This window comes from Eulemur rufifrons, chromosome 29 (assembly GCF_041146395.1).
Source record: "Eulemur rufifrons isolate Redbay chromosome 29, OSU_ERuf_1, whole genome shotgun sequence".
In the NCBI taxonomy this organism is placed as follows: domain Eukaryota; kingdom Metazoa; phylum Chordata; class Mammalia; order Primates; family Lemuridae; genus Eulemur; species Eulemur rufifrons.
This window is the reverse complement of record NC_091011.1, coordinates 48,505,765-48,649,943: the sequence shown is the minus strand read 5'-3', so window position 1 is coordinate 48,649,943 and position 144,179 is coordinate 48,505,765. Positions and strand designations below refer to the sequence as shown.

At 36.2% G+C, this 144,179-nt stretch overlaps 4 protein-coding genes across 4 annotated transcripts in view; 3 read left to right on the top strand and 1 right to left on the bottom strand.

Moving 5' to 3' along the window:
- STEAP1 (STEAP family member 1) overlaps positions 1-6,887 on the top strand; it is a 10,863-nt gene extending 3,976 nt beyond the window's left edge. Inside the window, exons 2-5 of the mRNA XM_069462200.1 lie at positions 935-1,046; positions 2,040-2,552; positions 4,416-4,580; positions 6,648-6,887. Coding sequence (XP_069318301.1) covers positions 966-1,046; positions 2,040-2,552; positions 4,416-4,580; positions 6,648-6,887 — 999 coding nt within the window. The 5' untranslated portion in view covers positions 935-965. The remainder of the gene's footprint in view (positions 1-934; positions 1,047-2,039; positions 2,553-4,415; positions 4,581-6,647) is intronic.
- Positions 6,888-56,185: 49,298 nt separating this feature from the next.
- Positions 56,186-66,604, top strand: STEAP2 (STEAP2 metalloreductase). The gene is made up of 4 exons (XM_069462174.1): positions 56,186-56,677; positions 59,530-60,057; positions 62,919-63,083; positions 66,317-66,604. Exons 1-4 carry the CDS (start codon positions 56,186-56,188, stop codon positions 66,602-66,604), a joined length of 1,473 nt encoding a protein of 490 aa, XP_069318275.1.
- A 10,355-nt stretch (positions 66,605-76,959) lies between these two features.
- Positions 76,960-135,630, top strand: CFAP69 (cilia and flagella associated protein 69). Its single transcript, XM_069461647.1, has 24 exons — positions 76,960-77,061; positions 87,573-87,632; positions 90,325-90,390; positions 92,706-92,815; positions 95,326-95,402; positions 98,028-98,126; positions 101,912-102,061; positions 102,168-102,345; positions 104,510-104,633; positions 107,188-107,236; positions 107,328-107,449; positions 109,714-109,930; positions 112,592-112,756; positions 115,689-115,807; positions 117,701-117,819; positions 121,916-121,997; positions 124,021-124,213; positions 125,617-125,754; positions 127,619-127,695; positions 128,900-129,097; positions 132,889-132,975; positions 134,267-134,371; positions 134,912-135,031; positions 135,504-135,630. Exons 1-24 carry the CDS (start codon positions 76,960-76,962, stop codon positions 135,570-135,572), a joined length of 2,826 nt encoding a protein of 941 aa, XP_069317748.1. The 3' UTR covers positions 135,573-135,630.
- A 3,355-nt stretch (positions 135,631-138,985) lies between these two features.
- On the bottom strand, positions 138,986-139,411 carry FAM237B (family with sequence similarity 237 member B). The gene has a single exon (XM_069461646.1). The coding sequence runs from the start codon at positions 139,409-139,411 to the stop codon at positions 138,986-138,988; it is 426 nt and encodes a 141-aa protein (XP_069317747.1).
- Between the last annotated feature and the right edge of the window lie 4,768 nt (positions 139,412-144,179).

The following is a 144,179-nucleotide window of genomic DNA, read 5'->3' as shown; positions in this document are numbered from 1 at the left end:
GAAAAGATTTCTTTGTCAAGTAAGAAATCTGACAAAATTATTTTCCACAGGGTTGATCGGAAGAATGGACTTGTCAATAATTGAGCACAATTCAATACCACCACTGAAAATATACTAACAATTCACATCTTACCAACAAAGACCAGCCCATTACTCCAATGAGAAAATGGCACTCTGAAAACATGACCTTTTGGTCCATCATGCCACTATCAGGGTTTGCCTTACCAATAGTATCTATTTGGTTCGTTGTTTGAAACTCAGAATACATTTCCCCATAAAATCAATTAATTATTGTTTCAGATTCCAGTGTTAACCCCAAAAGTCATATAACTTCCAGAAGTATAGTCTTACATCAGCTACCTCCAACCTCCGTTGATGACATCGTTAATTTCAAAATAATGCGTTCCTAATTCTTTTTCACCTTTGCAAGGAGTTGGCTTTCTTTTAGATCTGCAGTCCCCAAGCCCCGGGGCCATAGCCCAGTACCAGTCCACCTGAGCTCCGCTCCATGACCCACCCACCCACAACACCCCACCTCCCTTCCCCAAGTCCGTGGAAAAACTGTCTTCCATGAAAATGGTCCCCAGTGCCAAAAAGATTGGGGACTACTGCTTTAGATGAGAACCTGGAGTTAAATCTTCCTTAAATAAAAGGCAACATCTGATCCTTTGTATTCCATGTAGACATCTAAGTCATTCATTTAACAAATAGGTGAAAAAAGAAGAGTGGTTGCTATTGACAAAAGGGCATTGGTTTGAGACTCTTACAGATTATAATGTGACCCTAAATGTGTAAATCGTTCACTCTCCGAATTTTATTGTACTTTATCTGCCACTCTAGTCTTTAAGGAAGTAAATTTTTTATGTTTACCCATCAAACATTAACAGCATAAACAGAATAGACTTAAAGAAGATAATTATTTTTATTTTTATAGGTGGCTGAAGCCATACTATTTTATCGAATTAATGGAGAGCAGAAAAGATACCACAAACCAAGAAGAACTGTGGAAAATGAAGCCTAGAAGTCTAGAAGATGATGACTCTTTGGTAAAATAATAATGATAATAATTAATAATTAAAATCTATAGACATAATTCAGTACCATTCTCTATCTCCTAGTGTTGTAAAACTGATTTTTACCCTAGTCCTCTGACACCTGCACTCAGATTCCTATCACTATACTGTGATGGGTGCAAGGGGAGTGTGCTATGTATGCAAGAAATAGCACCTTGACTTATTATCAGGGACTTAACTGAGTAACCTTGAATAAGTCACTGAAAATCCTAGGTCTTAGTTTATCTATAGAGTGACAGAGTCGGACCAGGTAATCTCCAAGGCCCTTGCGATTCTTTCTAACTGTTCTAAGTGAAAAAAAAAAAAGTTATCAGTGACCATGTAACAGTAGTTTTGTAAGCAAGCATTTTTCTCATAAAACACTATCGCACCTTACTTACCAAGTGATCATCAAGTGAATTGATGATTCACTGTTTAACCAAATATATTTACTTTTGGATAAGAATCACTTGCCCTACTTTTGGTCAACCACAAGATTGATTAAATGTTTTATACTACATTATTTGCCTGGAAAAGTGGCAGAAAATTTTGGTTCCAAACTCTTTTCTAAATCATCTCAACTGAAGTTTTAAGCAGAAAATATTTATTTTATCTTAATTATTTGAATGAGAAAAGGTAATTACTTTTAGTTAAATTATAAACACATATGCTATAAAAACAACAAATGTGCATAACGTGAAATCATTACATTTGTCAAGTTAACTATCTTACTCATCTGAAGCATGTATTTCTTTTGTCTTAAAGACAAATGAATAACAGCAAGTAATAGAGAACCACAATGTAGCTAAGTGCACCTTTGGTCAGAGCGACATATTCCACACGATCTTCAACTAACCAGTATTCAGAAGCAAGGTTCTAAATGCCTTATTCACTGAGAAGCATGATGATTGAGCAATAAGTAATTAATTTAAGAGAAATTCCCTTGTTTCGATCACTTTTAAGATGTTTATTTTCTTTCCTTTGTAGAATAAGGACGCAGGAGAGACCAGCATGCTGAAAAGACCTGTGCTTTCGCATTTGCACCAAACAGCCCATGTGGATGAATTTGATTGCCCTTCAGAACTTCAGCACAAACAGCAATTCTTTCCAAAATGGCGCTTGCCAATTAAAATAGCTGCCATTATATCATCCCTGACATTTCTTTACACTCTTCTGCGGAAAATAATTTACCCTTTGGTAACTTCCCGTCAACAATATTTTTATAAAATTCCAATTCTGGTTATCAACAAAGTCTTGCCAGTGGTTTCTATCACCCTCTTGGCATTGGTTTATCTTCCAGGTGTGATAGCAGCAGTTGTACAACTTCACAATGGAACCAAGTATAAGAAATTTCCACATTGGCTGGATAGGTGGATGTTAATAAGAAAGCAATTTGGGCTTCTCAGTTTCTTTTTTGCTGTACTGCACGCACTATATAGTCTATCTTATCCAATGAGGCGGTCCTACAGATACAGGTTGCTAAACTGGGCATACCAACAGGTAGGATGACAATGTTGACACTATTACTAAACTAAAAGGTCTAAGTCACCTAACAGATTTATCTTTTCTTGTTGTAATGTCAATACCCCAAATTCCTGTTGAAATCCCGTGTTGAAAAAGTAATCTGTCTGGAGATAAATATCTATATATGGATCTAAGATCAGCAGAAATTCTCATAAGAAAAGTGTGTTACCTGATTTAATAAATGAAAATAATAATTGTGACTAGTACTGCTTATTATGTTCCAGAAACTATGCTAAGAATTTTTTGAGTATTATTTTATTTAATCCACATAATAAGCCCTTGCAATTATTAGCTTTAATTCACAGTTATTGAAAATGAGACACAGAAAATTAAGGATTTTGTCCAAGGTCAGGCAGCTAGCAAGGGTTAGCAAGGGTGTAATTAAGAAAACATAAGTCTTTCTTATCTTTTTTTTTTTTTTTTTTTTTTTTGAGACAGAGTCTCGCTTTGTTGCCCGGGCTAGAGTGAGTGCCGTGGCGTCAGCCTAGCTCACAGCAACCTCAAACTCCTGGACTTAAGCGATCCTACTGCCTCAGCCTCCCGAGTAGCTGGGACTACAGGCATGCGCCACCATGCCCGGCTAATTTTTTGTATATATATATATTTTAGTTGTCCATATAATTTCTTTCTATTTTTAGTAGAGACGGGGTCTCACTCTTGCTCAGGCTGGTCTCGAACTCCTGACCTCGAGCGATCCACCCGCCTCGGCCTCCCAGAGTGCTAGGATTACAGGCGTGAGCCACCGCGCCCGGCCAAGTCTTTCTTATCTTAAGGGAAAATTGGAAAAGCAAATATCTAGGTTCCCATTTTCATTGAGGAAAATATAAAATCCAAAATATGAGTCTCTCTTAAAGCAGGGAATCAACTTCAATTAAATTGAAACAATACATAATCCTTTGTTATTCAGGCTCTATATTATAAATCATTATCTCTGCTGATAGCAGAAGCTAAGGATAGAAAATGTTTATGACCCACATCAGTAAATTATGAATCTACCTACTAAGTAATCTGGATAGACAGAGAAGTTAAACTAAAATGTAATTCTTCTTGATCGAATATATGTAAGGAATATAGGAAAATTCTTATTTCACCACTGAAACCACAGAACCTGCAGCAATGGCTCACAAATAATAAATGTCAAATTTATTAATGTATAAATATTATATTGATGTAAAGTATAGGTTCATGCATACAAATATAATCCTACTGACTTACTCATGTAGGAAGGTTTGAATTGGTTTTACTATTTATTGCATATTATTATTTTCTTCCTTTTATTTCTTTCCTTTGTGACCAATACAGTGTGTTATGAAACTGTCAATAATTAAAGTTTTGTTCATTGTCCAAAAAAAAGTAATCTGAATATTTTAAATTTTTATTATAGCTTCACTGGGGCTTGGTTGTACAGTTTTACATTGAGAAAATTTTTAAAACTAAAAATAGACTACAACTTCAACAATATAAAAAAAATTTGTTCATGGATAGGGTCACATTTCAATCTTCTACCACCCTCCCAAGATCACTTTTTAATGCTGATTGTTCTTCTGTTTATTTATCACACATGCACGCGCACTACAATTCTATTCAAGTAAAATGTCAAATAATTAATACAACAGATTATGTAAATGTTGCATTCAAGGGAAAAAAGTAATAGCTCCTATCTCATTTCTCTTAGAGGAATGCAAAGGAAAAAACAAAAAGAAACAGTCACAAATTTATGGAGGCCCCTCCCTTGTTATCAGGGCTTCCCTAGTAGACAGAGGGAGGAATGTAGAAGGAAATTCACATTTGGGAAATAACTGGTTTGCATTCCTCCTTTCTTCTTTTACCTTCTTGTAGGTTCAGCAAAACAAAGAAGATGCTTGGATTGAGCACGATGTTTGGAGAATGGAGATTTATGTGTCTCTGGGTATTGTGGCACTTGCAATACTGGCTCTGTTGGCCCTGACATCTATTCCATCTGTGAGCGACTCTTTGACATGGAGAGAATTTCACTATATTCAGGTAAATGATATATAAAATAACTCAGAGAAGTAAATCTTCTTCCTATGCATGTAATACCTTACCCCATAAAAAGTACAAATGTTTCCCAGTAGCAAAGATCCCACACTTGTTCCAATCAATAATGTGCTCTCCTATTTTTTTTCCTATTGCCTCTAAACAGGACAAGTGTTTTCTAGACATAAATAAAAGCCATTACTAAAAGAAAAATATTCTTCTGACATTTGAAACTTGTTAGACAATTGGCTGTCCACCTAGTAACTACAAATGTGATATTTTGGGATCCAATATCCACAGTTTACTAGTTCCACAAAAATAAAAATATTTTACCTATCGCCTGACTCCAGTCATGCTTTTTAAGTTACACAGCTTTGTACTATCCAGAAAAAAAAAAATGGAGTTTTATCTACCAAAAATGTTCTAATATCTAATTTTAAAGGCTATTTTTTCCAAGTTACATTTTTGTGGCTTACTCGAAGTTTCTAAATATTCTTGGAATTTAAAAACTATCTCAGATTTACTGAAATTTATCTCCTAGTGGTAGATTACACTTAAAAAGCATGATGTGCCAAAATTCAGAAGAGGATCCTTATCTGACAAGAGTCAAAGAACTAAGTTTAGTTGAGTCATAAGCACTGCCAAAATGTTTTAAATTATATAGCTTTAGCTTTTATGGGTGGACATCTTTGGAAATTTCCACAAAGTTAGACATTCCCCACTATCTTTTCTGCATGTTCACATATACCCCAACAGATGTTTTATCAGGGCATCTGATTAGGCTGGAAAGTATGTCTCATATCTGAATCATTCCAGTGCAGCTTAGGGATGTTCCCTCATTCTCCAAGCACAGTATTTCTTAATTTTGTAGATTCAACCTGATAACCATTGGAGTTCTCTGGGCCTTGTTAAATAGCTTTCTTCTTACATTGCTCTGCCTGTCACACATATGCTGAGCAGCACTTTTCAGATTCCATTAGGCATTGAAGCACTATATCTTGACAACTGAGTCTGTTCCACTATATGCACAACACCTAGCCCATGATAAGTATACAATACACATTTGATAAAGATACTCTTCAACCAATGATATGTATTTTTCAATTACTAACCTAGAAACTTTTCATTTAGGATCTGAGAATATGATTTACCTTGGAGATTCCTCTGAAAATATAAACTTAGCTATTTGATTGTATTCACTGGGGCTTAAGAATGCAGCTGAATAATTGTCAGTTAGATTTGTTCTGGCAGGCTAATGACCATTTCCAGTAAAGTGAATAGAAGTCAAAAAATCATCTAGAAGAGCTATTGTCAGAATGCCATAAGATTACATAGGTGAACAACTATTTTTAAGCAACTTTCTGTGGTGCCAAAGCATTTCAATGCAAGCTAAAATTTTTCTTCACATCTCCAGGTCTATTTTGTTTAAACAAAGAAATAATTGTTAATATTTTTCCATTTTATCAGACTCTTTTTTAAACATAGGCCTAGCTCATTCACTTCAGTATTCATGTGCCAAAATCAGAGTGAATCACATTCATTGCCTTTGCAATTGATAAAGATCACTGAGGTCAAATTGATTTTTGCAGTAATCTTCAGTCAACCCACCAATATGTAACTGAACACCTGAAATGTGCAAGTCATTGGTTCATTCTGCAGGGATCCTATGAGAAGTAAGACTCAGTCCCTCATTTTAGATGTCTCTTGATAGGTGGCATTAAAACAAATGCACAAGAGACAAAGAACCATGAAATAAATGTCTTAAGAGAGATGAACAAAGTGGTGGAGAACAGAAAGACAGAGTTGTTGATCACCTAAAAGTGAAAAGGATGGTTGTGAATTTTCTCAACTTAGATAGCCTGGGGATGAGAATATTACCCGAAAGTAAGGTAATGAAGGGAGATATGTAAAAAGAGTGGAAAGATATGAATGAACATTGTTTAGAAATGTGATAGGAAAACAACCGTAGATGACTGAAAGGATTTCCAAGCCACAGAACAGATCCAGATGAGGTAGGATGGGATACACTGTTATTGAATCAATCTTCACTAAGGTAATTTTCTTCTTTTGCAGAGCAAACTAGGAATTGTTTCCCTTCTACTGGGCACAATGCACGCATTGATTTTTGCCTGGAACAAATGGGTAGATAAAGAGCAATTTGTATGGTATACACCTCCAACTTTTATGATAGCTGTTTTCCTTCCGATTGTTGTCCTGATATGTAAAGGCATACTATTTCTGCCGTGCTTGAGGAAGAAGATACTGAAGATTAGACGTGGTTGGGAAGACGTCACCAAAATTAACAGAATTTAGATGTCTTCCCAGTTCTAGAATTCCTGTTTATACACATTTTTGTTCAATACTGATAAATTTTATCATAAACATTTCAAATATTTGGCAATAAAAAGACCACAAGAACAGAGACATACCAATGGAACAGAACTGAGAATCCAGATATAAAATCAACCTCATATAGCCATCTAATCTTTGACAAAGCAGACAAAAACATACACTGGGGAAAAGAATCTTTATTCAGTAAATGGTGCTGGAAAAATTAGATAGCCACATGTAGAAGACTAAAACAGGATCCACACCTTTCATTCTGTGCAAAAATCAATCACGGTGGATAACAGACTTAAACTTAAGGCATAAAACTATAAGAATTCTAGAAGAAAATGTTGAAAAAACTCTTATAGACATTGGCCTAGGCAAATAATTTATGAGGAAGACCCCAAAGGCAATCACAGCAACAACAAAAATAAATAAATGGGACCTGATCAGATTAAAAAGCTTCTGCACAGCCAAGGAAACTATCACGAGAGCAAACAGACAACCTACAGAATGGGAGAAAATATTAGCATGTTAGGCATCTGATAAAGAACAGATAACTACAGTCTATATAGAACTCAGGAAAATCAGCAAGAAAAAATCAAACAATCCTATCAAAAAGTGGGCAAAGGACATGAACAGAAACTTTTCAAAAGAAGATAGACTAAGGACCAACAAACATGAAAAAATGCTCAACATCTCTAATCATCAGGGAAATGCAAATCAAAACCACAACGAGGTATCAATAACTCCAGTGAGAATGGCCTTTATCAAAAAGTCCCAAAACAATAAATGCTGGCGTGGATGTGGAGAGATAGGAACACTCATACACTGCTGGTGGGACTGCAAACTAGTACAACCTCTGTGGAAAGTAATATGGAAATATCTCAAAGAGCTAAAGGTAGAACTACCATTTGATCCAGCAATCCCATTACGGGCATCTAACCAAAAGAACAAAAGACATTCTATAAAAAAGACATCTGTACTCGAATGTTTATAGCAGCTCAATTCACAATTGCAAAGATGTGGAAACAACCCAAGTGCCCCTCAGTACATGGGTGGATTAATAAAATGTGGCATATGTGTACCATGGAGTTTTACTTAGCCACAAAAATCAATGGTGATCTAGCACCTCATATATTATCCTGGATAAAGCTGGAGCCCATTCTACTAAGTGAAGTGTCACAATGATGGAAAAACAAGCACCACATGTACTCACCATCAAATTGGTATTAACTGATCAACACTTAAGTGCACATATAGTAATAACATTCATCGGGTGTGGGGCAGATGGGAGCGGGGAGAAGGGGATGGGTATATACACACCTAATAGGTGCAGTGCGCACCATCTGGGGGATGGACACGCTTGAAGCTCTGACTCAGGTGGGACAAAGGCAATATATGTAAGCTAAACATTTGTACCCCTGTAATATGCTTAAATAAAAAAAATTTTTAAAAAGACCACTTGAGGATCTTAATATATCTCTTTGTTTATGAGTAGTGAGTTTGAAATATCTGTATTTCCTTGCAGATTTGATTCAAAGCAAAAAGAAATTTTTTAAATACTATAACACATTCTGTATGTTTAGTAAAGCAAAATGTAACAAAACAATCACATCTGATTTGTCAGACTGTATAGCATAATTAATAATAAAAGTCCTTGAAATACCAGTCCTTGCTGCCCATTACTTAGGAATCGTGAGCCATGAAAAAAAAAAACTATTATCTTGGCCAGGTACAGTGGCTCATGCCTGTAATCCTAGCACTCTGGGAGGCCCAGGTGGGAAGAGTGCTTGAGCTCAGGAGTTTGAAACTATACTGAGCAAGAGTGAGACCCTGTCTCTACTAAAAATAGAGGCCTCATGGCACACACTTGTAGTTCTAGCTACTCAGGAGGCTGAGGCAGGAAGATAGATTGAGTCTAGGAGTTTGAGGTTGCTGTGAGCTATGATGATGACACTGCACTCTAGTGGGGTGACAGAACGAGACTCTGTCTTTAAAAAAAATACTATCTAAATCTATGACACGAATATATTCAGTGTTTAGGATTGTTGTTAAATAACCTCCATTTTTATGTAACCAAGTTTTATTCATGGAACACCTATTTCAAAAAACACTCAGACTGTGTCTACACAAAGCAACAGAGTAATATCAGATATACATCGAGACAAAATAAAACTCAGGCTATCCAGGAGAAAAAGTAAATTCAATAATTTCCACCTGAGCTGTGTACCACTCAATTGAAATTACTTTAATACATTGGCAAAAGCATACCATAAACCAGTTCCTGAAAGAGCAAACTATATGTGCATCAGCTGTCAGGACTTTCTAACTCAACTAACTACACTTAAAGGTTTTTCATAATTAGCAAAAGTAATCACAAGCCCTATCTTTTATACAGGTAAGCCGTTTATTTTGATTAAATACAGTAGAGCTAATGCTAATGGTACAACTCAGGAAAAACAATTAGTACATTCATTGAGAGGAGTCTAGTTTTTCTATTTTTTTGTTCTATGACAAAGGATAATTATTCACTGTTACATGGAGGATAGGGAGCCTCCTTGAGTATAAATTTGAACTCTATGCACTATTGGAATTAAGACATACAGTGACATGTTTGCACATAGTGAAGAAAGGAGTTGAGAGCAGCAACTCTCAACTAGAGACAAAGCAAACAACAGTGCACTTGAGAAATAACTTAATGTAAGAGAAAATGGATGTCCTACCATCATTAACCAGCTCTGAGATGCCCCAGTCTAGTACCCGTACTCTCACCTGCATGGCTAAGTGCCAGCATCTTCAGTACTGAGAAGGAGAAATTGAGTTCCAGCCTTCCTGGTACCAAGACATCATAGAGGCTGCAGCTTAGAAACAGAGTTCCAATCTGAAGTGGCAGCTCAGTGAAGCTTTCAGAAACAACAGCTGAGTTCTGGCTTGATTGTTGCAGCCGTGTCTGTTAACCAGGGTAACAAGCAACAACAGGCCCATTTTGAAACTCATACCCCCATGAGAATTCCCAGTGATAGGAATACAAGGGCCTTAGAAGCAAAGCACAAAATATCTAGATTCAATTTGTACTTATAGATTGGTAAAAACTACACCATTCACTCTGTAGATTTTCTGAATTTTTTACAATGGTTGGGTAGTGTCACTATAAGCAGAAGAAAACAACAAAAGTCGACTTAAAAAGAACAAATTATGTTCTAGTATAAGCCTGGATTTCCTTACATTATACTTACTCAGCCAATGTCTATGGACCACATCCCATATTCCCGACTGATGGTAGACAGGATATAGCAAGAGAGAGATGACCTTAGTCCCTACTTACCATCTTGAGGGAAGACAAATTTTAGTAAGCCAATGGATTCTGAGTTTACTGGTATCAGTAAGGAAGAAATGATCTGTTCTATTTAGAAGGGCAGAGTCAGGAAAGTGTGAGGTTGATCAAGAAAAGAAGAACCATTTGAGCTGGTTATTAAAATATAAGTAGGAGTTATTCGGATAGAATTGGAGGGTAAGGTGTAATATGATGTGTTGAAAAGGTCTAGTTCAGAGAGGCTGGAACAGAGTATGTGAAGGAAATAGCAGATTAGGTACAAAGGCCTGATAGGTTATCAAGGTCATTGTATGATATGAAACTAAATTTGGACTTTACTCTTTAGGGAGTGGAGAAGCCACTGAAAAACTTTAACAGGGGCTAAATATCAACAGATTTGTATTCTAGAAAGACCTATTTGTAGACTCTCCAGGAGGTGGATTTGATAGTGAGGAGCAAAGGGTGAACGCAAGTTGGAAAACTGCAAAAATATTTAAGGAAATAACTGCAATATCCCAGAACAGAGATAATAAAGTCCCAAATGAAGGTCATTACAGAGGAGATGGATAAAAGAGGAGAGCTAATGACATATGATAGGAAGATAGAAGTTCCAGGAATTCATGAACAATAGAACATGAGAGAGGGAGAGGAAGGCATTTAGAATAAGACTTCTAGAATCCTTTTAGCTTGGATGACTTAAAGAATGATGCCATCAAACAGCATAGATAATTCGACAGAAAGAGCAGATATTTTAACAAAAACAAAAGCTGTGTGTTCTGTACATTGTATGCTGCATACAAAAATTTCAGTTGCTAAGGAATGCAGCGTGGTTTTTTTTTTTTTTTTTTTTTAGTTTCAGTGTACACAAATATAACTATGAAAGACATAACAGTTTGGGCAATGGGAAGGAAAAGGAAGATATTTCCCTGCTCCTTTGAAAAGATGATTTGTTAGTAAAACTTTTGATATAGTTAATACAATTGTAGATGACAGTCACACAGTGTCTTCCTGGAACAGAAGGAACAGCACATGGAAAATTATTGACCATGAGCCCATTGCCTTCCTTCTCCAAGCAGAACTCTCTTTCCTGATCAAAATGCGTCTACCTGGGGTTTATTTTCATTAAACATTTGCTCAACTGGGCTCTTGTAATCTTCTGTTTTTTTAAAAAAAAAAAGTTAAAATGATTCTGTACTATTTAAATAATTAGTTACATTTAATTTTATTTTATGACAATAAAAAAGAAATTATGATTCTGATGTGATTTTCAGACCAAAGGACATGTCTAAGGAAGCCTAGAAGAAATTATGGCCTATTCAGTGTGAAATCTATAAAATTAGGCATGAAAATTGTAACAAAAGTATGAGATTTTCATTTGTAATACTAACTGTAGAATTTTCTTCCAAGAAAATGAACAAGATGTAGTAGCTCCTTTTTTCTAAAACCTGTCTTCAAAATAAAACTGTTAGAAATTTTCCAGTTTGGATTTAATGTTAAGTTTTATTCAATTAATTAGAAGTCCTCTCTCTTCATGCCAATTTTTCCAGGTGTTAAAAGGCCCTTTGAAAAAGTATAAATTATTTGATCTTTTATTTGTTGAAAATAATCCTGTGCTTTAATAGATTAATAAATCACTGACTTGTGACCATTATACACGACCTGAGGCTAAAGTCTGGTACCTTCTTTTTCTCAGCCTGCACTTCCTCAGCTGACCAGGGGTCCTCACATTTATTGCCAGTGAGTACGTTACATTCCCAGAATTATTAATGGGTGCCCATTTTAACGGTGCCAAGAACAAGCTGCCAGTTCCTGCAGCTACAAAATTACTGAACCAAAAGAGACTGAAGAGGTCACCTGAGCTCTTTAATCCCTTCCCCAGAGGCATGACCCCACCGAAATGAGGCCTCCCTCAGAAGAATGTATTTCTCAACAACACTGAAGACAGAGGAGAGAGGAAAGGAACATTGGTGCCAAAACTGTAACGGTAAGGAACTCGTTGATCTTCTTGGAACCAATACCTGCCTCCTGCACCTCAGCTGGACCAGGGAGTAACTGACTGAACAAGATCCTCTCAGAGTCAGAGAATGAGGATGCTAATCTTGGGGGTCTTCATAAGTATGCCATAATGACTGACACATACCTAAGCACATGACCCTGGGAAATAACTTTAAATCTACCCTCAGCTTGTAACTGGAAGCTGTACTGTCACAAAAGATACATATTCATGGATTTATGTAGTGTAGTTAAATAGTGTAAGAACTGGAAAAAATGGGCTTTACTTTCTTCTTTTTTTTAGAGACAGGGCCTCACTCTGTCGCCCAGGCTGGAGTGCAGTGGTACAATCACTGCAGCCTTGAACTCCTGGGCTCAGGTCATCCTCCTGCCTCAGCCTCCTGAGTAGCTGAGACTACAGGTATGTACCACCACATCCAGCTAATTTATTTATATGTTTATTTATTGTTATAGAGACAGGGTCTTGCTATGTTGCCCAGTCTAGTCTCGAACTCCTGGCCCTAAGTGATCCTCCCATCTTGGCCTCCCAAATTGCTGAGAGTACAGGCATAAGCCACCCCACTCAGCCTCATTTTTTTTTTAATAAAAAGAAACTTTTTGAGCAAAATCTTTAACAAAAGCCCAGCACATCACAGAGGTCAGAGCTGAAGTGGACCAGAAAGACCAGGAGCTCTGCCTTTTTGTTACTTCTTCCATCCTGCTCATACACCCTTGTGACAACTTGGGCTCCACAGTACACAGTTTAAAAACCCCTCCTCAGGCCAGGCGAGATGGCTCATGCCTGTAATCCTAGCACTCTGGGAGGCCGTAGGTGGGCGGATCATTTGAGCTCAGGAGTTCGAGACCAGCCTGAGCAAGAGCGAGACCCCATCTCTACTAAAAGAATAGAAAGAAATTATATGGACAGCTAAAAACATATATAGAAAAATTAGCCGGGTATGGTGGCGCATGCCTGTAGTCCCAGCTACTTGGGAGGCCAAGGCAGGAGGATCACCTGAGCCCAGGAGTTTGAGTTGCAGTGAGCTATGATGTTGCCACTGCACTCTAGCCTGTGTGACACAGTGATACTCTGTCTAAAAAAAAAAAAAAAGACCTCATCTCTAACAGAAATTTTTTAAAAGTTAGCCAGGCATGGTGGCACACACCTATAATACTAGCTGAGGTGGGAGGATCACTTGAGCCTAGTAATTTGAGGTTACAGTGAGCTATGATCATACCACTGCACTCCAGCCTAAACTACAGAGTAAGACCCTGTCTCTAGAAACAAACAAACAAACAAAACCCAAACTCTTTACCATGGCCTACAAATCCCCAAAACATCTGGATCCTGCCCACTTTCTACAGTCATCTCCTGCCACTCTTTACCTCACTTAAGCCACTCCCAATCTATTGGTCCTCTCACTTTTCCTCAGATAAGCTCATTCCTACTTTAAGGCCTTCATACTCACTATTTCCTCTGTCTGGAATATTCTACCTATGCCTCAATTTTCAGATGATTAGCTCATTTTCATCATTCACCTCTATGTTGACATGTCACCTCTTCAGAGTGACCTCTTCTGACTGCCATATTAAAATAGCTCTCTTCCTATACCACTCTTTATCCTTTTCCTCGGCTTTATTTTTATAGTTTTTATTACTCTCCAGTGTTACACCTTTTATAGGTGTGTTTGTGTTTGTCTGGTTGTCTGGTTCCCCATACATAAGAACAGAGACTTTGTCTTGTTCGTGGCAGTATTCTCATGAATAATACTGCCTAGCACATAGTAGAAGTTCAATAAATACTTCTTGGATAAATGAATAAATGAATTGACGGATGGATGAGGTACATGGCTTTTTTTTTTTAATAGATGGGTTTTGCTCTGTTGCCCAGGCTGGATCCAAACTCCTGGGCTCAAGCAATCCTCCTGCCTTAGCCTCCTGAGTAGCTGGGACTACAGGCATGCACCACAGTGCTGAGCACATGGTTTTATTATCAACAAATGGTTGATAGAGTGATATTGAGGGAATAAAAATGACTAAGATAAGTGGTTCTCAATGTATGGTCCACAGACCAGCAATATCAGAAGCTTATTAGAAATACAAATTCTGGAACCTCCACACCAGACCTACTAAGTCAGAAACTGGAAGTGAACAGAAAAATCTGTGTTTTATCATGCCCTTCCAAAGACTCTGATGCAAGGTAAGGTTGAGAACCCCTGTTTCAGGGACAGGCCAAACCTAGTCCCCTGCCTGTTCTGTCAGTAAGGTTTTACTGGAACACAGCCACTTCTAGTCATTTACGTATTACTTATGACACTAAAACAGCAGTGTCGAGTAGTTGCAACACAGACATTATCTCCCACAAAGCCTATAATGTTTACCATCTGGCCCTCTGCAGAACAAGTTTGATGATCCCTAGTTTAGGTCAACACCTTATACTGTGTAATTATGGCAGAGTAAACACACACGTCTATCTCATTTTCTAGCCAAATCTCACTGAAATTAAAGAAAAGTTATGGTTAAAGAAGGCTATAGAACAGACTGAAAAATAGAAAAGGATAGCATCAGTGTACCAGATAATTTGTGGAATTTCTGAGACATAAAGAGCATTTGGGGGAGGGGAGACACAGATGGGATCAGATTAACAGAGAAACAAGAAAGGAGAAACTGCACCACAAGATCCAAATAGAGGCTATTGCAAAAGGAAGCAATAGTTCCCAAGGAAAGCCCAGATGAGTTTTATTTTCCAAGCTAACCAAACTAAATCAGCCCTGGAGAAATCATCGGGTGAATCATTAAAGGACCGCAGTCAGAAGAACTGGCCAGTGACCCTTCTACCCAAAGACCTGAACAGCTGGCTACAAACTTCATTTATAAACAAAGCTAAAAGGCTCCTGGGGAACAAAGGGAAAGGCTCCTGGCTTCAGTGCTAGGGCCTGAGAAGTAGAGTCCAACAAGACTTCCACAGGGACAGCAGAGGCATAGAAAGAAAAGGGCGGTCTGACCAGAGCATTTGCCAGCAGGATAAAACGTCACGCACAGGTTTCTGAAGTGGGAGTTCTGAAATAGGAGACTCCCAGAGTAGCTTCTGGGATTGAAAGAGTAGGACAACACACAAGGTAAGGATGGGAGGCCCACCTTTACTCAGTGGAAAACCCACTTTCCCAGTGTTATGGGTTAAATTGTGTCCCCCAAAAAGACATGTTAAAGTCCCAAACCCTGGTACCTCAGAATGTGACCTTATTTGGAAATAGATTATTGCATATGTAATTAGTTAAGATAAGGTTATAATGGAGTATGATAGTCTCTTAATCCATTATGACTGGTGCCCTTATAAGAAGTGGAGAGGAAAACACCATGTGAAGACACAGAGACACACAGACACAGGGAAGATGACCATGTGAAGACAGAGGCAGAGATTACAGTTAGGCTGCCACAAGCCAAAGAATACCTGGAGCTACCAGAGGCTGGAAGAAGCAAAAAAGGATCCTCCCCGAGAGGTTTCGAAGGTTTCATGGTCTTGCCACCACTCTGATTCTGGACTTTCAGCCTCCAGTACTGCGGAAGAATAAATTTCTATTAGCCATCCAGTTTGTGGTTTGTTAGAGAACCCCAAGAAACTAATATACCAGCCCTCTTGACCACACATTCTACTGCTCCCCTTTTGTCACCAAAGGTGGAACCTGAATTTACAGACAAGTAAACAGGAACTCTCACTTGGCCAGAGAAATAGATATTTATCATCAACAATCACCAATCAAATCATCACCAAATACGTGAGGCAAATTAACACCATTAGAAAGGATCATTTGATTCAAATAAGAAAACAACTAAAACCAGCAGAAAACTAATGGAGACAACAGAATAAGACTTTAAAATAAGTATTACTAATTTCTTTGGAGAGATTTGATAAGATATACTAATTAATAAAAATATGACTGCTATGAAAAAGAGAAACACTTGGAATTCTTGGGAATTAAAACTATTATGACCAAATTTTTAAAAAAACTATGCTTTATAGCACAATACAGTTTATTAAGGTAAGAATAAAAGCACTCAAAAAAACAACAAATTATCTTTTGGCATTCAAACATACATGCATATTTAAGAACATATATCAGATATCTTAAATAGAAACAATGGTGGCAAGAATGGGAATGCAAATCAGGGATGAAGGTTAAAACAATAAGTGAAGGAAACAAGACTTTTACATGGGCAAATTACATTGGCTATGAGTTAAGATGCTATAATTAACTATTTACATATAGAATTCAGAAAGGTAAAAAAATTTTAAATATTAATTGAGGAACTAAACTTCAGAATAGATATAGCTGGAGATCCACTTACAGAACTAAAGAACTACACTGAAGGATTCTCCCAGAACGTAATGCAAAAGAAAAAATTCGTAAAATGGAGAATGTTAAAGAAAAGTTAAGGGACATGGAAAAGAGATCCAGATGATTTCAAATACATATGATGAATTTCAGAAGGATGGAGCAGGAGCAATAAAATGAGGAAATAAATAAATAATGAAAGAAAATTTCCTGGAGCTAGAGAAAAACACTAGACTTTGGATCAAAAGCTCTGTAAGATGAAGAAGGTGAAAAGGGAAGGCAGAAATTCACACCTGTACAAACTTGGTGAAATTTTGGGCCACCAAAGATAAGGAGAAAAATCCCAAAAACTTTCATAGAGGAAAAAACAGACAATTTGCTTTGGAAAGAAGAATCTAGATTCATAACAACTGAGGAGAAAGAGTGGGTGGCTATGCACTAAAATTTGGCTCTACAAAAAGTCGGGCAGTAGATGGTATTGCTAGAAGGGATGTAATTAATAATAGTTAGATACTAGAATTATCACTTTTCTCATAAAGCCTCATGTTCTGAAAGGAAAAAGGCAATCATAATTCTGGTCCTAGCTTTAAATGGACTGGTGCCAATGCATCATCACCCAGCTGTTCATCTAAAATTCATCTAACATCCATCTCTCGTAAGTGGACATTCTAATGTCTACACATCTATAATCCAATATAATTTCTGTAAATTCTGAGTAGCATCATTTCAAATTATAAATCCCCATGAAGTCTCATTTTATGGATGACACTGAGACCAAGGCAAGGAGACTTTTCCAGAGTCACTCTCTTGTAGGTGGCAGAACAAGGCCTGGGACTCAGAGCTCCTGACTTGGTAGCCAGGGTTGGTGCCACCATGCCATGCTGAGAGTTCAACACTGATTGTTTTATAGTCTTGCGTTTTCTCGCCTTTGTAATGAAGAATGTGCATTTGTGACATTAGAAGGGTTTGAGGAGAGTTCAAAGGCTCAAAACAGAGCAAATCTCCCCATTCTCTGTAGAAATCCCCAGTCCTAGCCTCATGAGCTCACCAGTCAGAGCCAGTAATCTCCAAGATTGCTTCAGGTCACCAGAGGGATGGGATGTGCAATAGTGATGGGTAAAGAGTCACTTGAAAACCCCACATCTGGGCATTGTTCAATGACCACTAATACTTTGTGGCAAAATTATTCTTTCTAATGGCACAGAAGGCCATAAACAGTCTGACATTTCCATCAGTCACCACTATGACTTCCTGACCCATCTCTTTTAAGCAATAATTCTAGCAATAGTTGTTCTTCAAAAGCAACTCCAGAATAATTATTAAAATTCTGTGGACTAATCATCACAGTGAGATATGCTTTCAAATTAAGAGCCACCATTTCTTCCTTTTAAAAATTTGTTTTTTAATTTACCAAAAAGCAAATGGAATGTGAAATTTATTGAATATTGCTCTAAAAACTTGAAATTCAAATACAAAATAATTTATTAATGCCTAAGTTTCCTATACTTACTAGGGTTTTTAAAATCTATATTACATAAACTAGAGAATTAACATATTGTCTTTATATATACAATCCTAATCCAGTCTCTGAATTTTCTTTAAGAACAACTGTTTTAATATAGGCCAGGACTTTACACTCTCTATTACTCAATCTCAAACCACGTTTCCTTCCTCACAATAGTCCTTTGACAAAATCAATCTTTTTGTTCTTTTCAGAGAATAAGACAAAGTATAACTAATTCATAAGAAGTCCATAAAAACCAAAATTATTTCAGAATTTCATCAGATTTTCACAATATTACTAATAGAGAAGGAATGGCTTTCCAGACAACTTTCTGGAAGGAAAATATGAGTAGTAAATATACCAAGCCTATATAATTAAACAATTCCAAGATAGAATTCTTTTTTTTTCCAAATGCTTAATTTTCATAATTCAACATATAATTTTAAACCAGGGTAACCAGATTTGCAACATGAAAACTGGAATTTTATTATTAAATTACACTGGTCTATTGCATAAGTCATACCAAATGAAAGAGCAAATGCTTTTTTTTAAATCTTGCACAAAGGATGTTCAGGAATCTTCTTCAGATGACTAAAGGAGAACTTTTTGTCCGCTGAGGGCTAAGCTAAATTTGTTCCATAAAAGCTGGTGAGATTCATTTCTCACTTTTAAGGGAATAAAGGAAGAATAATGTAAATTGTCTTTTTAAAAAATCCAGAATAGTGCCAAAAGTTAGCCTCCCACTTTGGCATCTCGCCTTTATCCTGAAAGATAATATCTTCTCCATTATAATAGCCTATGTAAGATGAACTGTCAACAAGAAGAGAGAGGCTGAAATGAGGGATGGAGGAAAATAACAGCATCAGGAAAGAAAAATTATAAAGCCAATCAACCCAGGATTCTCTCTTGGTTTGCATTTATTTATGTAAACAGAATGAAAAAGTCAAATAGCCCCTTTGGCCAGATCCAGTGCAGATAGAAATGGCTGGCTAGGACTTTCTCTGCTATTGTCAAACAGCTGAGGAGTGAATATTGCATCAGCTTGGTTTTTTTGATGTTTCCAGATGGCATAAGAAAACTTTATATTTCCAACAGTATATTCCAAAGATGAAAACTCGGCCGTGTGATTTTAGAAAGTCACTAAAATTATCTATGCTTTTAGAACTTTCACAGTTGCCAAAACAAACATTCTCAAAGGCTCTATATTTTTCATGAAAATATTCAACTGGATTCAGGGAAAGTAAATGATAAATTCTAAGGCAGGCACCAACCCAATCATGCAAACAGAAGAGGTTTTTCCAGACTAGAAAAAAATAAAAGTGCTCAGTGACTCCAAGGTGTGGGGCGAGGGAATCAGGGGAATGAAGGACCTGTTTTCTTTGTGTTGTCCCACTTCCTTGTTTGCTGTGTTGCACAAACCCTATTGAATATCAAGATTTGGCCTCTTATGAATGAAATACTTAACAGAGGAGGATGTTAGCTTTTTCAAGCCCATACATATCTTTTAACTGTTTGCAGAATTTTACAACAATTTGGTTAAAAAGCATCAAAAACCATAGCTTGTATAATTGTATCATTAAAAATATTTTCAACTATTACTCAAGCTCATTAATGCTCAATACAAAATACTTAAGAGTTGCTATTTAAGCTTATGAGCTAAAAGGAATCTTAGCAACTGTGAAGTCTAACTTCCTTGTTTTACATTTCTGTTTTATTTTCTCCGAGCAATGTATTTTATTTGCTTCATGATTATGTTAAAGGAAAAGATTTTTTTCAGAAACAAGAAATAATAATTTTTTTAAACAAAAGGAAATCAAGAAAAAATGAATTAAATGGTATTGGGCAATATAGGAAAAGATATTTATAGTGTATACGTCGTTTCTAATAGAAGGAAGACACATGGGTTTGTCGATTTGTCAGGGTACCTTTTGCTTTTCTGAGCATTTTATGACCAGTTTTATCCGGCATAGAATCAAGTAGAAGTAGAATGGTAGTAATTTGCAAAGGTGAGAGATGGATGTGACCACAAATCCCCTGATCCTGGTTGCAGACTATCTACCGAGCTGGGTATTCTCCAACAGAGATTAGAATTCACTAGAAGCAACAAGTGAGAAACAGGGAGAAAACTGTTAAGAGGCCTATGGTAGGGGAAATTGTGGCTATTTCCTTCATTTACTGTCATTATCCCTTCTTTGAGTGTGTACATCTTTGTGTGTGTGTGTGTGTATCACAACTAGTCAAGATGGAATAATCAAATCTCTTAGCTGGAAGGGACTTTAGATATTATATTCCTACAAGAAGTCTAGTCTCCTCTGTCCTCAAAAAGGAATCATACAGTGGCAGATAACTGACCATTTTGTAAGGTAGTCTATTCATTTATGTAAATACCAGCCATTGTTCCTAATATTGCTATCCAGAGTCTCAACCTGAAAATAAATTTCTTATCTCTCTCTATCTTTCACAACAAAAACAAAAAATTCCCCTTTCCAGACATTGTTACATCTGTTAATGACATAACCATATTGTCAAACTCAAAAACTCTGTTTCCTTACATAAAAATCCAATCAATTATCCAGTCTTGTTGTTCCATTTTGGAATCTGTAGTATTCTTTTCTACCCAGTTTCATGTGCAACATACCATTACTCCTTCACCAGACAGACCAACACTAATACAACACGGGGGAGGATTATGCAAGGGCATGAATATCAGGAGGAAACATTGGGGTACATCTTAGAGGTGGCTACCACACAATGTAACAGAAAAGATGACTACTGACAATGGTAGAATCTCTGAGGAAGAGGATATCTTTCTCCGTAAGTCTAGCAGAACAAGTTCTAGAGATAACCCCAATGGGCTCAGTTTCTGTAGTTTGAGCAGTGTTGTATTTTGTGACATGTGGTTTTGCAAGAGGATTGACGAATTGCAAGCATCCTCATCATTTTGTCCAACTGATTGCAGTAGACATCGACTGTAATTGATTGACCAGGTTTCATGAAGCCATAGAGGATAATACCAACGCTGGACCACCAAACAGACATCATTAGCTTTTTTTGATGAATATTCAGTTTTGGACTGTGTTTTGGCACTTCATCTTTATCCAACCATTGTGCCAAACCCTTGCAATTGTCAAAAAGAATCCATTTTTCATCACACATAACAATACAGTATAGAAATGGTTCACCTTTATGTCGTGACAGCAAAGAAAAACTTCGAGACGATTTCTCTTCTGATGCTTGTTTAATTCATGAGAAACCCCTCTGTCCAGCTTCTTTACCTTGCCTATTTGTTTCAAGTGGTCTAATATTGTCAGAATAATAACTTCAAACCTTACTGCTAATTCACGAGTAGGTTGAGGTGGATTTGCTTACACTACAGCTTTCAGCTCATCATTCTCCACCTTGGTCTCAGGTCGCCCACATGGCTCATTTTCAAGATTAAAATCACCAAAACAGAACTTCTCAAACCATCAGCATACTGTGCGTTCATTAGCCACATCCTTCCCAAGCACTTCATTGATATTTCGAGTGTCTGCACTGCCTTGGTTCCACAATGGAACTCGTATAAAATAACACGAATTTTTGACTTATCCAAGGTTTCACAAAAATTTCTCTAAAAAAAAATTTGAAAGGCAATCACAAGCCACAACATGCGTTTGAAAGACTGAGGCTGTACCTTCACAATAAAAATAAAACAAACAGTGTCAAAGCAAAATGTCAGAGATATCAACTGTCAAACTTAGTTTAAGGAAATTGGACATTTCATACTTAATAACTTCTACTCCAAGCAAGCTATCTACAGTGACTAGACTTACCACATACTGTTATTTTGTTTTAAAGGAGGCTGTTTGAACTGAAGCACAGTCAATGCAAATTGCTTCTAGGAAACCATTTCTGAGAGAATTTGGCTATTTACATCTTTGGCCAGAATTCCTTGAGTTTTGGCTGCCAGTCATATTTTGCTTTCCTGGTAGAAAACATGTACTCATAGTATCTTGCCTGCAAGCATGCCTCTCCAAAAGGAAATTCACACTACGTCATCATGAAAGGACAAGAAGCGCTCTCAGGCAGACTACTGGCATGTACTCTAAATGAAATGAACCCACCCATCATTACGTCCTTATAAAATATGTAAGACACTGTTTCAGCTATTGTGGATAAACACTGTGCTAGGTACTGTGGATATACAAAATAATCCAGAGGTTATTCTAGAAAGGGTGGCAACACAAAATAGTATGCATGTCCTAAGTGGATAATAAGGATAATAGGTGTCATAAATAATTAGAGAAGGTAGAGTTTTGTGTGAGCTCGGAGAACTCAAGAAAGGTTTCAAAAGGAAAGGGATCTAATCAGTGGATCATTTGGTAGAGAGGGACCATTTAGTAGAGTCCCACTAGATATAGGACTAAAAATGACATATTCTAATCTAATAGAATTTAAAAAGAGGGCTTATATAGGGGCATGAGGAGTAAAAGAAGCTAGGTAATTAGGAAATACATTGGAAAGGTTTTAATATTCTGTATGTTATACTACAGACAGTGGAGATTTTTCAGTTTTCAAGCACCAGCAAAATAGTGTTTTAATATCAAACTGAGAAATAATTGTCAGTTTAAAAAAGCAATTTTTTCTTAAAAAAGTAATAATTAAATCACTAAAATAATTTTTAAAAAAGAGAATGACAATTAAAAGCAATCTTTTTTGATAAAAATCACACATATCTTGGAAAGGAATTAATAAAGTTCAAAGTCAAGATTATGAGTAAGAAATATATAATTTAAACCCTAAAGAGGCTAAAATAAAAAGTAATGTTATATAATCAAAATAAATCATCACCTTTATCCACAGTTAGTGCTTTATCCTGATTATAAAATAATCCAGATCCAGCAATCCCACTTCTGAGTATTTACCCAAAAGATTTGAAATTAATATGTCAAAAAGATGTCTGCACTCCCATGTTCATTGCAGCACTATGCACAATAGCTAACATGGAATCAACCTAAATGTTTATTGATGGATGAATTGATTTAAAAAATGTGGTGTTGGCCAGGCGTGGTGGCTCACGCCTGTAATCCTAGCACTCTGGGAGGCCGAGGTGGGCGGATCGTTTGAGCTCAGGAGTTCGAGACCAGCCTGAGCAAGAGCGAGACCCCATCTCTACTAAAAATAGAAAGAAATTATATGGACAGCTAAAAATATATATAGAAAAAATTAGCCGGGCATGGTGGTGCATGCCTGTAGTCCCAGCTACTCGGGAGGCTGAGACAGGAGGATCGCTTGAGCTCAGGAGTTTGAGGTTGCTGTGAGCTAGGCTGACGCCACGGCACTCACTCTAGCCTGGGCAACAGAGTGAGACTCTGTCTCAAAAAAAAAAAAAAAATGTGGTGTATAGATACACAATGGAATACTATTCAGCCATAAAAAATAAAAAATCCTGCCATTGTGACAACATGGATGAACCTGGGGGATATTATGCTAAATTAAATAAGCCAGGCACAGAAAAACACATAAGGCATGTTCTCACTCATATGTGGAATCTTAAAAAGTTCAACTCAAAGCAGAGAATAGAATGGTTACCAGAGATTGGGGGCATGGGGAAATAATGATCAAAAGATAGAAAACCTCAATTAGACGAGAGCAATAAATTATTTTTTCTTTGAGATACATTGCACACTATGGTGAATATAGTAAATAATAATGTACATTTCAAAATCACTAAGAGAGTACATTTCAAATGTTCTCACCATAAAAAATGATAAGTATTTGAAGTAATGATATGTTAATTACTTTGGTTTAATTATTCCACATTGTATTCACAAATCATAACATCACTTTGTACCCCATAAATATGTACAACTATAATTTCTCAGTTTATAATTAAAAACAAAAATTACATAAAAACATAAAATAAAGTAATCCATATTCCTTGTTTAGAAAGCTTCCCTGGAAAATTTATGTAAAATATAACTGGAAACTCAGTAAGAAGAAAAAATATAATTAAGAATTTAAAAACTGTTGTGATACAAAAGGGATATCAACGGCTGGGCTTGATGGCTCATGCTGTAATCCTAGCACTCTGGGAGGTCGAGGTGGGAGGATCACTTGAGGTCAGGAGTTCCAGACCAGCCTCAGCAAGAATGAGACCCCCATCTCTATTAAAAATAGAAAAAATTAGCCGGGCATGGTGGTGCACCCCTGTAATCCCAGCTACTGGGGAGGCTGAGGCAGGAGGATTGCTTGTCCCCAGGAATTTGAGGTTGCTGTGAGTGAGGCTGATGCCACAGCACTCTAGCCTGGGCAACAGAGTAAGACTGTGTCTCAAAAAAAAAAAAAAAAAGGGGGGGGGATATAAAAAATCTTTGTACTAAAATTTAAATACTTTATTTTTAATTAGAATTTCACTAAGAACCTATTTACAGATAATTTTAACATGGTTATATCAAATGTTTAACTACTTTATGAGTTTATAGCTGTTTAGATACAACAACTTAGAAGAGTATTACTAGGTGCTGGTATATTGATAGCATTAGAAAGTTAAAGTTGACATTGAAAGTAGAGGCAAAAAAAACATGAAAAAATATACACTCAACGGTTAGAGTAGTCCCTTTAAGTATATAAGCAAACAGCTGCTTGCATCTGAAGTTATTGTAATTATAACAAAGTAATTTACATTTCTAATGACCCTGTATCATGAAGAAAGCATAAAATTACATAGCATTTAATCTATTTAAGAAGGCTTTGAAGAGATTACTATCAAGAATAATTTTTTTAAAAACCTTTGGACTTAAAAGGGAAATTTTCAATTATCTAAATTATTCCATAATTATTCTAAATAAATGATAAACTATGATCATCATAATTAGCTTGGGAAAGTTCTGTATTATAAGGACATGTTGAAATTGGAAAAATAGAAAAAATTAAAGTAAATAATTAAGTTACGTAAAATAAATGAAAAGTTGCAACTATTTTAAAAGGCCCTAATTATGACCTGTAGAAACATCTAGAATACAAGGACACAGGCACAGAGGTCACTATTTTAACAAGTTTTTAACACTACTCATTCAGAATGTTATCGCACTTAAATGGAGGGCCTATTATTGAATTGAAGTATCTTTCTAGCAAAAAGTTAAAGCATAAGTTGAAATGTGATGGGTACAAAATAATTGGGGTGCTATAATGAAATAATTATGCCTCTTAATAAGTTTCATTCCAGCTAGAAATCCAGGTTAGCAAAATTCAAACAGGAAAAACAAGGATTTTAGAGGTTGAGTATAAGCTGAGCCATACTAACTGAAATATTTTGGGCACCTGTTTTATGATTTGTGATTCTCGGCATTTACTAACTTTTTCTGCTTAGACTCTTTCAGTGATTCTTTTTTTTTTAATTTTTAATTATTATGGATGCATAATTGTGTATAGTTATAGGGTACATGTAATGTTTTGATACAGGCATATAATGTATAATGTTCAAATCAGAGTAAATAAGGTATTCGTCACCTCAAGCATTTGTTATTTCTTTGTGTTAGAAACATTCCAATCTCTCTCTTTTAGTTATTTTAAAGTATACCATAACTTATCGTTGACTATAGTAACTTTGTTTTGCTATCAAATATTGTTCATCCCAGCTAACTACCTAATTATAGTTTTGCACCCATTAACCATCTCCACTTTATCTCTCCTCTCCACTACCTTTCTCAGCCTCTAGTAACCATCATTCTATTCTCTGTCTTCATGAGATCGATTGTTCTAATATTTAGCTCTTACATATGAATGAGAATATGTGAGACTTGTTTTTCTGTGCTTGGAGTATTTCACTTAACATAATGTTCTCCAGTTCCATCCATGTTGTTGCAAATGGCATGATTTCATTCTTTTTGATGGCTATATAATACTCCATTGTATATATGCACCATAACTTTTTTTATCCATTCATCCCTTGATGGATATGTAAGTTGATTCCAAATCTTGGTTATTGTGAATAGTGCTGCAATAAACATGGGTGTGCAGATATCTTTTCCATATTTTAATTTTCTTTCTTTTGGATATATTCCTTGCAGTGGGATTGTTGGGTCAGATGGTAGTTCTGTGTTTAGTTTTTTGAGGAACCTCCATACTGTTACCCATGGTGGTTGCACTAATTTACATTCCCACCAACAGTGTATGAGGATTCCCCTTTCTCCACATCCTTGCCAGCATTCGTTATGGCCTGTCTTTTTGATAAAAGCCATTTTAAGTGGGGTGAGATGATATCTCGTTGTAGTTTTTTTTTTTTTTTTTTTTTTTTTTGAGACAGAGTCTTACTCTGTTGCCCAGGCTAGAGTGAGTGCCATGGCGTCAGCCTAGCTCACAGCAACCTCAAACTCCTGGGCTCAAGCGATCCTCCTGTCTCAGCCTCCCGAGTAGCTGGGACTATAGGCATGCGCCACCATGCCCGGCTAATTTTTTCTATATATATTTTTAGCTGTCCATATAATTTCTTTCTATTTTTAGTAGAGGTGGGGTCTCGCTCTTGCTCAGGCTGGTCTCGAACTCCTGAGCTCAAACGATCCGCCCACCTCGGCCTCCCAGAGTGCTAGGATTACAGGCGTGAGCCACCGCGCCCGGCCATCTCGTTGTAGTTTTGATTTGCATTTCTCTGATGACTAATAATGTTGAGCCAACACCTATTGACCATTTGTATGTCTACTTTTGAGAAATGTCTATTCTGATCCTTTGCCCATTTTTAATTGGATTATTTTATTTTTGCCTATTGAGTTATTTGAGCTCCTCATATATACTCTAGTTTTCAATCCCTGGGTGATTCTTTATTCTAGTAGTCATCCTTTCCAATGTAGTCCATGTGCTTTGAAGGAAGATGACCTCTTCCCTAGTTATAGCGGTAGACTCTGCGTCAAACCACATCTGAAGCTCTCCTACCACTGGATCTTTCAATTATGAAAGCCAATCCATTTCTTTTATTGTTTAAGTTGTTTTAAAATGAGTTTTATTTCCTCGGAAAATCAAATTATATCATCCTTATATGTAGTATGTATGAAATATGCATGCACAGTTAAAATAATAAAATGAATACTCATATACTAGACACTCAGCTTAAAAAATAAAACATGTGTTTCAGGGGCCCCCTAAATGCCTTGCCTTATGATAGCTGGCTCCTTACCCCAACCCTCAGAAGTAGACATCATCCAGAATTTTTGGCTTATCATCTCCTTGCTTTCCTTCATCATTTTAGCTCCTATACAAAACTATTTTCAAAATAATACTAAAATGTTATTTGTCTTTTTAATTTTCATTCTCTCTCAAGTGAAGAGCAGAATTTTCCAGAGACTACATGGCATGGCATGGATGTTGCAACAGATTGAATACAAAAGCAGATATGAGGAGCCAGCTGTCTTCACTTAAGCCAGAGGAATTTGCAAAAATATAAAACAATGCCACTTTTTTCACTTTTTGTTTTGGAAAATAGTTACTTTTCATAAAAATATAGTGATTATGTTAACATGTAATTAATTGGTCTATTATTGTTATTTTGAAATGAATTAATGCATATTTTAAATATTTCTTAATTTTAATTTCTAAAACAGTAAATATTGATAAAAATTTGGGATTCTTGAATAATTTTTAAGAGTGTAAATATCTGAGGCATATAGCAGGAATAGTATTGCTAGGCTGAATACCATGCATATGTTTTTGGTCACTTTTCTTTTGGATTGCTGTTGCTTTTTATTAATTTGTAGAAGTTTTTATTTTTGGAAACTAATTACTTGCTTATATATATAGCAAATATCTTTTCACAGTGTGAGTAATCTTTTTTAGTTCCTCTGTGGTTTCTTTTGATTATAAAGAGTTTTAATTTTAATGTCAAATGGATAAATCTTTTTCTCTTTTGGTTCATATTCTTGTATATATGTCTTATTTAACAGATCTATCCTTACTCAAATGTCACAAAGATATTTTCTTATGTTTTTTCTTTAAAGATATTTTTCTATGTTTTCAAGTTTTCTTTTTCATAATGTCTTTCATTTTCTTAGAATTGATTTTTGTTAGGTAAAGTACAATTTCATTTTTTCTCGAAATTGTTTTTCATAACTTAACATGAACAATAGTCCTTCCTTCCCACTGACATACAAGACCTGCTCTGTCATAAATCAAGTTTTGTTCCTCTGTTCCTGGGTCAGTTTTAATGTTCTCTATTCTGTTCCCTTGGTCTGTCTAACTCTGTTATACAATTTTTATAGCTGTATAATTAGCCTTGATATCTGGGAGGGCAAATCATTCTATGTTGTTCTTCTTCTCTGGGAATTTCATGACTATTGTTTACCCTGCTATTCCATATCAATTTTAGAATTAATGTGCATAGTTTCATGAAAAATCCTCATGAGATCTTGACTGCAACTATACTGAATGGATAGATACATTAGGGAGAGTTGCATTTTCAAAATATTGCATCTTTCTACCCAGGATTATGGAAGATGTTTACATTCAATTGGATATTCTTTAATGTCTTTTTCAATGTGGTTTATACTTTTCTCCATAAAAAGTCTACATATCTCTTGTTAGATCTATTAGTGGATACTTGGTATGCTGGGTTGTTATAATAAATGGTATCTTAACTGCATTATTAAACTGCTCATTGCTGCTGTATAGACGTGCAATAGACTTTTGTATTTTGATGTTTTTAATCTAGCAATCTTGCTAAACTCTCTTATTAAATCTCATAATTTTTCTGTGGAACCTTGAATTTTCTATGTGAAGTCATTTCATCTCTGAATAATGACAATTTTGTTTCCTCTTTTTCAATCATCATACCTTTTGTTTCTTTTTCTTTCCTTACTGCACGAGCTAGGACTACAAGTACAATATTGAACAGTGATGGTGACAGAAAACATCCTTGTCCTGTTCCTTACTTAAGAACATGCTTTCCACATAAGTGTGAAATTTGCTGTAGGATGTTTTTGCAGGCCTGATAGCAGGTTAAGAAAGTTTACTCTTATTCTTATTTACCAAGTGTTTCTTTCATGAATAAATATATGTAGAATGCTTTTCCTGCATCTATGAAAAAAGAGCATAGATTTTTCTCTTTAAATTGTTACTATAGCAAATTGTATTAAGATATTTTCCTTTTTTTTGCCCCCCTCTGGTCCTTGATTTAGGAGTATATATTTTCTAATGTTAAGTCTTCTAGTACTCTTTGTAATAAATTTAAACATAATGTATTTTTCTTTTTTAATTGCTAGATTCTTTGTTAATTTTTTAACTTTTGCATTGATGTCCAAAAAGAAAATTGTGCAGTTTTTGTCTAAGCTTGATAAAGGTTATGGTAGCCTCTTTAAATGAGTTAAGGAATATTTTCTATCATTCTGTTTTCTGAAAGAGTCTGTGTTTATTGGATTAATCCGTTCTTAAATGTTTGGGTAACTCACGAGTAAAGCCTCCTAGGCCTGATTTTGTGTGTTGTTTTTCTTTGTACTTCATGGAAAAATTTTAATTAAAGATTCAGTTTACTTATTGGCTGTGAGATTATTCAGGTTTTTTTTTCCTTAAGTCAGCTTCAATAAGTTATCTTTAATCTATTTATCCAAGTTTTCTTGAATCTATTTATCCAAGTTTTAAAATTTATTTGTAAAAAGTTACTCATAATAGTCTTTCATTATTGGTTTAATCTTAAGAATATCTATAGTTATGTTCACTCTTTCATTCCAAAAAGTTGTTTAACTCTTTTCTTGATTACACTTGTTAAAGTTTCAGCTATTTTACTAGTCTTCAACTAATGAATTCTGGCTTTGTTAATCCTCTCTGTAATGAGTTTTCCATTTCATTCAATTCTGCTTTTTATGTTCATTATTTTACATTTTCCACTTTCTTTGGGTCTATATTAACTGCTCTTTTTGGTTTTTAACATGTTAAGAGTTGGATGATTAGGTCATTATTTTTAGTCTTTCTTCTTTTCTAATTGAGCTTGTATGGCTTAAACACCATCCACAAATTTTTATTATTCTCAATATCATTCAATTCTAGATATTTTCTAATTTCCATTATAATTTCTTCTCTGATACAGGAGATGTTAGAAGTATAATTTTGATTTGTTTTTAGTTTCTAGACATATAGGAGTTTTTTTAGCTGTATATTTTATATCAATTTCTAACTTAAATTGGTTGGATCAGATGTAATCCTTGCACTCTGGGAGGCTGAGACAGGAGGATCATTTGAGGCCAGGAGTTTGAGACCAGCCCAAGTAAAAGCGAGACCCCATCTCTACTAAAAATGGAAAAAATTAGCTGAGTGTGGTGGCACACGCCTATAGTCCTAGCTACTGTGGAGGCTGAGGTAGGAGGATTGCTTAAGCCCAGGAGTTTGAGGTTGCTATGAGCGAGGCTGACACCATGGCACTCTAACCTGGGCAACAGAGCAAGACCCTGTTTCAAAAATTATAAAAAAATTGGCTAGATCAGAGAATACGGACTACAAGATATGTGAGGTATGCTTTATGGCTTACCATTAATTTTCATAAATATATCATGTGTATGTGAATAGAATGTATATTTTCTAATTTGAGGGTTCAGTGTTGCACATATATACACATTATTAAGCTTATTAGTATTATTAATAATGCTGTTCAAATTATCTATAGCCTCACCAATTTTTGGTCTGTTTGACATACCAATGTCTCAAAAAATAATGTGTTAAAAATCTCCTCCCTGTGTTGGTAGATTTTTAAAAAGTCTGCTTGTAGTTCTGTCATATTTTGTTTCAAGGTTATGGGATTCGATGCACACAAATTTAGAATTATTTTACCTTCTTGGTGAACTATGTAATTACCCTTTATAACTCCAATAAAGTCATTTTGTCTGATAGTATTTCTTTTAGTTGGCATTTGCCTTGTATCTCTCTTGAATCCTTGATTTTTAGTTTTTCTATGCCCTTGAGTTTTATGTCTGACTTTTATAAATAGCATAAACGTGTATTTGTTTCAATCTAGTCTGAAAATTCTCTCTTCTAACTGGAGAGCTTATTCCATTCATACTTGTGATGATTACTAGTACGTTTAGATTATTTCTAACCTCCTTATTATGTGCTTTCTATTTGTCCCATTTTTTTCATGCCTTTTCCTTTTCCCCTAAATTTTCCCTCTCCTTTATCCTCACTTTCAGCAGATGACTTTGCTTTCACAGAGAAAGAATCAGTCAGAAGAGAACTTCCGCAAGCTTCCCCTTAGCATCTAACAGTTTCACTGCAGCTAGACCATCTATAGAAACTTTTCTTCTATTGAGGATAAACTGTTCATTCTGCTAGCTAAGACTAGCGCCACCATGCCTACCCGATGGCCTTGCTCCAGCAATTCTCTATTCTGAAACATCTATCTTTCTCTCCCCACTGGATCTTCCCCATAACAATATATGAAGGATTTTTTTCCATCTTAAAATATCCCCTTCTCTGGACCCACCCTTCTCCTTTAGCTACCACCCCTTTCTGTTCTTCACTTTACAGCAAAACTCTTAGGAGTTGTCTATACATTGTCATCTCTGGTTTCTCTTCTCCCGTTCAGTGAATCAAATCCTATCATGTAAGTTACCAGCCATCTCCACATTTTAAATCTTGTTCTCATTTCTCATCCTACTTAATCACTTAAAAGCATTCAGTAGTCCCAGCTACTTGGCAGGCTGAGGCAGGAGGAGGGAGAGCTCATCTCTTTAAAAAAAAAAAAAAAAAAAGTATACGACACAGCTAATTACTCCCCTTTCCTTAAAATATTCTTTTCTCTTGGCTTATAGGACACTCAATTGTCCTGCTTTTTCTTGCCTCATTAGTGGCATCTTCTTAGTTCCCTTTTTCCTTTACTCCTTATCTCTCTTATCACCAAACACTGGAATGCTCCAAATCTCAATCTTTGGAGTTCCTCTCTTTTCTAACCACTCTCACTCCATTGGTGACTTCATGGTTTGAATATTTTATGTGCCAATAACTCCAAATTAATATCTTTAGACTAGACTTCTCCCCTGAACCCCAGACTCAAATATCCAACTCCCCACTTGTCATCTCTAACATAACATTCCCCAAACTGAACTCCTGATCTATTCCCATCCTAATCTGGTCTGACAAAATCTCCACTTTCTCAGTCAATGGCAACTTCAGTCTTCCTGCTATTCAGGCCTAAAACCTTGGCATTATCCTTAGCTCCTTTCTTTTTTGAGACCTCACATCCAATCCACCATCAAGTTCTGCTGGTTCTACCTTTAGAATACATTAACAATCCTACATTTCCCCTAACTCCATACCTACAACCTTAGTCTATCCCATCCCCATGTCTCACCTGGATTATTACAATAGTCCCCTGTCTAGTTTCCTTGCTTCCATCCTGTCTCCTTTCAGTCTATTTTCAACACTGTAGCAACAGTTAGTCTGTTAAAATACAGATCAGATCCTATCACACCTACTTAAAATCCTCCAAGATTTCTCATCTCATTCTGCATTAAAAACTAAATTCCCTGCATTAGCCTGCAAGGCCCTAAACAATCTCAGCCCACCTGCATCCCCACATGCCACCCTCATTTAAGCTCCCCTGACCTCACCTGCCACTACCAGGTTCCATTCAATCTGCTCCAGCAAGGCTGGCTGCTTTCTGGACATGGCACCTATCTGGCCTCAGGGTCTTTCCACTTGATTTCAACCCGGCTAGAACACCTTTCCCTAGCTGTCTACATGGCTCACTTGCTCATGTCTCACTTTCTACTAAAATGTCACCTTGGGGGCCTTCCCCAGCCACACTCTCTATTTCCCTATTTTTCCTGCAGCATTTAGCATCATCAAACATGCTTTATATTTTTATTTATGTAACTTATCTATTGTCTGTCTTTCCTCAGTAGAATTAAGGCCTGGTCTTTGGCATTTTGGTGCAAATTAGAAAAAAGACTCAGGCATGTGCATGTTTGCATGTACACACACACACACACACATGCACACACACACACACACACCCTATACTACCCCATGCGTAGGGTTTGGTAACTACATTTGTGCAAAGAAAAAGGCATGTGTAGAAGCAGAGTATTAGATGAATTTTACCCATCTCCAGACTCCCTCCCCATTCAACTCCTTGGCCAGATGCCTTTGGGCAGTACATTATCATACACATGGTTGACAGCCTTAAGTAGAATGCACACGTCATAAAGGAGAGATATTTTTTGTTTATTTTGCTTGTTGTTATGGTGTCCCCAGTCCCTTAAAGAGTTGCACACAAAGAAAACTCAATAAATATTTGCAGACCAAATTAATATTAATAGCTTGAAAAACACAAACCGTAAGAGTTATTAGTTATTGTTTTAAAACAAAACATGGATCCCCTTAACTAAATGACATAATTCTAGAAGAGATGGCCTCAAAACATTAATGATGTTCATAAAAATGGATAAATTTACTGCTATGAAATACCCTACAAATTAAGATAAGAAGGCTCAGTACATGTATACTGAATATTGCAAAGGCTGGGAATTTAATTTATTATATAATTGCATAATAAAAATAAGAACAAGGGAAATGTTGTTCTTGGCATTTTTAAGTCAATGGCTTACCTCTTACTTTTTGCTTTATCTAAGACACACCGCAAATTTTAAAGAGGTCATTTGACTGCTAAACTCTTTGGTGATTTACTTTGAGAAGGAAATACTTAATTGCTCAAAATTAATAAACATAAAAAATAAGACTATGAAAAGTCTATAGACATTACCTGTCTCTTTTATGTAACAATTTTATTTCTTCTTTATTAAAATATTCAATTCTTTTGCCCATTTATTGACACCTAAACTTTTGTTTCTCTTCTGAATTTGTGTGAGCTATTTAGAATATTAATCTTGCATTAAATTTACAGCAAACATTTTCCCTTGGCTTATGTTTTTGAAAACATATATAGAATTTTAGATTTTATTTAGTCAAAATTATAAATCTTTATCTTTGAGATTGCTTCCATCTATTCAAGCTTAAGTAGTCCTTTCCCCACTAGAAACATGACAAATATTCATTTCTGTTTTTTCTAATTTTCTTTCTCATGTGACTTCTAAATTTTAACAATTTGACCTAAATAGAACTTATTTGGTGTATTTTATGAAACTAGGCATTATAAAGCACTTTGTTATTTGTAAGTACTGTGATCAATTCTTACAACATTTGTTGAGAAATAAATGGCAGTCTCTTTTCCGAGAGAGTTGGATTTAGAGTCATACAATTCCAACATTTTAAAAGACATTTCAATTTTACTTCAATGCATTTTAAAAATAAATTAACTGGGTTAAATATAATTTAAAAGATAATAAAGTGGAGATTAAACTAAACTCCTGCTTTAATATATCTTTCATTACTAATCCTCTTTGATCCTTTTACAGTCATGAAGGTCAAACATTTATGTTTATAAAAACAGCAGTTGGATTTGTTTCTTAAAGCTGGTTTCTTTTATCAGATATCAGGATTTGTAATGTTGGAGACAACATGATTATGCCTGGAACGTACAATCTTAAGCCAGGCATCAAAAAGATGATGAAATGGCATGAAACCATGAAATAAGGTCTTTGCAATTTTTTTAAAAATAATAAAGCAAAGAAGGAAATAGTCTACTGAAAAAAAAAGTGTTTATAGCTGTACCTTAAAAGTTTTTAAGCAGTTCATATGAGATATATATATATATAATACATATTATTGATAAAAAAAAAAAAGAAAATGAGCATTTTTTGGTCCTTTTTTGGTTCTCTGTCACTGCATAATGAATTGCCCCCAAATGGACAGCTTAAAACAACAATTCATTATTGTTCACAGTTCTATGTGTTGACTGACCTCAGCTTGGTAATTCTCACTCAAAGTCTTCCATGCTTCTGCTATCAGATGGTAGGTGAAGCTGATAGCATCAGAAGGTTTGATCCTGTTGGACATCCAAAATGGCTTCTTCACTCACATGATCTATATTTCACCTGGGTGGGCTGGAACACCTGGGTGCTGGTCAGGGATTCATCTCTTCACATAGCCTCTCTATGAGGCTAGGTTGGGCTTCTTCACAGCATAGTGATCTCAAGGTAATTTCTTACATGGCCACTTGCTTCCCCCAGACTAAGCATTCCAAGGGACCAAGGCAGAAGCTGCAAGTCTTCTTGTGATCTATTGTTAGAATTCACACAGTCTCACCACTGCTGTACTCCATTTGTTATACAGGGCTGACCCAGATTCAATGTAGGAGAGACTACACAAAGGCGTGAATCCCAGAAGGTGTAATTCATTAGAAGACCATCTTTAGAGACTAGCTACCACAGTGCTTTCTACAACATTATGAAGAGAATAGTCAAGATGGTGTCCAAAATGATATTAAAAGACTACGATGAATTGGAAAAGGCAGGGGGGGAAACAGGAATAATTTTTTAATATTGTACAGCCAAGTGTGAATTTTCTAGTTAATTTTTTAATCTGTAATTAATGTGCACATTCCCTATTTCTGACATATTCCCTTTTGCTACTTTGGAGAATTTAATTGTGCATTCAAACTGATACCAGAGAATGAGAAAAGGGTAGAACAAACACCCAACAACTTCCAACTAGACGATACCACATAGAAGTCTGACCCCTTGAAAGGCACATTTTCTCTGTCAAGTACTAGAAGTGCATGACAACTTATCATCGTATGATAGTGAGTGTACTGAAAATGTCACAGGATTTTAGTACTTGAAGGGACTTGACTGAAGATCAACTTTTCATTTTAAAGACAATATAACTAGTGGTTAAGCAATTTGCTAAAGGTTTGCATAAGTCATGGAAGACATTCGAACTCCTGGTCCAAACTAACTTGCACTGCAATATGATGTCCTTTTCATTTACCCAATAGTATTTCAACGGTAACTCTAAATTACTAAAAAGGCAATGAACTAGGGTATGGTTGATCCTTATTAATTTTTTTTTCTTTGATACATAGGCTCACTCTGTTGCCTGGGCTAGAGTGCCGTGGTGTCAACCTAGCTCACAGCAACCTCAAACTCCTGGGCTCAAGCGATCCTCCTGCCTCAGCCTCCCGAGTAGCTGGGACTACAGGCCTGCGCCACCATGCCCAGCTAATTTTTTCTATATGTTTTTAGCTGTCCAGCTAATTTCCTTCTATTTTTAGTAGAGACGGGGTCTCACTCTTGTTCAGACTGGTCTCGAACTGCTGAGTTCAAACGATCCACCCACCTCGGCCTCCCAGAGTACTAGGATTACAGGCGTGAGCCACCCCACCCGGCCCCTTATTAATTTTTAAGACTTAAAAGTGACAGCTGTGAGGTAAAGAAGAGCATGAAGTATGGAAGGAAAAAAAAAACTCCAAGTTAGTTCTATTTAAGTAAAGTATGAAGTTCTTTTAAAGAAAAAAGAAGATAAAAAACCCTAAGTGACCACATTATTAACTTAAATTTTTTCTGTCTGTATGGATTTGCCTATTCTGCACATTTTATAAAAATGGAATCACAAAATATGTGGGCTTTTCTTTCTGGCACCTTTCACTTAATAAAATTTTTCAGGGTTCATCCATGTTGCAATCTGTTTCAGTACTTCATTCCTTTTTATAACTGCATAATGTTACATGGTATACATGAGATTGTATACATTTCATTTATACCTTAATCAGGTAATGGACATTTGGGTTGCTTCCATTTTTGAGCTATTATAAATAACGCTACAGTGAACATTTGAGTGCAAGTTTTTATGCAAACATGTTTTCAGTTCTCTTGGGTATATAACTAGAAGTAAAATTGCCAAAGTATTTTGCAAAGTAGCTGCACATTTTATATTCCCATCAGCAATGTATGATGTTTCTAATTTCTCTACTTCCTCACCAACAGCTGATATTGTAATAATAACATTTTGATTACAGCCATCCTAGAGGGTGTGAAGTACTATCTCAAGTGGTTTTGATTTACAACTCTCTAAGGACTAATAATGTTGACCATCTTTTTTATGTGCTTATTGGTCATTTGCATATCTTCTTTGGAGAAATGTGTACTCAAATTCTTTGACCATTTTGTAATTGGATTATTTGTTTTTATAGTGTTTAGCTCTAAGAGTTCCCTCATTTGACAAGGTTATACTACCAATGAAATCATAAATGTAAAAAACATGGGCTCTGAAATTACATGTTTGTACTCAGTTATAAGGTGGTCATCTATGAGGTCCGGAATCAAATTTGCTTATATGAAAAATTTTAAGATTACTTTTTTAAAAATTGCACATTTTAAATGTTAGAGAACTCTAATACCCTCAAGAATACCTACAATTTAAATACAATTTCATGCATGGACTAAATCCCCACCAATAGGTAGAACTAGGTGAGTGCTCTTTGAGTGAAGGAATGGGAATTTACTAGTGTTTGAAAATTTAAACATCAATGTATGAAGGCATGTTGTGATACTAGAGTATGATTATATTTTTATATTTAAGGAAAGTCTGATTATCATAAGAGAAATTCTATAAAAGTCACTGCCAATATCCATGAATTCTGCCCAGGTCATCAAATGCTGGGAGCACATGGGTAAAGTTGACTGACTCCATACTTTCTTGCATACTTCAAAGCTATGAAGAAATTCAGAGCTCTGCAGATAGTCCACCCTGGCCTATTTCTTTTTTGTTTTTTAATGCTTGTGAAGTTTTCCCTTCCTACAAGGATCCCCCAAAGATGGCCAGCCTTACACTGGGGCTCCATGCAAATATTGGCTCCTCTTTCTAACATTGGTCCTAAGTCCACTTTACTGTTCTACACCAATTCTAGATTGCGAGCCAATGCTTGTATCTTGACTTTTCTGAGCATTGTTATAATTTAAGATAAATTTGTTTAATTACCACAAAATTAGTTTAGAAGAATCCACAGAGCAGAGGCACATTGGGAAGGAAATAGCTTCAGGGTTCTATAGAGATTTATGACCAAAGCTACCCAAATTCCTCCAGATATTTTTGCCATTTCCTACAGGTAAATTTAAATTATGCACATTTTAAAGCTTTCTTAGTCTACTTAAACAAAAACAAATTATATAATTCAGTGCCAATGAGATCCTAAATTTAAAAGGTAAAAGTATATCCATATTTTTCCTTGCAATTTTTCAATTGTTATGGAAAGAAATATGGGAAGATATAACCAAAATATAAAATTTCTTTTTAATTTAGTAAACCCATATTTCAAAATATATCCCAAAGAAATATGCCCTTCATTTATTACCCCAAAGAGTAATTTGTTCCAGGAAGTTAAAGCAGTGTTACTTACAATAGTCAAAGACTCAGAAAATGTATTTTCTTAAAATTTAGGGTTAAGAAAACTATTCTATACCAATATTATGAACTATAAAGCCATTAAGAGATTTATAAGAATTTGGGCCATATTGATACATGGAAATATGCTCATGAAACAATTTTTTTCTTTTTTTTTTTTTTTAGAGATGGGGGTCCCACCATGTTGTCATGCTGGTCTTGAACTCCTGGGCTCAAGCAATCCTCCTGCCTTGGCCTCCCGAAGTGCTAGGATTACAGGTGTTAGCCACTGCATCTGGCCAGAAACAACGTTAATTAGAAAATACCTGTTTTGTCCGCATGTGCATTCATGCATTCTAGTAGATTTACAAATGTTTCTATGTTATTTTGTCTTCAAACACAATCTATTTCAAACAGGTTATATGTCTAAATGTATTGAAGTATATGAATGTACATTGACAATAAATGTAAGATAATATTAACAGAATTTTATGTTTATTGGATTCTTTGGTTTCAAAAAAAGCAACATTTCACAAAAATCCATTCTATTTTTTTATAAGCATTGCTCACAAACAAAGGTTCAGTGCTCAAAACAAATTTAGAGATTTTTTGGTAATAGGTTAAGCAAATTGTACTGTAGAAATTCTCAGAACCTTTAATTCATCAATATGCATTGTGAATTTCTAAAATGAAAAGATTCCTCTTATTATTATTTATCTCAAAGTCTACAATTTTCATCGTGATTTACATGATTACATGATTTTCCCTTGTTTAAATAAATTTGTATAAATCTTATTTGGACTTGTTTACTAATGTATCTTCCCCATCAAACTATAAATTCTATCAAGACAGGTAACTCTGTCTTCTTCACCATTGTTCCTAGAGTTTTAGCCAGGGTATATAGCAGAGACTCAACAAATATTTTTGTAGTAAATGAATTGCCAGAGGAGTATCTGGGCAAACCAGTGCTTAAAATTACACATTTTGGGAACTACCACTCTAAAGCTATTCAATTGTAGAATAACTTCAAAGAAAAAATTATGTTAACACCTCTAGGCCACTAGAGATCCATTTAATAAATTATTGCTACGCTTCAGTGGAATCAATTACTACTTCAGGGAACTGAAGAGATTTCTCAGAGAGCATCTCATGACCTGGAAAAGTCTTGCAAAATCATTTTTATACTCTGAAATTCCAACTGAAAAACAATGGTAAAAATTACCATTTACCATGGCAAAAATTACGGTTACCATGGGATGACCTGAAAGTAATCATACTTTGCATCAACACCAAAAATCTTTTGGAACACGTTTGTCAACATTGGATTTTCCATTAAGGATATTTGTTTATTTTAATAGTTTAAGTATGAAAACAGATATTCCTCTGGAAACTGCAAATTGTTGACTCATTGGTTCCCTTTTGGGATAAGAGATTACACATATTACTTTCTTTATTTTCTCAATAGTCAGAGCCCATGTTAAGACAGCTTTTAAAAATATTTTTAAAATATAGTTTACCTACATATTTTACCTACAATAATTTATGGTTTTAGAACAGTTAGAAAATGCTATATCTTTTAATAACCCTTTGTGGAAGTTATATAATGCTATTTTTTTAAAAAAAAAAAAATACAGAAAAACAACATACTTTTCATTAACTGCTAAGATTCATGAATTTCCTCCATAAATTCTCCAGAACAAGTTCTAGAGGAAAAAAAATTCCCACTAATCTCATTATTTGAGAATTGTGTTTAAGTAAAATAAAAATTGACATAACATTTAATGACTTTTTTTTCCAGTTACCAAAATGGAAAATTATTTCACCTAAACTTTAAACCTTAATAATACTTGGCGATAGGGGAGGGGTTACATTTAAAGTCAAACAAAGGATGTATTTCCAAAGTAGCATTTGCAAAGGTTAATCTGTGTATGGACTACAAAGGGGAAAGTGCAGTGCCCCAAAGATCGATCCAAGACCACCTTTTGGTTCTTTTCCTAGTTAATAAACCACCAGGAGGGATAATTTTTAAACTTAATTTGCTAAAATGGGAATTTACTAGCGTATGAAAAAATTTTCCCAAATTTGAGAATTTTTGGTAAATTGACTTTATATTTGAGAATAAAGATCTCTTGCTTCTTCTACTGACACCATCTACACAAAAAAATAAAAGATACTTGACTACTTGGTAATCTACCAGGAGAAAAGTTACAAAATGCCAGAGCCGAAGTTGCCGTTACAGGTCAGAGATTCCCCGAAATACTAAAAGCCAGCGCAGCCCTAGGAGGTAAGCGGCTTTCTGAGGAACACAAGCATCCTGGCACCCGGCCTAACCTTCATTTCCCCAACACCAAAGCTCGCGCGGCACCAGCTAGAGTGAAGGTCAAAGTCAACAGATTAATCTCTGCAATCCACCGACTGTGAGGGACCTCCTATCCGAGGGAGTTTTAAAATGTGTTTTATGAAAGGGCCTTTCTGAACATTTTATTCCAAGGACAGTCCAGCCAAAAGACAGTTTAGGTGGGTAAAGATGAGAAAAAAGAACACACACAGAAGAAAAAGCGCTGTTTCTTGGAGACTTGTCAGAAACTAGGAGTGGGGAGGTGGGAAGCGAGGCGCGCGGGCTTGCGGGGGCGCGTAATAAAAGCAACGTCTAGAGCGGAAAGGCGACCACACATTATAAAAGAAATGGAGTAGAAAAGTGGGCCTGACGATTCTACAGCTGCTTCAGAGGGAATCTGCGGGAGATCACGGGGAAGCCCCGCGGGGTGGCGGGGGGCGCAAGCGGAGGTACGACATTCAGAAGCTCCCAGTTGAGGGGAGCGCAAAACTGCGGAGCCGAGTGGCCGGAGTCCCCCATACACTCATTGCTCTCTCCGGCTCGGTGCTTTTCGTCCTCCCCAGCTCCCCCCACCTCCCTACTCGCTCGGAGCTCCTCGATTCCTCCCCCGCTCTTCCCCGATCCCGTCGGCGTCTCCCCACCCGGCCCTCAGCGCGCTCGGCGCCCTCCGGCCGCGCAGCCCCTAGCGGCGCGTCACTGCGCTGCCGGCCTCCGCGCGCCTCCCCCTCCTCCTCTCCGGCCCTACGGGATCCAGCTTGGCGAGGCGGGGAAGCAGCCGGAGCGCGACCGCCGCGGCAGCCACCCTGCAGCCGCCAGTCGGGGGTGCAGTCCATAGGCCCTGGGGCCCCGGCCGCCCCTTTGGGAGTCGGCGCCGCTCCCGGGGAGCTGCAAGGCTCGTCCCTGCCCCGAGCTGAGGGCGCCGTGTGCGCGGAGGTGAGCGGATCGGGGTAGAGCGCGAGAGGAGGTGGCGGCGGCGGAGTTGAGGGTCAAGATGCAGTCGGCGCCACGCTCTGCATCCATGCTCTCCGGATTCCGCGCCCTCTGCGGGCGTCCGCCTGAGCCGACGGGGTCTCTGCTGTGGCACCTTGAGGTGGGGAGTGGGAAGGGTGGAGAAGGGTGTCGGTTCCTCCGATTCCGCCCCCTACTTCTCGTGGTCTTCCCCGAGCCCCGGGGAAGTCCTGAGGTCGGGCCCAGTAGAAAGAAGGCCAGGAGGGACATCGTCCCAGGTAGGATGTGCCCCAAGGGGAAAGGACAGGCAGGTTACTTTCGCCTCCCTGATTAGCCTACCTGCCGCTTGGCGTTGACGCAGGGCATTTCATTGGGGATCATGCAGTGCTGTTTTGCGAACAAGTGTTTGTAGTAGTCATTTTGTTTATTACCCAGTAATGTGAACATGGTGTGTTTAGGCCATTTTGTGTTAGGAAGTAATTGGCCTCTTCTTTGAGTGTCCTAAATTATCTTTGAGCCCGGTGTTCAGCCTCAGCCAAAACTTGTTGAAAATTATGCCCTAAAAATCTTGCTCTGAAAATAGAGCAGAGAGATAAAGAGAATTTTTGTCGGGAGATTTCCATTTATTATCTCCCCCACCCCATGGAGAAGGATTGGTGTCAGTTTTTACTCCTCAGGCAGTTCGTATTTTAGATGGAAAAACTTATTCCAGGCCATGGTTAATTATCACTCATCACTATAGGGGAAACAGAATTCAGACTCCTCCCTCCATCCCACCCCCACCCCCACCCCCACCCCTGCGCCCAGGACTTAGATTAGATTCTGGTTCTGTTAACATCCCCACTGTTTGAAACCTTTTTAGTTCTCCAAACCACCTCCCCATCCTCTTTCTTTCCCCCTTTGTTTTTCTTCATGTTGCTGATCTCTGTTTATTTTATTTTTCTCTAATGCCACACACACACATATATATGTATATTTTTTTACTCTGCATCTTTCTCTCTATTGCTTCAAAGTTTAGAAGCTGTTTAAAAAAAAAATCCTAGCTATTTTGCAAGATATTTAGAAACATATATGGAACTATAAATGATGCCATTGGGATGGCTGCTATTTCTGCCTCTTAGCTAGTCAGGCTGTCAGGGTTCATAAATGAATGAGACTATTAATAATGATAAATTGAGCTGATTGTGCAGGAAGGAAATGAAAAGCTTTATCCAAATCACTTTTTATTCTACTACTGCCATGGAAAATGTACTTATGGTGAATGAGCATAATTGTATTTTAATACTGAAAAAAATAACACAAATGAAGGCAAATTTTTAAAGAAAGAATTATAAATGAGTTAGAAAAGTGAGAAAGAGGATAGGTACATCAAAGATTGGAAAGACTAGGACCACAGGTGTGATAAAAGACAAAATCAGGACATAAGGAGATGCATTTATTCTCTGCTTAGCCAATAACCATGGCATAGAGGTAACCAAGACATTGACATAACCAGGACATTGATGTATCACTTACCCCTTTGGGGCCTACATGTTGTGATCAACAAAAAAAGATGTCTGACTTAGAGAACTATTACATCTCTTTTGGTCCTTACATTTTTGATGCATTCAATAAGAGAGAACATTTATTGCATCCTTAGTTACACTGCCAGACAATGTGGAGGCAATGATGGACAAGACAAACATGATTCTGCCCTCGCAGAGCTTACTGTCCAGTGGGGGAGATGGTAAACAGTAAAGAAACGATTATGTACAATAATTACAAAGGAAATTTAGCAAGGGCTGAAAGGAAAAGGAAAACAAACAAACAAAAAAACCTGGAGTGAATCATTCTACTAAAGAGACAGAACAGCATATGCAAAGTTCCCAACATGGGAAAGTGGTCTTTTTTCCTTCTAGAAAAGGATGCTATGGCTGGAAAATATACAGGGTAGGGTTAGAGACTTGAGCAGAGGCTAGCTCATTCAAAGCCTTTTAAGTCATGGTCAGAAAGGTGGCTAAAGTTCTAAGTACAACAGGAAGCCATTGATTTTAAGGAGGGGAGAGACATTTTTGCGATGATTTACATTTCAAAACTATCTTAACTGCTATGTGGAGAATGATTTGGAAAGGGCCATAGGAGAAAGTAAGGTGGACCGGTTAGGAAATGTTTGCAGAGTTCTGGCAAGAGATGATAGACATCTGGACTACATTGGTGTCAGTGGAAAGGGATTTAAGAAATATTTTGGAGAACAGCAGTTGGCTTGGGATTTTATGTCAAGGATGAGGAAGCAAGGACTCAAGAATGACTCTCAGATTTCTGACTTGAACAGCTGGTGGGTAATGGTGCCAGTTACTGATATGACGAAATTTCAGGGTGAATAAGAATAGGTCTCAGGGGAGAAAGTTCTGTTTTGAACCTAAGTTGATATGTCACTGGGAGAGGTCATAACCATAGCCCCTTGGGAGGCAAAAGGGGATGATCTCCAGGACAGAAGTGGATAGGTTGGCCTTTGATAGGTTAAGGTGGTGATCATGAATTTAACGTGAAACTAATGAGCTCACTTGCTTCTTTAGCAAGTGATTCTCACTTAATTCTTCTTTAGCAATCTTCACCAACTTGGATACAGATAAAGAGAAAATGGATAACTGAGTTCTTCAGGACTAGAGTTTTGCCAAGCAGATATGATGGAGAGTAAGGGGATCGAGGATCTTTTCAAAGGAGTGACTATCAATATACATTATAAAATCTAGTCTGGGTTTAAAGAGACACCAGAGCAGGTTGATGGAGAATGGAGGACATTACACAGTTGGAAAGGTAGGAGTTAACAGATTAGATTTCTTTTGCTATCTAGAATTACTGTTGTGACTATTTAAACTAAGATTATTGGCAGTCTAGGAGATAGTGCTTGGAGATAGCAGAGAGTGAGTGACTGAGGTGGGGTAGAGGCAACAATTCATTGCCTTTGATTGATAAGTCAAGGAAACAAGAGGCCCTGAGGTCGAATGGTTCATCTCCTTGGAAGATGAAGTCCTAGAAAAAGATGACAGCTATTGGGATAGAGAGGATGACTGTGTATGTACTGGTGGCCAGAGTCTGCAGTCGTAAGGAGTAAGCTAGGAGTCAGTGAGGACCTGGAGAGAGTATTATGAGGTGCCATGAGCCTCAAAGGAACTAGCAAAGAAGAAATGTTCTGATGTGGGCTTACAAAGTCAAGAATATGCTACCTACCCCGTGGCCCTGGGGGATTACATTTTCTTGATAACCTATGCAAATCAGCAGGTTGTGAATGTCATCAAATCTCTGGAGACAGCACATTCAGTGTAACTGTCATCCAGTAATTGATGTTCTAGGTATTTATGTGTAAAACAAATTAGGTTCTATTTTTCAAAATTAACATAGCACAACAGCTGCCATTCAGCTACAGGAATGTCCAGAAAATCCTGCTGAAGTGAAAACCATAGAAGGCCAAGTAGCTGCATGTAAGTGAATTCTTTACCATGATAATACACTCTCAAGTATTAAATGCATGCAGCAAGTCAAATGCCCATTCAAGAAAACTGTGACCTTGAAATTTCAAGGAGCCCGTGTGTTACTTAATCACACTTTGAGGTCGAGCTCCCAAAGTTGAAATGTTAAATATATGGCAGTGATATTACCATTATTATATAGCTTCAAGACTCAGAAACAAAAGAATTTTAGTGTTGGAAATGACCAGAGGAGTCAAGTACAAACTTTTTGTTTTCTGTTTAACAAAGGAAATTGAAACAGAGAATGGAGAATCAGGTGATTTCAGGAGCTTAGGGCTGCCGTTTTGCCTTGATACCACAAAAACAAAACTGTCTATAAATGACATAGTTTTATCAATTATTTAATCTGGATTACCTGTGAATAACATCAAGTGAAAAGGTAGAGACTCTGGGACTTTGTTAGTCAAAGTGTGGCCCATGGACCAGCTCCTTGGGCATCACCTGGGAGCTTGTGAGAGATGCAGAATGTCTTGCCTCACCCCAGACCTTCAGAAACTGAATGTACATTTTAACAAGATCCCCAGGTAATCATATTTGCATCACAGTTTGACAAGTGCTGTTCTAGGAAGTCAGTCCACTTGCAAATTCTGGTATGCTTGGGTCAGCAGTACCTATGATGCCTGGAGAGCTGAGGAGAGGAGTCCCTTGTAGGACAGAACAAAGAGAAACCATTATCAGAACATTCTGAATTTTGAGTGCTGTGAAACAACAGGAACAAAATGTGCTGTGTGGTGGGATGACGCATTTTATGGAGTGATATTACCCTTCCCAGAAAGTGAAGAAAGAAAATTGCAAAATAGTGTGTGGGCCTTCTGATGCTGCTTGTGTCTGAGTAGGAAAGGGGAAAGGACTGCATGCGTATTCTTCAGCCTCCTGTGTTCAAGGGTAATTGTTATTCTCTGACTAGTATATTTAATAATTTTTCATTATTACAAACAACAATGTAAAAATGGACATAAATGAAGGCCAAAAAGCCACATCTGCTATCTCCAAATACCTAAATAAGTATTAGATTGAATCCTGAATCTTTTAGTAGAGTTGTCCTCAAGGTTGGCTGCATATTAAAATACCTGATAATCTTTTAAAAAATGCTTATACCCAGGCTGGACCCCAGACCAATTAAATAAAAACTGGGTAGGGGAGGGCAGTGACCAGGGATCACTGTGTTTTGAAGTTCCCCAGGTCATTACATTGTGCAGCTAGGGTCGAGAACCACCACTTTAGTAAGTCATTTGCAACCCTTGTGGGAAGAGGCAGCTCTGAGATTGCAGTTCTGCTTCTCCACGTGCCAAAGCAGGGGGACCCTCCATCACTTTCATAACATAGCGCCAAGCCAAGTCAGCAAAACTCAGGTCACACGCTCACTGGCCAGTGGGGTTTTCAGAACATTGAGAAAAGTAGGATTTTTTTTTTTGCTTTGTTTTGTTTTGTTTTGTTTTGTTGGGTTTTTTTGTTTGTTTGTTTGTTTTGTTTTTGAGACAAAGTCTTGCTTTGTTGCCTGGACTAAAGTGCCGTGGCGTCAGCCTAGCTCACAGCAACCTCAAACTCCTGGGCTCAAACAATCCTTCTGCCTCAGCCTCCCGTGTAGATGGTACTACAGGCATGCACCACCATGCCCGGCTAATTTTTTCTATATATTTTTAGTTGGCCAGATAATTTCTTTCTGTTTTTAGTGGAGATGGGGTCTCACTCTTGCTCAGGGTGGTCTTGAACTCCTGACCTTGAGCCATCCTCCTGCCTTAGCCTCCCAGAGTGCTAGGATTATAGGCATGAGCCACCGCGCCAGGCCATGTTTTGTTTTTTTGAGACAGCGTCTCACTCTGTTGCCCAGACGTGATCATAGTTCACTGTAGCCTTGAACTCCTGGGCTCAAGGGAGCCTCCACCTCAGCCTGCTGAGTAGCTGGGACCACAGGTGCACGCCACCATGCTCACATAATTTTTAAATTTTTTTTGGTAGAGACAGCTTCTCACTATGTTGCCCAGGCTGATCTCAAGCTCTTGCCCTCAAGCAATCCTCCTGCCTCAGCCTTCCAAAGTGCTGGAATTACAGGCATGAGCCTCTGTGCCCAGCTGAAGTAGGATTTTTTTTTTTTTTCATTTCAATAGATTTAGGGGGTACAAGTGGTTTTTTGATACGTGGATGAATTGTATAGTGGTGAAGTCAGGGCTTTTAGCGTACCCATCACCCAACTAGTATACCTTGTACCCAATAAGTGATTTTTGATCCCTCACTCCCCTCCTGACCTCCTCCGCTCTTAGTCTCCAAAGTCCATTGTACCACTCTGTATGACCATGTATACCCATAGTTTAGCTCCCACTTGTAAGTGAGTACATGCGGTATTTGTTTTTCCATTCCTGAGATTTATGGAATTATGGCATCTAGTACCATCCAAGTTGCTGCGAAAGACATTATTTCATTATTTTTTATGGTTGAGTAGTATATGTATACCACATTTGTATTCCATGGTATATGTATACCACATTTTCTTTATCCACTCATCAGTTGATGGCCCTTAGGTTGATTCCACATCTTTTCAATTGTGAATTGTGCTGAAACAAACATATGAGTGCATGTGTCTTTTGATAAAGTAACTTCTTTTCCTTTGGATAGAAACCCAGTAGTGAGATTGCTGGATTGAATGGTAGGTCTACTTTTAGTTCCTTAAGGAATCTCCATACTGTTTTTCATAGAGGTTGTACTAATTTACATTCCCACCAAGCATTTCCTTTGCACTGCAGTCATGCCAACATCTATTGTTTTTTTACTTTTTAATGGCCATTCTGACAGGGGTAAGATGGTATCTCATTGTGGTTTTAATTTGCATTTCCCTGATGATTAGTGATATTGAGCATGTTTTCATATGTTTGTAAGCCATTTGTATATCTTCTTTTGAAAAATGTCTGTTCATGTCTTTTGTCTACTTTTTAATGGGGTTATTTGGGGTTTTTTTGCTGATTTGTTTGAGTTCCTCGTAGATTCTGGATGTGAATCCTTTGTTGGGTGTGTGGTTTGCGAATATTTTCCCCCTTCTCTAGGTTGTTTGTTTACTCTGTTGACTATTTCCTTTGCTGTACAGAAGCTTTTTAGTTTAATTGTCATTTATTTGTTTTTATTTTTGTTGTGTTTGTTTTTGGGGTCTTAGTCATAAATTCTTTGCCTAGGCCAATATCCAGAAGAGTTTTTCCTAAGTTTTCTTCTAGAGTGTTTATAGTGTCAGGTCTTACATTTAAGTCTTTAATCCATTTTGAGTTAATTTTTGTATATGGTAAGCGATAAGGATCTAGTTTCAGTCTTCCAAATGTGGCATTCCAATTTTCCCAGCAGCATTTATGGAATAGGGCATCCTTTCCTCAGTATGTGTTTTTGTCTGCTTTGCTAAAGATCAGTTGGTTGTAGGTGTACAGTTTTATTTCTGGGTTCTCTATTCTGTTCCATGAATCTATTTGTCTACTTTTATACCAGTACCATGCTATTTTGGTTACTATAGCCTTATAGTATAATTTGAAGTTGGGCAATGTGATACCTCCAGATTTGTTCATTTTGCTTAGGATTGCTTCAGATATTTGGGCTCTTTTTTTATTCCATATGAAATATAGGATTGCTTTTTGTAAATCTGTGAAAAATGACATTTGGTATTTTTATGGGGATTGCATTGAATCTGTCTATAATTTTGAGCAGTGACATTTTAACAATATTGATTCTTCCAATCCACGAGCATGGGATGTTTTTCCATTTGTTTGTGTCATTGACAATTTCTGTCATCAGTGTTTTGTAGTTCTTCTTGTAGAGATCTTTCACCTCCTTGGTTAAGTACATTCCTAGGTTTGATTTGTTTTGTTTTGTTTGTAGCTATTGTAAATGGTATCAAGCTCTTGATTTGATTCTCAGGTTGGCTATTACTAGTGTACAGAAATTTTACTGATTTGTGTACATTAATTTTGTAACCTGAGATTTTACTGAATTTGTTTATCAATTGTAGGAGTCTTTTGAAGGAGTCTTTAGGGTTTTCCACATACAAGATCATATCGTCAGCAAACACAGATAATTTGATCTCCTCTTTTCCAATTTGGATGCTTTTTCTTTCTTTCTCTTACCCAATTGCTCTGGCTAGGACTTCCAGTCAAAGTAGGATTTTTTTAAAAGAGTTTACCTTTGGCCAGTTTTCCTAAAATTTGAGTAACAACAGTTACTCTTTTTTTTTTTTGAGACAGAGTGTCGCTTTGTTGCCCAGGCTAGAGTGAGTGCCGTGGCGTCAGTCTAGCTCACAGCAACCTCAAACGCCTGGGCTTAAGCAATCCTCCTGCCTCAGCCTCCCGAGTAGCTGGGACTACAGGCATGCGCCACCATGCCCGGCTAATTTTTTTTTCTATATATATTTTAGTTTGGCCAGATAATTTCTTTCTATTTTTAGTAGAGACGAGGTCTCGCTCATTGCTCAGGCTGGTCTTGAACTCCTGACCTCGAGCGATCCACCCGCCTCGGCCTCCCAGAGTGCTAGGATTACAGGCGTGAGCCACCGCGCCCGGCCAACAGTTACTCTTGATGAAAATGTTCTAAAGTTGGATTATGGTGATGGTTGCATGACTCTATAAATGTACTGAAAGTCATTAATTTGTATACTTAAAATGGGGGAATTTTATGATATGTAAATTATACCTCAAATAAGGTTGTTTTTTTTTTTAAGTTGCTGTGTATGCTTCAACATTCATAATTCATTATATTAATTAGATAGCCAGGAAGCTAGTGCCTATTTTGTGTCATTGGGTCTTCAGCACCCAGCCAGTGCCTGATGGATAGGGCTCAGTAAGATGTTGGATAGGTGAATGGGTGGGGATTGATGGGTGGATGGATGGATGAGTATCATCATGATCTTTGGTTGTGGACTGATTCCTAAACTGATGTCAATCATCAGAGATCCGTAAAGTTGATAGCACTCAGTGGTGAGCATTGGTGCCTTTGTAACCACAGACATGTGTAAACTATTATCTGGTAAGGCATTGAAATTAGGGAAATGGATTTGCATAGAGGCTAGAGTGCCAGGTCTTTCATAGATGACTGTTTATTTATAAGTAAATTACTGCAACACAGAAAATTTTCTATTTGCTGGCCAATAAACATAGCTATTCTTATCTCAAAGTACCATCTGCAACAAGGTTATCAGAAGGGGAGATTATTTCAGCCATGTTGTGACATACTATGCCCAGCTTCATTTTAGATATACCTCCTGGTCATGTTAACTTACCGTGTTATGAAAGCCTGGGTAAGCACAGGGCACATGGTTGTGCTTGAGAGAGCATACTACACTTGTAAGGTAGGCAGAGGGATGCTACAGCATTCTTCTCTGCCCCATACACAGAAGAAAAATGGGTGAGGAAGCATTAGGGGAATGTTTTCGTTTTAACTTTTTGAAGAGTATCTTAGAATTTTATTAACTGAAGTCCTTGGGAAAAAGATTATTTAAGTAAATTTCTGGACTAACCTAGATTTAACTAGAAAGCTTTTTTGTTTAACATGCATCAGAATCATATGTAGGGCTTGTTAAAACACAGATTGCTGGGCTTCATCTCTGATTGAGGAGGTCTGAGGTAGGGCCTGAGAATTTACATTTCTGACAAGTTCCCAGGTGATACTGATGCTGCTTGTTCAGGACCTCACTGGGATAACCTCCATGTTAGAAATCATATTCTTATTTTGCAAGCAGAATTGCAGCTTGCTTTTGGAGTTTTCTAAAGGACTTCACAACTTCTTCCAAAAAATAAAAAACCTAAAAGCAAAGCGAAAAAGAATCCCTACTTTTTCCTCCAAAGAAACTCTTTATTGTCGTAAATATAAACAAATAGTTGAGTTTTGCTTGTTTATTTAAATACTAAGAGAATTTGGGGATTATCTTAGTGCAACCTAAAAGTTGTGATAGTAAAAATCATCATCTACTTGCAGAAAATTCAACTGAGATATATGACATTTCGTCTCCAGAATGTGCCCCTTCCCCCCTGAGTATGAAGCAAATGTCTCCAGGTGCAGGGGGCTGGCTCCAAGGTGCCTTCCTCCCCTCTCCTGAAGGGTTTTCCCTGCAGCAGGCTGAAGGGGCTCTTTCACATAGAGAGCTTCCTAATATCTATGAAAGCAGTAGTCCTCAGACTTGTACACTTTACATACTGGTAAAATAAAATAAGAGAAAGGGTCTATATAGGATTGCCAACTCAAACAACTGTTACCACTATCGTTTTATGAGAAGAGGACATTTTGACCCCCAAAATTAGGAAAGACATACTCTCAGAGTAAAGGACGATTCTTTAAGTTAAATAATTTTATGAATAACTCCCTACTCTGTTCATATATTTTTAAATTGCTATTTGAGAACTGTGGCCCAAGCACTTTAAAGGCAAGGTAAAAGAAAACCAAATATAATTTGGGGGACTTCTAGTTTCAAGCTAGAATGAAGTTGTACACTGTCAACAAACTGATTTGAGGAAATTCTGTGTGAATTAGAGACTGTTTTGTAAATATAATTTTATTACTTCTGTAATCATTAAAGAATGACTAGATATGAAGGAACAAGCACCATGTAATATTTCCTTTTCTATGTTTCTAGACCATGCTTTGATCGTACAGTCTAGTTTTTAATTGTATGCTGAGGTGAGGTTTTTTCCTACTCTGTGTTGTAAGTACATCCTCTCTCTTCCTAACTAGGGGAAGAGACAGAGGCAAAATTCCTTGAGCATAAGCACCATGCCTTCTCTTGCCCTTTGTCATAGGAAAGAAAGCACACAGCGGCCTGTGTAAATTCACGTTAGGCCACAGAAGGGCAGATCTGCCTTTAGATTATACTTGCATCATTCCTTGCCAATGGAAATGTACAATGTAAGGTTTTTAGTACTCTTTTTTGTAAATAGCTGAACCTCCTTCAGATGTTGACATTATTCATTTTTTTGTTACTCTGTTTTTCATGGATATCACAAGTGTTAACTTCAGCTCAGCTATTAACCAAATGATCCTATAGATTAACAAATTATAAGTTGATGAGATTTTGCTCCAGTGTCCCAGCACCAGGTAGTTACTCATAGCTTATGGGAGATGGGTTGCTTTTAGGTGTGGGTGTGGGTGAGTCCAACAGGATAATAACATACTTCTTGACCCTTTCTTCTTTCCTCCCCTCTACAAGCAGTACATACCCTTGTGTTGTCTACAGTCTCCAGAAAACAATATGGTTGCTATCCAGGATTGTTCAAGAATTACACAGCAACCAATTATGTTTAGTTTTATAGTATTAATAAATTTAGATCTTTGTTAGTTTTTGTCCAAAAATGGGAATTATTTCACCCATGTTTTATCATTTTATGATGAGAATTCCTAAGCATTACAGTTTTGGATTTATCTAAAACTATCCTAAACTGAGATTCATATTTTAGCTATTTAAAGTTAGTATTGTTTTTAGAAAGCATAGTTATAGATGACATTTGGAGATGCTAAACAGTTTTGAGTTAAGATTCCCCATATAATGTTTGCATTGCAGTTTCAGAAGGAGCATAGGTTGGAAGACTTGTATTTGAATCCTGGTTGTGTCATTACAAACTGTACTGTGTCGGACACATCACTAAAGTTCTCTGAGCCTATTTCCCTCATCTTTAAGATGGGCATAATATATACTCCACAGCCACTTGAGAATTAAATAAGATAATGTAATATTACATATGAAATACATATGAAAACATTCTATGAACTATGAACTGGCACAGAAGCATACGGTATTATATGCCTTCAGAAATAAGCAAGTAATCCATCTCTTAGATCTTTTTTTCCTCTCTTTCTCTCTCATGGATGCTTTTACATTCCTTAGGAATATAATGAAAAGCGTCTCATTTATTAGGCCAACTTCTATTCATAGCCACAGCCACACTACTAAAGGGTTCAGTTAGAACTTGCCATTATAAATACTATGTAAATAAAGCACAAACATGTTAGACCAGAGTCATGTACAAAATGCATGATATAATGAGGGGCCTGTAGGTGATTATTGGGTCCTGTTCACATTATGGTTTACAGAAGGGGTTTGAACTTGCTTTGTAAAATAAGCAGAAAATTGATACTGTTTTGTTTTTAGTTCAAAAAGGTCTTAATCATCATGATGGTTAGATTTAAAGATTTTGAGATTCTTACATATACTTTGGGAGATGCTGCAGTACACACTCAGAAGATCAGGACAGGGATATAGGAAACTGGGGTTCCTGTGTGTGAATCTAGTAACCTTTTCCAGCCTTAGATGATGCATATGATTAGGGGTAGGTAAGTTGGTCACTTCACTCTTAATTTTTTAATGAAATGAGCATTGATTTCATTACTTCTGGTTCCTTTAACCACTCCTGATTCCCAACATAGCCAACCACATCTCCAAGAGGATGCTGACAGTTTTGTACAAGCCTAGTGCCTCTAACCCCTACCTGCCCTTCCGAGTGCATGAGACCATTCAAGGGTAAGCAGATAGTTACCACTGCTTCTATCTTGAAAGGTGTGAAATGAAACATGTAGTAGATTTTAAAATAATAAGTTTTCGTCTTTCCCAGGATGTAATCTAGACATTAAGATCACTAGGTAATACTGAGGAATAATGAAATGACCAAAGAAAAAGGAGTGCTCGTACCAATATGAGCACAATCATAATTCTTCCACCTTGACCCCCATAACCGCTCCCCCCCAAAAAACCCCTTTCTGAAATTCTTTACATACACCCAGATGACACATGCCTTAGCTGGACTGCCTGAGTTCTAATCCTGGTTCCCCTACCTTCTGTCTTACGACTTTGGACAAATTGATGATCTTCTGCATGTCTGTTTCCTCATGTATAAAATAAGCATGACAATATTAGCACCTATCTCACAGGGTGATTGTGGAGATTCAATCAGTTAATATATGTAAAGGACAAGATAGCTGAAACATAATATGTGCTATTTAAGTATTAGGTAATACTATTATTATTGTCCTTCTAAAGCTTAATCTACTAATGTATTTGGAGTCATGGAATGTGTCCCACTTCTAGGGTAAAAAGTTTAATTTTTCTGGCTCCAGTAACTTCAAATTTCATTTAGTAAAAACCTCCCCAAACTGTTTTTTTGAAACATTCCACCTGTGCCTGGAAAATCCATTAAATCCTCTGAAGTGATTCACATCTGCTATTATTATTGGCATAAAAAATTATGCAATTAGGATAGAATGCAAGAGTATTTTTCATTCAGACACAACAGTGACATTAATTCATGGTAATCTTATTTGTATTCTTGAGCAAATTATTACAAACATGAACATTTTAGACATTAGTCTCTTAAATAAAAAATAACTTAACAAATTTTTCCACGAAGGGTAACTGCATCATAGCCTATGCAGCCAATGAATAAAAAGGGAGGAAAAGGATTTCATGAGTATTGTGTAATTTATTGTGTAATTTAAACACATTACTAACCCATTTTCCATAAGGAAGCTATCTTTCTCAATAAGTTATACGATCTAGGGTGAATGATAGAAGTCTATGGTAGTTCATTAATCCTTTGTTATTTTTGATGCCTCTTTTTCTTAAAATATTAAGTGTCAGGGTTCATTTTTTATTAGCTGGTTTATCTTACTTTCATTTAATGATAAAGTCACTAGTTACTGAGGTGTAGAGGACAGTTTATAGCCTCCACCCCAAATGACTCATCTACACAGTTTTGGTTTAAATGGCTTTTTTTTTTTTTATGGTTTTACTGTCTTCTGTTGATTTGTGAGCTATCACTGGGTGTCACGGTCCTCTCTGCCTCCAGCGGCATTTCTGATTGGCTGCCTCTGACCTGGTGAGAAGCTGGGTAATCAGACTTATTAAAAGTGTGTTTTCTGGGAGGCCGAGGAGGGCAGATTGTTTGAGCTCAGAAGTTCGAGACCAGCCTGAGCAAGAACGAGACCCCGTCTCTACTAAAAATAGAAAGAAATTATATGGACAGTTAAAAATATATATAGAAAAATTAGCCGGGCATGGTGGCACATGCCTGTAGTCCCAGCTACTCGGGAGGCCGAGGCAGGAGGATCGCTTGAGCCCAGGAGTTTGAGGTTGCTGTGAGCTAGGCTGTGTAAGGTTTTTGGATAGGCTGGCGCCGGAGAAAGAAAGACGAGCAGAGTTGAAAGGGGTAAGCAACGCGGCTTTATTGGGGTGCTCCCGGGCGAGGTTCACGGGCCCCAAGAGAGAGAGACCCGGGAAGTCGCATCGCCCAGAAGTCTGAGTGGGTTTATATATGTTTTTAGGGATGGGGATAGGGGTTTCTTTGGCAGGAAGATTTGTGGTGGGGAGAACAAGGAATTGTCCCTTGCAGTTTTAGGGTGGGTATTGAGAAATAGGAGGGGGCCGGTAGTATGTGTGGACTCCAGGAACCCAGACTCTTATCAGGGTAACCATCCAGGTGTGGTTGTCCTTTAACTTAGCTGGGCCTTGCAGGCATTGTCCTTGGCAGGTTGTGGGCTGCTTCTTTTTCCATTAGGGAGCGGAGGGGTGCCCGCCACCAGCCTTACAGGCTGACGCCATGGCACTGTAGCCTGGGCAACAGAGTGACACTCTGTCTCAAAAAAAAAAAAAGTGTGTTTTTAAAAAAAGTTCTGGGTGAAAACTTCAGTCTCTTTCCTTTTGTGCTCTAGTGCCTTGCAACTCAAAGAGGGGTCTGCAGATCAGCGACACTGGCATTGCCTTTGTTAGAAATGCAGAATCTTGGGCCTCCCCCTAGACCTACTTAATCAGAATCTACATATGAACAAGATTCCCAGGTGACTTGTGTGCACATTAAAATTTGAGAAGCCCCACTTTAGCTCATCACCTTTGTGACAGTTAATTTTCCTCTTGAGAGATGCTTTTTTAAAAGGTGAAAGATTTATACAATCTGAAGAGAAACCAGAGTAGAGATACTTTCTTAGCTTACAAATTGTATCTTGCTGTGTTCTATGTTATATAGTGTGCCAAAATATTTAACCTTTAGAAATGCAGGATATTATTACAACGTCTAGAAGTGTTTTAATGTTTGGTAATAGGTACTTGATGAATATTTTATTTTCTCTCCCCTAGGATATTCCTGGTGATCTTGGAAGAGTCCGTATCATGGAATCCATTTCTATGATGGGAAGCCCTAAGAGCCTTAGTGAAACTTTTTTGCCCAATGGCATAAATGGTATCAAAGATGCCAGGAAGGTCACTGTAGGTGTAATTGGAAGTGGAGATTTTGCAAAATCCTTAACCATTCGACTTATTAGATGTGGCTATCATGTAGTCATAGGAAGTAGAAATCCTAAATTTGCTTCTGAATTTTTTCCTCATGTGGTAGATGTCACCCATCATGAAGATGCTCTAACAAAAACGAATATAATATTTGTTGCTATACATAGAGAACATTACACTTCCCTGTGGGACCTGAGACATCTGCTAGTGGGTAAAATCCTGATTGATGTGAGCAATAACATGAGGGTAAACCAATACGCAGAATCCAATGCTGAATATTTGGCTTCATTATTCCCGGATTCCTTGGTTGTCAAAGGATTTAATGTTATCTCAGCTTGGGCACTTCAGTTAGGACCTAAGGATGCCAGCCGGCAGGTATGTATTTTAAAATTTTATTCTTATTTATCTGGTATTTTGTAGTTAAACAGCTAAGCAAATATCGGATATTTAAAAACCAAATTCTGACATTCTCCAATGATTATCATTTTGAAAACTGTGTACAAGCACCTGAAGATTAATGTTGTGACCTTGTGAGGTGCACTTCTATTCCCAAAATGATGTGGAAAGCTGGGGAATAACCTGGACTTTTCTGTCATAACTAGTTAATTAAGGAAGAGGCAAAGTTGGCTAATGAATAATGTGACACATTGCATTGAGTCTCTCCTGGCTTCCTCACAAAAAGAAACAGTAACAAACAAGTCATTTATTTTCCCTCTTTCCCTTTCTTCCTTCCTCCCTTCTTTCCTTCCTTGCAGCTATTTGGTAATGTGGTCTTCCATCTCTGAATGAAATACTGTTCAATATGATCCTCAAGAAGAATGCTTTAGAAGTGCCTTTTTATTTGACATAGATTAAATACTCATAGAATTTAAAACCACACAGTTTGTTTTCTTTTAAGTGTAGGTTTTAATCTCCGTGTGGAAAGTAGTGGGCAGACTTGATTCCTTAGGTTCTCCTTTGGCATATGAGTTTACGGGCAATGTTTTATGTAGTTAAATTGGAAAAGAAAGCAGATGGGGAGCTTTGTCAATGCCTTTGTGGAATGAGAGCTTTTATTAGTAAACACATAAAATAGTGCACCTTAAAAATCTTTTAAAGGTGTGCTTTTGCATTATGATTAAACATGAAGATAAAATACTTTTGTTATTTTCGTTGATAAACACAGCTGATTAGGGTGAGTGTGATGGCTCATACCTATAATCCCAGAACTTTGGGAGACTGAGGCAGGAGGATCACTTGAGGCCAGGAGTTCCAGGTCAGCTGGGCAAATTAGCAAGACCCTGTCTCTAAAGATAGAAACAAAGAAGTTAGCCAGTTGTGGTAGCATGCACCTATAGTCCCAGCTACTCAGGAGGCTGAGGCAGGGGGATCACATGAGCCAAGGAGTTTGAAGCTACAGTGAGCTATGATTGCACCTCTGCACTACAACTGGGGTGACAGAGCAAGACCCTGTCTCTAAAAAAATTAAAAAAAAGGACAACTGATTAGATTCCTTAGAAAATTAAGTATTGTATCATTGTATGCTGTATATCAGAGTCATGATAACCATTCACTTTCAAGTCTTTAATTTGAAGACTAGTAAAAGAATATATACTTTCCTGTAGGCTATTTCTGAATTCTTTTTTTTCTTTTTGTCATGTCCACTGAAGTTTAGCAATGGATATAGACTGAAGCAAATTAGAGCCAGGACCTATGAGACAAACCATAATTTAATCCTTCACCCGCATTTGTGACAATTTTAATTTTTTAATAGAAAAAAATTTTGGAACAGTGATTAAATTCAAAATGAGGTACAGAAATAGTTTAATTTGTATTTCAGAGTGCTTGTGCCCTTATTTTGAATGTTTGATCTATACTTTTAAGTTTGTTAGAAAATTTTATAACTTAAAAGAAATTTTTTCCAAAGGAGTACAAAAAGAGTTTACTCCACCATTATCACAACTGTAATAAATTAATTTAGAATGCTTTTCCTTATTTCTCTGGTACAAAAGGACTCCTATTTTAGAAGTTCATTAATGTTTATATAATTGTATAGGATTTGTCATTCATCTGGCTAATGTTACCTAAGATTGATAATCTAAAGAGCTCTATATGGTCACCATTATGTAAACAAGTTTAACATGCAAATATTTCAGTGTGGTATACTTCAGAGCCCTCATACAAACATCTTCAGGGATATATTTAGGAACTTGTTTTCCCAAACATTGCTTGGAGACTTTACAGAAATATTTTTCTAGCCCTAAGTGAGATGACCTACCTGTTAGTAATAACAGTTCATTCTGGTGATAAACTTGGTGCTCAATAAATACTTGTTGAATTTTCAACTATATGGTTTTGGTTGTTTGCAAGACTACCTTAACCCACACCCATCACATCAATAGAGTTCCTTGAAAAGTAATATCTTAGTCTTAGAAAATGGCAGTAGCTTTTCTATTTAAATTAACTTATAATCCTTATAATGTCATTTTTTTTTTACTTACCAGATCTATCATCATTTAAAAATAAAAGGATATCATATATTGACCAATGAAATAATATACCTGAGATTATCCATGGTTTTTCAGAGATATCTAGTGTATTAGTTTCTAAGCCTAAAGATTTTTATGAATAGTACAGCATCATGCATACTTTTATTTTTAGAGATTTTTAATTGCAAATGCCACCATCTAGAGCCCATGCCCATTCTCGCTCTTGCTGAATATCTGTAAACAGCAGAGCTTGCAGTCACACTACTGGGCAGAATCACTAGTCCTAGAACTAAATATTGTCCACGAAGGCAGGGAGAGCCAGTCCCATCTTGACCACTAAGGGAGTTAGAGAGTTGAAAGGAGGCAGGGGCGTGGCCAGCAGCTCAAACTCCACCTGGACCCCTGCAGGGGACACCTTACCTGGCTGTTGCTACTGAACCACATGGCCACCTTTCTTTCCACCTGCCTGTCTTTTCCTAAGGACTCCACTCTGAGGATCCCAAGTTGAAGCTAGATTTTCCTGCATTTTACTTTCATGTTATCACAGGTGGCAAGGACTTTTTTGTTTTTGTGACACTTTTAAAATCTATTACTAATAGGTTAATAAATTAATAAATGCTTTATCTCCTTAACTCTAGTCATTTGCATCACTCAAGGCCACCACAAGCGATGCTCCATGGATGAAGTGGAGCATGCGATGGTTATACCATTTTTATAAATGACAGTAGTAATGATGAGTCTCTTTGTTTTTTTCCACAGGTTTATATATGCAGCAACAATATTCAAGCTCGACAACAGGTTATTGAACTTGCCCGTCAGTTGAATTTCATTCCCATTGACTTGGGATCCTTATCATCAGCCAAGGAGATTGAAAATTTACCCCTACGATTATTTACTCTCTGGAGAGGGCCAGTAGTAGTAGCCATAAGCTTGGCCACATTTTTCTTCCTGTATTCCTTTGTCAGGGATGTGATACATCCATATGCAAGAAACCAGCAGAGTGACTTTTACAAGATTCCTATTGAAATTGTGAACAAAACCTTGCCTATAGTTGCTATTACTTTGCTGTCCCTGGTTTACCTGGCAGGTCTCCTGGCAGCTGCCTATCAGCTTTATTATGGCACCAAATACAGGAGATTTCCACCGTGGTTGGAGACCTGGTTACAGTGTAGAAAGCAGCTCGGGTTACTAAGTTTCTTCTTCGCTGTGGTCCATGTTGCCTACAGCCTCTGTTTACCAATGAGGAGGTCAGAGAGATACTTGTTTCTCAACATGGCTTATCAGCAGGTACTGAACGTGTTTGTTATTTATCTGACTCTAGTAGAATATTTTATTGGTATAAAATGTAAAACATAAAATGTTACATACCTCATAATGGAATTTTACTTTTGGTATTTTAGAGAAGGGGACGTATTGTTCTTTAATGAATGTTTTGGCATAAGCATTGTGTGGATGATTCAAAATTATTTAGGATGAAAAACTGCTACCATCCCCTTCTTTGCAGAATCAAAGCAGAGAAATGGAGGGTTGGAATTTCACCCCCCCTTTTTTTAATGTTACAATTGCAATGATTGATTGCTTTCAGCATTGAAGAATTAAATTATTTTAATGTTTTATAATTGGCCATGCTCCAAAAGATGAGGCAACTTTCAGTAAATATATACAGTAGATCAGGGTGTGGTAGCTCACGCCTGTAATCCCAGCACTTTGGGAGGCCAAGGTGGGAGGATCAGTTGAGAGCAGGAGTTTGAGATCAGCCTGAGCAACATAGTGAGATCCTGTCTCTACAAAAAAATTTTTTATAAAAATTAGCCAGGTGTGGTGATGCGCACCTGCAGTCCTAGCTACTCAAGAGGCTGAGGCAGGAGGATCACTTGAGCCCAGTAGTTTGAGTTTGATTGCACCACTGCACTCTAGCCTAGGTGACAGAGTGAGACTCTGTCTCTAAAAAAAAAAAAAAAAAGTTATACACACACAAAATAAAATTAGAGCCAGTGAAAATATAAAACAAAACAGGATATCAAGATCAGGAAAAAAAGTAGAGTAGACTTCTGCTGGCTAAGAATGTCTACACAGCTTCTTTGGCTTTGAGATTTGGGTTACAGTGAAAAAGGAGACACTGTTACTTACAAGGTTCTTGTTATCAAAAAGCAGGAAAGATTCTAGTTCCTCAGGTGAAGCTTTTCTACTACTTAGCACTTCACAAAAAAATCTCAGAAAGAGCTTCAAGGAAGGGGCTTGATGATGAGGTAGACTGTGATTTTCCTCGATAATTTCCATTCTGCAAATGTAATACAAGGGGTTTCACTGAAGCTGTTTGGTGTAGCATTTCTCAATGAAAGCCAAGGATATTGCACCGAAACAAATGTGTAAAAGCATTTGCATTTTATAAGGAGCCAAGGCGTTGTGGTCCAAGTATGTAGCATCTAGTACTTAAGCTTGTTTCAACAATAAAACCTTAAATAATTTTTAAGAAATTAATAGATTGATGTCCTTTAAGCCATTCGCTTTCTAAAAATAATACTTCCCCTAACTGGACACAACAGCTTTCGTAGTTGCCCAACCAGCTCCCCCACCACCTTGCAATCATTGCTCAGATCTCACCTTCCTAGTGAGGCCGATGTTGGACACCATTTAAAATGCTGCCACCTGCCTCCAACCCCAGGACTCTCGGTCCCTCCGACTTATCCTGATCTACTTTTTTCTTTTTTCAATAGCACTTATCATCTTCTAATACACTTAATGTTTTCCTTGTTTAGTATATTTACCTTTATCTGCCTTCTCCCATCAGAGTGTGAGTACGCGAGAGAGGGATCTTTGTCCATGTTCACTGATGCATGCCCAAGGCCTACAGCTGTGCCTGGACATAGTAGACACTCAGACAGCATATTTGTGGGATGAATGAATGGACTGGAGGGCAGGTAGATCCAGGTCGTAGTCCCTGGGGTGCACTGTTATTCTGTATTGTTGTATAAACATCAAACAAGAAGATGATACCTTTTTTAAGAGAGGAGCTCTGTGGCCTCTTTTAGGATGTTGGTATGATTGCTTCAGGAAACTAATATCTAAGAAGTAACTTTTTTAAAATTTCAACTGTTTTGTAAACTGGAACTGGACAAAGTTAAGCTAGAGTTAAGTTAGAATCTGTTTTCCATGAATAGATATTTACTTAAATCAAAACTTCAGCTGAGCCAGGCATTTGCCTATAATCCCAGCTACTTGGGAGGCTGAGGCAGGAGGATCACTTAAGCCCAGGAGTTTAAGACCAGCCTAGACAACAGGGCAAGACCCTGTCTCTAAAAAAAAAAAAAAAAAAAACCCACAAAAACCCAACAAAATATAACCAACAAAACTAAGCTGAAAGAATCTAACCCTTGATTTATACTCTACTATTGTTTGTGTAAAATACCATAAATTCAGAGTTAATTGTCTGACTTGATTATATTATATGCATTATCAATGTAAGGAAAAGATATTTAGAAAAAAGCTATTTGTGAATGAGGCAGTTGGACAGTTGGAAGAGTATATTAATGAGGCAATTAAAGTGGCTAAATATTTGAGCTCCATAGGGCTTTATAGTCAGGGAAATCACAGCTTTCTAGGAAGAGAAGATGAGAAGAAAGAGATAAACAACACAGATATATTATTCATGTGAGGAAGAAAGACACAGAAGTAGTTTAGAAATTCCCTGCCTGGATCTAAGTTGAACTAAGTCAGAATGTACCCCAAATACTCAAGCAAGTTTAAACCAGCTTGTAAAAGTACCTCAAAATTCAGTCTAACTGCCAATAACTTCTTTTGTGTCACCCTGGAACCCCCCACTCAGCAGTTCACGATCTTGGACTCCAGAGCCCCTGTAATGAGGATGCATTACCAACGTGATGGCATAGGTTCTCCCCGCTGCTCACACATACCAAGGAAGGAGAAAGTCTTAGTCTTCTTTTTGTTTAACTCTCCCTTCCTTTTCCCTTACTCCTGGAACAGTACCATCCAGTAACAGGTTCTCCGTAATGGTTAGTTAAATTGAATCAATACAACTTAAATATGTCCATATATGACCTAGGTTGTCTTATGCCAAAAGTAATCTCTGTGCCGAACCAGTTAATGTTCTACCAAATAAAGGAAACTCACATTTGCTTTCTTGTTAGATTCATGCAAATATTGAGAACTCTTGGAATGAGGAAGAAGTTTGGAGAATTGAAATGTATATCTCCTTTGGCATAATGAGCCTTGGCTTACTGTCCCTCCTGGCAGTCACTTCCATCCCTTCGGTGAACAATGCATTAAACTGGAGAGAATTCAGTTTTATTCAGGTATGTTGGGTTTTGTTTGGTGAGGGATTGGGCAGCATAGAATTTCATTGTTAAGCACAGTTGAATCTTAAATATGATCCTTATAAAAAGAGTGCCTTTGGGGGCTGTATTTATGCATCTAGGAAACCATTGTTGGAGGCCAGCTTAGGACTACTCTGGTAGTAAGTGAAAGACCAGTACATGATTGTACTGGAAGGCTTTGATAGCACTGCCTACTGTGTTATGGAGGAAGATTATTTTTAAAAGAAAAAGAAAGGAAAGTGGGAGAGGAGTGAGCTTAGATCAAATTTAATGTCAAAAGTCAATTTATTGTTAGCCAAATGAATGAAAAATCATTTTATGTTTTGAGTCATCTTGATCTGTCCAGAAAAATCTCATTAATTTGAATTCGAGTGGGGAGGTCAGTCTGAATATTTTAAAGAAATGTGTGTGTATACACATACACAAACACAAGTACTGGTAAACTAGGTAACTGGGTTAATGGATTATGACAAGCAACAAGCCTGATGAATCTTGTTAGAATATGTATTTATTATATCTGTCTTACACTAATGTTTATAAGTGTAAAGGGATTTCAAAACAAGTTTAGTAAGTTAAACATTCACCTTCTTCAATAATAACTAAATAGTAAGTTTGCCTATTTTAAAAATATACAACTCAAACTTAGATCCTATCTATATTTTCACAAAATCTGTATTGGTTGTATCCAAATGGTTTATAGCACAATACATAGATTAGTGCATCTTTGCACAGATTAGTACTACTTTGATCATATACTAAGTTTTGTTTCATTTCTTTGCCTATTTGCTTGAGGGTTTTTTTGTTTAAGTCATGTAAAAATCTCATTCAAATTAAGGACATAACCCTTGTCTAAATTCATTTTCCCTTTTTGAAGAAAAGGGAATGTGAACACTTTCTCAATAGCTAGTTTAATCACACCTAAAAAGAAATAGAAGACTCTCTGATAAGAGGTTCTAGACAGGTGCAAATTATCATTATAAGTTTAGATGAGTAATTGCAAACATTTTCCTGCGAAGGAGTTGATATTTTCTCAGTGAAGTTAGACATTACATCATTTTACTGATGTAATATTATTTTTATGTGACAGACCATTTCTCAAAGTAAGCAATGTTAAACTTTAGGGAACCAAAGAATGCTGACCTTTTAGAATTTAACCTGTAAACTGCCTCACTGAAGTACTCTTAATAATCCCATTTCATATGGTCAGTAAAGCCATATGTTTGAATTGCTATTTATATTACGTATTAATATTATAGGATTTTTCATATTTACCTGTTAACTAGTGTGTATGTGGGTGTGTATATGTATGTCCATGATAATGCTCTTCAGCATTTAATTTTATCATATATGTATTTATGTATATACAGTCATGCCTCACTTAACAACGGGGATACGTTCTGAGAAATGCATTGTTAGGTGATTTCTTCCCATGAACATCATAGAGTGTACTTAAGCAAACCGTAGCCTAATTGCTCCTAGGCCCAAACCTGTACAGCATGTTACTGTGCCAAATACTGCCAGCAATTGTAACACAATCGTAAATATTTGTGTATCTAAACATAGAAAAGGTACAGTAAAAATATGGTATTATAATCCTATAAACCACTGTTGCCTAATGCTCTCTGATGTTGACCAAAATGCCATTATGTAGCACATGACTGTTTATACGTATGTGTATACACGCACACATACACACACACATACATACTTTTTTTTTAATACACAACTGGTGGGAATATGGATAACCTTTATAAAGAAGAGTTTACTTGCAGGTACATGGATGGACGGAACTGGAGGCCATTATCTTAAGTGAAACAACTCAAAAACAGACAGTTCAATACCTCATGTTCTCACTTATAAGTGGGAGCTAAATAATGTGCACAAATGGACATGAGTGTGGAAAAATATTCATGGGAGACTTGGGAGGGTCAGAAGGGGGTAAGGGATGAGAAATTACTTAATAGGTACAATGTTCACTATTCAGGTGATGGTTACACTAAAAGCCCAGACTTCACCACTATGCAATATATCCATGTAACAAAACAGCACTTGTACCCCTTAAATTTATTCAAATGAAAAAAAGAAGAGTTTAGTAGTCTGTATCAACACCCTTAAGGAAAAGCTAGATGTTTGACCAATCATCCTATTAGAAATCAGTCCTAAGGAAATAAACCAAAATATAGAAAAGGGCCTAATGTGACATTTGTAGTTGAGGGAAGTTGGAAATAGAGTAAATTATCAACAAAAAGGAGTGGTTCAACAAATTATGCACATCCATTCAATAGAATATTATAAAGTATTAATGTCATTTTCATATTTAATGACATGAGGAAAATATTCTTTTTTATTTGACATATAATTGTACATATTTATGGGGTACATAGGGATGTTTCAATACATGTTTAATCATCAGATCAGGGTAATTAGCATATCCATCATCTCAAACATTTATCATTTCTTTGTGTTGGGAACATTCAATATCCTCCTTTTAGTTATTTTAAAGTATATAATATATTATTGTTAACTATAGCCACCCTACAGTGCTATGGAATGCTAGAACTTATTCCTCTTATCTAGCTCTAATTTTGTATCCTTTAACAAATCTCTCCTGATTCTCCCTTCCCCATACCCTTCCTGGCCTTTAGAATCCTGCATTCTACTTTTTACTTCTATGAGATCAACTTTTTTTAGCTTCCACATATAAATAAGAACATGTGGTGTTTAACTTTCTGTTCCTGGCTTATTTCATTTAACATAATGTTCTCCAGTTCCATCCATGTTGCCTCAAATGACATGATTTCATTCTTTTTTATGGCTGAATAGTATTCCATTATCTGTATATACCACATTTTCTCTATCCATCCATCCGTTGTTAAACACCTAGGTTGATTCCATATCTTGGCTATTGTGATTAGTGCTGCAGTTAACGTGGGTGCAAATGCCTTTCTTGATACAATAAATGCAATAATCAGAATACTAAACTGTATGAAATAAATTAATAAATATACATGTATCTATGAAAATGTCAAAAATTGTGTAATTCAATAGAGGACAAAGAGTAGCTTGATAATTTAAGACAAAATCGTTTTCTCAAAATAAAAACATGGTGACTAATGAATGAGTGCTCAGTAAAAAAAAAACATAGTATATTTGGATGGGTTAATTTATGATTTTGGATCATTTGTTTCTTTTTCTTCCTCCCCTGCCCCAAGTCTACACTTGGATATGTCGCTCTGCTCATAACTACTTTCCATGTTTTAATTTATGGATGGAAACGAGCTTTTGAAGAAGAGTACTACAGATTTTATACACCACCAAACTTTGTTCTTGCTCTTGTTTTGCCCTCAATAGTAATTCTGGGTAAGGTCATTTTACTCCTTCCATGTGTAAGCCAAAAGCTGAAACGAATTAAAAAAGGCTGGGAAAGGAGCCAATTTCTCGAAGAAGGTATTAGAGGAACAATTCCTAATCTTTCCCCAGAGAGGGTCACAGTAATGTGATGATAAATGGTGCTCACAGATGCCATATAAAGTTCTACTCATGCCATTATTTTTATGACTTCCTCTATGTTCAGTTGCAAATGTGCTGTCAAATTACTGTGGGTTGAAACTTGTTAAATGAAATTTCAGCTGAATTAGTGATAAAATATTCTTCAAGTTAATTTTCACAAATGTCATGTTTTAACAATATGATTTTTGTAGTCAACATACTGCTGAAATTTAGGAATGTTTTGTTTTGCACAACCATGACAGTATTGAATAACTATATTTCATAAGCAGGCAAAAATATTTATAGTTAATAATATAGATATAGCATAATATTAAAAACAATTTGCAAACCAGCAGAATTTTAAGCTTTTAAAATAATTCAATGGATGTACTTTTTTTTCTGAAACTTAAGTAAGGTTTTAATTATTCTCCAAGTTAAGAAATAGAAATTCATAATCATACATTATTTTTAAGAAAGGACATATTATATTAGCATCTAGGTAAGGGTGCATGCTAACATTCCTATATTTCTCTCATATCAGATAGGATTTGAAGAATGTAATTAATTGTATCAAGGTGATTATGTGAACAAACACAAAAAGACAAATGTGAATTTATATTTAAAATACATTAGAGACATGAAATACATACTGATTAATGCATACCTCATGAAATATTTTATTTTTTATCACATGACAAAGCAGTTTCATTTTCATATCAATATATTGATAAGGGAGAGGACTCAGTAATATTTGGCCTCCAAAACTGCTATCTCTAATATAGTACCAATCCTGGGAATTATATAATTATTCCTAGAGTGAAAGTATCAAGTTTACACACAGGTAGTTGTTTGTCAGCTGATCTATGTTGTTACATCTTAGACAGTGACTGTTCTCTACGGTATGGGATTTTACTCATGTTCATGGAGACATTATAACGTGCCAGGCGTGGATCTAAGCACTTTATTGATAAGTAGTTATTATCCCCATTTTACATATGAGGAACTGAAGGATAGAAAAGCTAAGTAATTTGATCAAGGTCACACAGTTTATAAGTGGCAGAGTGAGTATTCAAGTTCAGGTAGTCATATTCCAGAGGCCACGATTTTAACTAGTAGGCAATACAGCTCATACTCCATCTCCATGCATTAGGTTCATGATACCAATCTATTAATAGATGCTTCCTCTTTTGTATAAAGGCATTGACATTCTTTAGAGTAGGTTGTATGTATCAAAAAGGTGTATGAAAGTGTTACGATTGTAGATGTATTATTGCTTGTGGGGCAATCCTTAGCTGCTTGCCCTGGTCTGGCCTGGGACGTGAGCCTGGAGACCCATGGCAGTCCATATGCAGTGACAGACTCAAGCAGAAAGAGGACACAGCAGTGTTAATGAACTGCTGAGGTCCTACAGAATCTTTAAAAAAAATCTTTGTAGAGTTGGTCATCTCCTTGGCTCTTCCTGAGAAGTCCTCCAGTCTGCACCACCATTTACTCAAGAGCAATTTACAGGCATGAAGGATATTAGAATAAGTGGTTGATTATAAATCTATTCTGGAGACATATAATCATACAGATTATTCATAAAATTTTTCAGTGTTGGCATTTCACATTTAAATTGCATTTTGTTCAAACTTTAGAGTGCCCTACATTCCCTCCCCTCCATTTGCTCTTTCCTTATTAAAATACGAAGTTGCAGACAAGTTACAATTATATGCATTCCTCTTCCTAAACATTTCTAAACTTACCCACTGAGGTACTGCTGAAACCAGCTGCCAAAAATAAAAGGACTTTTATTTAGTGGAGGCTACTTTTCCCACCAATGGCTCTTTTCCTACTACTGCATTGTCAGTTTGGTAAATCACTCATGATTCTCTGATGATGTTTTCTTGGTGAATTTTAGTATCCTGCACTTTCTAATTGAGCTGTCCATTTTCTTTATTTTAATTATATTTCTCCCCTCTTGGTAATCACTTGTTAGTTCTTGGTAGGATTTCAGTTGGGTGATGATAACTTTTAAGGGTAAATACACAAGCATACATAGTGGACTAGTGAAAATAACAGCATATTTTCGATATTTTATTGTTCCTTAAATTTCACTTTCATAAGACTCTGCTTTAGCCATTTGAAAATATAATGAAATATTTCTAAAAGTTAGATGACTGTTAAAGTATATATTGTTGCATGTATATATTAAGTAGCCAATATAAATAAAATTATCATTATTACAGATAAATGGGGCCTTTGAAAATATGAAAAAAAATTTTATGAAAATGTATAAAAGATGCAACTGATGTTTCAAATGGCAACATCTCCTTTTCAGTACTACAAAAATGGAATCATTCTGAAGTTTTAGAAAAAATGTAATATATTCATTATAATTCTAAATATCTAAAAGCCTTTCTAAAATGCAAAACTATTGACTTTTAATTGCCTTATTTTACTTCTCATGTGATTATTTTTCTTAATTGTTATTTTTCATAATTATTATTTTTCTGAATCATTCTTCTGGCCTCAGAAGTAGGACTGAATTCTGCTGTTGCTAGATGTGATAAAGTGGTGATGCAAACTTTAAAGCAGTGGAAATTTGTTTCCTGATCTGTGTTTCGAGAAGTGCCCCTGAGAAAAATATAAGAATGTAGAAAATATACCCTGTCTTAATCCTATGCAAAAAAGATCAAGTAATTTTTTTTCCTATGAGGAAAATAACCATGAGCTGTATCATGCTACTTAGCTTTTGTGTACAGATTTCATATGTCTCCTCTCTTAAGAATATTTAAAATCACATTTAAATATGAATATATTCATGCTAACATTATTTTTCAAAATATACATGGAAATTTATCCCAGATTGTCTACACATGAGATTTTTATTTAAATTTTAAAATATTTGAAAGTATGAATAAATTATATTTATAGGTATTTATCAGAGATAATTATTTTGTGCCACATACAGGGTTGTCTAATGAGCGCTAGTATTAAACTACCTGATTAATTTCTTATACATAAACATAACCTTAACTTGATTAAGGAATTTTACTTTCAAAATTAATTTGATAATAGTAACTTAAGGTATATTCACACTTACATTACAATCAAATTATGGAAATCATTTGTATAAAAGGGCTTCAAGAATACATCATATCTAATTTTTGTATTTATGTCCTACGTAATATGATAAAACTGTAATTCTTTTTAATTACCATTTGCCATTAAGCTATTTCATAATAAATTCTGTACAGAGAGTTTTCCCCCAAAAAAGAGATTTATGAAATTTAAAGTTTCTTATGTGATATTTTAAATAAAGTATGATAAATATAATCATAAATATTTCTTTAGGAATACTGTAAACACTGAACTTAAATATATAATACCTTTGTCAGTCTATAAAGTCCTTGTTTTGAAATAAGTAAACAGCCTAAAATGTTATTGAAATTATTTTGTAAATTCATGACCTAAAGCAGTACACACACAGTATAACACACCTCAGTCCAGTGTTAGGATTTATATTTGTGATGTGTCATCATGAAAATGAGATGTTCCACCCTCAATTGTCCATCAGTTAGTAAAACAAATTCTGATATATATTCAGTATATATAATTAGCTTTAAGTGAAACTGGAATAATTTTAGTGGAAGCACAAATCTGTTCTTACCTTTAAGCAGTGAATGTTATAATAATGAATAGGCTCTTTGATTTTTTTTTTTTTAGTGTGAGGAAATTATAAAGTGCTTAACTTCCAGAGAGTCTGTTCGTATGATACATGTTCAGCCTAACACACATACATTGAGTTGTTTTTTCTTTTTTTTTAACTTTCCAAATCACTGACTTTCCATCGTGCATTTATCTAAAATTAAAGTATACTGTGTGGATTCTCCCAGTGGTTAGATGAGTTAAATTAAATCACAAAAGCAGATGCTTTTGTGTGATCTCCAAATTGTCAATTTTAAGGAAGTATTCTCTGGAGATTTTCTTTAAAGGTAGCTTGCAGATATCCAGCCTGAACGGACTGGAAGTTGTCTCCCGATGTCTATTTACCCTACTTCTTTAAAAGCTGCTGCCCATCATTTTCCTCAGCTGCCCTTGCAATTAGGTGTACAAGTGACTTGAGTACTGGCCAGCGAGATGAAGTCAAAACTAATCCTGTCTGGCCTTCAGTTCTTTGTCATGATACCGTTTAACACTGATTGAATAAAATAGACTGCAATAATTCTTACCTTTAAAAGCTTTTAAAGGATAATGCGCAACTGATTTGCTGTTGTTAATTAATTATATTGATTTTCTTGCCTTGATTCTTCATTAGATATTTTGTATCTGCTTGGAATATATTGTCTTCTTTGTAACTGTGTAATTGACATTTACTAAAACTCTGTAATCTCCAAAATGCCGCTATTATATGCCATGGTTTTATAGCATTCTAATAGATCTGCCTTATAAACATTTAAATAAAAAGTACTATTTAATGTTTTAACTTCTCTTGTGAAATGTTGTCTGCAAATGGTTTTTTTTCTTACTGAATACTAATTCCAATATTTGATGGAGGCCAACTAATACCATTCAGAGTATTTCTTTTTAGAAGCATCCAGAAGGCAGTACATGTTGCAGGGCTTTTGTTTTTCTGTCTGTTTTTACCAAAGTAGTCATTTAGAAAAACCTCCATTTAATGTCAGTATTCTTAAAATTATTTCATTTCACTAGTATTCATTAAGCATCTTTAAATCAGGACACAACAATATTCAAGCTATTCTGTAAGCTCCCTGATAGCAGGAATTTTATCTTATTCAGTACTAAATCCCCAGTGTCTAGTACAATATGGTCTACGGTAGGTACTAAAGAGATAGTATAATGAATCATGACTCATTTTTACAGAAAGTTATGGTTTTTATTACCCCACATCCATGCAGCCATGCCTACTTCCTCCTGCCTCTTCCTCACAGCCCTCCCCATCACTGCCTCCACCTCTTGCCTTCCTCCAGCCCTGCCGGTTGCCTAGGGCTGCCCTGTAGTCCTAAAGAGCAGTTGCTGCCGCTGCTGCTGCTGCTGCTGCTGCCACTACGGCCACCACACTGCTATATGCTGAGGAGTCCTGTGCACTGCACCACTGACTAGGAGAGGAGAAACCCGCCTGTGCATAGGATCCGTGGAGGCTCTGGCTTCCCCAGCTGCTGCCTGGAAATGCATAGGTGCTAATGTCCTGACAGTAGGATTACCAGGTAAAATACAAGACTCTCAGTTAAATTTGAATTGCAGACAAAAAACAAATAACTTTTTATTATAAGTATGGGTTTTTGGGTTGTTTTTTTTTTTTTGTTAAATCTAGCAACCCTACTTAAGGAGTGAATTTTAACCAAGGAGATGCAGCACAAGATGTAGCTAGTAGATAAACATTCCCTTCCTTTCACCCAGATGGGCTATTCTAAAGTGCAATAACTCATAAGACCTTCATGAAAATATCCTAAAAGATCAAGCAATTAACTGCTCTTGTTCCAAAGTCATAACCAGCTCAGTAACACCTATATTTATGTCCCCTTCTCTACTGCCTCACTTCCATTTTTTTTTCCTTACTTCTGCCTCCCAGAGATAGCACTCCCCAATAAAGTGGCAGCAGGTGAATGAATATTGGTTGCTGTTTGTGACAGCCTGGGGGGAACCTAGGCTAGCACAGTACTTTTGGCAGTAGATTCTTCTAATGGAAAGTGAAACATGAAATAAATGATGATTTTAACAAAGTCAGGCATAGGAACCAGCAGCCTCAAAATCCAGATTTGTTGAAACCCCTTCGAGTGGATACATCCCTCAGGGACAGATTCACTCTGATCAAATGTATGGTGATGGATTGTAATCAGAATAGTAATTTATCACTACTGTGAGAAATATCAATGTCCTATAGGCAAGAATACCATTATTGCCTTAACTAAATATATTCTATTCTTGAATCTGTTGTTTGTAAGAATTCAAATTATAATCCAAAGGATATCAGGATCTATTATAGTCTGAGTTGTGTCCCTGCAAAATTCATATTTCAAAATCCTAACCGCCCCCCCCCCACTACCTCAGAATGTGATTGTATTTGGAGATAGGGCCTTTGAAGAGGTAACTAAGGTAAAGTGAGGTCATATGGTTGAGCCCTAATCCAGTATGACTGGTGTCCTTAAAAGAGGAGGAGATTAGGATACGATCAGGCACAGAGGGACGACCACGTGAAGAAAAAGGGAGAAAATGGCAAGCCATGGAGAGAGGTCTCAAAATGAAACCAATCCTGCCAACACCTTAATCTTGGACTTCTAGCCTCCGCAACTGTAAGCAAATAAATTTCTGTTGTTTAAGCCACCCAGACTATGGCATTTGTTAACACAGCCCTCAAAAACTAATAGAGAATCCATGGAATCAGAACAAGTCAAGTTAGTTACAAAACTTGAATGATTAGTGTCATTGGAATAAACATGTCTGATTAATCATGCCCCACAATAAAAACAGTTCTATCCTGGGGTTACTTCACTACAGCCTCCCCCATGTAAACACAATAAGCAGTTGTTAATTCTAAAAGCTCAGAAACACTTTTATTTCATGGAAATATTCCTATGTCATGGAACTAAAGCTTTGATCAGGTAAAAGTAGTTCTTAATAAATTCTTCACTTCATTTATTACCATTTATTTAGTATTCGACTAAACATGAATAGTTCCTGCAGCTTCCCACTTAAAAATCACTTGCAGTTTGGGTTACTGTTAGTACACTTTTCGATAGAATGGTTAACTTCAGAGTTGGCTGTTCTTTTACTTTCATTTTCTGTTCTTTGTCCTTACTATTACCATATTTGCATTAATGATTTTGTTGGAAAGAGGTAATTACTTTGATTTTGTTTTTAGGCTTTGTTTCTGTACTGTCAATCTGAAAGAGTTTTTTAAAATATCAAGGTATATTACATTCCAGTTTTATATGTATTTCTTCTGTTAACAAAATTCCTCTAAAGTGAACCTACTAAAACTATAATTACATTTCATATGTGCTATAAAATTCTCTATTTAAAGTAAATTACTCTGACTCAAAAAGGAATAACATTTGTTTGAACATTTAGAACATCTGGCATTAGTTGAAAGGCTACCAAATTCCTATGTAATCTAAAATACTTATTAGAAAAGTTCTTAATTCATGAATATATAATTATCATATAATTATAAATAATTATAATTTTACTAAACATTGCTAATTAGGCAGAGTGCATACAAGAAAAAATCAGAAGGAAAAAATCAGAACTACATTCTTGCTTAATATTATATTTATTTTAAAAATATATTTGGCTTTCTTTGTTACTTTTAAAAGTAAAAATTGTGTGTAGGTCAACATTATTAAAACTTCTAGTTAATCTTTAAGTCTACAGGTGCCTCTGAGAAGAAAGGGTTGTATTGCTGAACCCAGTGAATACTATTAAGTATGTGGTGAATACAAAAACAAATTGATGGACAAGGTGGCACCTAACAGCAAAGGATGTAAAGGAGGTTTCCTAGAAAAGTCATGTAAACCGAGTTTCATAAGGAGTTAGTCATCTGAAGACAGCAGCACTTACAACACAATGCAGAGGTAATGCAGGAAAAAGCTTGGCTCTTTGGAAAACTAAGAAATTCACTCAAGATGGCTGAGTGTGGAGTGTTTGAGGCTTTCCATCGTTGTCACTTCTCACCTGTCAATGACTAAAACAAATACTACTGGAGTTAAAAATAAATAAATAACAAAGCTGGGTCTATTAACTTACCAGAAAAAGGGGACCTACCCCATGAAGAATTTCACTGATTACACTGAGGAGGAAAAAGTCAGGGGCTTTTCAAGTGTTAGAAAGGGGGAATTCACGGGATTTATGCTAATTAAGTATTGGAAACTGGCACTCTAGAGATATAGGACCAAAAGAATATATAGATCTGTACACAGTTAAAATAAAATCTCCCATTGTTCATTAGTGAGGAAAGTGTCTTCAGTTAGGTCCAGTGAGGAGTCTGACTTGCCAAGGTCACTGACGTTTATGGACCCTTATCAGCTTCAGCCTGTTGTGTTGAAACACAAGAGTCAGTTGATATCTCTTAGGCAAACTCTGTTTTAAGTGGAAAATTTTCCTTTGCAATCTCCCTCTTCATCTTTCCTCCTTCTGAGATGCCAGGATGATCACACAAAGGATAAGCAAATGATCCAATTGTCTCTACCACCATCTTGGTTTTGGGTGCCATACCCACAGGATTACATTGTATTTATCCAAGTGTCATTGTTACAGCAAGTGTTACAGCGAGTGGTGCCGAGGACAAACCAAGCCGCACATGGAGAGTCAGAGAATCACTGGCGGGCTCAGAGGGGTCTCGCCACCAAATTCTGAGCCCCGTTTACCCAATTTTTCCCACTTTTATTAAGTTGGGGTGACCTAAGGGGTGGGGTCTCAGGTGACTAATGTCCACTAGGTAATAGGTTAGGTTAGTTGTTGTACCAGGTTATAGGTATAGTGTTATGTTGATGTGTCAGGAAATAGGTTAGTATTACGTTGATGTGTCAGGTGTTAGGTTAGTATTATGCTAATGTGGGTCTTTTGTGAGGGGTGGGGGTCTTAGGTGGCTGCTGTGTTAAGTAAGAGATGGGGGTTTTCCTTATCATTATCAGTCTCCTTTCAATATGGTATACTCGGACTGTGCAACAGCAATTAAGGTCATGTGAATAAAATGCTTAAACCCTTTGTACTCTCCTGGGTGATAGCAACCTTAGACCTAACTGAACCGGCCTCTAGATGTAAGGCCTGAGAGTACTTTTAGAGATAGCTGGGAGTAGGTAGGTAGCACACTGGCGCAGCAGAGGCGTGCTGGGCCCGCAAAGACATTTATGAGTAGCTGTAAAGATAAAAGAAAAACAAAAAGCATGTGGAGGCTTAGGCAAGGAAGTTTCAAGCAGGGGAGAGTGGTCAGCAGTGTGAAATACTACCAAGTACAGCAGGATAAGTACAGAAAAGTGTTCACAGACTTTGACCACAAGCATTGGTGACCTCAGCGCAGTTTCAGAGGGCTGAGGGTGTGGAAAGTGGAAATAAGGACTGCAAGTGCTCTGTACTCCCTCAGAGAACCTTGGTCTCTTTGGCTCAGGTGCTGCCGGGCCCAATCTAGTTTTTACATTTCTATTTCAGGGCCTGAAATGTCATTCAGTGGTCAAAGTTGAAGGAACAACCTGGTCATTCTACAAATCAAGAGAAAAGCCCTGAGATGTGAAATTTTTTTCATTCAGTTTATATATAATTTTAAATCTATAAATTCTATAGAAGATATAAAAACATACATTTAAATCTTGAAGAGTTTCTGGAGTTTAAAAAAAAAACAGATCAAAAGGGTTAAAGGATTTTTTAAAAAGTTTTCACAGCCATGGTGTTTGGAGTTATTAAATTATATTGATGATTGTCATGAGAAGCTTTCCACTAAAGTCATGACCCTTCCTGTATTATTATTCAGGATACCGTGGATAGGTAACAACAGTAATAGTAATAGTAAAGATAACGATAATCTTGATTATACTGGGTGCTTATTATGTGCCAAGCGCCACTTAAACACTATCATCTCATTCAATCCCAGCAACAATCCTGTTTTACAGATGAGAAAAGTGGGGCTTCCAAAGGTTAACTTGCTCTAGTTTAAATAATTTGACTCAAAAGCCTATTAACATTATGTACAATGCCTTTTTTGTTTAACTATTGATTGGGCCACGAAAATACAAACGTGGTAAAAGGCTGGGGAATTTAGGAGACCGGTCATTTCTCTCGGGTGAGGTAAACTCTGCTTCAACACTATCCATCCATCACATCACCACCCTGCATCCCACGTACACCCCTCAGCCCTCCACCCACTCATGCCTGTTTTAAGCAAGGCTACCAAGACTAAAACACACCCGGCGCCTAAGGTGCCACTTCCCGCTAAGTACGGAGGTCTCCCTCCAGCCTCGCTCTTGCTCGCCTGCAGACTCACCCGTCCGGAGCGCGGCGGGGTAGATTGGACTTTTGGAATTTTGGGTAGTTTGGCTCTCCCGGTTTCCGTAGGAGCCACTATCTCCTCCGCCTCTGGCTCCGCCCCCTAGCAACGCACAGGCTTGTGTTGACAACTAGCGGACTGGCTGCGCCTAGGCCTGGGGGTGGGCGGCCTCGGCGCAATGCCGGCGGTGTCGCGGTGGCCCAGGCCAGGACCGGACGCTCGGGGCCTTTCGCGACTCTAGCGGCTCTCAGGCTGCCTTAACTTCCCGGTGGCAGGGCCTCTTTGGAACCAGCGATTGCAGGCACACTGTAGGGCAGGAGGATTTCCGCCCCCACACACACACTCTCCTCCCCGCTGCCTCCCGCCATGTCCACAGCGCCGGCCATGGCGACGGCAGAGGCCCAGGAATCCGGCTACAGGAGGAAGTCCAGCAGTCCCCGTCAAATCCCGGTGGTTGCGGTGGTGACGGAGGACGAGGAGGCGCAGGTATGACCAGTTGTCTGTGCTTTGGGAGGTGGAGGGGGCGTGAGTGAGATCTGGGGGAGGGCACTAAGCCTGGGGGTGGCAAGGGCGGAAATGGGGACCCGAGTGGAGATGGGGGAACCCGCGGGACAGAGGTTCCAAGCGCAGAGCTGACCTCCTCCCCCGAGAACTGTGCCGCCTGCGAGTGGGACTGGCTGTCGTCAACCAGCCTGTCTGGGGACTGGTGCTGCATGGTCCTCCTGGAGCATTTCCACTAACCTGAGTAGGCGGGACTTTGCCCTTGCTACTTTGAAAAGTGTGGTCACGAAGGAGGAAAGATACAATTCTTAGCCAAATTTGATTTGATGACCAGATGACTGTTTGCACTGGGCTTTTATACGGAGATCCCTGTTATCAAATGATGTTCTTGATATAGGTGTACATTCTCCTATTGGTTGCTTTTACAAATGAGAACCCTAAAGCCTTGAGAAGTTAATTAAGTTCCCACTGCTTAAATTTTGCTACTATTAAAGCCTGCACCTGAAGGGGAGGAATATTTTGTTTAAACTAGAAATTAAGCATCCTTTTAAATATGCAGTTGGAAGCTGGTGGTATTTATAGGTTGGGTCGGAGAGAATCGGGAGAGAATAGAATTCATTTGTTTTATTGTGCTGGTACTGAATTTGTTTTGGGTTTGCTTTTGTTATGAATAGAAAATAAATACTTCAAGTTGGTCTGTTGAGAAATTTCACCCATGACGCTAGCTTGGATCTCCATTCGTGGCGGAGGTGTTTAGAAACCCTAGGTCGTTTATTTAATACAAGGCTTCCACTGCTCCCCCAGAGAGCCATGATTCTGCCTTAAATGCCGTGAATTCTATGGAGGAATCCTGCCCTGCCTCACACTAATGGCGTGGGGCCATTGTGGGAATTCCAGTTGAGGCTTAGCAAATCTCAGGCTGCGTCAGGAACCCCGTCTCTTGCGTCCACAGCCTGGAGCCTTGGAGAGTTTTGCGGGGGTGGCCAGTTGACTGGGGACCTCTTCTCCCAAGGAAATAGGATTGAGCTCTCTGAGGAGGGTCAGACATTTACATAGTAACCTGCAGAGCAACAGCACTTTTGCATGAGAAGGAGCTGGTGTTAGGGGAATTTACCTCATGGGTTTTGTGGAGGTATTTCCGATATGGGTAGGGAGAAGAACTTTGGGGAACAATAGCTCTCCACTCCAAAGGCTGTAAAGGAGATCAGCACTACCACTGTACTCCCAGGCACGGGACAAAACTGACAAGTAGGTGAATTTGGTAACTGATGGCTCTCATTCTTCCTTTACTTGGTGTAAGAAAAATTGGGCAACATTATATGAGTCAGGCAAACATGGGTTAAAACGAAAAAAGAAGAAATACTTTTAAGAAGCCATTGCCAAAATAGTCCATATTGTACCAAGTAAAACAAAACAAGTACATGTGTATTTTCTCCCTTGCTTATCTTTCATTACTACCACTCCTTCCAGGACCTAGGATTCTCTTCCAGGAGGATCTGTCAATATGCATGAATTCATGTTCTTGCCTTGTTAATAACTACTTCTAGGAGTGGTAACATTTTTGAAGTACTGAGGGAAAAGGCAGTTTCTACTCGAAAACTGATATAGAATAGGAACTTTTTAGAGCTGGTTTAGAGATCAGTCTAGTTTTTTGTTTGTGGTTGCTTTTACAAATGAGAACCCTAAAGCCAGGAGAAGTTAATTGAGTTCCTAGAATGATAAATTTGACCTTTTAGACTTCTGCCTCAGGCCAGTGGAGGAAAGACCTTTGGAATTCTTAATGTTTCCAATCCTTTCAAACCATTCCACATGTGCAACCTTCTCTATCTGTGTTTTAGAGATAGTATATACTAGTGGCTAAAAGTGAGAGTGTGGCTTCGATTCTGTAAGCCAGCTCCATCACTTACCAGTTATGTGACCAAAGGCAAGTATCTTAACTTTTCTGTCAAATGGAGATGATAGTACTCATGGCATTATAAAGACTACATGAAATAATGTATATAGAGAACTTACATGGTGCCCTATATATTGAAAAGATGCAGTTATCAACATCATCGTCATCCTTGTAGCACTCCTAAAGTTATTTGAATCTTAAAGCTAAGGGATTCTCTGGTATTCTTAACATTCCCACTGCCTTCCAGGATGTGAAAGTGAGACTAGATTCCCCTGAAATAATACTTGCTTTAATCCAGATTTTGGTCTGCTCACTTTATCTCTTCAGAGATGTTTCTAAGAGGCAGCTGGGGATTTCTTAATACATAAATGATGCTTTGGCTATCTGTGCTTTTGATAGCTGTTTTGCATCATTTTCTTTATTACAGACCTAAATTTGAAGCATTTCAGTTACCCTAATCTGAGTTTATATAATTGAAGAAATAGGCTCGAATATTTACTTAAGGCAGAAGGTAAAATGTGCAGGTTATTTTGCTCATCTTTTTATGTATGTTTCACTTCTGCCTTAAGTAGTATTTTTTCTGCATCTTTCACAAAAATAACTTGTGTAAAAGGCAATATAGCTACTGTAAATACTAAGCTACCATAAATGGTATTTGCAGAATATTAGATTTTTCTAACTTCCTTAACTTTGAAATGTTTATAGATGGAATTATGGAAAATGTAAATGTAGATTATGAGTGAAGCTATTAGTAAATGGGCAAAACAATATTTAGGAATCTGGAATTTTGAATCCTTTTTTGTTGTTGTTCCATGTTGTGAATTTCCATGGAAAGATATTCTGTGTAAGCACTCTAAATTTTCTCTCTAAATATTTTGATAATGCCTGCTATGATTCCAAAGCCTTCATTTTTAATTTATTTATTGTACTTTTTAGATTTCAAAACAATAAAATAGTATTAGAATTTTGTTGGTCATTTTCTAATTGTTAGAAACTCAGGACAAGTTGCTTGCCTTTTCTAAGTCTTGTTTTCCTCATCTGTAAAAGAGATTTTTAGAAATGCCTACCTTATAGAATAATTGTGAGAATTAAAGTTTAAAGTATTTGTAAGGCATTTAGCACAGTGCTCAGTATATATATTCTAAATGTCCCATAAATGGTAACTACCTTGGTTATTATTAATGACTCTAGTCATGACACCTTTATTATTAAGTAAATTCAGATGATATTTACAAAGTATCCAAACCTTTATTAGGTGCATTACTAGAGAAAGACAAACAGAAAGATAGTTCTCAGATTGTTTTTCTAGTATCAATTCTGGTACCTATGTGGCTCTGGCTTTCTACTAGAAAGTAGAGGTAATGTAGATTAAAGATATATTATAGCATTTCACCCCTGGAAGAGTGGCCGTGAAACATACCTTAATCATATGTTGAAATTACAAGATACCTCATTGATTACCCTTTATTTTCTATTTTAATGTTGTTCCCCTCATTCTAAAGAACTCCAAACCCTTTAGAGCAGGGCTTCTCCAACTTTCATGCACATATGGAGGATTTGGGGATCTTATTAAAATGCAGATTCTGATTCTGTAGGTCTGGGGTGGACCCCTGGACTCTGCTTTTCTAACAGGTTTCCAGGTGATGGTTGTGCTGCTGGTTGGAGGACTCCATTTCCACTTTGAGTAGCAATGCTTTAAGTGCATTATAGCTGCAGTATGGTATGATCAGTGCTACACAGTTTTACAACAAATTCCCTGAACTCTGTAGGAGATAGTTTCTGGTATATTCAGATTATGAAATAATAGACAACGACAACAAAACAAAATTTCAAACCTCCCTTGTCCACCAGATCAGATGATATGATAAAAAATAAGGAATACCAAATGGGGCTTTAAAAGAACTACTTGTTTTCCTCTCCTGTCAGGGCAATGCCTTAATCAATCCTGGATTATTGTCACATCCTTCTAGTTAGCCCTTTGGTTCACACCTCTTCCTCTCTCCCCAATCTGTTCTCCTTAAACACCTCTTCATCATCCTCCTTCCTCCCACTAAGCCCCACACACTCTTCCTTTCAGGATTCCATAGTAGCTTCCATTGCTTACCTCATCTAACATATTTACATTGACTGCATTACTTACCCTCTCTAAACCTAATCTTTTTTCTATAAAATGAGCCTGTATTAGATGAGTGTTCCCTAAACCTGGATGACCATTACAGTCATCTGAGGAACTTTTTAAAGAAATTGTGCACAGCTGGGCCCTACCACAGATGTATGTACTCAGGCATAATCCCCAGTGTGAAGCCTGGGACACTTTGAAAAAGCTTCCTCAACTGATTTTTAACCACTGAACTAGATAATATCGAAGGTCTCTCTCTGTCTAGCCTAAACTGCTTCTATTCCACTTCTTTGTCCCATATTTAGGGTTTTCCAATACATGATCTGTACTTTATCTGTACAAATAAAGTGTATACTCTGCTTAGTGCCACCCTTAGTGACGGCAGAAACTTTGTTGTTTTTTTCTCTAATATTCCCCAATATAGTACCCAATACCTGGAACCCAGGAGGTGATATTAAATATTTATTGAATGAATGCCCTCCCCCTTTTCTGAATTTCACTAAATCTTACTCTACCTTCAAATCCTACCTCTCCAACATGAAGTACTCCTCCTTCAGGAAGCACTTCCCATTTATTTTCACCCTCATAGATCTCCTCATGAACTGGTATAGTCCTGGGTCTGAGTCACACAATTTCTCACCTAATTGTCACTTGTTTTATGTTGGTCATGTTTTATTTGTATAAATTTTGTCTCTCCCACTGGAATATGGGAATATTTCCTTAAGAGTAGGAAATATCTTAATAGTTTCTTGTTCTTCCCAGCATTTCTCTACTCTGAGCTCAGAATAAAAATTTAAGTCCTGGATTCCAAAGCCTTCTATGCTCCAGCAACTTTGACCCCGTGGCTTCTCCTTAAGCATACCAAGTATCCAGCCTAAGGGCCTTTGCACTTCCTGTGCCCACTGCCTGGAAGTTTTCCCCTTGATAGCCATGGCTTGTTTCCTTTCTTCCTTTAGACTTTGCTGAAATATTACCCTTCTGTGAGTCCTTCACTGACTACTGAGTGTAAAATTATACTCTTTGAGCATCTCAGCACTTCTTACCCCCTTTATTTTCTCCAGAGCATTATCATCATTGCATCAATAAAAAATTACTGATTTTTGTCTCCCCAGAAACATATTAATTCTTTATGAAAGCAGATTTTTGTGTTCTATTCTCTGCCATATCATTAGCACCTAGAACAATGCCTAACACAGTATGAGCACTCAATAAATATTTGTAGAATAAATGTATAATTGTAATTAGTTGACTCGCATAGGTATTGTGGCTGAGCTTCCTTGCCCAAATTTGCTCTCCCTCTGAGAACCTCTGAGAAGTTCCACAGTCTGCCAGTTGATGTCATATCCTATCACTGTCTATAATACTGCCATGGACTATGTACCCTGTTGAGGGTTCTTGCAAGAAATAACCTCTGGTGTGAGCTGGGCACGGTGGCATGTGCCTATAGTCCCACATATTTAGGAGGCTGAGGCAGGAGGATCACTTGAGCCCAGGAGTTCGAATCCAGCCTGGGCAACATAGTGATATCCCTATCTCTAAAAAGAGAGAGAGAGAGAGAAATAACCCCTTTGGTCATCAATTGAGGAACCAGGCAGAGAACTACAGTGCAAAGAATCAGAGTTTCTACGTCAGATAGACCTGCTAGCTCATTTACTAGCAATGTGGCTTTAACAAGTTAGATCCCAGGGCCTCAGTTTCATCAACAGTGATAACAGTGCTACCTTTATTTGGTAGATATGAAGATGAATTGAGATATAAAGTGCCATACACATGAAAGAGCCACTATAAATGTCGGTACCTTTCCCTATAACCAAGTATTAAATGAACAGGATTTCTCCCCTCTGAAATGTCCCTTGGTAAAGTGGAAAAATAAGTTCGTCCTATAATGTGAAGTAAGTGGAGGTCTAATTTTCCTCAAAGCAGTTTATTAAACTTTCGATTTTAAAAGGTTTTGTTTTATATTTTTACAATTTCTCCATAAACATGATAATAATTATTTTGATATTTACATGTGTACATTCTGTTTTTACTTTCTGCTTGCTGATCTCATTTATCCAAAATCTTCAAGTATCATTTGAAGCCTATGATTCAGAAACCTCTGCCCCAAATTTATCTCATCTCCAGCTCCTAGCACAAACCTCTTCCTCTAGCATTCCGTGTCTCAGTAAACGGTGAGACCGTTTGTATAGTCCCTCAAACCAGGGAGTCATCCTCACCTTTTTCTTTCCCTCTCCCACTGCATCCAATCACTCATTAGGTCCTCCTTGATGTTTAACTCCATTCACAATTGTCTATACCAGGTGCTGCTACCTTAGTCAATGCCTTATGTTACAGACTGCTCTCCTACCTTCAGTTCAGTCCTCTCCAGTTCAGTCTCACACAGTAGACAAAATGATCTTTTTATTATTACATTCTTCTAGTTAAATCTTGTGGAAATAAATGAAGACTACTCCAGTGAGAACAGAGACTATTCAGAGCTTGCTATAGGGAGGAAGTCAACCACCATCACTTGCTTTTGGCAGGGACTCCCAGACAGGCAGGGAAGATTTATAGTGGGGGCTGGGGGAAGGGGGAAAGGACTTCTAGTATGCTTTAATTATAGGTTGTTGCCATGGGGAAGTTAGAAGTGAGCTAGCTAGAAGTGGGACATTCTATGTTATGAATTAGGAAGCATATTTGGCTTTCTCTGGTTAGTCCTAAATTGGAAGCAGGGGGGCAAATGGGGAAACTGGCAGTCATTGACCAAATCCTGACTTTTCTGGCCCAGTTGCTGCAGAAGTTGTGACTTGGTTTCGTGGGCTGGTTGCTGCAGAGCTTGTGAACCAGATTTCTTTTTTCATATATAGTCTGTCCCATGTCTGTTTATATATTCAGTCTCTCAAACCATTTAATGGCTTCTTAAGATCCTTCGTATAATGTACAAGGCCTTCTGTAAAATCCCATGCCAGATTAATAGCTACCTGAGCTTAGGGCAATGTGTTCCCCACACCTAGCACAGTTCCTGAAACAAAAAAACCTGCTAATAAATATTTGCAGAAGGAGGAAAAGGTTAAGGAAGACAGGAGAGAGAAAAATCTTTAAAAACCAGTCAAGCAGGTAAAAACCGAGAGTAACATGAAATGATAATGCAAGATAGATAAAGAGGAGGAATCTATACTTTACTCTTTACTACTACTACTTGTCTACTTGTTTCTTTCTTTTCTTTTTTTTGAAACAGGGTCCCACTCTGTCATCCAAGCTAGAGTGCAATGACACGATCATAGCTCACAGCAGCCTCCAACTCCTGGACCTCCAACTCCCACCTCAGCCTCCTAAGTAGCTAGAACTACAGGCATGCACCATGCTCAGCTAATTGTTTTTTATTTTTGTAGAAATGGGGTCTCACTATGTTTCCCAGGCTGGCCTTGAAGTCCTGGCCTCAATCGATCCTCCCACCTCAACCTCCCAAATTACTGGGATTACAGGGGTGAGCCACCGTTCCCCGCCCTTGTTTCTTATAAACTTATACCTATTGATTTGGGGAAGAAATTCTGATAACACACAGTTATTAAAAAGAAAATCCTGCATTGAGTTTTTATTTCAATATTCTTGTCTAACCCTCTGAGCAAAAATTACAGAAAATAAAAACCCATTATATATGTGTGTATATGTTATATAAATGTATATGTATAAAATCTGAGAACATAGAAGGAAACAAGAAAAGACAACTAAGGTAGTGGCAAGTGGCATTGTTGAATCCCCAAATCTTAAAAAGCACAATTCTATTTACCAAATTTTTTTGGTAACAGTAAATTTAACAACTTAGCAGTAATGTTTAATAATTTTTATTGGCAACCATAATGTCAGGTATAGATAAGTACTTAGTAAATCCTTTTAAAATTATTTTTAAAAGTAAAAATCATTTTGAGTAAATAAACTCATTCAAATACTTATTCTGCAAGCTTAAAGTTAGAATGTTTAATGAAAAATTGTTTTGGAAAGAAATTTCTTGAGATCAGAATATGTGAATTTGTAATATGAAAGGCAAGGAAATTCTAGACCTAAGACATGATGTAATAATGACTGTGGAAATACAGAAAACTATGTATTATAGATTTAAAACTCAGAAAATACAATGATGTTAATACTAAGTAAAATTACATAAAGTCTTTATGCATGTAAATAAAAACAGAAAATCTATAAAAATAAGTATAAATGCATTTAGATGATAAATAATAAGTAGAATTTTTCCCCTTATATATATTTTTTTCTTTTTTCTTTTGGGAGACAGAGTCTCACTCTGTCACCCCAGCTACAGTGCAGTGGCATCATCATAGCTGCAGCTCACTGAAACCTCAAACCCCTGGGCTCAAGAGACCCTCCTGCTTCAGCCTCTGGAGTAGCTAGGACTATAGACAAGCACCACCAGGCCTAATTTTTTCGATGTATTTTAGAGTCAGGGTCTTCTCTTCCTGGCCTCAAGCAATCCTCCTGCATTGACCTCCCAGAGTGCTAGGATTACAGAGATGAGCCACTGTCCCTGGCCCCCCCTTATGAGTATTTTTATATCATTATTACATCATCTTTTCAAACAGTTATTTTAAAGTAGAAGTAAGTGTGAAAGGAGGAAAAAAGAAATAAAGGAAACTGGGATAGCTTAACTTCTGCAATGGGTGCAAGGAATATTGATAAAACATTTGAATTAAAATGTCAGGCAACAAAGCATTAATCCTGAGATAAATATAGCCAAAACCACATTCAGAATTTGGAGATTTCTGTATCATAAATATTTAAACTTTCATCAGATTATTTGTTTTTTTGCTATTGAGTTGTTTGAGTTTCTTGTGTATTCTGGTTATTAACCACTTGTCAGATGGATAATTTGAAAATATTTTCTCCCATCCTGTGAGTTTTTTCTTTGTTGATTGTTTCCATTCCTGTACAGAAGCTTTTTAGCTTGATATAATCCCATTTGTCTATTTTTGCCTTGTTGCCTGTGCTTTTCAGGTCTTACCCCAAAAAATCTTTGTCCAAACCAATGTCCTGAAGCATTTCCCCGACATTTTGTTCTAGTAATTACAGTTTCAAGTTTTACATTTAAATATTTAATCCATTTTGATTTGATTTTTATATATGGTAAGAGATAAGGGTGTAGTTTCATTCTTCTGCATATCCAGTTTTCCCAGTGTTGAAGATACTGTCCTTTCCTCAATGTGTGTTCTTGGCGCCTTTGTTGAAAATGAATTGGCTGTGAATGTGTGAATTTATTTCTGGGTTCTCTATTCTGTTCCATTGGTCTATGTTTCTGTTTTAATGCTACTTTTCCATGCTATTTTGGTTACTCTAGTCAGGTAGTGTGATGCCTCCAGCTTTGTTCTGTTTGCTCAGGATTGCTTTGACTATCCAGGATCAAGTACTTAAAGGTTCTTTCCTCATTTACCTATAAATAACTTTATTATAAAATGCCCTCTTCTTGGTTGCATTTTCTAAGCATTTGTTAAACAACTAACAGTACTATATGTCAGGCGCGGTGGTGGGCCTGGGGATGCCAAAAAACAAAAGGCTGCTCTCAAGCGAATTTGGGGGCAGGGAGTCATAGAGGATAAACATGTAAACCCTTTCAGAACAATGTGATGAGAATTGTGATGGATATACACTTAGGCTGCTGTGGGAGCACAGGGGAGAGACATTTTTCTAGCCTTTTTCATCGTTTGGGAAGGTAACATCTGAGCTTCATCTTGAAGGACCTGTAGAAATTAATCGAGGAGAGCAATAAGATTGTAACAACATAAGTGAAAACAGAGGAGGGGGTAAGAGACATTAATGGGGAGTCACTGAATGGTTTAGATGGGTTATGTTCAGATTTGAGTTTTATTATTCTGACCATAGAGCAGAGGACATTGTTGAAGGGCACAAGAATGGAAACAGGGAGAACAGCAGGAAACCTGTGCAATTGAGTGAGAGATAAGAACTGAATAAATCAGTAAGATGGACTGGGCTCAAGAAATATTTAAGATGTAAAATGTGTAGAATTTAGAAGTTTCTGTTTTCTAATGTGGATTACTGGAAGAATGCTGGTACCAACTGAGAGGAAGGGATACCTAGGTCAGGAAGGCAATCTCCTACCTATAGTTTAGAGGCAAGTTTTATCATATATCTGTGTAGGCAAACTTGGTGTAATGTGTATGCACATAGAAGATAATTTTATTTCCTAAACCATGAAAGTGCTGTTATTTCAAATGGTTTCTTGGGTCTTTCAGGGCTAATGAAATTTAAAAACATTAAGATTATAAAATAATACTAGAATTCGGGAGGTTTTTTTTTTTTTTACTCCAAAATTTATTTATTCCTACAGGTTCTTATCTGCATTTCATTTCCTCTTGCTATTTTATTGTCATAAGAATTTTTTCAAGTTACCAAGGGAAATATCATATAAAATTAGTGTGTTTGCTGTGATTTCTTGATTCCCCTGATATAGACTACTAAGATTTGTATATTTTTTAGGGTATTTTCAAGCCTATGGACCTTAATCATATCATCAAACTCCTTGAAGAGACTGATAAAGTGAGTAAACTTTGAGAGCAAATTACTCTGCTACATCACTTATAAACTTTTATTTCCCTGAAAGGTAACATGAATTCCCGTAAATGTTAGCCTCATTAATCTCCTTTTGTTGAAGATATTTCAAACAGTGTATATCTTATATTCAAGGACTGTTTGAATTTAGTGTGAATATATTTAACAAAACAGGGAGGCTAGAGAAGGAGAATAGATTTTCTTTTATGGTATGGACAAACCCATGGTGGCTGTAAACAGAAGGAATCGTAAGAGTAGAGAAAGGGTCATCTAGCCTCTATAAAGTGCTTGGACGAAGGGAGTGGTAGAAAAAAGGGTATTATGATGTACTAATTAAAATTTCCTAATATGAAATCAGGCAATACACCCACACACATGCATACACACGCGCGCGCACACACACACACACACACACACACACGCGCGCGCGCGCACATATACATACTCATAAATACTTTATTTTGAAAAATATGCATACTCATAGACAATTTATTTTGAAATCTCATACAGAATGTAATGTAAATGAAATTATTTTGTACACAAGACTCAAAATTGAGAGTTCAGGTATTGGGAGAAAGTATAACAAATGTGTATGCACACATGCCCATCTACCACATGATATTATACAAGAATTGACTGAATGCCTGAAAGCAGCACACACTATAAAATAATGTGGCAATTTCCAAAGAGGAGTGTATATTCTTAATAAATAGAAAATGGGTTAACCATGGGATAGCCTATCAAAACAAAGCAATGTCCTATGAATAGCAGGCACAAAAATTTGATCATTGTTTTAACATTTTTTTAGTCTCTACTTTTTTACCTTGAAGAAAAAACAAAAATAATAATTCTAAAAAAGTAATTTATCTTTTGCTGCCTAAGATTTCTATGAAAAGTTATTTTTAAATTGTGACTATAGCTGCATTTCCTTAAAAAAGAAAACCTAACTACATAGTGCTCCTATTAGCTGTTTTGTTTGTTTGTTTCCTTTGAGACAGAGTCTCACTTTGTTGCCCAGGCTAGAGTGCCATGGTGTCAGCCCAGCTCACAGCAACCTCAAACTACAGGGATCCTCCTTCCTCAACCTCCCAAGGAGCTGGAACTACAGGCATGCACCATCACACCCAGCTAATTTTTTCTATTTTTGGTGGCCTGGCTCATTTTTTTTTTTTTTTCTATTTTAGTAGAGATGGGGTTTCCCTCTTGCCCAGGCTGGTCTCGAACTCCTTACTTCAAGTAATCATCTCGCCTCCGCCTCCCAGAGTGCTAGGATTATAGGCATGAGCCACTGTGCCCAGCCTCCTATTAGCTGTTTAATAAGGCTAAGAGAAAAAAAATATAAACAATGCCATGGCTTCTCAGAAACAATTTAAGCAGATTAAAAGAACAGAAGGAAGTCAATCATGAAAACACATCACTGTATAGACTTTGTTTTCATTTTTAATTGACTGAAGATGTTTGGTTTGCACAGAACACTGAGCATATTTTTGATGTTAAAAATACAATTTCTAGAGTCAAATTGCCAAATTTGACTCCTAACACCACCACTTTTTAGCTGTATGTTTTTGGACAAATTACTTAAAATATTTCAGGTTGCGTTACTTGTTCTGAAAAAGAGGGATAACAATAGTATCTTCCTAATGGGTCATTTTGAAGATTAATGAAGTGATATGTATAAATGGTGCCTATATGGTACATGACATAGAAAAGAGGCATAATGTACTTCAGCTATTGTTAATATTGTTTCTGGAAACAATTAATGCTTTTATAATAACCTCATTTTGGGTCCCAATTTCCTAATCAATTTTAAATGATAGTGATAGTTTCTATTGATACATAATATTTGTACAAATTGATGAGCTACATGTGATATTTTGTTACATGCATGGAATGCATAATGATCAAGTCAGAGTATTCAGGATACCCATCACCTCAAGCATTTATCATTTCTATGTGTTGGGAACACTTCAGATCCTCTGTTAGCTATTTTGAATTATACCATACATTATTATTAACTGTAGTCACACTACTGTGCTATTGACCATTAGAATTTATTCCTTCTAACTGTATGTTTGTACTTATTATCTTACTTCTCTTCATCCCCCCATATACCCTTCCCAGCTTCTTGTAATTATCATTCTATTCTCTACTTCTATGAAAACAACTTTTTTAGCTCCTACATGAGTGAGAACATGCAGTATTTGTCTTTCTGTGCCTGGCTTAATTCATTTAACATGATGTCCTCCAGTTCCATCCATGTTACTACAAATGGCAGGATTTCATTCTTTTTTATGGCCAAGTAGTATTCCATTGTGTACATATACCACATTTTCCTTATCCATTCCTCCATTGATAGACACTTAAATTGATTCCATGTCTTTGCTCTTGTGAATAGTGCTGCAGTAAACATGGGTATGCAGGTATCCCTTTGTTATACGGATTTCCTTTCCTTTGGATAAATACCCAGTAGTGGGATCACTAGAGTGTATGGTAGTTCTGATAGTTTATTTTTATCATCACTGTTTCAGGAAACATTTTATAATGCTTACACCATAATATAGTAATTTAAGAATTACTTGATAATTTTAATATTTGTACTTTGTTTTTATATTGAAGAAATTTTTTAAAATCTCAACAGGTATAATAGCATAAAAAAACTAAAATAAATCATTTGTTTTAGGATGATTTAGAAGAAAAACAGCTTAAATGGGTTAAGAAACTGGTGCAATGTTATCAGAATGGACTTGTATCCTTTACATATATATGTATGTTCATTTCATTTATCCTGAATCAGAATTTCTGTTAGAAAATGTTTTAGTTTCCTACTGCTGCTGTAACAACTTACCACAAATTTAGTGTCTTAAAACAATATAAATTTATCTTACAGTTTTGGAGGTCAGAAGTCCAAAATCAGTCTCACTGGGCTAACTAAAGTTAGAATATTGGCAGCCGGATTTTGGGGCATTTCAGGTTAAAAAAAAAAAAAAACAAAGAAAGAAAAAGAAAAGATATTTGCAGGGCTGGTTCCTACTGAAGACTCTGGGAGAGAATCATTTCCTTGTCTTTCCCTGCTTTTGGAGGCTTCCTGTACTCCTAGGCTCATGCCCTCTTCCTTGCAGTGGTATCACTCTCACCTCTGCTTCTGTCATCATATCTCCTTCTCTCTCTGACCCTCTCCTGCCACCCTCTTTCCCTAATATGGATCCCTGTGATTACATGGAGCCCACCTGGACAATATAGTCTTGTTTTCCCATCTCAAGATCCTTAATTTGTCTGGGGGATTAGGACACCAACATCTTTGGGGAGGCCATTATTCTGCCTACCACAGAAAATATCTAACATTTTGTGTTTTTTATAAATTACCTTCTATCAGAAGATAGAAATAAAATTTAAGAAACAGCATAACACAATTAACTGTGTGGATAATGTCAGTTTCTATAGTTTCGGAAAGACAGTGGATTTCGTTAGGAGGGCCACGTCAAAGTCTTGTTTCTGTCAATTTATGTGAGCAGTTTTACCTTTGATAAGCTTCTTAACTTCTCTACCCTTATAAAATAGAGATAATAGCACCTCATTAGATGGTTAGGAAGATCAGATGAAATCAGGTACATATCAGTGCTTGATAATCTGCAAAACATTATATAAGTATATTATCCCCACTGCATATACCACCCTAATCAGAATACATGGAAAACCAGTGTGTCTTAAAGCTCTCTGTGCAGAAGAACCAGTTTGTTGTTGGGCTTTTTTAAAAAGCCTTTGGGTATATATGCTATTATAAATTACAATAAAAGTATAATAGGAATATCAGATTGTTATAAAAGTTTTTAAATATCTACCCACTTTATGTACTCAAATTGTCACAGACTGGTAACATACAATTCCAGAACTGACAGTCATCCATAGCATAGACCATACTTTTAGTAGTACTGATCTAAATGACTTGAGAATTGCCTGACTTGGTCTAAAGAACGTATCAGTCTCTATATTAGCTTGTTCAAAACCTCCTAAACCTTCTATTTAGGGAAATGTACCTTATGGTTTTATCTAAATCTTCTCTTACTATATTTTTTCCTTGATTTTATCTGGATCTGTTAGGTCAGTCTGAGAGCTTGTATACTAGATATTAAGCACAATTTACTGGTAGCTGAAAAAGTCTACTAGCAAGTGATTTCTTCTCCAATCTTAACCTGACACCGCCATCATTTTTTTTTTTCCTTGGGTTCGATGGTTGGTGACAAATGGCTCTATTTCTGGATGCTTTTCATAGGCTGGCTTTAGAAGTTATAAAATTTAGCAAAGATAAGTTAGGGGAAGTATCTTGATCATCGCTCTAGGAAGTTAACAGAGCATTAGACTTTCCTCGCTCTCCTGTCTCTTCCTAAGAAGGTCCTAGAAAGAGTCTAGAAGTAATAGGCTTCAACCAAGAGTGTAAGTCATAACTACCATGATTTATTAGCTATAAAACTAAATCAATGAAATTTGTTTATGTACCAATAGGATTTTTTAAATAGGTAAAATAAAGATGCTTTTTACCTGAATATCTAGAAAGGGTACATTTTGCTTTCATACTAGTTTTAAATGAAACAAAATAGAAACATTAAAAACAAGAAAATGCATCTGAGTTAAGTGTTAATAAAGTAGTACAGTAAAGTAAGGTTTGGGTTGCTTATTCTGGGGCAGTGTATGTTTGTGTGTGTATGTGGGGGAGGGACTGGAGATGAAGGATATAATTGAGCTTAATCAAAAGTTAATTTTTTTCAATGCGTTATTACTCATTGCCAATAGGAAGTTACCAACCAACCAAATCAGTGTTACAGTAATTGGACATCTAATTTTAAAGTTGTGAGGGGGAAAAATTGAATAAGAGGTTACTGAGACAAAAATTAATATTCAAAAATAATTTGATTCTGAGTTTTCCTCTTTAGACTTCAAAGTAAGAATAATTAAAACAGTATTCTACCACATTTAACAAAATAGATGGAATTCTATAGACTTTCTTGGCAAAAGTGCTACAAAGATATTAATCTTAATTTTATTTCTTAACCAAAAATATTAAAGCCTTTAAGGGATTTAGCACAGATATTTAAAATTCTGAATCTGTGTGCAGGAAAAATTGAAAAACAGCCCCGTTTTGTAGAATCTGCATATGATATCCTAAAATTGTGTGGGTAAGTTGTCTTTCTTTATTTTGTATTAGCAAGCATTTTATTATGTTTTATTTTATATTACAAAGATATTATACATTATAGTAGAGTAGAGTGATACAGAACTCAGAAAATTTCAGTTAATCACTTGATTCTAGCAGTTGGTATTGCAAAGGTAGTCAATTTCATTGTAGTTTGAGATTATTAGCCACAAGAGATTAAATTATAAGTAAACTAAAAGGTTTTCTTGTAATTAGTTGTTCTTGGTGAATGATAAATATTAGATGAAACCAAAGAATTGTAGTATTTTTAGAGAATTGTTGATTAAATTTATGTATAATACTTATAGTTTCAGTCCAGTTTTTTTCTCTCTCTTTAGAAAATTTGGCTCTCCAAAGTATATTAGGTTATATATAATGTTTTATTTGGTTTTCCAAATTTGGATGAAGAATAAAATATTACCAGTTATGTTTGGTATGCATTTGTAAAATTTGTGTAAATTAGAACTAAGAATTATGGAATTAATATGTCTTATCCTTTCTGCTGCTATTTTTCCATCGGGTTCTGGGCACTGTGAATATATTGTGCTTCCTTGCTGCCACACAGTGGCTAATCTAGGTATATATTAAAATATCCATTTTTAGTTGCTCAATATAATATGGTAGAGGAAACTACTTAAAGTGGGAATAAGCCTTTTTGACAATTTTACCCACTAAACCTTTCTACCAATTTAACTTTTTAAATTGTTTGTTTTAACATTCAAATAGTAGAAAGGTTTCGTAGGACTGTGTATACACAATAGGTAGTAATGCACTTTTAGGTTTAGTAGCAATAGTATTTAAAATTTCATAATTATTTACATTTAATTTTTTGATGTCTGAATAAAATAATCAAAATAATTTATTGAATTACTGCACTATGACTTACTTTCTTATAGGGACTATGGAAAATAAAATGATTGATCTGGTGTTTTCAAGGAACTAATGGAAATTATTATTATATTAACATGAGATTGTATTATATAGAGCACTTTTAAATTTCAAGGCTGTGCAAGTCCCAGAACACCAAGTTCATAAGCATCACTTTTAACATCAGTGCTCCTACAGAGTTCTGCCCAAAGTTGGTTCTCTATGAAAGCTTGTGACTGAATGTTTCCTTGTATAATAGGACAAATCTTTTGAACTGCAGTCTTCAGTTTCCCTCATATTTCATAATTACTTGCATTATTAATTTTTTTCTATTTTTAAATTTCTGCTTGTGTCCTAAAGTCTCAACACTTCACCCTCACTTGTGTCTCTTTTCAAGACTTTTTTGGGAGATAAACACATTGAAAATAAAAAAAAATAAAGTCAAACCTTTCTATTTTGGCCTTTAAGTAGTGTGGTTTTCTCATTGCATCAGAAGCATAATGCTTATTTTTTTATAACCTTTTTTAGTTGAAAGCTCTTCTGATGCTTTATCTTATAGTTTGTCTCCTATGATAGAAAAGGAAAGCTTATGGACAAAAAGCACTGGTTTTAGAGTTCTTCATTGTAGAGATCCAACAGTCAGCTGGATAACAAGTAATAAGTTATTTGTTTCAAATGACAAATTCTAACAAACACTAGAAATGAAACTCTGTGGCATTTATATAATTCTCCTTGTCATAGCTTGCCCTTCAAGTATCTTTAAATTCAAATTGACCTGCATCCACATGTGATAGTTCTCAATGCCATTTTTCAAACCCTTGGTTAATTTTTCTTGAAAAACATGAATTAAAAGTCCTATATATACAGGATATGTTATACTTTCAAGTAGTACAGGAGGTTCAGATTTTGAATTCATGAAATGTCAAAATAGTTTACATATTTAAGATATAACTTTTATATCTCTTTTGAAATTTAGACTAATGAGCCTTGTTTCATGTGCCTGATCTTTTATGATTTGTAAATAAGTTATTCTCAAAAACTTTGGTTATAGTAGCTGTGAAATGAAATTCTAATATAATTAATATTCGTTAACCTAAATTCCTTAGTGTCTGCAAAAGCATTCTGTTATTTTGTGGACGGTAACTAATCCAGTTACTAAGGAAAAGAGTATTGACCTCTAAGAACAAATAGTCTACTGATCTATTAACTAACATTTTGAAAACTTGAGAAAAAGCCCTTAAATAGTTTTTAAGTTATAGGTGAGCCTACATCTGTGGTTTGTATCATCATCTTCCCTTGATAGAATTATAGCCATAATTCATTATTATTTTGCCCTCAAAGAGAAAGAGGATTCCTAAGTTTTTTATTCATGCAGTGATACAAAATGGCTTTCTAAACCCATACATTTTATGACCATCTCTCTTCATTTTTATAAACCTATTTTATTTTCTTTGTAGTCAGTCAGTTAGAAACATTTTTTTTATAGTTGTCAATTTCCCAGGGCTAAAGAATAAGATATCACCCTTATTTTATCCTTTAGAAAGGAAATTTCCCGTACTTTACAAATGATGCTTCAATTAAGGACTTTATTAAAAATTACTCTTACATTCTTCATTACTATTGAAGCTTGCCATTTTTGAAAAAGAAAGTATCGGATGAAATAACTTATGCTGAAGATACTGCTAATTCAATTGCGCTTCTGGGTAAGTTAAGATTTCCTTAAGATAGAGGGAAATGTCTACTTTAGCTATGTTTAAATAAGAGTACTTGTTCTCCATATCTAGGTTCTTATTTTCTAGTTGGGAATTAATCATAGTGTGCTTGATAATAATTCTGGCATTATTTTCTACTCAGATATTTCATGGTAACAATAAGAATATATGTTCCTGAAGTGCAGGGAATGGCAAATACCTCTTTGCACTTATCTGACTTGGTATTATTTAGTTTGATGAAATGTTTGTTAACTTTTCTTGTAATTCAGAAAGTTTACATCTCCCTCTTTCAGTAATCACAAAAATGTTTTAAACTTTGAACTCTAATACTTAATTGCTAGAATCATTGAGTTTTTAATTATTCGTTAAATGATCTAAAATTTTAAATAAAATAATAAAATGGTAGCACATAAGAACTTTAAAATACACAAAGATGCAGATACCTCTATTTTATACATAAAAATATGAAAAGTATCATAAAAGAGTAGGCATTTATATCTGGGTTATTGCTTGATTTTCTAGAGAAAGAAAATAATTTCCTAGGAAATGAGATCAGTGAAACACTAGATCTTTGAGTCAGCTCCTGAGACATGACAGCATGTTCCCAAAACAAATCCTACATTAAATTTATGCTTATTAATGTAAGTCTTTATTTGCATAGGAGAAATAAAAGATATGTGATTGGCCCGATAAATTTTTTTAAAAAACATTTACTGAATAATTATGTTTCCAGCATTATAATCCATACAGAAAAGTATTAGAGATTCAACTGGAATGAGTAAAAAAGGATTTTTATTTTTAACATAGACACTAACTCCTTTATATCTAAATAAGTGTTATAGTCTTTAATTGTAATTACTTTAGACAAACTACCTAGAGTCCTTCTACTCTATGGCCTAGAGTAGGTGAAGGTATCGTGGAGATTAGATTAAACATGGGTAAAGAACACCTTAGGAAGCAGGCAGATTGAGAAATAATGGGAAATTTTAATTCTGTGGTAATAGAAATTTTAGTTCTATCAGTAGAAATTCACAGTGAGAGGCCAACTCAGAAGAGGACATGATAGTATTAACAGATAAAAAGTATAGGTTTTGTTGGTAACATTATTTAAAAAATGCCCCTGTTGCCTTTATTGTTTTAAAATGTTGCCTCTGAGAGTGTTAGAAGACATTTGTATTATAAATACATGGTCCGTTTTTTACTGTCAGCCTGCTTTTTGCTTAAAATTGGTCACCTGTCTACAGAACACATTACTGTCTTATGTGAGGGCAGTATGAATTCTTAGCTTTAGATGAGCTTCCCTCGCTAATTACTGACTGCAAGTATTGCTTTTCTGTCCCTTATTTTTTTAATTGCCAGAAACATGAGTTTAAACTAAAATAATTATATGTAGGATGAAGTGTTAAACAAAGGCTATTCATGATTTTTAATAATAACTTCCAATTTCTATGATGTACTAGTAAGTTATAGTACATTTTCTTCCAAATAATACATAGATATTTCTGACTTAGGAGCAGGATTCTGGGAGTGGATTAGTGAAGAAGTTGATACTCTGCCCTAAGATTATAAAACAGGAAATTATAAGATATTATTCAAATTTACAGAGAATAAAAGGGTGGAGAAGCAGATGAGAAACTCGAGAATTTCCCATAAGCCTGAATATTTGGGTAGTTTTATTAGAAATTTGCAGTTGTTCTTGTTGCCTAAAGCTTTTTAAATCCCAGTGATTCTCCAACTCCAAAAGAAGGGTCCAAAAATAAAATTAAATTAAGAGTTAGAATAATCTTGAAACTGTCTTTTGCAGACAGATTCCTAAAGCAAGGGTCAGGCTTTTCTTTGTGCTTCTTCCTTTTGTCCACTTGTTTCCCTACTTACTGACCACCTCTAGAGATGAACATTATACGACTGAAAAGGAACCCTTTCTATTCCCCAACCTTACCCAGATAACTTCAACATAAAAGTATTATATTTGCCCATAGGGCAGACTGTCTTAAAACCACACTCTCTTTCAGTCTGCCAGCAAATTGAAGAGCAAAGCTCACCTGGAACTTCTTGAAGCAAAGAGTGTATTATTAAAGGCAATAAATTACTGACTCTTTAGTTAGGGAGAAAAATACTAGCCCATACCTTGCCAAAATAATAATAATAATAGCTAACACATGTAGAACACTATGTGCTAGACATTGTTCTCAGCCTTTTTCTCCTATTAACTCATTTAATCCTCACAATGATCCTAAATGTAGTAATATTATTATACCTGCTTTATAGATGAGAAAACTAAGACACAAGTTTACATAGGTAGTAAATGACAGAGCCAGTATTTAATCTGACAGTCTGGTTCCAGCATTTACGTTATTAATCATCATTGTTTTCTTCCTAGGGAAAAAAAGCCTGGATTGATTAAAGGGCCAAATATATAAGGATAGGTCCAGGGTATTGTGTATGTGTATATGTATGTACGTATATATGCATATATGCAAATATATATAATTATACATAATCCAGTGTGAATCTCTGGGAATATTTTTAATAATCATCATGTTAATATTTATGCTTAAATTTGAAAGTAAGCTTATAACAGTGTTATTAAATAGCACTCATTTATCTTTCTGGCAGGTGACTTAATGAAAATACCAAGTTCTGAATTGAGGATACAAATTTGTAAATGTATTGTTGATTTTTATCATGCAGAACCACCAAAGAAGCATATTCCAGGTAAAGTCTGCAATGGTCCTTTAGTAATAGTTTGTGTATTAAAAGGACAGAATATTCTGTCTCATTTTTCTTTGAATTTGAAAGACACGGTGGACTCATAAATGTAACACATTAAAAATAAAACTTTTTTTTGTAATCTTGAGCTCTTCAGTCGTCCTAAAAAAATTTCTATATATATTTCTTTCAGTTTTAGATTTGCATATTTTTATTCTGACAGTAAATATTTATGACACAATTTATAAAGTCACACCCAAATTAGTTTAATTATAATTATTACTATTCACTACTGTTATTTAGTACTTCTGATAAATTGTTTATTTTTTAAAATTATTTTTCTAACATATTTTATGATTATTCATAATATCTGTCCAACCCAATTAGATGTTAAATTACTAATGCTGGTGCCATTCTCCATCATGTTTGGGAAAGGAGTTCTGTACATTACAGCTCAGGGATCTTAATATATAATGGTAAAATGGACCTCACTGAAATGGGGGGGATCAAGACAGGGGGCACTTGCACTGTGACAATGTAATGTTATTTAAGACATACTTCATACCTTCATAGTTTCTGTACTTTATAATCAATCTAGGAAGTGAGAGAAGATATAAATAATATTTTTAAAGTTATATGTTCCTTAATATAGGTGGAAATAAGAATCTGTGGTAGTTCAGAGAAAGATTATTTATGACTAGGGAAAAGTGGGAAGACATAGGAATTAGAGAAATGAATAAGGAGATTATTAAATGTCAAATTTGAACTTTTGATGAGATAGACAGGTAGAAGTGTTTAGTAGATAATAGACATGGATACTAAAAGCATACAGGTTTGGAATCCACCCAAATAGAGATGAAAATTGAATCCATTAGAATGGTTGAGTTTGCCGGGAGATAAAGCATATAAACAGCAAGGGACCAAGAATGACATCATGGAGAGTACCCATACTGAGGTTTAGAAAAAATGATTCAGAGAAATTAGCAGTGAAGGGAGGTTCAGGCTGGGCGCGGTGGCTCACGCCTGTAATCCTAGCACTCTGGGAGGCCGAGGTGGGCGGATCGTTTGAGCTCAGGAGTTCGAGACCAGCCTGAGCAAGAGCGAGACCCCATCTCTACTAAAAATAGAAAGAAATTATATGGACAGCTAAAAATATATATAGAAAAAATTAGCCGGGCATGGTGGTGCATGCCTGTAGTCCCAGCTACTCAGGAGGCTGAGACAGGAGGATCGCTTGAGCTCAGGAGTTTGAGGTTGCTGTGAGCTAGGCTGACGCCACGGCACTCACTCTAGCCTGGGCAACAGAGTGAGACTCTGTCTCAAAAAAAAAAAAAAAAAAAAAAAGGGAGGTTCAAAGAGGAGGAAGACCTAAAGACTGCCACGTTTTGTGCCAATGAATGAAATGTTTGAGGAAGGAGGAAGTGGTTTCAGTGTTAAATGCTACAGAGGCTTCTGTAATTGAGGAATGAAAAGGCCAAGTTAATGTGGTATCTGAAAACGTGTAGTTAATATTTGACAGATCTATTGACATAAAGTGGTCATTATAGATGCAAGATTAAAGAATGAGAGGATTGTGAGGGTAGAGGCAGTCAGTAGGTTTGATAGTGAAGCAGTAGAGGCAGCTCATGAATGCAGACTTATATTTTAAGATCAGAATATGAAGAGAAAAGAGGAAGATGGAGAACAGCTCAAATGTAAAAGAAAGGGTATTAAGGTTTTGATGTTTTTAGGATAGGAAGAAATGATGTTTGTAGGCAGACAAGCTAGAAGCTGGTGAGTGGGAAATGGAAAGTCAAAATTCTCAAAGAGGCCGAGCGCGGTGGCTCACGCCTGTAATCCTAGCACTCTGGGAGGCCGAGGCGGGTGGATCGCTCGAGGTCAGGAGTTCGAGACCAGTCTGAGCAAGAGTGAGACCCCGTCTCTACTAAAAATAGAAAGAAATTATCTGGCCAACTAAAATATGTATAGAAAAAATTAGCTGGGCATGGTGGCGCATGCCTGTAGTTCCAGCTACTCGGGAGGCTGAGGCAGGAGGATCGCTTGAGCCCAGGAGTTTGAGGTTGCTGTGAACTAGGCTGATGCCACAGCACTCACTCTAGCCCGGGCAACAAAGCAAGACTCTGTCTCAAAAAAAAAAAAAAAAAAAAAAAATTAATTAATTAATTAATTCTCAAAGAAAACATGAGAAGATGGACTTAAAAGCACAAGCTTAGAGTTAACCTTGATGGAATAACAAGCACCCTTCAAAGAATAGGAGACAGATGGTGTAAGAGTTAAGACAGAGGAGTGTTATGCTGTAAAGAAGTGAGATTGACCTTAATTTGATCAAGCTCTGAAAATTAGGAGTTTTACTGCTCTCACTAACTGTCACACAGTTTCAAGAGATGGGCATGGCTAGACATCTGAGACCGCAGCTGAAAACTCCTCAGTAAAGTAGTTAACAGAGACATAGCCCTGGAGGCAGGAATCAAGTCCATGAGCCTTACTAGTACTATATCCTTCTATGGAAACATACTCTCACTAGAAAAAGATACAGTAAGTATGAAGTACATTTTGGCCCATCCATGATAGACTATTATGCAAATAAAAAATCATGATTTTGGAAAATGTTTTACAGCATGGGGAGAAACTTACAATAAAAATTTTAGTGTCTACAGTAGAATATAAAATTCTGTATATACTGTGTTATCAAAATTGTATGCATATATTAAAGATATCAGCAGGAAATAATACCAAAATGTTAATGTTGTTATCTCTAGATGGTAAAATTATAGGCAATTTTTGTCTTCCTCTTCATACTTTTTAAATGCCTTTTTAATTTCATTCAGTGAGTTGCTAGGGCATACCATACAGAACCCATCACAGCAATGGACAGGGCTTTACCCACAACCAGAGATCAACATCTCAGAACTAGGTCAGAGTTAAGGAATCTAGTTGGTCTCAAAAGTCAGATAAATGAGATCACTAAGCGAGAAAATAGCCTCATCTCAAATAAACAAGTATCCTCTGGTGTTTATTTAATCCCTCTCATTGAATGTGGTTAGGCAGACACCTGCATCAAAAGGAGAGGTAGTGTTTCTTATTGGTGCTAAAGCAAAAGGAAATTCTTATATTAATAAGACATGTCACCAAGAATCAAGCTCCCCTAAAATACCATTAAATTCAATAGCAATTATCAGAGCAGCATTACATTTTTCACCTCTTATTTCATCGTGGACACCACATAAATGTCTCTCGAAAGCACTGAAGTAAGGCATTGGCCCAAATAGTGAAACTGAATAGTGAAAACATTCAGTATGTGTAATGATGCCATTTTCCTTTATGGAAAGTCATATGTACTGACAAATAAGAAATATTGTTCTCTTTTAGAATTTAAGATGTATCCCCAAAATTTGTGGTCCTATTTCAAATGATACACCAGGGATCAGCAAACTGTGGACACCAGGCCAAAATAGACCCACTGCTTTAAATAAAGTCTAGTTGGAACACAGCCATGCCTATGTATTTTTGTATTGTTTATGACTACTTTCTTCCTACAATATCATGCTACAATGTGCTACACAGTTGAGTAGTTGATAAGAAACCTTATACCTACAAAGCTTAGCATGCTATCTGGCCCTTTACTAAAAAAATTCGCCCATTCCTATGCTACATAATTCTTAAATGCCATATACTTTTTAAAGGTTGTTGGTTATTGCTATTCCTTAATGATAGATAACTTACTCATTCCTTTGGTCTCAATGATCATTATGTGAGATAACTGTATATATTTATTAACTAATTGTTGTTAGGTTACCAGCAAGCTAGTTCATCATACAAGATTCAAATGGCTGAAGTTGGAGGATTGGCAAAAACAATGGTCCAGGCAATGCACTTGCTTGAAAATCAACTTGCTGAGAAACTTTGGGTATTGAAAGTTCTACAACATCTCTCAACTTCTGGTTTGTATAATATTATTAAGTTTGAACACTTTATCATCAGCTATTTTTGTTTCCATCTAACAATGTCAATATTATAAAACAAATAATTTTTAAAATTTATTTTCAGAAGTTAATTGTACTTTAATGATGAAAGCACAAGCAGCCAGTGGAATTTGTGCTCACCTCAATGACCCAGATCCCTCTGGACAGGTTCTATTTCGTTCATCAGAAATACTTTGGAACTTATTGGAAAAATCTTCAAAAGAAGAAATAATACAACAGCTTAGTAACTTTGAATGTTTGCTGTAAGTATATGTGGTTAGATAGGAATGTTTTTTTAACCTTAAAATAATAGCCAGTGACACAACCAACATCTTTGTTTGAATCTGTATTCAGTTAGACTTTTGATTCATGTAATAGCTATGTTTCAGGACATATTTTTTGTGCCATGATATAAATGAATCTACACAATAACAAGTGCAGATTCTTTCTATGTGGAAGGCTCTCAGTTGGTTATTAAATTATGCCTTTGAATCTATAACATAAAATTAGACATTTAGAAGAATTATTTATTCAGTAAATCTAGTAAGTGTTTACTCTGTTCTAGATATTGCAATAAGCAGTAGCAATAAAATGTGAGTAAGTCTTCAAGTTGCTTATTCACTTATTCAACAGATAAATATTGTCTGTGCCAGGTTCAGTACTAGGCCATAGAAATACACTTGAAAATAATATAGGCATGGTCTCTATTTTCATGGAATTTAAATTATGCTAGTAGATATAGGCAAATAAATAGACAACTAAAAGAAATTATACTAAATGTTATTAAAGAGATTATTGGGAGATACCACACATTTTTCAGAAAGTGAATCAGCACACTTTATTTGCAAGTGACCAAAAACCTAACCCACCTGACTTAAGCAATGTAGCAAATTTATGGCCTCATGTAGCTACAAAGTCAAGGGATAAAACTAGTTTCATGTGCAGCTTTATTCAAGGCTCAGCATAACTTGGTCTCTGTTCATCTCTCTGCACTGTCTTCCACTGTGTTGTTAGCTTCACCCACATGATCCACATAGTAAGACCTAGTAAGTGTAGGTTCACATCGTATCAACCTCAAATCAAGCAGAAGAAAAGGCCTGTTATCCTGAAAGCTCAGAAAAAATTTTTTGAATCGAGTCTTTGTTGGCTCTGAATGGTCTGATGTTGGTCAAATGCCCATTCCAGAGTGAATCATTAATACTAATGCCAGTGGAAAGAATGCTCTGTCTAAAAGGTAGCTAAAGGCAGCTTCATGGGACCAAAAGTCACGGAGGAGTAAATGCCTAAATAAAAATAAGGATGCTGTTAACATAAAAAGGACAAATGGGTCACAGAGGCCAAAGCAACAAATGTCTACCGTCTACTGTAGAGGGAACTTCACCCAGAGTTGGAGAGTTAATAACTGCTTCCGAATGAACTCCAGTCTAGTATCTGTGTGATAAATAGGAATTGGCCACACAGAAAAGTTTTGCATGCAGAGAGCATCCTAGATAGGAGGAACAGAAGTGAGAATAGAACTTATCAAAATCAAAAAACTGAAATTCAGTATGATGAGAGCATAAAGAACAGGGTAGAATGGTGAGAGACAAGGCTAACAATGTTAGCAGGGACTGTGATGTGAAATGCCTAATAAGCCTTTTAATAAGGAGATAGGGCTTTATTCCAAGACCAAAAGAAGTTTTAAATGGCTTTAAAAAGGAAAATGATGTGATTGAATATTTTAAAGTGGTCACTTTGACTGCCATATATAGTGTGGTTTAGTGGATTCTTGTCTAGTACATAGTGAATTAGAGGCAGATTTGTGGAAAAATTAGAAACACTTTCAAACAAATAATAGTATATTATAAAAAGGAAGATTTTGTTGGTAGACACTTAAGTAGTATTTCCACAGAAATATGTGTTTTAGTTTGGCCTGCTATAACAAAGTACCATAAACAAAATTGCTTATAAACAACAGAAAGTTATTTCTCACAGTTTTAGAGGCTAGAAGTCTGAGATCAGGGTGCCAGTGTGGTTGGGTTCTGGTCAAGGCCCTCTTCTGGGTTGCAGAGTGCTGACTTCTTGTAACCTCACATGGAGGAAAGAGAATGAAAGAGTTCTGTGGGGTCCCTTTTATAAGGGCACTAGTTTAATCATGAGGGCTCCACCCTCATGACCTGATTACCTCCCAAAGACTACACCTCCTAGTACCAACACATTAGAAACTAGGGTTTCAACATATGAATTTTAGTGGGACACATTCATTTGATAACAATATGATTTTTAAAATATGATTTTACTTTCTAGGGCTTTGAAGGAAGTATTTAAAACAAAGACTACACCTCCTAGTACCATCACATTAGAAACTAGGGTTTCAACATATGAATTTTGGTGGGACACATTCATTTGATAACAATATGATTTTTAAAATATGATTTTACTTTCTAGGGCTTTGAAGGAAGTATTTAAAAATCTGTTTATGAGAGGTTTTAGTCATTATGATCGTCAGCTTAGAAATGATATATTAGTGATTACTACAATTATTGCTCAAAATCCTGAAGCACCAATGATTGTAAGTATGAATCAAATTGCATTAATTTTAATTGTGGAAGTGGTGGGAATGGGGGAAGGGAGTCTAAATTATGTTATAATATTTATGTATTTTGTTATAATGCCAAGTTATGCTGTAATGTCATGATGGTCACCAGTATACTTATCACTCTGCCAGTTCTTTGCATTCCTTTGGGAGTTTGGCATCCTCCTCATATTTTGTAATTTATGTACATATTTACCACATATGATGTTTTTCTTTCCTTCCTGATGATTCAGATTTCCATCTGGCATGATTTCTCTTTCCCTAGAAGAACTTCATTTACCATTTCTTATGGTGCTGGCTGCTGGCAACAAATTCCCTTAGCTTTCTTTCATCTGAAAATATCTTTAATTCATCTTAATTCTTTAAGTCTATGTTCACTGAATACAGAATTCTAAGTTGAAAGAATTTTTCTTTTGGCACTTTCAAGATAATGTACCACTGTCTTCTGGCCTCCATTGTTTCTGATGAGAGTTATTCGTTATTTCAAATCACTGTTTTCCTATGTATAATGTATCATTTTTTTTTCTGTATGTGTTCAAGGTTTTCACTCAATCTTTGGCTTTCAGAAGTTTTAATATGATGTGCCACGGGCGATCTTTGTATTTATCCTAGTCAGGGTTCATAGAGCTTCTTGGATATATAAATTTACGTCTTTATCCAGATTTGGAGAATGTTTTCAGTCCCCTCCCATTCTCTCTCCCATCTTCTTGTGGGACTCTAATTACTTATATGTGTGACCTTTTGATACTGTCCCACAGGTTTGTTCACTTTTTTCTATCATTTTCTCTCTGTTCTTCAGATTGGATAATTTGTATTAGTCTATATATTTAAATTCACTGATCATTTTTTAAATTTCCATTCTGCTGTTAATCTCATCCAGTACATTTTTTATTTCAGATATATTTTTCAGTTTTAGAATTTACTTTTGATTCCTTTTTATAGTGGCTGTTTCTCTGCTGAGAATTGCTATCTTTCTAGTCAATGTGAGTGTCTTTACTGTGGATTCTGATTTACTCCTCTGAAGAGTATTTTTTAATTAATATGCACTTTACTTGATTATACACATCCCTGTGGAGGATGGAAACCCAAATCTCAGTTCAGTTCTTCTAGCCTGGTATGCTTGACTATTCCCTGCACTTGTGTGGTTCAGAGATTTAAGAAGAGTTTGTACATAGAATTTGGGGTTCTCCCTCTGTGGTTCTCTCCTTTATGAGATTTCTCCCTTCGCTTTCCGTTTCTGTGGTTCTTCAAGCCACTAAGACCACAGGGTTACTGATTTTTAGCATCCTGACAAGGTGCAGAACATGGCCGGCTCTCAGGCCAAAAGCCATATTTTTAAAAAATGAGAAATACATAATGCCATTTCCTTCTTCAAAATCCTAACTTTCTTACAGTGTCTGCTTACTCTTGGTCACAAGATAACTTTTACATTTTGTTCAGAGTTTATAATTGTTACCAGCAGGAGGATTTATCTTATAGGATCTACTCATGCATACTAGATACCTAGCCTCCCCATATTTTATAATATAAAAGTCATCAAATGGATGAAATCCTAGAAAAGAGATCTTTGGGAACAATCTTAACATGTCAACCACATACTTTTTAGTTGTACTTCAAAGACCTGGCTGTGAAGGCATCAACTCCCTATCATTATAGACATCAAGTGGTCCTAATATAGGAGACATAGAATTCTTACTGTACAAATAGGGAAACAGTCCGTCCTACATAGCATCCTAGTTAAGGGTGCAATTTGTAGGTAGACTTTATGTTTCTCTGGAAGCCCCTGGTCAGTTAGTAAATTCTCATTACTGTCTTTGCAAACACTGAAATGAATTTCATGAACATGAGTCAAAGGAATAACATCCTCACCATTTAAAGAAACCACATGGATCCTAATGTAGAAGGAATGTAAAGCTATAAGCTCAAAAGTCCAGGGATTGCTCCTGTAAACTTTTCTTAATGTGCAAAGTCCAACTAGAATATCTCTATCAGGAATGAATTCCCTCATGCTGAAATGTTTGCAACTCTGGTCATTCTTCAGGGCTTTTCATGTGAGGCAGCAACTATTTTGTTATCACTTAGCCAAATATTTGACATAATGAGAATGATTGGAGTAGGGGATGGGGTGGTTAAGAAGAAAAACTGTTGAAAACAACTGGATTTTCCTCCCTTACTGTGTCACTTGATAGTATAGCTAATGAATTACAGAAGTAACTATGAAGGACTAATACGTTTTGGGTTCTTACCGAATTTTAAACAGTATCTTGGAAAATATTCGTAGAATAATATAAAATATTTCTTAGAATTTACAGAAGCAAGTTTAAAATTAAATAAATTGCAAGGTTTTCTGACTATATGCTCTCTTTTTTTTTGCTTTATCCCCATACTATTATTAATGCTTTATGAATTCAAAAGAATGACAATAGGGAATTTGATAAATGTACTTAAGTAGTAGGTAAATTTGGCCATCTGTATCTTAATTTCCATCTAATTAATTCATTGTTCTGCTTGTTTTGTGTATTTCTATTAGGAATGTGGCTTTACTAAGGATTTGATACTATTTGCAACCTTTAATGAAGGTAAAAACCAGAAAACTTTAAACTTTTTATTATCTTGAGGAGTCCTGGACATCATTTCAGCTTTCATTTTACTCCTTTTTTCCCCTCACAGTTAAAAGTCAAAATCCTTTGGTAAAAGGACTTAAGCTTTCTAATTCCTGTGAAGATTTTGAGTTGAAGAAATTGCTATTCAATATAATTGTGATCTTATGTAAAGATTTACCTACTACACAGGTAAAGAGTAATCAAAACAGGAAAATTAATAAAAATTGTCTCACTTTGTAGTATAACTTTTCTAAAGTCCGCATTACAAATCTTTCATCAACTCATATGTTTACCATAGAAAGTAACAAACTCTTACTGGCCTGAATTTTAGCTTTTAAAATTTTTCTTTGCTAATCTGTTATTAAACAGTAAAATACTTAAACCACATAAACCAAAGAAACAGTAGTGGAACCTGAGTTTTTTATTAATATATTTAGATCTCCTGAATAAGAGAGCATAAAATGAAAGAAGTTCCACATAGGCCCATCCAACCTGATCATCTATCTCTGACTATAGTAGTAACAAGGGATGATTTAATGCTTGAGGAAATTGCTAACCTCTGTGATGCCAACCTCAAATTCTTATGAACCTGCTTTTCCCCCACACAAACCTGTTGTCTTTAATTTTTTCTTATATATAAATTTACCTTAATGCTTGGTTTCCTACATAACAGCATGATGTAATTTAAAGAACACTGAAACTGAACTTCACTTCTGGCTTATCACCTTCCACTGGCTATGTGGCTTTGGCAAAATTACCTTATCTTTATGGAGTTAGTTTCTCATTCTGTAAAAGAAAGGTTATACTACTTTGGCCCTGGTCACAGGGCCGTTGTGAAGTTAAAATGAAGGCTTTGTATACTATAAAGTGATAGGAAAATGTATTACTAACAATTCTGTTAGTTTAGTTACTTGCTGCAGTAAGTGAAATTTCCTTTTAGTCCTAAAACTCTTTCAAGCTCCAAAAGATTACCATGAAAAAGAAGTGGAAATTCATTCTGTTAATATCATTACCAGTAATCTAAAGGTAGGGTAGTAGAGCGGTAAAGGCTTTAGTCAGGTGGAACCCCAGTGCCGTCATTTTCTAGCTGCATGACTTTGTACAGGTTGTTTGATTTCTCTTAAATCCCAGGTAGCTCAACGTCTACCTCATGAGATCATAATGAGGATTTAAATAAGCTCAGCATTTTCTTAGTAATACTACTTTGAAGAACGTATATTTTTTGAAATGCTCAGAAAAAGAGAAATTGTCTTTACAGTTATAACTTTATTATTGTATCAAAAAATATATACTATGTAGAACTTAAATGTATTTTCTGAAATGCCAAATAGAAAATCATTCCATAAAATGTGGTTTATTATTACAGTGCAGTATTAAATAACTATTAAAATAACTATAAAGACACTAAATAAAATTTATATTACAGTTTATAAATCTTGATTGAGCAACATTTTATAGGCAACAGAGTCAAGTAGCACAAAGACTATGGTGAGCTTCTTAAAGCACTTTGTGAGTAGCAGGATCAATAATTTTTTGATATCATATATTGATGGCCCAGTAATAGTAGTCATAACGAATATGTGCACTATCATTTGTAGTTCACTTGGTATTTTAAAAACATTATCAATTTAATTCTCATAATAGTGCTAGAATTAATAGTTATTCCTGTTTTCTCAACTCTAAATCTTGCATTCTTTTCATGCAGACTAGTAGACAGTTTACAAAAATTCATAATGGTTAGTGTAAAAAAGTCTTTATAGAATAATGCCAAATTAAAGGAAAATTAAACATAATAGAGCACATGGTGTTTAATTCTCTTATGAACCATAAATATACATCAATCAGAATTAGCTATAATATTAATTCTGTTGTCATAATAGCTATACATTTTTGTCTTATTTTTATTGAAATGATGGATTGAATAAAATTTTAAAATACTAGGCAAATAATGAAACATGGCTTGTGACCTGACATTTATTTGATGGAATGTTTGTATAAGTTCTGTTGTGTTTGATTAAATATTTGTTGCTGTCGTTACTTCAGACAAAATTGTTTTTTATAGTACAAAACTGAGTCTGTGAGATGTTTGCTTTTTTAAAAATAAGGAAAAGAAATGCCAGTACTTTATTTATCCCAAATTTTCTGCTCCTAAGATTTTATTGTAAACAGAAGCTAAATTACATATATGAGCATAGACAAAAAATTAATGTATATTTTATGTTGTTAGCTAGAGAGTGCATACCTCAGAAAAGACGGTCATAACTGTTATTTTTATATAAGTTTTTGCTTTTGTTTTTTGTGGGTTTTTTTATACTCATCAGAGATTGGAGATATTTAAGAAGGAAATATTTTGAAATGATCAATAAAACTTCAAAGTATAAATCTTTTATTTAACTTCTTAGATTAAATAATTTTATTATGTTTCTAACAGTATCTTTTGCTCTTTCTCATAGCTATTAATTGAGGGCAAAGTTGTTTTGGCTTTGTTTACCTATGTTAAAAAGCCTGAGAAACACAAAATAATTGAATGGTCTGCAGCACAGCATGAAGAATTACAGCTGCATGCAATCGCCACTTTGTCATCAGTGGCTCCTTTATTAATAGAAGAATATATGTCATGCCAAGGAAATGCTCGAGTTCTTGCATTTCTGGAATGGTGTGAGAGTGAAGGTGAGTGGCCCTTCAAGATTTTTGTCAAAATTCTAATCTTCTATTTCAACTGAACTCTCAATATATGCATAGAAAAGGCAATAAAATTAATTAAAGAGAAATTTTAAAATGTAGATCTGTCTTTTAATATATTTATGTGTTTTAAGAAAAAAAAGATTTCCCTTAAAGTCAGATATTAATAGTAAATGCCATAAGTATAACACCTAAAAGAAATCATACATATAATCTGATTTAATTTTTTGTATTATTAGTCCTAGCCAAAAATTATATTTAGGAAGGAAATAAATCCTAGTAATGTTTTAATGCATTTATTCATCAAATATTTATTGAATACCTACTAGATACCAGATACTGTTTTGGCTGCCTAAAATAAATAAAAATCCTTACCTACATAGAACTTAAAATCTAGATCTCTAGCCAGAAGTAAAGGCTCCACATGTAGTCTATCAAATTAGCAGAATCCCAATTTGTATTGTATTATATTTTGGTTCTCAAAAAGGAAATAAGAAATACATTCATGTTTTTAAAAATGTTATAAGAAAGAAAATGCTTTTTTCCTGGTAGTGATTTTGCTCTGGAAATAATTTCGTATGACGCATTTTCATTAGATCAAGAATATCACTCATTTATCCATGGGAGAGGAAAAAAAATTATAGCCTTTTTGTTCTCTAGTTTCTAATATGTTGAGCTACTAAATTTAGTCTTGTTAAATTATTTTCCACTAAATAAAACAATTTTTCTGTCTACCCTTTATATCATTTATGTTTTCAGAAGACTATAAGGCAAAAGGGAAAATGCTGCCTAACAAGAGGAAGACTGATAGCTAACAGTTATTGAGAACCTACTATATGGTAGGCCTTAAACACCTTACAAGTATTAATTCATTTAGTCCTCCCAACAAACCTAGGAAGTATAGGTACTACTATTATGCCTGTTTGTCAGATGAGTGGAACTCAATGTGAGAAGCTACATTACTTGTTTCTGTCCAGAAGTGGTAGAGTAAGGATTTAATACAGGCTCCAGAAACCACACATTTAACCACCATATGCAATACTCAGAGCAGTATTTTGAACTGTTTCTTTTAGCTTGAAACTTAAAGCTACTTCTAAAAGAACCTTTTAAAGAAAACATATTGTAAAGAAAAGAAGACTTGCCTTGCTATTTATAGAGACCTAACATATGGCTATAGTAATTAAAATTATGTGGTACTGGCTCAGGGACTAGACCAATGGCATGGAATATATGGGAGGTTGGCATTATCAGGGATGATATTGCCAATCAATGAGAGAAGGTTGGTGCTGGGGCAGTTGGCTGTCCATATGAAAAAGTAAAAATTAGATCCTTTCACTTTGTTAAAAAAAATCAATTGCAAAATGAATGTGAAAGACCTAAGTATGAAAAGTTAAACTGTGAAACTGTTAGAAGAAAACATGGAAATATATCTTTATGATAGACATCAGAGTAGGAAAAGATTTCTTTAAAAAGACTCAAGAGCTGCTCACGTCTGTAATCCTAGCACTCTGGGAGGCCAAGGCGGGTGGATTGTTTGAGCTCAGGAGTTCGAGACCAGCTTGAGTAAGAACGAGACCCCGTCTCTACTAAAAAAAAAATAGAAAGAAATTAGCCAAACAACTAAAATATATACAAAAAATTAGCCGGGCATAGTGGCGCGTGCCTGTAGTCCCAGCTACTCAGAAGGCTGAGGCAGAAGGATCACTTGAGCCCAGGAGTTTGAGGTTGCTGTGAGCTAGGCTGACGCCACGGCACTCTAGCCCAGGGAACAGTGTGAGACTCTGTATCAAAAAAAAAAAAAGACTCAATAGCTTAAGCTATACAAGAAAAGATCAATGAACTTAACTGCTATAAAACATATAAATGTCTGTATGACAAAATCTGAATGAAATACTAATCTACAAATTGAGAGAAGACACTTACTATCCCTGTGACTGATAAAGGATTAAAATCCAGGTTCATAAAGAACTCCTATATATCAACAAGAAAATAACTCGGTAGAGAAGTGTACAAAGAATAGGGACTGCCGCATCACAAAGAAAACCCCAAATTTCCAAAAAACATTTAAAAACACTCAATCACATTGGTAATCAGGGAAATGCAGATTACGATAGCAACGAACTACCATTTCACATTTAACAAATTTTGGGGGAAAATCAATTAGTCTTATTGTTTTTATATGGGAAACAATTTGGCAACTTTAGTAAAATTCAATGTGATTTTACTATATGATTCTAGTGTTACCTGGAGAACATGAACCAGAATGTTTATAATAATAGTTTGTACTAGTGAAGAATAAAGTATGATTCAATTTATAAAAATGAATACTGAAAGCAACTAAAATACATAATCTAGATCTACTTGAGACAATGTGAATTTTAAAAACAATGTTGAGTAACAGAAGCAAAAGATACAAACAATGTGATACATTTGAGTAATACTTTAAAACACATATTCTGTTCTGGGAATACAAGGAGGAAGGGGAAGGGGATATATTTTATTTCTCTAAAAAAAACTAAAGTAAATAAGACAAAATTTTAACATCTGTTTAAACATATAGATATATAAGATATCTGATATTTTGTTTATTTGAAATGTTTTTGTTTTAAATTTCTTGATTTAAAGTAAATTATTAATTTTTCTTCACAGATCCTTTCTTTAGTCATGGTAACAGTTTTCATGGTACAGGTGGTCGTGGCAACAAGTTTGCCCAGATGCGTTACAGTTTAAGACTTCTGAGAGCCCTGGTCTACCTTGAAGATGAGACTATCAACACAGATCTTTGTGAAAAGGGAGCAATTCAGCAAATGATAGGTAAAATATAACATGGTAATTTACTGATGAAAGGGGAATATTTATATTATTATAGATTATTATATAGATCATATAATACTATAGATTTTGTTTGAAATATTTTTCTACTGATTTATTTTGTCTTTTTTTTTTTTTTTTTTTTTTTTTTAAGCAATGGAGTCTTGCTATGTTGCCCAGGCTAGTCTCAAACTCCTGGCCTCAAGCATTCCTCCTGCCTCAACCTCCCAAAGTGCTGGGATTACAGGTGTGAGCCACTGTGCTCAGCCTTATTTTATCTTTATGACTGAGGAACTCCTGAATATTTCTTGATTTTTATTTCATATTAGAAAAAATATCATAATCATTAATCCTTTAAACACTTGTTTCCTTAATTCAGATACCATTTCATTTAGGATTATCTTTATATTTTTTTAAATTGGCTATTGCTATGTTTCCTTCTTTTAGTGATAAGATCACCACTTTTGGCCAAGCCTTTTGGAGCCATTTTAAAAGAGGATAACATTACATTTTCCAGTGCATTTGGCTTACCAGGACACTGGTATATACAGAAATGTACAGAGGAGTTTCTTTTCTGATATGAAATATTCTATGCTAAGTCACTTTATCCCCTAAAATAAGTACATTTAATCACAGTGTAAAATTCAGAGCCCCTAAATAAAAGCTGCTTTACTTTTATTTAAAAAATACAGTCCCCCAGCCCTCACCTTTCCTTAACTTTGAAAAGAGCTATAATATTTCATTCATTCATAGCCAGTGATTGCTGCATGAGTAGATGATATAATCTGCTAAATGTCAGTTAATTACAAATAGCTACTCAAAAATCTTCTATCTGTTAAATTAAAGTAAATGCCTACTTTTCCATCATTTGTGGAGTGGGGTGATAGCCTCCTATAATAATACTGGTAAGGAAAAAGAAGTATATTGAAAGGGGAGCTAGGCAAAAACATGTACCTTCTTACTGAGTTTGCTTAGGATGACCAAAACTGAAACTATATTTTATCACTCTTGCGCATATTCCATTGCACTAAACTCAGTCTTAAGGTCCCAGCCTAACTGGAGGAAGTCCTGGAAATGCAATCTTCCTCTGTATGTCTGGGAAGAAATCTTAATCCTACCTGGGCTGGGGGAGTAGGGTAGGGAAGAGGGAAAACAAATAGCAATGGTTTTTCTCTTCTTAGAACATTTCCCCTTTAACTGGAAAAAAAAGCTGATCTCTTTATCATGTTGAGTTCTTGGAGACAAGGACTTTATCTCACTGAACCTGACACAGTTTTGTAGCAGTAACATGCTCAATGAGCAGTAATTACATTTTAAACATAAATATTTATACACTTTCTATGTAGACACTGGCGTTATAAACATGTATAGAGCAGGACACTGGGGACCTTGCCCTTCCTTGATGAGAACAAAAGAATATCATAGAAAGATAGCATATGTTACCCTGCACCATCAATCAGGTACTTAATGAGTAGTACAGAGAGTAAATGTTACAGAAACTTAAGAGGCTTGGGTAGTTTTTAAGGCTGGGCAGTCTTAATAGAATCCTGTGAGAGTAAGGGCAGTTTCAGGAGGGGATGGCCTTTCGAGTAAGGGGATAGCATGAGCAGAGACATGGTGCTGAAATATGCACAATGATGTGTTCAGAGCTAGTTTAAGTGAAGCAAAAGTTTTATGAAGACAAATGATATGAAATAGGTTAAATTGTACAGTCAGAAGCCAAGCTGGAGAGTTTTGAGTAATGAACTACAATTTGAACTTCATCCTCTTTAGGCACAAGAGCCACAAAGGGTTTTGATCAGTGAGGTCATGTGTCCAATGTTGTGTTTTAGGAAGAAGAATCTTGATGCTGAGTAGAACAAGGAGAAAAGGTAGAGGCAGGGAATTAAAGGGTACTTAAAAATGGAGCAAATAATTCAGTATTAACTTACTGTGTGTTACAGACAGCAGGGAAAGTTACATGCCTACACCCAAGTAGGAAGGAGAATGAGATAATCTAGAAAGGAGAAGCAGACCTGTGACTGGCAGGTTGCATTCCTAGAAGAGAAACATAGGCCCCTCTGTCCATGGAGTTCCCCTTCACTGGGCCTACAGCAGGCTTAACTAGCCTCCCTAGGGTCTGATCCCCCACTTGTGATTCAGCCTACAGGACCAAGAATAGTCCCCCAGGGCCAGGCTGTGATTTTCATGGCCCTTCTACTTTGGAACATAGCTTCATACTTTCCTGCTAATGCCAGTGACCCCTTTAACACAGGGAAAAAAAAAAATGACTTTTGTTTCTCATTTAAAGCTTAAAGGAAAATTCCTTTCTGAGGCAAAATTTTATCATCAGTATCATTTCATCAGGGTTAGCAGCTGTTTGTAAGTCCTTTTCAGTTTTGATTAGAAGCAAGGCAGGGATTTTAAAGGACATGGAATGCTGTTACCTACAGTTGTTGAAGACACCTTCAGGTAGACATAATGAGAAGATGAAGAAAGAAATAACAGGAATAGAACACGTACTAGAGAGGTCTTCCATGTTTGCTTAAAATTGACCCTGTTAACTATGAGGAGAGGAAGAGATGAGATAAACTACAATCAGGCATTTTTGTCATATATTTGCAAAGGCACTCATCTCTCATGAAACTGCATGTTTTTAAGCATAATTTGCTGAGTTTTTATCCGTATCAGGTTGTTAGGACATCTTTAAATAACACTCCATTAATTCTGTACTAGAATTTCTACGTATGTGGGACTACTGATTGTATTGAAAGATCAAGGAATCCATTTGTCATCCTCTGTCTACAGCTTCTAGGTTACTACACAAATGAAAATATCCCCTTCTAAAATAATTTCTTTAGCTGAAGAAATTATTTTAGAAGGAATTTCCAAATAGTAACTGATCAAAATAAAAAGCGTCCAATAACTTTACATTCTTTAAACTTTTTCATACCAGGAATCTTTAAAAATATAATAAGCAGGCCTAATGAAAAAGAAGAAGCCATTGTTTTGGAAATCCAGTCTGATATATTGCTTATTTTATCTGGTCTTTGTGAACATCATATTCAAAGGAAGGTATGTATACCTGTGAAAGTTTTGTTCAGATCTCCCGGTCACCTAACACTGTAAACTGTTATAACACTTTTCTAGTAAGTGCCCATAATTTTTTTTATCTTGTGAAAATTTAATTTTTTAATAATTAGAGTATAATTATATACAGTAAAAGTACAGGTTTTAAATATGTAGTTTGATAGGTTTCGATGAATGTATACACCCATTTAATACCCCAGTTAAAACAGAATATTGCTATCTCGCTAAAATTTCCTCATTGCCTTAGCAGCCATCCCCTCACCCACCTCCAGGAAAACCGCTATTTTTTTTCTATTCCTGTAGATTGGTTTTGCCTATCCTTTAATTTTATATGAATGGAATCACATAGGATTTACTCTTATGTCATCCAGCATCATAGTTCTGAAATGTATCCATGTTGTTGCATGTATCAATAGTTCCTTGCTTTTTATTGCTGAATAGTATTCCATTGTATGAATATACCAAAATGTTAATCCATTCTTCTATTGATAGGCACTGGGGTTACTGCCATTTGAGACTGTTATGAATAAAGCTTCAATGAACCTTCTTGTACTAGTCTTTTTGTGGATATAATGCATTCATTTCTATTGAGTAAATACTTAGGAGTGGATTTGATGTATCATAAAGTAGGTGTATATTTATAAAGAACTGCCAGTCTTCCAAAGTGGGCTCTATCATTGCAAATGTTATTTGGGGTTTGAGTTGGGTTCATACCTAATACTGAAAGTTAGAACAAGCGCTTAATTCCCTTTGATCTTTTTTAGTTCCATGGTAAACTCTGAGTCTCAGAGATTGATAATTTAAATATTTAACAGCAAGAGACAGAATTGGAAAGATAAAAACCAAAAATGGGCCGGGCGCGGTGGCTCACGCCTGTAATCCTAGCACTCTGGGAGGCCGAGGCGGGTGGATCGCTGGAGGTCAGGAGTTCGAGACCAGCCTGAGCAAGAGTGAGACCCCGTCTCTACTAAAAATAGAAAGAAATTATATGGACAAACTTAAAATATATATATACAAAAAATTAGCCGGGCATGGTGGCGCATGCCTGTGGTCCCAGCTACTCGGGAGGCTGAGGCAGTAGGATCGCTTAAGCCCAGGAGTTTGAGGTTGCTATGAGCTAGACTGACGCCACGGCACTCACTCTAGCCCGGGCAACAGAGTGAGACTCTGTCTCAAAAAAAAAAAAAGAAAACCAAAAATGATGAAAGTTTCAATAGATAGGTTTTGGTAGGAGGCAACAGGAACAGTGAATGCATGCTTAGCACCAAACTTTGGTGCAACTTCTTATATTCTCCCACCCTGTGCCTGTGCTCATCTGGAAAAATAATCATAATCTTGCTTACTGAGAACCAGAACTGAGCAAGACAATGAGAACAACAGTTGGTAAGGGGAACATATTAAGTGGTAATAACTTCATATAAATTATTGGAGGTTTTACTACCAGTTATATACTTATTTCTCTCTTGGGATTATTAGAAAATCATCCACGATTGTTATTACTATCTAGTATTGATCTCATGTGGTGCTAGACTATATTTATTATAACATGGAAGAAAATCATGGGGCAAGTCTTATGATTGTTTTTTTTTTTTAAAAAAAAAAGGGAGAGAGAAAGGGAAAAAACAATCTAAAGGGACATTAAGCTGGCATGTTGATTGATGACCTCTCTTATAATGATTAGCTTTATAATAATTTGTTTTAAATTCCTGAGAACAAGTATGAATTTTTTAAATTACACTAAAAATGCTATTTAATATTTTCCTAATGATGTTGCTGTATTTCTCTGATAAAAAAAAATAATTTTAGGGGACAGGATAAAGTGGGGAAGGAGGAGATTATTTATTTCAATAAATAATTTTAAACAAATCTCTTAAACAGGAAATTTTTGGAACTGGAGGAGTAGATATAATTCTTCATGTAATGAAAACAGACCCAAAGAAGTTACAGAGTGGCTTAGGCCATAATGTACTTCTTTTTAGTACATTGGACAGCATTTGGTGAGTATGACTGTAACCAAGTTAGGTAGAATCACAGTACAGTCATGTGTCACTTAACAACAATGGGGATACATTCTGAGAAACATGTCCTTAGGTGATTTCATCTTGTGCAAACATCATAAAGTGCATTTACACAAACCTAGGTTGGTACAGCCTACTACACACCTAGGCTAGATGGTACAGCCAATTGCTCCTAGTCTACAAACCTGTACAGCATGTTACTGTACTGAATACTGTAGGCAGTTGTAACACAGTGATGGGTATCTGTGTATCTAAACATATTTAAACATAGAAAAGCTACAGTAAAAATATGGTATGAAGGGTAAAATATAGTATACCTGCGTAGGGCACTTACCATGAATGGAATTTGCAGGACTGGAAGTTGTTCTGGGTAAGTCAATGAGTCAATGGTGAGAAAATCTGAAGGTTGAGAAAGAACATTACTATACACTACTGGAGACTTTATAAACACTGTACACTTAGGCTACATTAAATTTACTTTTAAAATATTTTTCTTTCTTCAATAATAAATTAACCTTAGCTTACTGTAACTTTTTAAATTCATAAACATTTTATTTTTTTTAATTTTTGACTTTTTATAACAGCTTAAAATTAAGTGTACACTGTACTGTTGTACAAAAATATTTTATTTCTTTGTACACTTATTCTATAAGCTTTTTCTATTTTTAGAAAGTTTAAATTGTTTTTACTTTTTAAAATTTTTTGTTAAAAACTAAGACACAAACATACACATTAGCCTAGGCCTCTACAGGGTTAGGATCATCAAGATATCACTAGATGATAGGAATTTTTCAGCTCTATTATTATATAACCTTATAGGAACACAGTTGTATGTGCACTTGATTATTGACCAAAACATCAAATGTCATTATGTGGCCCATGACTGTATGAGAAAATTATTAATACTCTGTAGCTATGGATGCCAATTTTCTTCCCTCAAAACCATGTCAGAAAGATAACTCTTCTCTATGCCTTTCTCTTTTAGATAGTCCAAAAATGACACTCAGGAGTGTCCTTTGGAAAACAATTTTGCCCATCACTCAAATACAAACCCACTCATATCTAAACTTAAATCCCTGGTCTAGGAAAAACACAGGTACCTACTATTGCTCATACAGTATTATTCTTATACTCGAAGACTATTGAATTCCTCATTCATCTTCTCTTCAAGGAGTTGAAAACCAATTGATTAGACATTTCCTAATCGATACCATTTCACAAACTTTTTAACATTCCTAATGGCAAAAAATACTGCTTTTCTTAAGCATTAATTGACCATATTTTGTTTTGGAGAAAATTACTTAACTTCTTTATATCATTAAACTTAACATATTTCTTTTGTTCTTTGTTCTTTTCTTTTGCCAAATTTATGAGAGACATACTATAACACATTTAGTAACAAAACTCAGATGAATATTGCTTTCCATAAGATCAAGTAACTAGATTTACTTGCTGCAAGTTCTCTGTATATGTAGAGAGCTAGACTTCTTAGCTCCCATCCAGATACACAGAGACAATGGGCCTAATTAGGTACTCTGTTTTTTACTGTAGAGAAGAGAAGCATACAGTGATAATATGATCTTTTTTAAGTTTCAACAGCAAATTATTTTGACCAAAACACTGTATTAAGCCTAATTTAAAAAGTCAGAGATGAGTATTGATGGATAACCACCCTTATTATTGAGCAATATATTTGGATTCAGAGGTTGTTGCAGAAAATGTCTTGATGTTTCCTAATCCCTTCTTTAACACATCTCAATTATACCAAAATAAAAATTAATAGATTAATGATTTTATTTCTGTGTTTTATTGTAATACAATTTTTTCAAATCCTTTGGATAAGAGATAAAGTAGATGTAACAACAAGTAAATGAAGCATAAGTCATTTTATCTCTATTGTATTGACACCAAATGCATACCTTATAACATTCCAATTTAGTATAGGAAATACTTTCAACAGATGTCAGAGTGGAGTTTCCGCTCTTATTCCTGATTTGCTTTAAAATATATAAAAACATCTTAGAGCATTCAGAATTATTATTTTTAACACATAAAAGTTAACTGGAAATATAATCTACTTGTCATCTTTTTTGGGTCTAGTAAATACATAATTATTTTCTAGTCATTAGTACATATAATTAGTCCAGGTTTATCACTTACATTCTTATAGTTTGGCTTGTGTTTTTTTAAATGTGTTTTCCAAATATTTTTCTCTTTAATGTGCATGTCATCCTTTACGCATATTATAGCACATTGTCACAAAATTATCACAAAAATACCCATGCAACCACCATCCTCATTAAGATATATAATATACTAGCACCCCTGAAGGCTTCCTCACACCTGTCCATCTCAATTTCCCCTCCTACTCCCCAGAAGTAACCATCCTGATTTCTAATACCATAGATTAGTTTTGCCTGTTTTTTAATTAGTGAAATCACATAAGATATATTCTTTTGTGTCTGACTTCTATTTTCATGTTTGTTAAGTATGACATTAGTTTGCTTATTAGTTTTCATTCCTGTGTAGTATTCCATCATATGAATATCACAATTTATCTGTTCTATTGATGGGCATCTAGACTTTGTTTTTTAGCTTGTGGCAGTTTGACTAATACTGTAACAAATATTTTTGTGCATATATTTTATTACATATGTATACGTATCTTTGTCAAGTACATATCTAGATGTAAAAATCGTTGAATATCTATTTGGCTTTAGGAGATAATGCCAAATTTTTTTCCAGTGTGATTATATCAGTTACACCTTTCCAGTAGCGTGGAGATTTTTCTTTGCTCCCTTACCAACACATTGCATTGTGAGTATTTTTAATTGCTGCCATTCATTTGGACTTGTATCATTGTCTCATTGTAGTTTTAATTTTCATATTCTCGATTACTAGTGAGTTTATTTGCCATTTGGAAAGGCTCTTTTTTGTGTGAAGTGCCTATTCAAGTCTCTTGGTCTGTCTTTTTTTATATAATTCTTTGCGTATCTTGGACATGATTCCTTTTCTGTTATTTGTTTGTGAAATGTATTCTGTGACTCCAAGGCTTGCTTTTTTCATTCTCTTCACTCTTTTTTTGTTGAACCAATAGTCTTAATTTTAGTGTGGTCCAATTTATCAATCTTTTCAAGAAGGAGCTATGTTTACGAAAGGGACACAGGAGGCTGACCTCAGCAGGCTTGCAGTGCCTGGGAGGAACAAAGATTAGCCTCTGTTACTATTGACCATTACCACCAGCAATAGCTTGTTCAGCCTGGGAAAACAGTGTAAGTAATCCTGGCAGCAACTTCAATCCTTTACTCCATATGAACTACACAAGCCTAAGCAGGCACTTTAGCAAATAATCTCAACGGAAGAGATGAGATGTAATCAAGAATCATCAAATGTTTGCGATATACCAATACCATGAAAGAGAGACAATAAATGGATAAACTTTGAAGAAAGAGTTACTAGAACGACCAGAAGAGATCTTTAAGAATAATTAATATCATAAAAGCAAAGGAGAATGTTGCATTACAGAAAAGAAATAGGCAGTTATTAAGAAGAATTAATTGATACTGATTAAAAAAGGTAAAATTAAACTATACTGGTAAAGTTTCTTCAGAGTTCTGTTTTTTTAAGTAAAACATTAGCTACTCGATTTAAGGAAATGAAGAAAAAAATGTTCTTTGAAAATGCTTTAATAGAAATAAAACTGGCTGGGTAAGGTGGCTCTCACCTGAAATCCTAGCATTCTGGGAGGCCAAGGCAGGAGGAATGCTTGAGCTCAGGAGTTTGAGATCAGCCTGAGCAAGAGCGTGAACCTGTCTCTCCCAAAAATAGAAAAATTAGCCAGGCATGGTGGTACATGCCTATAGTCCTGGCTACTGGGGAGGCTGAGGCAGGAGGATCGCTTGCGCGCCCAGGAATTTGAGGTTGCAGTGAGCAATGATGACACCACTGCACTCTAGCCCGGGTGACAGAGCAAGACTCTGTCTCAAAAAAACGAACCAAACAAACAAACAAATAAAACCTGCACAAATTGAGTTTAACAATAAATGTCAAATGAATAACTTCTTTTCACTTTAAGGTGCTGCATTTTGGGATGTTATCCTTCAGAGGATTACTTCCTTGAAAAGGAAGGCATTTTTCTCCTTTTGGATTTATTGGCAGTAAGTATGGTTATAGCAATTGTAAGGCAAAGATAAATGTGGCTTTATTAATCTTTTCCAAACTGAGTGCCACATAACACTATTCTAGGAATAAATGTGCCCCCAAATCATGTTCAAATATATTATTTAAGCAAAACATCACCTGGAAATTCATAATCACCAGCATATTAATAGCTCTGAAAATTCCTCCAGTTAAGAAATCATTTTACTTAGATCAGTGTTACCAAATACACATATGCAGAGAATTTATTTTTTCTTTGTACGCCACCAACCTGCTAAGAAACAATTTGTGAAGAGCTAGACTATATCAAAACTCATATTCATGTATTAATAACTTCTAGCTTCTTCTCCTAGTATTAAAAGTTAAGGGCCACATTAGACAAGGAGCAAAGATAAGTATTTTAAAGAACTGTGTATAGTTTGGAGGTAATGTGAAAAAGTCTAGTTTGTCGTGGACTACAATTTTGCAGACTGAGCAGGAGTGAGCATACTAAGCCTTTCAGGAAAGACAGTTGCCATCTAGCAGCTGTGAAAAATGTAACTCCCAGCAAGCCTGAGTTCTAAGGAGGGGGTCCATAGTCAAGATGTTATGGAAGAAAAGTGTAATTTTGTTTCAATAAAATTTTGAAACAAAAGAGATTCTCCTGCAGAGTTCTAGTGTTATCACTGTCTATGGTTGCCACCATTCTTGATTTTGTTAACAGAAGAACAAACCTACTTTGATTTAACAAAGATGCTAAAATTATTTGTATCCTTTAACCTCCCTAAAAGCAAATTAGTTCATTTCTCTGTTTTCGATTTCTTTATCTATAAAACAGGATTAACAATGGTACATACCTCATTGCACTGTTGGAAGGATTAAATGAGTATGTGTGCATGTACATGATTGTGCATGCATACATATATAGTACACACATTGGCACATATTGCTATGTGTTTACTATTATGATTATTATTAGATTGTGTTTAATTCAATTGAACTGGTCAAGTTAGTTACAAATTATAAATATTCTTTAATGAAGTTTTTTATCAACTTCAACCTTTGACATTTGCCTCTTTCTCCTGAAAGTGAAGTATAGGAATAAAAAACTCAGTTGACTGAGGGTTCTGCATAATACACTTCTGCTAAAATATTTATAAAGTGTGCTATGATAATAATTACTGATAATAGTTAAATATTATTGAGAGCTTACTATGTGCCAGGTAATCTCATAGAACTCATAATAACCCTTTGCAGGTAATATTATTATCTTTTATTTTATAAAAGGAAACTGATAAGGTTTGCAATTCAAAAAAAAGTTTACATGTTTCCTTTGCTATAGTCAATTAGCAATATACTGTAAAAGTTAATCAACAAAAAATATTTCACATAGAAGAATTACTGTGTGGAGCCTGTCGCTTTGGATGGAATTTTCTGTACCTAAATTTTGGTTTGCTGAAAACTAGTTGTAGGAAAATAAAGGAAATATTCTTGATAATAAGAGAATGTTTCTTGAATGCTTAAATACTCTTTTATGGATGCTAATTGTCAAAAAACAAAATAATATCTCATTTTATTTTCATATGTGACTGTCACTTGTAATTACCATTGGTTATTCTTTTAATAACAAAGAGATTATAGTTAATATTAATGTCAAATCTTTACAAACCTTCATAAAGCATGTTAATGAGGAAAGATCTTATAATTACAGTGAACTATGTAAAGCACTATTGACTTCACTGAACTTAAAATGAACATTTTCTCTTATTTTTGCAAATCTCCCTTTTCCAACTGAACCAAATCAATTACATTTTTGGTCATAGCATTTTTATGGTTACTTCAGAATTATATTAAGTCTTTTTATTTTTATCCTTTTTAATTTCTAATGTTTGAAAATGTACTCATTACATTGGATATTTTAACAGGAAATTGTCCCGGTGAGTTTAGAAGAAACTGATAATACAAATGTTCCTCTTTTTTTATTAAGGCAATAATTTTTAATATTTATCGCAACTTTTTTCCTTTTCTATTTCCTTACTAAAGTTGAATCAAAAAAAATTCTGTAATCTAATACTCGGAATAATGGTTGAATTTTGTGATAATCCCAAAACTGCGGCTCATGTCAACGCTTGGCGAGGGAAGAAGGATCAGACAGCTGCTAGTCTTTTAATTAAACTGTGGAGAAAGGAAGAAAAAGAACTAGGAGTAAAACGTGATAAAAATGGGAAGATCATTGGTGAGTGTATTTAAAATTGTTAGTAGGAGCGATTAGATGCATTTTTTTGAAAAAGATCTTTAGGCCAAGCGCAGTGTCTCATGCCTGTAATCCTAGCACTCTGGGAAACTAAGGCAGGAGGATTGCTTAAGCTGAGTTCCAGACCAGCCTGAGTAAGAGTGAGACCCTTTCTCTACTAAAAATAGAAAAATTAGCTGAGCATCATGATGCATGCCTGTAGTCCCAGCTACTCAGGAGGCTGAGGCAGGAGGATCGCTTGAGCCCAGGAATTTGAGGTTGCTGTAAGCTAGGCTGACGCCACAGCACTCTAGCTTGGGCAACAGAGCAAGACCCTGTCTCAAAAAAAAAAAAAAAAAAAAAGGGAAATTAAATCCCCTCCTCACTTTCCCCCTTCATATAAAGAATCTTTAAAAGGTATTATTAGAAAAGCGTGAGGACTTTCACCCCTTGGTCTAACTAAAGTTCTTTTCATAAGGGTTTAAAGAACTTGGTCTCGTAAATTCTTAATGAGTGGAAGAAAACTAAATTAGTAGTAGGTTCATATTTTTATAGAATATTTTCAAGAAATGGTATTTGATTATACTATTAACTCAAAAAACTAACAGTGGTTCCTAAAGAAGTTTCTTTGAGTTCCCTGCTTTTAGAAATTGATTCAGTAATATTTCATTTACCAATGAAATTTTGGGATATAAATAGATTACTTGAAAATAATTTTATAGCATTTTGTACATTTCTGTTGATTAATGCTTATACAATTTTTACATGAAAGAATAAATTGTTTTCTAAATAAAAATAAATCAAAAATTCATAAATTTTAATTTCTAGATTCTCAATGAGGATAGAATTATCAGAAATTATAGTTCATTTATTTACATATTCTATAATGCTATATTACATTTTCTAAACCTTTTAAAATTCTTTTGGTTTCATCTAAACTGTTAGTACTGTTTATTTTTAAATGAAAATACTTCCCCTTCTGATGATTCGTATCTTCAATCCATTTTTATTATTTCTGAGTTTTGATCTATAACATAATAAATTAGTTTTATATTTACAGCATAATATATAGAAGCAAAAAGCAAAGGAGGTTTTAGCATTGTTAAACTGACATTATTCAACTTCGAGATCTCAAAATTTTAAAAGTTATTTACATAAAAATTTTACTTTAAAAAGTAATTTTGTGAAATTTTTATATTTTACATAAATAATAAAAATTAAAGCTTTAAGTTTTGCCACCAAGTGGGGAGGAAATTACTGATTATTTATGATTTTGAAAAAGAAAAACCATGTATAAGGCACTATTTTACTGCTATAATTATTTTTATTTATTTTGCTTTCTAGACTAAAATCTAAAAATTAAGTATTTACTACAGTTTTTATCTTTCCCTTCTACCAATGGTTAGATACAAAGAGACCTCTATTTACTAGTTTTCAAGAAGAGCAAAAAATTATGCCGCTGCCTGCTAACTGCCCATCTATTGCAGTTATGGATGTTGCTGAGAATATCAGAGCAAAAATTTACGCTGTATTGGACAAACTAGGTAAGAAGTTGCTCCTCAAATTCACAAGAACCTCTCTGTTTTGCTGAGTATACACATTAATTTTGCTTTGGAGTTCATTTTTCAAACATAGTGAGCAAAGGTTTCTATATACAGAGAAATTTATGTTCCATTGTTACCCCAATTCCCAAACTGCACCCATGACCAAGCAGAATCTCTAGATGTGGAGCCCAGACATCAGTATTTTTTAAACCTTCCCAGTCAATTTCAGTGTACAGCCAGGATTAAGGGCAGTTAGTTTAGAGGATTAGAGTTTAACACTAGCATTCTGAATCATCTGAGTTTTTTAAAGTGCTTGCTTCCTTTTAAGCAAAAAGTCCTCAAACATTAAGCTACTGAAAGTAAGATATCATTGTCTCACCACAACACAGAAAGAATGATTCCTCTTCTAATGGCTAAATAAAGATGACCTGGCAGAGGTTTGTTATAGCGGAAGCCTAGTCACAAACTACTCACAGAAGTAGCTTTTTCATAAATCAAGATGAAATCAAAAGTAACTATTAATATTTGCATGTGTTTTTATAAAATTAAGGTCATTAAATATGAAATGTCCGATTTTGAATCAAAAGTTTATTATATCTCAAACAAGAAGCAGTACAATTAATCAAAATATGCACATAAACTATCAATACAGTTTTGCCATCTTAACGTAGCTTGTTTATGCCAGCAGCAAAGAACCAGGAGAATGAGTAACAATGAAGTCGCAAAAGGCATTTTCCACAGCTTGTTGAGAATTGAATATTTTTCCTTGCAAAGAGTGGTCCAAAGCCTGGAAGAAGTGGTAGTCAGTTGGCATAAGGTCTGGTGAATATGGTGGATGACAGAGAGTTTCTAAGTCCAGCCGCCATAGCGTGAACAGCATTGTGTGTGCAACTTGTGGTTGAGCGTTGTCTTGCAAGAGTATTGGCCTGTCTCTATTGACCAGTCTCGGCTGCTTAATCACAAGAATCCTCATCATTTCGTCCAAATGGTTGCAGTAGACATCTGCTGTAATCGATTGGCCAGGTTTCATGAAGCTGTAGTGGATAATACCAGCACTGGACCACCAAACAGACACCATTAGCTTTTTCGATGAATATTTGGTTTTGGACTGTGTTTTGGCACTTCATCTTTATCTAACCATTGTGCCAAATGCTTGTGATTGTCAAAAAGATTCCCTTTTTCATCTCACGTAACAATATGATGTAGAAATGGTTCGCCTTTATGTCTTGACAGCAAAGAAAGACAAGCTTCAAAAACGATTCATGCAGTGCCCTTCTATCCCCCTTATTTACCTTGCCAATTTGTTTCAAATGGTCCAATATTATTGGAATAGTAACATCAAACGTTGTTGCTAATTCATGTGTAGATTGAGATGGATTCGCTTCCACTACAGCTTTCAGCTCATCATTATCCACCTTGGTCTCAAGTCACCCACATGGCTCATTTTCAAGATTAAAATCACCAGAATGGAACTTCTCAAACCATCAACATGCAATGCGTTCATTAGCCACATCCTTCCCAAACACTTCATTGACATTTGGAGCAGTCTGTGCTGCATTGGTTCCGCAGTGGAACTCATATTCAAAAATAACATGAATTTTTTACTTATCCATGGTTTCACAAAAATTGCTCTAAAAAAATTTTGAAAGATAATCACAAGCCAAATTGTGTGTTTGAAAGAAAGAGGATGTACCTTCACATTAAAATAAAATAAGAAGTGTCAAAGTGAAATGTTAGAGATGTCAAATGTCAAACTTACTACTTAAGGAAATCAGACGCTTCATACTTAATAACCTAAAGCCATATATGACTCTTGGAATCACTTACTCTGTTACAGTAATTCTGTCTTTATAATTTTGTTTAGATTTTGAAAATTTACCTGGCCTATCCACTGAAGATTTTGTCACCCTCTGTATTATACATAGATACCTCGATTTTAAAGTAAGTACCTTTTTAATATTATTATTAAAATCTAGTATGGCAAAAAATTAATTGGGAAATAGACCTATTCACAGTTGTGAGCAATCACCCACATATTGTGTAGTTTTTATTTTCCATTTTGCATCTGATACTGTAAAATATATATTAGATATAAAGAAAATATCCAATCAAATATATTTGGGATAAGATTTCATCCAACTTAGTTTGTAAAAGAAGAGGTACATTATTGATATAAAGCTATTCAGAAGAAGCTAACAGAATTTTTTAAAATACAATTTCTTCTCTTTGAGCCTTAGCATTTGAAATTAAATAAATTATTACATATTTAAATAAATTATTAATACTTATTAAAGTATTTTATTATAACTTTATATCATGATCAAATCTCAGTGTAAGGATATTAAGTTTCTTACCTTGCTGGTTATATTTTTGTCAGTAAATAAATGCTTTTGAAGTTTCAGGAAAGTCTTTTTAAGTAAACATTCTCCTGAAACTAATATTAGTACTATGTATTTGAATGTTGTTAATGAATAAACCTCTATTTTCAAATGAAAACAAAGTTGAATTTTATCCATATCCTAGATACATAAGTTTTTCTCTAATTTTAAATATTCTCAAGCACATTAATTTCTAGACAACTCAGATTATGGGATGGGGAGCTATCAGCGTGATGGAACCATGGAGTTAAAAATTTGAGATACAATTATAATTTGCCTTAGCTAGAAGGTGAGGAGTAGGGCCCTATTTCTCAGAGTACCTGGGTCCTAGGGTCCCCATATAATCCCCATGTTCATTCTCCTACAAGTTCAGCTTGACCTAGCCTTTAATACGGGCTTTAGGGAGGAAAGCAGCAGTAGGTCGGAAAGATGAGAATAAATCAGCAGTTTCAGCAGCTGTGAAAACAAAGCAAGTGTTACAAGCCAAAGGCCAATGATGATGGCAATGAACTATACATAGGTAGTGGAACCTCATCCATGAATACCTTATCATTGAAAAACATTTGGTAAATTACTTCTGAATACTCAACTGTAACTGTTGCCCTAAATCATTCCCAATACACTTATTCCCAAGAAGTAATCTAGGAAAAGCTTAAATGTTGACAAGAGTGACCACTCACATAAGTTTTAGGCAGAAGATTACCTAAAACTGTATCATTTATTTTTGGTTAATGTATCTTTATTAAACCTAAACTTTGTTATAACAGATTGGAGAAATATGGAATGAAATATATGAAGAAATAAAATTGGAAAAGTTAAGACCAGTCTCTACAGATCAAAAAATTTTAGACACTATTACAACAGCATCAGAAAATATTGGAAAGATGGTTGCTTCTCTGCAAAGTGAGATGATTGAAAGCCAAGCACGCCAAGATGTACAAAATGAACAAAAAGCATATGCAAAAGTAAGCCATGTGGAGTGGGGGGTATGAAGAAAGGTTGGTTAATGGATACAAAAATATAGTTAGGTAGAAGGAATAAGTTCTAGTGTTTCAAAGCACAATAGGGCAACTATAATAACAATAAGTTATTGTATATTTCAAAATAGCCAGAAGAGAAGATTTAGAATGTTCCCAACACAAAGAAATGATAAATGTTTGAGGTGATGAATATCCCAGTTACCCCAATTTGATCATTACACATTGTGTACATGCATCAAAATATCACATGTAGCCCTTACATGTGTACAACTATCAATATTATATGTCAGTTTAAAAAGTAAGCCACAGATACCATTGAGGCACAAGATATTAATTTCAGTGTATAAACTAGATTAAGTTATCCATAGAATTCGTCTTATTTGTGAATGTTTCAGCCTTGAGTTATTTTGTGGTTTTTCTCCTACAGTTATTTTAGGTGTCTCTGTGATGTTTTAAAAGAAACCATGGAATTAAAAGCTTGAGATTCCATTACTGTATTAAGTGTTGTTTTATGGCACTATAATTTGAATTTTATAGTCTTACATCTTTAAAAGATAAAGAGATACCTGAGACATTGCCATTTTTTAAAATACCAAACATGATTCCAAAACTTGTGGCCTACTTACATGTATACATTTAACAAATTCTATCTGACAACAGTGTATCTCTGTTGACTATATATATAACCTCACAGAGAGATACAGTTGGCCCCCAGCCCTCACTCTATGATATGCTCTTCCTGACATTCCAACCATAGGCATATCTACTGATCGGCTTCATCCTTACCTCAGTGCCAAAACCTTCACTGTGAGCATTCTATAAATAGAGATAAAGGTCTCTGACTTTAGCTATCAGAAAAAGCCTATCAGAGGATATCTGCCTTTTTTCCTAATTTTATAATATCTAGTATTTAGATATTAAAGAAATAGCCAATGTATGACAAAAGTAAAGTTAGTAAACTAACACATTTTGTACACTTTGTGTTAAAATTCATAGAAAGGCTGTCTTCTGAAAAGGACTTTTGGAATGAAATGATAACATCCCATTTGAGCGACACATGTGCCTGTATTCACCGGGTTGGTGGTGGAAAGGAGTTGGAAGAAATGAAGAATTCTAGACCAGAATGTTCCTATTTAGAAGACAGTTTCAGATATAACCATTGTTATATGTGTGTAGTTTATTCAACACTACTGTATATATAGTGGACAAACTTAAGCCCTTATTTGAAACATCTGGTCTTTCTAGATGTTTAGACGTATACAAAGTATATTAAAAGTAGAGGTAGTAAATACATTTTGTAGATATCCATTTGTTAAAATTCTTATATTGTCTTTGGAAATTAAATGATCAAACTACTTCTTTGAGCAGTACACATTATTATATCTGTGCTGGTTCAGGGAGGAAGGAGGAGAGAACAACGCAAAGGGCTTTGTACCAATGTGTTTATGGTGAGGCAAGATTGACCATTGTTTCTTCTGTCTGTGCATTTTATTTTATTTTGCTACGTATATTACTTATATAAAGGACAAATGAGTCCTAATTTACAAACATCTAGTCTTTCTAGATGTTAAAGAGGTTGCCAATATATGACAAAAGCAGAGTTGAGTAAACTAATACATTGAGTACACTTTGTATTAAAATTCATAGGAAAGACTGTTCTGAAAAACAAGGAAGTGAAATTGTTAAAAATCCCCTCTGAGCATTACAGATGCTTATACCTGTCCACTGAGTTGACAGAAATGGGAAGGGGAAGGTTCTAGGACAGAATGTTCCTATTTAGAAGACACTTTGAGATTATAGTTTTTTTATGTGTGCATGCTGTTTATTCAGTGCCCACTGTTTATTCAGTGCAAATGTGTGTACGGTGGAAAACTTAAGTCCTCTTTGAAACATCTAGTCTTTCTAGATGTTTAAAAGTGCACAAAATATGTTAAAAGTAGAGAGCTAAAGTAACACCCTTTAAGTAATTTTTGTTATTTCATAGTAGTTGTTGAATTTTGGGAATGGAGTTATAAAACGTCATGTCTTGCAGAGTATGCTAACTGTTCACTGGGTGGTGGCGGGAAGGGGGAAGAAGTATGCAGAGAGAAGGGTTCTGTGCCATGAGTTAGTTTAGTTCAGATTGACTAACATGGTTCTGTATGTGCATTTTAGTTAACATTGCTGTGTATTAAAGGATAACTAAGTCCTAATGTTCAAAGTATGTTATAAGTATAGGCAGTAGGCTGGGCACAGTGGCTCATGCCTATAATCCCAGCACTTTGGGAGGCTAAGGCAGGAGGATCACTTGAGGCTAGGAGTTCAAGACCAGCCTGGGCAACATGGCAAGACCCCATCTCTACAAATAAAGTTTAAAAATTTGCTGGATGTGGTGGCACATGCCCGTAGTCCCAGAAGTTCAAGGCTACAGTGAGCTATGATCACACACCACTGCACTCCACCCTGGGCAACAGAGCAAGACGCTATCTCTAAAAGAAGAACAAGGAGAAGTAGTAAATAAAAAAACCTTGTTATAAATTTCCTTTTGTTAGTTTTTAGGAAGAACTGTCTTCTCAGAATTACCTTTGTTAATCTACCTCTTGGAGCTAAATGTAGCCCTATAGTTCATCACTGGAATTGTGGAGGAGAGAGAAGAGGAAGGATGAAGGGAAGGGCTCTTTGCTAGTATCTCCATATCTAGAAGATGGTTTTAGATTATATAACCACAGGTCTATATGTGTACTTTTATTAAAGTACCTGTGTTTATTGTGGACAGAGTTCATTATATTGCAACATCTAAGCTTTATAGATGTCCTGAGGTGATAATGTATAATTAAAAAGTAGAGCTAGTGAATTAGCCAATTTGTAAGTTACCTTTTTGCTATAATTGATAGAAAAAATGCATCTTGGACATGGAAATTATTAAACCACTTCTGAGCAGTGCACATCAGGACTTGTTCATTAGGTTGGCAGCAGAGGGGCAGAAGGAAGTCTAAAGGCAGAGATGTCTGTAGATGTGTTCACATTTATATTTTGATGGTAGCCACTGATATATATGCATTTCTTTTTGCTATACTATAAGAATACATTAAGTAATTAAATGGAAACGTGTCTTCTTGCTAATATTTTAGTGGTATAGATCTGATAATGAATTAGAAACATTAAAAAATATTCTTAGGTTCGTAATTTAAGATTAATGGTATATTCTATACTACCCAAGGGCAGATGTCCTTTGATTATATGTTTAATGAATAAACTGCTGAGAATTACAGACTTTGCAGTTTGTTAGTAGGTAGCTCCCTAGACGGTATCACCATAACAAATTCAGCACTCATAAAATTGCTTGTCTTACTGAAGTTATAAATTAGAAGTAGTTGTACCAATATAATTTTGCCTAAACTATTATCTATGGCTAGCAGGAATCTCTTTTTATTTTCCCCAGTGAATTTGCTATTAAATCATTTATATAGCTTGTCTGGATTGTAACCTGTTTTCACAAGTAGTAATCATGTAAAACAATCAGTCTTGCTGAGAATAATTATTGTTATAAAAATCTTAGTTTTTCATTACGTGTCCTGAAAAGCAGTAAAAACCGTAGCCATATAATGATTGAAGGATTGTTTTCCATTTTAAGGCTTTTGTTTTTAAATTTTTAGGTTCTGTGAATAATCCTTTAACTAGTCAGCCTTAAAATTTACCTCAGCAAAGAGCAGGTGCTTCCTTCAAAATAAGAGCTTTCAAACCCTTTGGTATCCTTTTATAGAAACCAAAATTCTTAATTATCTCTCTTATTTCAGATACAAGCTACACACAAGCAAAGAGAATTGGCTAATAAATCATGGGAAAATTTTGTGGCTAGAACTTCAAACGCTAAAACGTTAAAGGTAAGATTTTTAAAGTATTATGATATCCACAACAAATAACCAACTCTTACAGGGATACTTTTTCAGGAATGAATATTCATTCACTTTTTCCTGGTGACCTTTCTGCACAATACCAACACTGTCCAATCCTCACATGCAGTTTAGGGTGACAACTGAATTTGGTTCAGCAGGGAGAGGCAAGTGTGGTGTTCCTGGCCTACATAAAGAAGGAGATGATAGTGAGGCAGGAATGAGATGGAAAAATGTGCTCTGCTTTCTATTCTGAACCTTCTTATTCTTTGATTTCTTTTCTGTAAGAAGCAAAGGACAGAAGGAGCAACTGTCCTATATCACCCTCTCCCCCAAGTGTTTTCCCCCTCTGTGATCACTGAAAGAAGCATTATATTAAAGCTTAAATGGGAATTTGGGATAAATATCCCTTTGTAAAAAATGTGATAAGCTGCTTTAGCTATAAACTAGAAACTAATTGTAAAAATTTATAATGCTGATTGTTTGAAATATGTGAGAAGTGCCATGGATTTCCAAAGTTTCATTATTTTTCCCCACCTTTTCCGTTAGTACCTTGAATGCTCTTTTACATAATGTTACAGTTCTTTCTTTAGATGTGAAATTGTTAAATGTTAAGTTAGTCCACAAAAATAGTGGAACTATACTAAGATAGCAAAATCAAAGATAGCCATCTGTACAAGCTCACTCAAGGTACCAAGAATCCCCCTTTTCACTAAAAGTTCCTCCCAACTTTACTTACAAAATTTCCTCCTAACTGCCTGTATTTTTAAGGAATGGTTAATGAAAATCAGCCCCTTTCCTACAGATTATTTGTTATCCCACATTTCACCTATTTAGTGCCTCAACTACTGAGCTTGAATGTAACTGTAATGAGTTATATAACTTCTATTATTGTAAATGTTTAAAACATAAGTGTGTTGAATTAGTACTTAATTTTGCTATGTGCATCACCTGATATAAATTTAGTAGCTTATTAAATTATGTGCTAAAAATTGAACCTGATTTCCTCAGGACCTGCTGCATTCCTTGGTCATGTATGGCCAATACCTCTGGAAATCTCAGGAACATTTTTAGTGTTTTTTGGTATCTTCCTCAATGTACAAAGGATTTAACTTACTAATAACTGTCTTAGACTAAATGAGTAAATGCACATTTCAGGGCTACCTAATAAACAGCCAAAGCATAAGCCAAACACGATTAAATGTACTTTTCATTGTAAGTACCATAGTTAATGCTTTAATAGCAATTAATATTATTATCTTTCTAATTTAAAATTCTGCAGAAAGCAAAAAGGCTTCAGGAAAAAGCTATAGAATCCTCTAGATACATTAAACGACCACAAAATGCAATATTGCACCAGACAGATATTAAAGGCCTTAACACAACGGTAAGATTATTTTTTTCTATAACGTTTTCTTAATAAATACTCAATTTAGGCCCCCAAACTGTTACTTCTATTGGATTTTTGTCTCATCTTTTCCTTTTGCTATTCAGATTTCACATTGTTAAGAGATACTTATCTCCAAGGTACATCCACTCTTGGTTTGCAGCAGGCCCAGCCCTCTGGGATTCCTAAGAAACTTCTACAAACACTAGTCAGTGTATCTATCTTTATATCTCTTTGACAGAAAATGTGCAGTGCCTCCTCTGTCTGGCAAGTAGATCCATGCCATATGCCAGTGTTCCTGGTGTCTTCTGCTGGGTATAATTTTCCCCGGGTTACAAGGCTGATAAGTAATAGAAGTAGAATAAAAACCTGCTTTTCCTGTTTCCAGAGCCCTTATCTTTCCATTATGCCATACTGTCTCCTACTTACTCATATGTATATTTTGTGTCTTTTCCAAAGTAAGCTGAAGGATGAATGGGTTTTTCTCTTATTGAAAATTTTGCAAGTAGACTCACAGATACTTACCTTTTGCATTTTTAGGTACCCTCTGGTCCAGTAGTAACAGTGAAAAGCACTCCTGCCCGATTACTAGGAGGACCTCTGGCTGATACTGAGCTTGCTCTTAAAAAACTGCCCATTCGAGGAGGAGCCTTTCAGAAGGTGAAAGCAGTTAAAATTGTGGATGAACCAAAAAAGAGTATTCCTACATAATATACTCTAGAAACTTTTTGAAATAAAGTCTGCTTATTATTTTTTAGTTAAATATATCTTTATATGTAAATACAAAGCAAATATTTTAGTAAAATACTATAAAAAATAAAAGTCAGGACATATAATTTATTTTTATTGAAAACATCAACATATAATATCAGAAGAGTTGTCATCAATTTCTTTGGAAAGACGACCAGTTCTCTTAACTGAAATTGTAAAACGTAGTGTATCGGTTAGAACTCCTTTGGTTGCACATGGACTACTCCAAATAGTTTAAGCCAAAAAAATTTTTTTACAGGCTCTGAATCTACCACATCTAGGATTAATCTAGACCACAGGCATTGTTGGATCTAGGAACTAAAACTATATGAGTAGGATCTTCTCCTTTCCTAGCAGCACCTGCCTTACATTATTCTCTCAGGTTCATATCCAGTGGAGAAGAGTATATCGCTGTCTCTCAACAGTTTCTACAACTGCATATGCATCTTGAGACCCCTGATCGGCCACATTCCCACTCCTGAGCCATTCACCATGACTTTGGCCAGATCCGCGTACGGCCTTACTGCTGGAGCCAGAAGCAGGCCAACCCCGTCCAAAGCATTTGAATGGAATTGGGGAATCAGGGTAACTGTTACCAGAAGTATGTATTAATGCTGGGCAGCAAAATAAACAGTAACTCTGCAACAAATATGTTGGTCAAAGTAAAATAAGTTATCTCTACTATAAAAACCAAATGTTAGTCATGAGCTAAAGAGTAAAAATGAAATGTAAAAATAACAGCTGGTTTTACCCTTAATATATAAATATGCAAAGCAAACTCTAATGCTATTTCTCTTCTTTAATAGAGAAGGGAAAGGGAGAGTAGGGGAAGTGTTTTCCTTCCTTTGGTGGTGAAGGTATCTTACCAAAGAATAGGAGGTAGATGCCTTAATGCTGAATGTAGAGCAAATCCATGTCTCTGGATGCTATTATGAGGTTTCCATGTCCTGTCTTCATCCCCATCACACCCCTCCTCTAGCCAGGAAGCCACAAAATTGAGTTCATGTCTAAGGCTGGGAGAGGCAAGAACCTGTTTTCTTAAACAGGAAAATAAACTGTATTTGAGTCTAGATTCTAGGCCCATAGAGTGCACTCAGCAGTGTACTGGTAAATGTATAATAACTGGCTCTCCAGAGGGGAAGCCTTGATTGATAGCATTTGCCAATTTGCATGGTATAAATACTTCCACTATGACCAATTTCAAGCTACTGACCTGATGCCATGGAATACAAAGTTGGGAAGAGATGCAGACATTCCATTTTCATTATTAGGTAAGAGCAGGCTCTATCACCCCACTGGCCCACCTTTCCCTACTTCCTCTTTCCTCCTCCTCCTTCTCCTTTCTGAACTCATATTTCTCTAGGAATTTTACATTATCCTCTCTGTGAGGGTAGTAGCTTTTTCACTGAGGGGAGAAGTTTCAACTATTTTTTAGTTCTAATTAGAATGAGTTGCCAGTTCACCTTTGGCTCGCAGCCTCTCACCCTGGCAGAGCTGCCCAGGCCCCATGTGGCCCACAGGAGTAGATATAATAATATGCATCAGTTTATCAGTGATCTTTGTTCTCTCTTGAATCCCTCTCTTTACTACCACCAACCCCCAAAAGATATTAAAAGGCATAATGTGTTCCTTTCCTTCACAGGAAGTCCTAAGCATAAAGATTTCCATGTAAAAAGGGGCGTTACTAAAACACAGGAATGGATGTGGGTAGGGGCATGCAATGATGAGATACTCATAGAAAAAGCACCAGATGTATCTCAGGTATACCTTAGTTTATACCCAGAGTTGATATGAAGTGTCCATGGTTAATAACAAGGAATCTTTGCCCCATTTTGTACACCACAAGCACATTCCCCAGATTCTAAGCCCCCTGGGAACAAAATAGAGACCGTATCTCATTCATTATTGTAATCAACATCTCAGTAAACAAATTACTGGATAAGTGTGATGGTAGCCTCAGCTCCTGTTAACCTTTCCCTTGAGCTCTGTAAATGCAGCAAAGTACTGGTGTCACATTGCACAGGAGAGAATCTGTTGTAGTATGAATACCTACAAACAGTGCTGTACAGCGTGGTAGCCTTTGTGAAAACCCGTGGGACAGATTTCTTTTTTTTTTTTTTTTTTTTGAGACAGAGTCTCACTTTGTTGCCCAGGCTAGAGTGAGTGCCGTGGCGTCAGCCTAGCTCACAGCAACCTCAAACTCCTGGGCTCAAGCGATCCTCCTGCCTCAGCCTCCCGAGTAGCTGGGACTACAGGCATGCGCCATTATGCCCGGCTAATTTTTTCTATATATATATTTTTAGTTGTCCATATAATTTCTTTCTATTTTTGGTAGAGAGGGGTCTCACTCTTACTCAGGCTGGTCTCGAACTCCTGACCTTGAGCGATCCACCCGCCTCGGCCTCCCAGAGTGCTAGGATTACAGGCGTGAGCCACCGCGCCCGGCCCAGGGACAGATTTCTATTGATTCTTAGTCCTAGAAAAGGCCAGGCCTCTCATGAACATGTGGTTTGGTTTTTCTTATAAGTATGTGAATCTTGAAACTGCTTATGAGTCCCTCTTCACTTTGAGAAATGGAAAACAGACCAAATTTACCGGTACCCTTTATCAAAGATACTGGCTTTTATAACATGTACTCAGAAGTATTAATCTAAACCATAACTCCATATTGCTAGTTTCCTGTCTTCACTTCCAATCATTCCAATATCCTCATCTACTTCATGTTATCCTACTGTTTGGTATATTTCTTTAAATCTTCGTATCCTTTTTGGAATAAGATGTGAGATATAAATAGGTAATATAAAAGACAAACTGAGCTAACACCTAAAGACAAAAATTCTATCAAATTGCACTTTACTAAAATGAACTTTCTTACTGCCTTTTTGTTTGTTCCTTTTTCAAAATGAAAACAATAATGAGAACACAAGTTTTTAGTCCTCAATGCATAGAAAAATACTTTAATATATAAGATGGCTTGATAATGAAAAGCACATTTCAGAAGGCACACAGTACACTACATCAAGATGAAATATTACTTTTTAGGATAATACTGCCAGTTTGGCACAGTTTTAAAGTCAATATTAATGTACAAGAGACCTTATAAATTAGTTATAATTTTCCATTGACTATTAAAAATATATCACATTTGCTTTTAAGTGATATTTTCTTTAAAACAAAGACACTTTACAGAGACTTCTAAATTAGAAATTATTGACAAATTACCTGAAAGGATGGGAATGATAATTCAACAGCAATAAAGCAATTACATACCAACAAAAATAAAACCTTGATCGATATTAAAGAATTAGAAATAGTTTATAACTACCACAGGAAATATTTGACCTCATAAACACTGACAGAATTAAGCTTTCAGGTTGGTATCATCTTGCTTGAGGTATTTTCTGTGTTTTCCATCTTAAATGTAATACTCATGTTTTGTAAAATCCAGTCCTGTAAGATCTGAGCGGAGAAATTGTTAATATTTATTATAATATGACTCTTAAGATTCCCCCTTTTATGTAGCCCTATTGAAAAGATTAATTTTAAAATCCCAAATACATGTCTGATGTTTTAAAAATGTCTTCAAATGTAATATGAATAATTATAGGATTAAATGGCTTTCTTATGAACTATTCATGAGGAAACAATAAGAATAATTTTAATGAGCTACAAAATGTATTATATTCCATGATCATTTAGAATCAGGTATTTGTATATCAGACCTCCCATGGTCTCTAAATAATATAAGCAAAAATGAAAAATCAAAGCTTATCATATTAGAAAAAACTGAATATGGCAAATTTGCTAGCTTGTTGGATAAACTTAAAAAAATCACAAGGATTAAAAATTGAAATTTAAAGAAAACTAAACTTTTTCTCTTAAATACACATTTAAATTGCCTCCTGTTATTTTCTGTGGAAAATTATATTTGGGAAGCATCACCTGTCTTCTGCCCATTCCATGAGATCTTGAAAGCAAACAGTCTACATACATGTCCCAGAAATCCTGAGCTATGTTTAAGAAGACATTATAATGTCCAGGCCTCTGGGATTTTTGCAAGAACAACATGAAATTCCAGAAAGCATCCACATTGTGCTCTATCTTGAGTTCCTTGAGATCTATCAATGTCAAAGAACAAGCTTTCCAGCACTGGAAATCAATGTCTTCGGTGATCCCTGGGCTGATGTTGGCAAGCACTCCCTTTTGAAATTCAAAATCAGCATTAACCAGATTGATCAGCACCATGCAGCCTAGTCGCAGGTAGAAGCATCTTCTTGTGGCAAGACCCATATTCTATAAAGAAAAAAAAAAAAGAGGGATATTTTTAACTTAATTCAAGTACTTCATCTAAAAATTACTTGTTTTTGATCAAGCCAAAATTGCCTACTATGTATTTGTTAGTTTTCCTCTAAGTTGCTAACTTTCCTTTGAAAAGGATATTACAATTCCAATTTGATTACCAATGTTCTGATAGAATCTTCAGGAGCCACTGAAATCCAACACATCTTTATAAAAATGTGATAGGTTCATTTCATCACAGACCTTTAAAGCGGGAAGAAGCCTGAAAGAGCATGTGTTTCAATCTTCTCCCTTTACAGATTAGAAACATTCTCAGTGATGTGGTTCAGCAAGTTCTCAGCTCTCCTGACTGCCCATCCAAGACTTCCCCAACAACACATTCCAACTAAGTGGATCAAAATGCGTTCCTTTCTATGTGTAAACATGAGAAACGTTTGGTTGTTAATTGAGACGTTACAAATTTATTAACCCAAAGGGTATTGAATCTCTCAAGCACCGCTTTAAGTTTCAAAGTTACTGCTGCTTCCATTTTTATTTATGGAAAAATACTTGTTAAGCACTGATGTCTGGTGGATCCCTAGCTTCTCAGATTGATTGTTCAGGAGCTGGTTGGAGAAGCTTAGCATACATATATGAAGGAGCATGAAAACAAAGGTGATAGCTAGAATGAGACGGTGCAGGGCCAATTACATTCAGCAAAACGCTAACATTTTCTAAGGCTTTGTTGCACAAGTTTCCCTGCCAATCAATTTCTCAGAAAAATCGGCCTACATACAGAACTTAGGTGAAGTCAAGGACTAAGGTGGCATTGAATTGCCACAAAGCTACTCTTCAAGGCTGGCATTGGAAATGTCCCCTTTACAACTCTGACAGCCAACGGAAAAAGACAGGTGAGGAAGACAGACCCAGAACACAGGACTCACCTCTTTCCCACCGTATACCGCCGTCTGTCACTTCCCCCAAAAAAGTTAGGCTAAAGAGAGAAATCATACGAAACAAATTTAAACAAGATATTCAGGTCGTTTCACATCGTCGAAAATCCTGCGGATTCCCCAAACTGAGCTGATGGCCAGTTTATGATACGTGTGCTAAAGGGGAGGGTCTGGGTGGGACCCCTCAATTTCAGGTTAGCTCCTCGACCGGTGCCGTCCTCCCGGGATCAGGTCACCTGGACACAGAAGAGGGAGCCCACGCGGGAATCGAGTGCTTCTAGTCGGCGTCGGGGGCGCGCGTCCGGCCGCTGGGCGCTCCGCGCGCTGCGCTCGCTCAGAGAGGACGCGGGCGCATCCTGCTCAGGAGGGACAGCAGGTCTCAGAGCGGGCTCGGGATGACTGACCCCGGCCCTCGCCAGCGCCCACACCCTGCCCAGCCGGGCCCACCCGCGGAGGCAGCGCTCCCAGACCCACCCGGAGCGCTTACCAGGCGCTGAGCTCGCCCCGCGGAACCGTGTCGGCCACACCGCGCCCGGGCGCCGGGAGGCTCTGGCTCACCGAGGGTGGCGCTGCCGGCTCCGCTGCGGCCGCGCGGGGCTCCGGAGTCAGACCCGCGGCCCGAACCGCGCCCCTTTTCTAGCGGCAGAGCGAGTGGGCAGAGTGGGTGGCCGCGCCCCCGAGGCCCCGCCCTCACCTCGCCCCCCTCCCCAGGCCGACACCCGCGGGGGCCCCGCGCACTGCACCCCTGCCTCGGCCGCTGCTCCTGCCTCTCTTCCCCCCTCCGACTTTTTGAGATGCCAGCGGCTCAGGGTCTTCCTTGCTCCCTTCTTTCTTTTTCCCTCGTTGGAAGATCCATCTCGGCAGTAGTCAGTTCACATACTGAAGTTATCTTCTCCCTCTTCCCACCCCGTCCCCACGCTCTATTCTCCTATCCAGAGAAAAACTCCCTTAAGGCTACAGACCGTATGAAAATCTTAAACCTCCCTGGCCGGTTCTACTCTCTACCCATTTGAATTATTAACACTAACACATACACCACGCACAGACATACCCTTGCTTCTACCTAAATACACACTGTTTAATTTGGGGGGAAAAGTTTCCTCTAGCCTTTGTGGAATGAAGACTCTGGGCAAGTCCCTTAAATTCCACGTGTGTATGTTGTCCATCAGTCCCAGCCCTGACACATCGTTTGGACTTTGTGTTTAAGTCCCTCTGCTAAGCCTAAGCCCCAGTAGTGATGATCAGATGAGGCTGGAAATCAGTCTAAAGCCAGTTATCCCACTTCCCCTTAGGCAGGTGATGCTTCCTCCCAGGTTCTTGAGCTGGGATGGTGAGACTATGAGGTGAGATGAGCGCCAAACCCACAGCCAGACATTGTCCCCGCTAAAGCCCACTTCTCCCAGCACCTACCATTACTCAAAGCTCCACTTTGTTCTCGTCAAGTCAGTGGAGCTAACATGGTTAATCATTAGTCTTGCCCTGTGCCCTTTCCATCTGCAGGACCAGCTCCTGCACAAAACAGAACTCAGAAAAGAAGACTTGTTTACTCAGATTATGTAGGATACACACAAATCCATCATCTCACACCAGGTTTTCTTCTGCTCTAGTGTTCCAGGTGTTTTAGTCCAGCGTTAATCATGGACTCTCAAAGTTAGCAGAGACATTAAAAGTTACCTAATCCAATATCCCAGCTGAAACATGAACAGCCCACCCTCCCAAGGAATTTCCTCACCCAGCAAAGCTGTGGTCCAAGCTTTGACTTAACCTTGGGCACATCCCCCACTCCTTTAACGAAGCAACCCCTTCCACTCTTGAGTTAAAGTTGGCCCTTCAACAGCTCCTTCTAAGATGAATTGGCTCTCATTTCCCTGTTGAATAACCACATTGTTCCTGTATACAAGTATTGCAAAGCCTCTATAGAAAAGTTGTAAAATACGGAAAGATATAAAGAGGCAGGTAATAGTTGGTGTTTTTATTTCCAGACTTTTTTCTCCAATTGTCTTAGTCCATTTGTGCTGCTATAACAAAATACCTGAGACTGGGTAATTTAGAAAGAGAAGAAATTTATTGTTTGCAGTGCTAGATGCTGGGAAGTCCAAGATCAAGGTGCTGGCATTGGATGTCTGGTGAGAGCTTTCTTGCTGCATCCTTACATGGTGGAAGGTAGAAAGGCAAAAAGGGTCCAATACTATGTGAAGCCTCCTCTACAAGCGACTTAATCCCATTCATGAAGAAAGAGCCCTCATGACCTAATCACTTCCTACAGGCCCCACCTCTTAATACTATTACATTGGAAATTAAGTTTCAACATGAATTTTGGAGGGGCACAAACACTCAAACCATAGCACCAATGCTTGTTAAAGCACAACTAAGATCATTCCATAAGTATAATTTTGTATACTGTTTTATCAATTATTAGTATCTCAAATATTTTCCCATGTCATTCAAACGCATTTGTAAAGAATATTAGAGGACAAAACTACTGAATAACAGTACATATTTGGGTATGATTATTGTGACACACACACACACACACACACACACACAGAGACACTCAATGGAATGGTATCCTGAATAGAGAACTTCTATAAATCAATAATAGATTTGAGACCAGTCTGGGCAATGTAGTGAGACCCCCATCTCTATAAAACATTTATAAAATTAACTGGGCATGGTGGCACGTGCCTGTAGTCCCAACTACTCAGGAGGCTGAGGCAGGAGGATTGCTTGAGCCCAGAAGTTCAAGGTTATAGTAAGCTATGATTGTGCCACTGCACTTTAGCCTGGGCAACAGAGCAAGACCCTGTCTCTAAAATTAAAAAAAAAAAAAGGTAATAAAAAAATAGGCGAAGGACATTAACTGGCAACTCATAGAAGAGTAAACCCTAATATCCAATAAACAGGAGAAAAGATGATAACTTCAAGGGAATGATATATTGTTTTCCCCAATTAAAGCTTAACCAAAATTTAAGTATTAGTTTTGATAGTGAGGGATTCCGGGTCTCCTAGGGACGAAAGTGGGTGCTGTTGCCCCCATCTTGGTCCTGCCTAATCCTAATTCTCCATACTTGGGGGAGGAGGAAATATCCTACAAATCTGCCAATCAGAACTTGGCATGCCAGTTGCAAAAGAACACAGAGGACTCTCTAGCCCATGGGCCAAGCAGTGTAGGTACCATAAAGTCTGGAAAGTGACCTAGAACCCACATGTGCAGTAAGGCTCAGGTCATGTGACTCCCAACTGTCCAATCAAAGTGGTTCCATGGTGACCTCTGAACCACGAGGGAGATCCCTATCCGGGCATTATAAAATAAGTTGCAGACCACAGCCAATCTCTCTCTCTCTTTGCCCTTCCTTTTGTCTGCCCTGCTGCAATAATGGGTCCGTCGTCATCTTGTGGCATATGTACCATGCTCTGTAAACCTATATCTTGCTCTTGCCTATAATCCTATCTTTCTCTCCTCAATAAACCTCATTTTCGTGTTTGCCTAACTTTGGCGTGTCTGGTCATTGTTCAACCATGGCCGCACCAAGAACTGACGGTTTCAGACTAAAACCTAACAAAAGTACTTGGTAAAATACAGTATTAGCAAGTTTTTTCCCCCTTAGGTGAAACACCTAATGTTTATTGGTTATATATTTGATAGAGGTACATACAGTTATCAATGGCTGAATACATGTTTTTTGAGGTAAAAAGCATGTTCTATATAAATTCTGTCCCAAGTGGTGGACTCAAAAGCACATGAAATTTTTATCAACGCTTTCATGTTCTTCATTAAGTTAAAAATGGGTATCCCATGAAATGTTGTGGTAATCTAACCCTTGCCT

Coding starts and splice junctions, on each gene's coding strand:
- STEAP2 (XM_069462174.1), top strand. CDS start 56,186: ATGGAATCCATTTCTATGATGGGAAGCCCTAAGAGCCTTAGTGAAACT. Junction 60,058..62,918: donor TCAACATGGCTTATCAGCAG/GTACTGAACGTG, acceptor CTTTCTTGTTAG/ATTCATGCAAATATTGAGAA. Junction 63,084..66,316: donor GAGAATTCAGTTTTATTCAG/GTATGTTGGGTT, acceptor CCCTGCCCCAAG/TCTACACTTGGATATGTCGC.
- FAM237B (XM_069461646.1), bottom strand. CDS start 139,411: ATGGGTCTTGCCACAAGAAGATGCTTCTACCTGCGACTAGGCTGCATG.
- CFAP69 (XM_069461647.1), top strand. CDS start 76,960: ATGGCGACGGCAGAGGCCCAGGAATCCGGCTACAGGAGGAAGTCCAGC. Junction 90,391..92,705: donor AATGTTATCAGAATGGACTT/GTATCCTTTACA, acceptor AAAATATTAAAG/CCTTTAAGGGATTTAGCACA. Junction 107,450..109,713: donor AAGATTTACCTACTACACAG/GTAAAGAGTAAT, acceptor TCTTTCTCATAG/CTATTAATTGAGGGCAAAGT.